The sequence below is a fragment of the Rhinolophus hipposideros genome (assembly GCF_964194185.1).
Source record: "Rhinolophus hipposideros genome assembly, chromosome: 7".
Classification (NCBI taxonomy): Eukaryota; Metazoa; Chordata; class Mammalia; order Chiroptera; family Rhinolophidae; genus Rhinolophus; species Rhinolophus hipposideros.
Genome location: NC_138053.1, coordinates 94440672 through 94572247, shown reverse-complemented (window position 1 = coordinate 94572247; position 131576 = coordinate 94440672). Strand labels below are relative to the sequence as shown.

Sequence of the window (131576 nt, the reverse complement as noted above, 5' to 3'; positions counted from 1 at the left end):
CTGCTGCCCTTGGGACAAAGTGGCAAGGATGTTTGTTAATGCCCCAGGAGCCCGTGGCAGACGCCAGCAAGAGGTGAGCAAGAGGACGGCTGCCACCTGGGCCTTCTGTCTTACCGCTTTTTTATTGCCAAAATAATTTCTGTCCATTATTCAACAACATGCAAAATGCACTGGGATGGAATAATGACCCTCCAAAGAAGTCCGCCCCCAAGTTCCCAGAACCTGTATATGTCATGGCAAAAAAAAGCGGGGAGGAGCTCACGGTGCGTGTGTAGCTGGAGGGAACAATGAGGGCATCTCAACGGCTGTAGCGCTGAGGGAAAAAGTCAGACGCTGAAGGTCCTTGCTGTCTGATTCCATTCACATGAAGTTCAAAAGCAGAACAAATTGATGTTGATGGAAGTTGCACCCTGTCCACGGGGAAGGAGTGAGCGCTGGGTGGGAACGGCAGGAGGGAATTCTGTGCGGTCCTGGAAACACTATCTTGACCTGGGTGTCGTCACCATTTAGCAAGCTGTGCACTTAAGTTGTGTGCACTTGGTACTGTCTACGCTTCTCCTCCGCTTCAAAAGGTTAAGACCCGCCCCGTCCCCACCTTGGCGCAGCTGCACTGAGGTTGGGTCCCTGGTAACGCGGCCTTCGCACAGATTCCATAGATCCCATGTACGTTGTTTGTTATGTCGTTGCTAAGCAACACTGTCTAAGCTGCACCAGCAAGTGAAGCCAACCATTAGCAGTCGACGTGGTGGATCTGCTTAAGCCAAGGACCCAAGAGCGATCGACCTTTCCGCTCTGGAGGGGAGGGGCGGGAGGGGCAGGGTTGGGTGGGGGGTGAGCAGCAGGCCCGGCCCCGCGCTGACGCGGCTGGCTGCAGTGAGCCACTCGCCAGCCTGCGGCCTCCATCCCCATGGCAACTGCTCCCCTGCACTGGACTAAAGTGAGGCCCTGCGAGTGTCACGCAGTGATTGGAGGTCTCACCTGCCATGGAATTTAATTTCCTGATGAGGAAATTAATGAGTCAGTCACTGCAGGAAAAAGCTGATGCTTGTTGCACAGGGTCATTCTGGTGGAAATGGGACAGTGTGAGGTATGAGGCTGAGGGACAGGCCTCGGAGAGAGTGGTGAAGTTTATCTGCAGGGCAGAGGCGGGCAGGGCACTAACAGAAAGATCTAAGGACCTGTTACAACTAAAACGATGTGGAACTAAAGATCACGCAAAACGAGACAAGCAAAAATTGTTTACTAAGTTTGTTACACAAAAGGAGCCGCCGCCTCCCGGGTTTGGCAGACTCAAAGGAAGGCAGGGGAGGGAGAAGTTTCATAGTGGAAAAAGGCAGCGCTTCAGATGTGCTCTGATTGGTGGCTGTTGGCAGCTGGAGGAGGGCTAACTAAAAGGGGACGTCCCATGTGATTGGTTAGGGGAGCACATTTGGCTATCTCTTGTTGGTCCTAAATTGGAAACCGGGCCAAAAATTAAAGAAGCCGGACGGTCATTGATTGTGTGCTGACGTTCTGGGCCAATTGCTGCAGAGTGTGTTCTGGCTTCCTGGGCTGTTGCTGCGAGTGTGGGGCAGAGTTCTGTTGTCATACATGGTCTGGCCTTTGCCCTTTTGCATATTCAGCCTCTCAGGAACTACCAGAAGTTAGACAGGTCAAGAGAGTAGTCCCCACTGTCTTATTAACAAGGAGGTGAGGCATTGTGCAGTGTAAGGACACAGCTGTGAGGGTCTCCCTGGAAGAAATGGGACAGAGCATCAGAAGGAGGGAAGTAAGGGGGGTAGGTGACGTTAAACTCCCATTGAACTCAGAAATACGGGGAGCAGGGCCACCTCTGATGGAGACTCACAGAGTTTCTCTTGAGAGCCTGGGCTGTGTTCCCAGCACAGCCCTGGAGCCCAACGCCGAGGGCAGCCACTTCGGAGGTGTGTGTGGGAGCTGGGAACTCACTGAACCTGAGTGTTCTCTTCAGCTCCTACCTCATCCGAGTGCTGAGAATCGAATGTGTTAACCAGCATCAAGTTTGTTGGACAGTGCCTGGCACTCAACTAGTACTCAGTCAATGTTAGATACATTATTTCAGAGCTTCTGAATAACTGGTCCAAGTTTAAATTAAAATATCATTAGAATCAATGTCAGACTGTTGATGTAACTGAACTAGTGTCAGAAGCCTTCACATAGAGAGGGATAGAGAAGGGTAGTGAGTGGATTGCAGGAAGTAAAGCACAGCACAGAGGGGACATGGGGTCCAGCCCAGATTGCATGCCCTCCCAGGGATGGGGGAGGAAGAGGGGATGGGCTAGTGGGGGGGCTGCAGCACCCCTAGAACTCTGCATTTGAACTGAGGGAGGAGCCACTCTCTATGAGAGAGACAGGTGGTGTTACCAGAAGAACCAGGGTGGAGAACCTCACAAACAAATATAACCCCTACCAGTACGTGTGTTCATCCGCATCAATGTTTGTGGTTCAAAAGAAAACTTAAACCTAGGAAATCCAGAAATTCTGGTTAGGCTTCAAGTTCAATCTAAGCGGTCAGAATGGTGATGATCACATGGGGTCTCCAAGTGAAGCTGTAAAAAGCTACTTTCTTGTAAAACTAGGCAGTTGTGCCTTCTTCAATGGTGGCCTTCTCTGGGGACAGGAATCAGGCCTTGGACCTCTGTGACCTGCTTATCTTCCAGGTCTAACACAGCATATTCCATAGTATAAGCACTCAGTAAACGTTTGATGATAAAGAAGACAGACAAGAAGATAACAAAAGCAATGCAGCTTCCGAGCATAACAGTCTCCATAAATACAGGGGTGGAAGGTGCCAGATAATCCCTACAGGTTCCTTTGGGTTCCATGAGCCTAAGAGAGAATCTTCAGGGAAGAGCTTCCCGTTAGGGAAACTACACCGTTTCAGGTTAGGAGCCAAAATATCAGATGGAAATGTGTATTTCAAGAGACTCATTCGTCAGTTAGCGAGAGAAGCTCTCCGGGCCCAGAGCTGTCCGTGATCACTGTGTGTAGCCATGAGCGGGTTGAAACTAGAGACTGGGCCACAGGCTCTGGAGTGTACAGGTCCATGTTGAAGTCTAAACTGCTGGTGAGCATTAGTTTTCTGTGGCTGCTGCGACCAATTGCCACAAACTGGGTGGCTTCAGACAACAGAGTGTGTTCTCTCACAGTTTTGGAGGCGGGAAGTCTGAAGTCAAGGTGTGTGCAGGGCCGTGTTTCCTGCAGCAGCTCTGAGGAGAACCCATTCCTCACCGGTTCAGCTTCCGGTGGCTGCCACCATTCTGTGACCTGTGGCTGCATCATTCCCGTCTCTGCCTCCGTCCACACACGACCTTCTCTGTGTGTCTCAAATCTCCCTCTGCTTCCTGCTTGTAAGGACACCCGTCATTGGATTTCTGGCTAATGTAGGATGATCTCATCCTTAATTTAATTGCATCTGCAAAGATCGGTTTTTCAAATCAGGTAATGTTCACAGGTTTCAGGGATTAGGGCATGGACAAATCTTTTTTTGGGGGGGTGGGGGTGGGGGCACCATTTAGCCCACTACACCACATCCCAAAGGGACGTTGGAAAGTTTGCTCCTGAAAATGCTTGACTTTCTGGAGCTGAGCCCACGAGCACACACTGGTCGGCCTGGCACCCACTCTCGGAGGTGGGTGTCCTTGCTGGCCTGGGGTGATCTGACTTAGCTTGGGAAATTCAACACAGCTTCAAGGAATCCCTGGGCTAGGATCTTCTGGATGTGGAAGGTTCCACAGACGATTTACATGCTTTTCTACTCTCCAGAGGGTGGACCTCTTGGTTCATTTATCCTGGGGGTCCACGGGGATTGTGTAGGTCAGTGTTTTGTGGAGTGGATTCTCAGGCACTCCAGCTCTGTGATGTGGACCCTTAAGAAAGGGTTCAATGGCCCTTTTATACATTTTAATACAGTAAAGGCACCCAGAAATCCTATTGTAGCAAAGCTTAGTATTTCCCAACTTGCCGGCAACTCCTTACAACTCATAAATCACATTTTGCTTTGGAAGGGAGGTCTCCAAAGAGGAAATGCATGGGCCTGTGTTTCCACTGTTTCCCCTGGGTTGACAGAACGAGGGAGTGCCAGATTATGCCTCTTTCTGACCCTATTTGCACTCCCAGGGCTGGTGCCAACTGCTGACTCTAATGGGCTCTGTTCTCTGCTAGGCACGCACTCACCTGCTGGGGTTTTGCCTCATTGCAGGGCTCAGCCGTGTTTGCCCAGGGCTTATTGATCTTGCTTATCGATGTGGCAGCCGAGAGCAGAGTGCTCAGTTAGGCTGAGTCCCCCGCCGCCCTCCCTAGACTCTACCTTTTCACAGTCCTTAGGGAACGTGCCCTGTTTGTGCGTGGGCTTTCGCCTATGTGTGCACTAAAGAAAGCATCTCTTTTGTCTGGCTTCATTCAGTAATGAGACCAGAAATGTGGCAACTCGATCAGAATTTATGCGTGGCTCACAAAGGGGTTCCCAGCTTCTCTTTTTCCTCCTGGGGTCTCTTCAGAAGGAATTCTCAAGACCTGCTCTACATCATGTTGGATGGGCTCTGTCACTCGGGAAGAACTGTAGGAGTCAATCATGATTTGTCTTTCTTTTATTTGTTTGTTTGTTTATTTATTTATTGCAAGAATGAAGGCATTGATACAAACAGAACAAGGTTTTATTTCACTGGAAAAATCATGGAAGAATTTTGCAATAAAGAGCTTAGAAGGTTTTGTAAGATACACATCATTAGGAATAGGAAAAAGGATGTTTTTAATGATGACACGCAATTTCAAATTTTAACATTTGGCCGTCCTTAATGGAGAAGGTATGAATGACAGCATGTGAAGGGCTGTGGCGTTCCTGTGTTACTGCACATATTATTAACGAATGGTAGCCATCACCATAACTCAGCGATCAAACTCAGCAACACTAGCAGTGGTCCAACCTGATTTTCTGACCTCCTTATGTGCTGCCATATGAAAAACACAATGTCATCTCTGAAATCGTCTTGCCAAAAAAAGTTTAACTTGAATTATATCAAGCCTCTCGGCTAACTTCTGGTTTATAGGAAATACAGGGGCTTAAAGGAACACATTAAATGACACCAGGAGGAATCAGGACAAATCTAGAATAAGGGATATTGTATAAAACGATTGTCCTGTGGTGTTCTGACAGGTACTGTCATCAGAAAACTAAAGATACAGTGAGTGTTTTAGAACGAGGGAGACTATATACAGACTTACACCAGCGGCAATGCATGAAGCTAGATTGGATCATTGTTCAAAAAATAAATTTCAAAACAAAACTATAAAAGATGTTCTTGTGATGATTATAGAAACTTCAGATTCTAGATATTATTATGCGGTTGGTAATGGTTACAAAGATTATTCTAACCCTAGGATATACATGCTCCAATGTTTAGGGGTAAAGATGTTCAGACACATACTTCCAAATGATACAGAAAAGAAAAGAAAAACTATAGTTAAAATACATATGGCTAAATGTTGACAATTGTTGAATCCAGGTTGAGGGCTTATAGGAGTTAACTGTACTATTCCTTCAACTTTTCTGTATATCTGTATAATAAAAGTTTGGAGAAAAAAGTACTGTGATCTTAAAGGCCTTCATCTCAGCAACATTTTGGTTTAAATTATGAGTAATTTACATGTGAACAATGTATGTGGAAATGTTAGGAATAAGAAATAGTTGGGACTCTATTTTGATAATTCGATTTGACTGTAAATTTTTGTTGAGAACATCTGCATGAAGTATTGAAATTGAATTTATTACAACCAAGAAAGGCAGATACAAAAGTACAGACACACTAAAATTAATGTATCATTGTTGCTCAATCGATATTTCAGCGATCATATGAATAAATGCCACGGGAGCATTTATACATGTTGCTATTTCAGCAATAAAAGTATCTCCTGGAAAAATATACTTTATCGATTCAGCCAGTCTTTATTCACATGCTACTACAGGTCAAGGCCTGTGTTGGCTGCAGGGAAATATCAGTAAATGGAAAGTGGCTACGGCCAGAGGAACCACAGGCCACAAAACTCCCCCCCCACCCCATGTGCACACGGACAGATGTAGCTTCATTCATGCTAACGAGCCGAGTTCTCTAAGGATTTTACTTGCATGTCCCCTAAAACATTATGTACACTTTTATTTCTTGATAAATAACATTTGCCACTTTATGTTTAAATGGTGGCAAAAGATACTATTCTGGTATAAAATTGATATTTTAAGATAAAATTGTTTCATCATTTTTTTAAAAATCAATCATAAGTCTACTTTCTTTATAATCTCTGTCTGGTAATTTCCATACCCAAGGTGTCTTTGTGGGATGGTTTCTGCACCTGTCGTCTGTTAGTTCTTGTTCAGGTATCGTGTTTATCCTGGTACGTATTTGGTTATGTTTATTGTGTGAAGCTTATTGTCCCTGTAAATTTATTTGTGGAAGTTACCTTGAGGGTAGTGTTATGAACTATGTTCTTCTAACATTCATTTGTGGAAGCTCTGGCCCCCAAAGTGACTATATTTGAAGACAGGGCCTTTAAAGAAGTAATTAAGGTTAAGTGAGGTCTACGTGTGGGGTCCCAATCTGCTGGGACTGGTGTCCTTAAAGGAAGAGGAAGAGACACCAGGGACACACGTGCACAAAGGACCGGCCATGTGAGGTCACAGTGAAAAGGCCCGTCCACAAGCCAAGGAGAGAGGCTCAGGAGAAACCAGCGCTGGCGCTACCTTGATGATGGACCTGTGAGAAAACTAATTTCTGTTGTTTGAGCCACCCAGACTGTGGTGCTCTGTTATGGCAGCTGGACTAAGATGGCTAGGAAGCAAGAACATTCCTCTAGAAGGAATGTGTGCTTGCTTCTGCCAGATGCTTACAGGTCCTAGCAGTCCAAGATCATTTTGAACTAAATTCACTGGGATATTTTTGTCACTAGAGTGACATGAACTTGGGGTACAATCCATGCCAGGGCTGGTTCATGGGTACAATTTTTCACTAAGTTGCAGCTGAAGAGAACTTTTCATAGCAGTTGGAGAGGGGTCAGGTTTACTTCTGGCTCATCATTCCTCTGGGAGAGCAGTCCTGTGGGCCTTGGGGAGGACCCTGGAGGACAGTCTCTTAACAAATGCGTCACCTTGGGCAGGCTCTGGACTTGGGTAGTCATTCTTTTGGTCTCTAGAAACTGTCCAAACACAAGTTGAAGTTTGCCTGGATCAGTAGAGCAAAAGGAACTTTCACATTCTTGGAACGCCTCTTGTCCTCAGGTTTTAGCCTGGTAGTTATTATACGACCTTTTTTTAAAACAAAATTTATTGGGGAAGGAGAACAGGACTTTATTGGGGAACAGTGTGTATTTCTAGGATGTTTTCCAAATCAAGTTGTTGTCCTTTCAACCTTAGTTGTGGAGGGCGCAGCTCAGCTCCAGGTCCAGTTGCCATTGCTAGTTGCAGGGGGCGGAGCCCACCATCCCTTGGGGGACTCGAGGAGTTGAACTGGCAACCTTGTGGTTGAGAGCCCACTGGCCCATGTGGGAATCGAACCAGCAGCCTTCGGAGTTAGGAGCATGGAGCTCTAACCGCCTGAGCCACCGGGCCGGCCCCTGCTTTACTACTTTTGTGCTTTTAAGAATATGCTTTTTACATTTTACCAGGTATTTTCAATTGTTGGTCTAAATAACCTAGCCTGCTATAGTCTTGGAAAGGAAAGTGAACATCATCATTTTTATCAGTACTTGAACTGAGAGGTTCTTTGAACCTGGGGTTTGAGCATGGACTTCAATTCACCCATGAATTCCCCTGAAATTGTGTGCACGTTTTGTGCTTATGGAATTCTTCTGGAAAAAAAGTCCATAGATCTCATCAGACTGTCAAAGGTGTTTATGACTAATCCTCTAAATTTGAGACCATTGTTTTGGAGTTCCATCAGCATTTAGCAATTTTAATTTTAAAAAATGATTTCAGAATAATTTCAAGCTCACAGAAAAGTTGCAAGTACAGTACAAAAACACCTCCATATTAACTACCCCCGCAATTCACCAACTTTTAACTTTCTCCCCTGCCTACTATACACACATACTTAGTCTTTTTCTGAACCATTTGTCTACAAGCTTCAGACCTGATTCTGCGTCACCTAATTAAGCACTCCCAAGAAGTCAGGAAATCATCATTGATACAACACTACCGTTCAAAGGCCCTATCCAAATTTCAATTTTGACAATTGTCCTCCAAAATTCTTTTTTAATTTTCTGGTCCAGGATCTCATCCAAAGACACACAAGTTCGGACAATTAAGTTCACAGACTCATCCTAGAAAAAGTGCTACATCCCTCATTGCTGAATATCACTATGGTCACCTTCGAAGGACTCCCCTTGGGAAGCTATGCACTGACGCCAGTGCCTAGTCCACCCTTCAAAGCAATTTGGGAACTCTTTCTGGAATGGTCATCAGAGCTGTCGTCGTCGTATTACCCTTGACGTCCTGAATGTCATCAAAATGTCTTCCTTTCAATATTTCCTTTATCTTCGGGTAAAGAAAGAAGTCATTGGGGGCCAGATCAGGTGAGCAGGGAGAATGTTCCAATACAGTGATTTGTTTACTGGCTAAAAACTCCCTCACTGACAGTGCCCTGTGAGCTGGTGCATTGTCCTGATGCAAGAGCCATGAATTGTTGGCGAAAAGTTCAGTTCAGGTCGTCTAACTTTTGCACGCAGCCTTTTCAGCACTTCCAAATAACAAATTTGGTTAACTGTTTGTCCAGTTGGTACAAATTCATAATGAGTAACCATGCTGATATAAAAAAAATGTTAACAACATTGTTGCAATAAGTTCTCGAACTTAATTGTCAGACCTTGTACATTGCATTTAGTTGTCAGGTCTCTTTGGTCTCCTTTAATCAGGAACAGTTCTTCGGTCATTCTCTATAATGCCCTTGAGAGTTTAAAGGGATACAGGCCTTATATTCTGTAGGATGACCCTTCACCTAAGTCCTTCTGATGTTTCCTCATGCCCAGACTCAGGCATGCATTCTTGGTAAGCTTTGTTTTTCTCATGTCAATCTTTCCATCACTGGTGATGTTAACCTTGACCATCTAGCTATGTTGATGTCTTCACTGTAGAATTACTATTATTCTTTTGTAACTGTTGGAAAATATGTCAACAATATGCAAAAATCCTGTTCTTTTTCGAATTTCACCCAGTCTTAGCCTCCATTGACAACTCCAGCCTGAAGCACTATATGTTTGGCAAATGATTTTCTATTTATATCACACATTTTATATGTATTGCTTGGCATTATACTGCAAAGGAAGAGCCTTTTCTTTCTCTCCACTTATTTATTCATATTACGATGAGCTTATAGATTTCTATTTTATTTGATACATTATAACCTGTTATTGTAAATATTTATTTTCATGCTCAAATTTTCCCCAACTGGGGGAAGGAGAGCCCATTGGAGCTGCTTTCTGTATCCTTTAAGCTGTTCCTATTAGTCTTTGAGCACTTCCTTAATTTTTGTCACAGGATGTTCTAGGCTCATCTTGTAGTTTTTCTACTCTAGCTCTAAGATCTGGTATTTCCTTAAAGAGTCTTTGTTCCTTTTCTCCCATATAAATATTTTAAAAATATACCAGACTTTATTTATTGAGCAGTTTAGGGTTCACAGCAGGTTTGAGAGTAAGGTACAGAGATCTCCATACACCCCTGACTCCCCCACAGGCACAGTCCCTCTCCCCCATTATCAACATTCCCCCTTAACAGTGGGACATTTGTTACACTTGATGAAACCATATTGATACATCAAAATCATCCAAATTCATATTTTACATTATGGCTCACTCTTGGTGTTTACAGTCTGTGGGTTTGGACAAATGTGTAATGATATGTTTCCATCATTATGGTATCATACAGACTTGGTTCCTTTTAGTGGAGCATGGTTTTAGAAAACAAAATCCATATACTCAGTGTACTCAAAGCCACTGGCATATTACTGCATATAGACCTTGTCAGAGGATAGTATTAGGAAATGTATGTAATTCCCAATTTTAATATCTAATATCTAACATTTTAATATCTATTATCTAACATTTTAATATCTAATATATATTACATGTAATATATAGACACACATGCATACATATACAGAGGGTGCCAAAAACTGTATATACATTTTAAGAAAGGAAAAAACTGTATCAAAATGGTAATATTCAATATATACCAATAACAAAAGAGTACAAGTCGTGTGCATACCTTTTCTTTTGGCACCTCTGGTATTTCTATGTTTGTTTATATATTTTTAAGTGAGTCCATAGTGATACCTACATCTCTAATCCAACACGTCAGGGTTGTTTCTAGCTTTCCCCCTTTCCATCTTAGTATTTTCTCTAATGGTGGGAAATCTGCCCATCATTGTTATCAATACCTTTACTCATTTGCTCACCATAATCAACTGTCCAACCACATCAGTCTTCTTCTCTCTCTGCCACCTGCATGCTTCTCTCTTTAGCACCCATGTTCTCGCCCTGTTGTGCCTCACTGCAGGAAGGGAAGAGAAATAGAAAAGAAAGATGGAAAAAAAGGAAGGTAGGATGGGAAGGGAAGATGAAAAGGCAAGAGAAAATAGGAAGGGAAGAGTTTAAGATAATGCCGTATATCACCTTCAGTAATTTGTTTATGTTAGTAATTTTAAGCTTATAGTAAGGCCCTTTGCCTAATTAACATATCTATGCTTGTTCAGCAGCAATTCTGTGCAACTGTTGCAAAGTCACAGGCTTCTGTATAAACATGGGCTCACAGTAGAAAGTTGCGAGTTCAATGGCAGTGTTAAGAGGGTGGCTGCTAATGGCAAATTGGTGAGGTTTAACACTCAGAGAGGCATGGAGTTGGACAGCTCTGTGCTTTAATTCTGGTTCCTCCTATACGCGTATGGCCCAGAGCTAGCTACCGATTAGCTGGCAGGCTCACATTACTCACCTGTGGAATGGGTACCATATGTACTTCACAGTTTTGCTATTGTTGTTCCTTGGACATAATAGGGAGTTTGGTCAATTATTGTTATTGTTAGTTTGTTATTGTTATAGTTTGTGCTCAAAAAATTATACTGTGTCTTCTTATCATCTCTTCTTGCTCATTTTATTGCTGTATGAAAACCCAGCATTACTATAGTACCCTTATGGCACAGTAAACACACACACACACACAAATGAGGCTAGAACATGTGAATGCTATAACGTTAAATGTGTCTTTTAATCAAAATAACATTTTTTTTTCCAGAGTGAAATTCTGTACCAATTCTAACATTGGTTTCCTTGGATAAAAGTGTGGCGGATGAAAATACTTTTACGTAATATTGGTGTTCTCATTTGAAGACATGGAGGATTCTAATACAATGGACATCTATTGTTTTGTCTTTCCCTTTCTTGTGGGAAATGCTCTTTCCTCGCCTGAATAATATAGTTCAGTGGCAGTGTCCATGTTCTTACACGTCCTAGTTCTTTGGTACCGTCATTTGGTTCAGGGATGGGCACCTAGTTGGACCCATTAACTATCCTTCCCTGGGAATTTTTCAGTTGGGACAAGAGGTTACAATCTTCAGTGTTTCTGATGGTGAGGCTGATGATGTGACCGTGAGAGCTATCCGTGGGCTTGTCCAGCCACTTGGAGGAAGCTGGTCTGACAGCGTAAAGCTAATGTGAAGACAGAAGCAGAGCTTCGGGAAGGGGTGGAGAGGGGGACTCTGGCAGAGAGCAGTCCCTGAGGCCCCGTGGACCACTGTGGTCCCAGTTTATTCATAGCAACAACATATTCCTCCCATTGCCTAGTTTAGTTGGGTTCCTGTCAATGGCAACCAAGAGAGGTGTGACTGACTTACTTATCCTTCACGTGGGGCGGCCTGCAGGGTCTCAGCTCCCGCTCCCCACTAAAGAACTCAGGACACGGTGAGGCCAAAAAGGGACACCCACGGAGCCATAGGTGGGGGAGTCACACCACTATGGTCTCACTGGAGGCTGGGTTCATCTGCCAACTGACTCTCCTCGACTCCACTCCCAGGTGCAGCCGTGGCGGTTGTATCAGTGGCCAATGGCTCAAGGGTTACACTTGACGGCCATCTACTACCCGAGCCCGCACCCGTCCACGTGAGGCCGGGAGCCTGGACACCGCTCTCTGGGGCTCTGTCCCCACAGTCTCTCAAAGGGCTGTTGTGAGGACCGGTGCCTGGCCCTGCAGGGTCTCAACAAACGTTGGTTTATACTCTTATATTCAACCTTCAAAGGCTGAAGGAAAACCGTGTGGGGCAATTCTCAGTCCCACAGGTAGTTTCCTTGGAGCATCACTAGGGAAGGCAGCGAAGAGGAAAGGAAGGACCCTCCATCCGCACTCCCTAAGCGCACACCGCCCTCAACCCTAAGGCGGTTGCCGCGGGGGGGGGGGTCGCACACCGGCCCCGACACCAGCGCCGCCTCCGGCAAACCTGGCGCTCCGCCCCCCCCAATCCCTCCCTTTTGCTGCAGGACACGAGGCTGGGTCTGGGCGTCCTGACTGTGTCCCCGGCCTGCGGCGATGACCCGTGCTCGCCACAGGCTTCACAGGGGCGTGAGCACACGGGGGGTGGACGCCCGGGGGGGTGACTCAAGGGGGGACGCCTCGGGAGGGCGGGGAGCGAGCCTCCTCCGGACGCGACATCCAAGGCGGAATGAGCTCTTTCCTCTAGGTCAGCGCCATCGGAATCGGTGGCTTTACTGTGCCAAGACGTTGCTTTCCCGCCTCGGGTGACACGCGTGGCCTCCGTCAAGCTCCAGGCCCCATTCGATGGACACGGCCTTGGGGACGGCGCTCCGGGCCCCCTCGCCCGCCGCTGGCCCCCGCGCGTCGGGACACGCGGCGAGTCCTTCCCCTCGGGCCGCGGGGCCGGGGCAGCGCGCGCGACGCGCTGTGGGGCCCGGTCCGCGCGCGAGTCCGCGTCCCCGCTCGCGCGTCCACCGCAGCCGCAGCCGCTCAGTGGCGTCGTCCCGCCAGCCGGGGGCAGCGCTGCCCGGGACGCACGGCGCCCAGGCTCGCGCTCGCCCGCTTCCCGCGACATTTCGGGGCGTCCTCGGAGCGGCCCGGGCCCCGCACAAGCGCGCCTCCCGGGCGGGGGTGCGGTCGCCTTCCCACCGGCGCCCGGAGGACTCGGAAGCCCCCAGGGTCGGGGCCGGCGCGGGGGTGGCCGCCTCGCCGTCAGGCGCTCGCGCACGCCGCTCTCCCCTCGCGGTGTCTGTCGCCTCCTTTGGGGCCACCAGAGCTCAGCCCCGGCCGAGGTTCCGAGCCCACAGCGCCGCGCAGCCCTCGGGACGGGCCCGGGAGCCTCACCGCGCCCCCGGCCGCTACCGGAAATGACGGCACCGGTCGTCGGGCGCCCCGCCCCTTCCGGCCCGCGCCCCGCCCCGGCCCGCCCCGCCCTCCGCCCGCCCCTCCCCCTCCCGGCGGTCGCCCGCTCTCTGTCAGCCTCCGTCCCTGTCCCTCTCCCCCTCTCTCCTTCCTCTCGCTTCCTCGTTCGCACCTGAGCCCACGCACCTGCGGGCCGGCTCCGCTCCCTCCTCCCTCCTCCCCTCCCATCCTCCCCGCCCCGGCCGGAAGGCTGCGGCCTCGGCCGCGGGAGCCTCGCGGCTGCGTCACCGCCGCCCCCCCAGACAAGATGGACACCGCGGAGGAAGGTAAGTCGGTAGCGCCCGCGCCCTTGCACCGGCGCCGGGGTTCGGGCCCGGCCGGCGCGCGGTCCGAGCGCGCGCGGCGTGCGGCGGGGCTGCTCCCGCGGGCGGGGCGCGCGGTGCCGGTGGCGGGGCCGGAGCCGAGCCGTTGGCCCGCGGGGCGGCGGGCGCGAGGGGCGGGGGCCGGGCAGGCGGAAGGTGACCCCGGGGCCCCGCCGTCCCCGCCCGCGCGCGGGGGCCTGCCGGCCGGGACGTGGGCGCCGCGGGGACTCGGCCGCCGCCCCCGCCCCCGCCCCCCGCCGGCCCGGGGACGCGGCCCGCGTCGCGCGCGGGGTGTGGCGGCGTTTCCGCCGCCCCCCCGCGCCGCGTGGCCTGCCTCCCGTCGTTTGCCCGTGGCGTGCGGCCTCCCCCGCGCCACGGAGCTTGTTTGTGGACCGTGCAGCTCGGCGCGGAAGCCCCGCCCGGTGACGGCCGCGCCGAGGTCCGCGTTCGCCGGACGCGGGGGCCGCGGCGCCGCTGCCAGGGGGGCTCGGCGGGCTTCCCTCGTGCCGGTGCGGCGCGTGGCGTGTGGGTTTGGACGCGCCGTTGTGGGACACGCGTGCCCGCGGAAGCCGAGGGCAGGAGGGGCACGGCCGTGGGCACCGAGCGCGCTCGCCTCCCCGAGGCTGGCGGTGCTCGGCCCTTCGCGGGCAGCGTCGTCTCCGCGCCGCCTGTCGAGCACGCGAGCGCGTCTGTGGAGGAAATGACTCGGTCGCGCTGTGTCTGGGCGGCGTCGGCCGCGGGGGGACGGGCGCGGCCTCTGCGGGCGTTCGCGGGGACCCTCGGCCGCCTGCAGCCTGAGCGGGGCCGCCTCGGCGGTGTCGGTGACAGCCACGGAGCAGCGCCACGGAGCAGCGCCACGGCGCGCGTAGCGGGGGCAAAGCCTGGTGGTGTCTCGTGGGATGAGTTGGTGCCACGTGACCGATCGTGTGTTAAAGCCTTTGACAATCGGTGAGGGCCTCGACTGGAACGACACGTGCGTGTGCCCCTTGGCGGGTACGAAGCTGCAGAGCACACTCAAGTGCACCCACGGTTCACCTTCCTGAGAGTCCTGTGAAGGAGCGAGGCGCTGTCGCTTGCAGACGTGGAAGTGCAGGCTCAGGTGCATGACCGGCTTGCCCGCCCCACGCGCGACACGGTGAGGGGCAGCTTTGAATCCAGCCGTGCTGGCTGCAGCGAGTTTTCCTCTCGTTATGCCTCACTTGTCTTGACGGAACATTGGTTTGCATTTGTTTCATGAAACTACTAGTCATGAAGTGAAAATGAATCTTAATACTCCTCATGCCTACTTTTGCGAAATTCCAAATTAGAAGTCTTCTGAAATTTTCAAAATTAATTTAAATTTAACTTGAAAAAACACTGGAAGGAAAGGGAGGGTTACAGAGAATTTCATGTTAAAAGCGATAAAGTCAAGATGCCAGAAAGCTTAGAAACAACTTCTGTTTGCTACATTAGTTACTACAGATTTCTTCCTAAGTTAAAAAAAACGCAATTGGGTTTTTATCTGACTACCAAAGAAAACATTTTTGTAGCAGACTTGGAAAACAAAGTTAAACATAAAGAAAATTAAATTGGAAAAAATTTTAATCCTATCACACCTTATTGAAAAACACTGACGATATTGTTTGATTTTCTCTTTAATATATTAATCTGAGCAAACAGACTAAGAACGGTGCTGAAATACCAACCATGCAGAGGGTAACTCTTACCTCTTTTAAAAATAGCATGTTGCTTTCCTCTAGTGGTACCATAGATGATGTTGTAATGCTCAGATTGTTTTGTATTTGTGGTAAACAATGCTGAATCTTGTTAGAAAGTTGGTTATTTGCCACATGGATTTTGGCCATTCATATTAAGTGTTTGCTAGATTTTAAAGATCTCTTAAGTGTTCAGTGTATTAAATTTTATTTTTGTAAAATCAACAAGTTTATAATCTATTTTCATAATACCAGAGGGGATAAATTATTCTTATTGTTAGTATGTAATTTGTATGAGTGCAGATGTGTTACGTAAACTGTTACCCATCATCAGACCTTTAAACTTCAGAGCTGGAGGAGAGCATCGATACAGTAACAGCTTTCTCATTTTATGTATTAAGAGTGATCCTACAAGGCACGGACATTTTTCAGTTTCAGGAAAAAAACAACAACACCTATCCTTTGTTCAACATCTATTGAACGTCTGTTGAATCCTTTGTTCAACGTCTATTGGAATAGACGTTGCAAGCAAGTATTGATGTGTGAAACTCTCAAAAGATATTAAACATTTTGCCATAGTAGAGTGTTCTCATTTCAGCCCAGTGATACGTAGAGTTGATTTTTATTTTCGTTTTGCCAAATTACTCCTTACACTAGCAGAGCATAATACAAAATCTTATCAGCAGTTTTTTTATGGAGTGCCAAAGCAATTGTTCCTTATGCTTTATGAAACTTGTTCATTGACAAAGTATGAAGCTGAAGTGTATTGCAGTTGATCATGTTTTATTTACTATGGCAAAATTTGAGGTGACTTAGATTTGGAAGAAATGAGCTAGAAGGATGGGATGTTGTCAGAATCAGACACAAAATACACAATTTTCCCCTTAAGCCCCCCCCCAAAAAAGTAAGAAATTATAAGGCACAACTAGAAGGTTATAAGTGCTGTGGAGAATAGTAGATGGTGAGGGAATACAGAGGATATGAAGACCAGGTTACAGTTTTAAATACGGCAGTAAAGGAAGGCCTCATTGAGAAGGAGCAAAGGAGGAGAGGGAGTCAAACATGCAAATAAATGCTCTGTGGGCAGAGCATTCTAGGTAGAGGGAAGAGTCAATGTGATGGGAGTATGCCAGGAATGTTCACGAAATAACCAGGTCACCGATGTCACTGCAGTGGAGTGAATGAGTTGGTAGAAGAGTAGGTAAGGTGAGGTCAGAGAGATCATTGACCCAGTGGAGAGTGGAGAGGGGGTGCAAATGTGTAGGACTTACATTGACTTTTACTTTCGTGAGGTAGGGAGCCATGGGAGGATTGTGAACATAAATTGTCTTGCCACTCTGTCACTGGCTACTTTCCTGAACCTCTTTCCTGCTCAACTCTTAAACCCAGATTTCTGGGAGCTAGAATCTGTTTGGCCCATCTGTGGTCAGGTGCCTGCCTATGATGCAGGTAGTTGGGTGGTGGTGAGAAAGACAATGTAAGAATAAAAATCATGTCCAAAGATACAAACTTCCAGTTATAAAATACATCCTAGGGATATAGTGTACAGTATAGTGACTGTAGTTAATATTATATCATATATTTGAAAATTGCTAAGAGTAGGTCTCAAAGGTTGTCATAACAAGAAATATAATTTGTAACTGTGGTGATGAATTTGACTAGACTTATTATTGCACACCATATACATGTATTGAATCTTTATGCTGTACACTTGAAACTAATACAACGTTATGTGAATTGTGTTTCAATAAAAAAACACTAAAGAACAAGAATAAAATCATGGCCGGCTATGCCCATTCTTGATCTGGGCAGACATCCCAAAAGTTGTCTGCTACATTGTTGAAGAATACCTTCTAGGCTGGAATGCTGTGAGTGATTAATGCTGGGCTACCCCTGTATCCTCTTCCAGACCAGGCTAATTTTAGTGGGTTTTACTTTTCTCCTGTAAGGACATGAAGATCATTTATTTTTAGTATAATACAGGTAGAATGGAAAGAGTTCTTAAGGGAACAGGAAGTAAGACCCTAAGGAAAAACTGTTATTAATTCAGATTACATTTTAGAATGCTATTGCAGTGAGGTAGGCAAGGTACTACAGGCACACCTTGGGGGTGTTGCGGGATCGGTTCCAGACCACGGCAATAACCCGAGTCTTGCAGTAAAGCGAGTTGTAATCTTTTTGCTGGTGGGGGGTCTTGCCTTCAGTTTGTAAAAAACACATCTGTGAAGTGCAGTAAAGCGAAGTGCAATAAAACGAGGTATGCCTGTATAGAAGTTTAAATTAGGATAGTGGGAATGGGGAGAATGAGAAAGAAGAAACAGATCAGGGCGGAATTAATAGAATACTGATTGATGAGGTGATGTAAAGGGAGGAACATTTTAAAATGGTTGATTTCTAGTGTAGTTTCATCAACTGAATGGGAAGAGAGACGTTCAGTTTTGGACATTGTATAGTTTGCAAGGGTTGCCATAACAAAGTACCACAGACTGGGTGGCTTAAGCAGCAGAAAGTTATTTTATCATAGTTCTGAAGGCTGAGATCAAGTTGTCAGCAGGATTGGTTTCTTCTGAGGCTTTTCTCCTTGGCTTGCAGATTTTTGTTTTATCCTTGGGTCTTCACCTGGTTTGCCCTGTGTGCCTGTGTACGTCCTAATCTCTCTTTGTACAGGCACCAGTCATATTGGATTAGGGCCCACCCTAATTACGTCATTTTAACTTAATTACCTCTTTAAAGACCTTGTCTTCAAATGCAGTCATTCTGAGGTACTAGGGGTTAGGACTTCAACAGACGAATTTTGCTGGAGGTTGGGTGAACAACACAGTTCACTCCATAACACTCATGAAGACATTAAAGCATTTTTGTCCATTTATTTCTTCTTTCTTCATTTCATTATAATATCCTTCTTACTTTCCTGTCTCTCTTCTTCCCTATTCCCACCTGACTGTATTCTTTAATGATAAGTTAATAAAATAAAATTTATACACAGTAAAATTTACCCTTTTTAATGTGCAGTTATATTTATAGCACTTTTGGGATGCAAGATTTAGAGATTGCTTGTCTTTTTTTTTCCTTCTCTTCTCCATTTACCAAATATTGTACCTGCTGTGGACTGAGGTCTCCTGCCAACAGTGTGTGAATTTCACCCCCCCTTCTCAGACATTGCAAAGTTCCTTAGAGTCACTTTTATTGAATGGAAGAGTTTGAAGACCGTTGGTCGTAGGATTCCTTTACATTCTTAAAAATTGAGGATCCAAAGGACGTGTGTGTGTGTGTGTGTGTGTGTGTATAGTTTTAGAAATGAAAAACAACTTTAAATGTAATACATGTGTTAAAAATAACTGATAAATGTGTCTTTTTGAGACACAAAACTAATGAGAAGAATAGTACTGTTTAAATTTTGCAAATCTTTTTCATGTCTGGATTATTAGAAGACTGTTGGATTCTCATCTCTGCTTCTGCAGTTACTCTGTTGTCATATGTTTTAGTTAAAGTATATGAAGATTTGTCCTCAGACAGTTTGAAAAGGGAGACATATTTTCAGATAATTTTGGATAGTCTTTTATGTTATGCCCAAACTCGACAAGTAATAGTTTCTTAAGCAGCATTATATCTGAAAACACATCAATCAACTTTTTAAATATAAATTGACTTAAATTAAAATCCACTGGTTCTCAGAAAGAGAACCATACATATATATAGGTGTGATCAAAAAATTTGGTGAATGTTTTAATTTTTAAAAAATTACAGTAAAAGACACATTGCCATTAATCCCCCTCACTCCGAACACATTTATCCCATCATTCTTGCCACTTTCTGAAGCAGTTATGGAAGTCCTCTTTTGTGATCGTCTTTAGTTGCTCTGTCCTGGCTGCCTCGATGTCCTGAATTGATTCAAAACGTTTTCTTTCCGTGGTCATTTTGACTTTGGGGAAGAGCCAGAAGTCACATGGTACCAGATAAGGTGATTGAGGACACACTGTAATGTTTTTATTTGTCAGAGATAGCGGTACCAGAAGCAATGTGTGACATGAAACATTATGATGGAAACTGTCCATTTCTCAGGCCATTTTCTACGCACATTGTTTCTTAAATGCTTATAAAGACACGAAAGAGGACTTCCAGAAGTGTTTCAGAAAGTGGCAAGAACAATGGGATAAGAGTGTTCGAAGCGAGGGGGAGTATTTTGAGGGAGATGAATGAATGGCAATGTGTCTTTTACTGTAACAAATTTTTTTTAGTTTAAACATTCACCATGTTTGTTGATCACACCTCGAATAGACAATTGATTTTTGACTAAGGCACAAAAGCAATTAAATGGAGAAAGTACAGTTTTTCATCAAATTGGTGCTGGAATAATTGAATATCCATAGGCAAAAGTGAACTTTGACAATACCTTGCACCATATACCAAAATTAACTCAAAGGGATACTAGATCTAAATGAAAAACCTAAAACTGAAACTTCTAGAAGAAATATAGGAGAACATTTTTGTGATCTTGGGTTAGGCCAAGATTTATTAGATACAACAAACACTAAAAGCATGATCCACAAAAGAAGAAATTGATAAATTGTATGGCATAAAAATTCATAATGTCTGCTCTTTAAAAGACACTGTTAAGATAATTGAAGACAGGACACAGAAACTGTTTGCAAAATACGTATCTGATGAAGAACATATTTAGAGTATATAAAACCTCTCAAAACTTAATAAGAAAATGAGTAACCCAGTTTAAGAAATGGTCCAAAGATTTGGACATACACTTCACCAAAGAATATATGTGCATGGCTAATAAGCACATGAAAAAATGCTAAATAAGCATCATTAGTCATTAGGTACATGCAATCAAACCCACAGTGAGATAAGGCACACCATTAGGATGTAGTTTTTTTTTTTAATTTATTGGGATGACAATTGTTAATGAAATTACAAGTTTTGTGTGTGTTTTTTTTAATTATAGTTAGCAATGGTTAACTATAATTCTAGATTTTTTTTTTTTTAATGGAGGTCACAGTTCACAGTGGTCCATGCGGGAATGGAACCGGCAATCTTGGTGTTACCAGCCCCATGCTGGAACCAACTAACCAGCCATCCAGGATGTAGCTTTTTGAGTCTGGCTTCTTAACAGGATGCTTTTGGGATTTACTCACATTGTTGCATGTATCAGTAGTTCCTTCCTTTTTAATTGCTTTTTAGTGTTTTCTTGTAGGGTCATTACCACAGTTTGTTTATCCATTCCCTGGTTGTAGAATGCTTGGGTTGATTGTTTCCAGTTTGGGGGAATTATGAATGAAACCATTATACATATTCACATAGATTTTTGTGTGAACGTAAGTTTTCATTTTACTAGGTTAAATACCTAGGAATAGAATTGCTGGATCAAATGCTAAGAGTTTTGTTTTTTTTTTTGTCATTTAATAGGTATGTAATGGTACTTAACAGTGATTTAAATTTTTTTATTGTGGTAAAATATGCGTAACAGAATTTACCATTCTAACCATTTTAAGTGTAAAATTCAGTGGCATTAAATATAGTTTAAATATAGTTACATTGTTGTACAACTAGCACCATCTTACTGTGATTTTAATTTGCACTTCCATAATGACTTCAGCATTTTTTCATTTGTATACCTTCTTTGGTAAAGTATCTGTTCAGATCTCCCCCCCTTCTTTAAGACACAAATTAGTAAGCTGGACAAAGGACTTGAACAGGTAATCGACAAAGAAAATTTAGTAAAATGTGGAACTGTCTAGCTTCATTAGTGATAAAATTATTTTTTAATTAAGTACTGTATTGCCTAATTATTTTTATCCTTATATTTCAATAATGTAATGTATTTTGCAAGAGGGAATAGTCTACTGTTCCAATGGGAGAATATAATAAAGTTGGAGGAGTAGGTAGTAAAATTATATAGAATACTGACGTTAAATTGTGGGGAAAAAACATTCAAGAAAACTTTATCACACAACCAAGGTGGTTGGGGAGGAAGTAAATAAAGTCAAAATCATTATTCTTTTGGAACTGGGGGTTAGGTTTGAATCCTCATTCCCTCATTAACGTCGTTGATTATTTAGTTAGGTCTCAGTAACTGAAATAGTGTTTAGCTAATCTAAGACTACTCTCTACTTGGCCTTGGTTGGCAGAGATGGTGTTGGGGCCGCATTTATTTCCTGTAGTGTTTGCCTGGGGTATACCAGCAGTTTTTGTCTAATAGTTTTCTGTTTTGGCAGGTTGTCCCTTTTCTGGTTCTTTGGCTAGAGAGAGCAGGCTTTTGGGGGGAAATTTTCTGTCCTCATTGGTGTTTGTAGGTTGCCAGCTTCTCCACCTTCGCCACCAGTCCAGGCTACAGGAAGCAAAACGCAAACCCAGAGACCTGCCATGTGGGCAGTTCTTGGGCCCCCAGCTACATTGTTGGTCTGCTTTCTTGTTGTCTTTTAGAGTCTCTTAGGTTTGTTTTATATATAATGTCTTGGGGTTTTAGCTGTATATGGCAGGAGGAATAGGGAGAAGTGCATCTTATTTCATCCTGGTTTGGAACCTTACGTCCTCTTCATCTCTTCTTGTAGTCTTTACTGCCTCCCTTCCTTAGATGTAACCACTATCTAGTGATATATGTTAGTTTTCCCTGTGTTTGAGCTTTTTACATGTGGGATTGTATTGTAGGGTTCTTTGTGTCTGAGTTCTTTATCACTCAATATCTCTGTGTGATAAATCCAAATTGTGGTTTATTGTTTTAATTGGTTTATTCTCATTGTCATACAGTATTGTGTGAATATACAAAGATTTATTTATCCATTCGTACTGTTGATAAGCAATTTGGGTATTCCATTTTGGAGGTGTTATGACTAGTGCTGCTATGAACGTTTTGTACATATCTTTGAAGGTAAGTATATAGGAAACTATTGATTTTGAAAGTTAAGATACTAGCAAAATACCACACAATTATATACTATAGATACAACACGTACAAAATAAGGAAGAGACTTCTCTTCCCCAACCCTGATCCATCAAAGGTAGCAGTAGTTTCTGATGTATAGCAACAGTTCCTTATGTATTCTTCCAGGATAAATCTTTAGCTCTGTAAATTTATGCCTTGTTTCAGATTGTTTTCTGCTGAAATGTGGATTGTTAGGGAAGCTTCCATTCCTTCCAGATTACACACAGATTAGCTGAAGAAATTTAGCTGAGGATATAGAGCAAGAGTAGGCGCAGCCTCTCTTTGGCAGCTTTTCCTGGCCTCCAGTTCCCTAATAAGGTGCGGATATGCCTCTGACCCAGGCTGAGCAGGGCTCAGAGCTTGCTGAACAGCCAAGTGTTTGCTTTACAAGTGTTTTATAGCTAGGGCTTATCACCATTCTAGGTGATTTATACCAACAATCTTTGCCTTTCCATTTAGGGGAATATTTATACATAATGTGCTCTTGTGCAAAACCCATTTAGTTACATCTTCATCATGTGGCAAAAAACAGTTGATACTACAAAATAGATTTGTGATACTACTTTTTAGAACAAATTCCATATTAGACTTTTAGATTAAATTGTTTTCAATTGGAATTGAGTTGTTGGTTGCACAGACATGGGCTTTTAGGACTGTTGAAACATATTATTTAAATCTGATTCTGCTTTCTTACCCTGATGAAGATACAGCCAGTTTAACTTTTATCACATTTTTAAAAACATGACCAATGAAATAAGAAAATTGCTAACATGAGTTTTCAAATTTGTGTGTGTATTATATAAATCACATGCTAAGCCCTCTTGCTAAAGAACTTCATTGATAAAATCAGACTTGGTAGTTTCAGTAAAATAAAAGTTCAGCTGTGATATTTGCAAATTAGACATTTAACCTTTGCTTATTTTTTTTAAAGTTTTAGTATATAAAATTTCCAACACTCACAACATAGACTAATTTAATAAACCTCCATGTAACCAAAATCCAGATTCAAAAGATACAAGCTGATAATTCTTTCATTTTAAACGTTTTCCTCCCCCCTTTCACACTTGGATTATTTTAAAGCACATCCCAGATAAGAGCTTTTCATCCATAAATACTGTATATTCTAATAAATAACTTCTTAAAAAACACATGGCCACATTTCCACTCTCATACTACTTACTGCCTTTATCCTCCAAGTACTAAAATGACTACTGATGTATTGCTACTAGTACAATGATTACTGCGGTTTTCAATTTTTTTTTTGCAGTTCCTCTGTCTTAAGATATGGCCTACTGGGGATGTACGATCAATCATAAAGTCTCTAAAATAATTCTTTTCTGTGGTTTAGGTTGATACACGTAGGTTCATGTGTTTGATTTATTTTTGATTTAGGGGTTGCTTATTTTTCATTTTGATACAATTTTGTTTTATAATTACGTAAAAGATTTCTGTGCTTTAAAACATGGTAATTCAGGTGTCTAATGTTCCCTTCTCTTTCCTTTTATAGAATCAATGAAGCTCCTGATAAAATAATGAAAATATTGTATATATGTGTATTTTGAGAGAACCATTGTTTTTCTCTGATTTTCCCCCAGTGGTTCCATGAGCAAATACACACACACACACACACACACAGGAGCCACTACTATCGAGCAGTGGTTCTCTTACATTTTTGGTTTCAGGATCCCTTTACGCTCTTAAAACCATGAAAACTGAGATCTTTTATTTATGAATTCTTTTTAAAATTGAAAATATTCACTTAAGATACCCATTACGTCTTAACATAATTTATTTTCATGAAAATAACTATATACTCTAAAACCAGAATGTTGGTGAGAAGAGTGAATTTGTTTTATACTTACAAATCTCTTAAGTGTCTGGTTTAATTGGGAGGCCCCTGGGTTTTTTTCATCTCTGGCTGCATTTAATCAGTTGTCTCATGTAGCATGTGGAAAACTCCACCATACACTGGCAAGCCAATGAGAGTAAAAGACAATGTCTTAGTGTTACAATGAAAATAGTTTTCATCTTGCAGAGGCGGGGTGAGTCCCAGTTCTCTAAGCTGGGTTCTGTGTTAAGCAGAGCCTTGGGGCTTTAAATTTGTTGTGTTTGCTTAGGTTTGTGTTTGTTGGTTTGTCATTCAGAAGGACGGGGGATCTTCTGAAAATCTGTGTCCCGTCTTATTCAAGTGTGTTTCTCAGCCTTGCTAAGTGGAGATCCTGTTCTCCAGTGTATGTCCCCCTCCCCCCAAGCTGGCCGCTGCATGGTTGTTGCCACAGTTCATTCGTGCCTCTTGGGGCTGGTCCATATCGCAGGACGAGGCCACCAGGATATGGTTCCCACCCATGTGGATGTCGCCCTGATGTAGTCCTGCATCCTGGTGGCAGTAGTGTGCCCACGAGGGCGTCCCTCCCTTACCCCAGCCCATTGCTGCGTGTGTGGTGCCCACCGGGTACGGTGTTGGAGGGCTACTCGGTGACTGATTCGCCTGAGCGCGCTGCCCCCAGCGCCTCCCTCTGCACTATGTCCTGCCCACAGGACACCCCTTGCTACTGCTGCTGCACCCCATTCCTGCATCCGCAGCTTCCTGAGAGCTGGCTGGGGAGACCACCTCCCTCACTCTTTCTGACCGGCTCACCCATATCTGCACCCAGCGGACTGCCTGGTTCATGCTGCGGTAGCATGTGCCTGTGGCTCAGGTTAACCCGGGGGTCCAAACACTTGAGGCTGGTCGGACGATGTTGTGAATGGCTTGGAGCTCTTGTTCCACTCCTACCGGGATAACTGAGAATTCTAGAATTAATCCGTGCCCACGGGCACCAGCGGCTCGGATGATTCTAGATAACCTAGCTGGATTGCACATCCCATGGCCCTATCCCCCACTTTCGGGGGAGGGCTGGTGCCTTAACGGTGATGATGACGGCAACTGGGGATCTGGGTTCGGTTGCACAGAGGGAGCCTCATCGACTTGCCCAACCGCGGAAGGCTGCAGACACGTGTTCTCCCTCCTCGCGACCCAGGAGAGAATGGGACAAACAATACTAGACTCTCTCAAGATCCTGTCATTGGAATGAGCCCACTTTTAAGGAGGATCTGTTGCTCTGCAAGTCTGGTGCTGGCAGCTGCGGTAATCCCGTCTTCAGCGCCAGGTGTTGAATTCGGTGCAGTTGATTGAAGTGCTTGGATTTCTGGTGCGAGGCCACTGCAGGGCAGCCTCCTCCACGCCCGGCCTCTGTGCGTTCCTGACTCTCAGCCGAGTTTCTCTGGGCTGAAGTGTACACTTGGAGAAAGTTAACAGTGCTCAAAGTGGGTGCGAGCTGCCCACTGGGAACCGTGGAATGGGAGCGTGATTCTATTGTTTGTGCCCGAACTTTGCGACGTGGGTTGGCTGGGGCGTTAGTGTTGCACTGGATCTCAGAGTCTCAGACCCATGCAAGACCCACCAGGCCGAAAGCTTTTTGCCAGAAATGCTTTTGTTAAGGATGAAGGCGAAAGTGGGAGGTTTGAAGAGGTGCAGATCTCCTGTAGTTCTCTGACTACAAATGATGCAAACCTCCAGCGTTGTTCCCATGACTCGCCAGCGGCTTCTGGGAAACCAGACCTTCGGGTGGTGGTAGCTGGAGGGTCTGGTTCTAAAGCTGAAACTGAAAGGCACTGCAAATGGAGTCTGTGCTTAATTTAAATCATTCCAAACAACCCGACCCACTTGGGCACGGAGGAGATTGGCACATCCATAGCTCTCCTGTAGGCAGTAGTTGGCGTGTCGTTTGTGGAGACTTTGTCTGGGTTACCCATAAGCAGGGGGCAGAGTAGCGTGCTGTAAGCATTTAGGCCATCCTTAGCACTCAGTATCCTTCAGCTTGGACCAGTGGTGTTCAGCTGCCCGAGACTGAGCCGTCCTAAATGTGTGATGCACTTAAATGTCCGGGACCATGTGCCCCACCACTCTGCGCGTGCACACCTTAGTCCAACGGCTGCCAGGGACCCGTAGTGGTGGGCTTGGATTGCAGTTATTTCACATGAAGGAGGAATTCCCTGTAGGAGTAGATCAAAACGTTGCGTTTAAGTCCCTGCCCCTTGTACGCACTGCCTGTCGCCCCTCACATTGCCCACTTGGGGTTGGCACTTGGTCTAAATAAAAGTTGCAACCACATTTGAAGGTGGTTCTGCAAGAGGAACATTAAGGAACGAGTGAGCAGGATGGATCTGTTGCGGCTCCTCCTTCACCCTTGTGGGGCCACTCCAGGCCAGGAAATGTACACATGTGCCCCAGAGCTGGGTGGGATGGTGAGGGGTTAGCTGCTGCCCACTGGCCACGGATCTGATAGCCCTGGGTTCTGGTAGCTTGTGTTTAACGTGACCCCTGGCTCATCTTGTCCCTGGCCTGGCACCTTTGTGGTCTGCCGCCCGCCCCATTGCATGTGTCTGTCTCTCTGTCTCTCTCTCTCTCCCTCCCTCTCTCCCTCTCTCCCTCTGTCTCCCTCCCTCTTGTGGAGTAAAGTAAAGCTGAAGGATATCCCTTCCTGCCCACTGTTGTTACTGTTAAGTCCTTAGGTGTGTTTTTGTAAAATGTAAACTGTTAGGACTGGACTTAGTTAGGACTTAAACTTTAAACTGTTAGGACACTAGTGGTGACCCGATTTAGCACGTTTCTACTTAGCATTTGTTAGTTATGGAACAGTGCAATTTTAAAAACCTGTTATTTTAAACTCTAATGTACTTACAGAGCTCTTGTAAAAAGGAACAATTGACCTCATTATATATTAGAAGTTTCTTTAGTTATGATATATAGTATTTGATTATTATCCTAATCACGTTTTAGTTCTGTGCTGTTCATTAATGTTTTACCAAGGGATAGTCTTGCTTTAACATGCAATATTTTAGTTTTTGATGGTCTGTTTTTTTTAAAGATATAAGCAACATAATTCAGTTTTTCTTTTTAATTAACAGACATATGTCGGGTGTGTCGGTCAGAAGGGACACCTGAGAGACCTCTTTATCACCCTTGTGTATGTACAGGCAGTATTAAGTTCATCCATCAAGAATGGTGAGTCACCCTTTTAGAAAATGTTCTGTCGGGGCTTCAGCTTTGTCGGCTATGTAGGGGGGTGTTTTACTGAACTTCCTCTGTAATTATTTTTTTTATTTTTGTCAAAATTTGGAAATTACCCATATTCCTTATTACCATGCTTTGTTATTGGGTATATTGTCTTCAGGTGCATATGAGTGCCATTTGTTTATTTCTACCATGAAGAGCTTGTTTTGTTCACTGGGAGTGTTAATTGAGGTTTCTAGTTGCGCTTGGCATAATAATAGCTTGCATTCTGAAATGCTTTGTGCCATGTACTGAGTGTTCAGTGCTTTCACACATTTTAATCCTTACAAAAAACATGAGGTGGAGTAATTGTTGTTGTTATTCAGATGAGAAAACTGAATAATTCAGATGAGGAATAGAAAGGTTAAGTAACTTGTCCTAAGTCACACAGCCAGCAAGTTAGAGACAGAACCAGGATTCAGACCTCGCCCCCTGGGTGGCAGTATGATCAGACCAGTGTTAGAGCTGATGTTGATGTCTGAAGATTCTTCCTATTCACTTAGCTTTGAGGAGATTACAATTTAGATTAATTAAACCTTTTTAATAGTAGGAATACATACAGAGGGTGGCAAAAAAATGTATACACCTTTTAAGAAAGGAAAAAACAAAATTGTAATACTCAATATATGCCGATAACAAAAGATGAATACAAGTCACATGTGACTTCTGCAATGACAAGAGGTGCTCAGAGTGGTTCCCATCAGCGTCCAGACACTTCTGATGATGGCGAACTACGGCTTGAGCAGCGATGACCAAAGTATCCACTTGTATCACTGCGTATGCTGTTTCAATTTCTTCCAGAAGTACCACCAGTGTATCCGGTTTTCTACCATACACCACATCCTTTAAGGTCCCCACAAGTGGAAGTCCAGGGGTGTTAGCTTGGAGGTTCTGTTGCACACTCAGGCCTCTGTTGTCGTACTTCTACACGTTCTCGAATTTCAGATACCACTACAAAATGGACTTGCGCTCCTCTGACGACAACCGTGCTTTCGTCATTTTCGTTGACTGTCCTGCCTGTCGCATGGTGACGCTGGCATTCATTTGATTAACGCTATCTTTTGAGCAACTGACATACTACACATTGCTACTGTAATTCAATTCAACTTTGAAAAGTAATACATAGATACCATCTCTTAAAATATGTATACGTTTTTGGCACCCTCCCCCCCCCCGTTTTTTAATCTTTACTGTAAGTTATTGTTTTGTGCTCCTAGAAGGCATCTGTTATAAAAAGTTTAGAATAGTCTAAATTTGAAATTGTCAATTGTAAAAGCTCTATGACTTGTAAACTGTTAATGGAACAGAACATTAGTCTTCAGTCAGACCTTAAAGTTGCTTTGTTATAAATACTGTACTTATGAATGTATTTGTAATTGCAGCTTAGTTCAGTGGCTGAAACATAGTCGAAAAGAATACTGTGAATTATGCAAGCACAGATTTGCTTTCACACCAAGTAAGTTTTTCAGTTTTCACTGTATTTTTGGGCTATAACTTGGCCACATGAAGTTGTTCCACAAGTGTAAAATAACTATTTTCAACATAGTTTGTCTTTGATAGTAATGGGAAGTATTGCTATAACATTTTAGAGTATATCTTTCAAAAATACATGTCAGCTTTTAACACACATACATATGAGAGAGATTGATTCAATTTGTGGGATTATTTTTTTATTATGGACAAGTACAAATATATGCAAAAATATAATGAGCTGACATGCACACATCAATCAGTTTGACCCATTTTCAACTCATGGCCTTTACATGGCATTAATTATGCTCTTGTTATCCACCTCTCCATCCTTTTTCAAGCAAATCCCTTTATTTATAATTTCATCTGTACATATTTTAGTATCTCTAAAAAATAATGGTTCTTTTAAAAAAATATATAGTACCATTACTCACCCAGAAAAATTAATAATGATGCCTTGATTTCATCAAATATATCACTGTTCAAATTTGGGATATCTTTTGAGTTAAAATTGTGTAGGTCTGAATAATAATAAAGACAAATTTTAACTCAGATTTTTATTTTATTTTATTTTTAAATTTATTGGGGGTGATATTGGTTGATAAAATTATGTAGGTTTCAATTGTACATTTCTGTAATACATCACATGTATGTTGCATTGTGTGCTCACCACCCAGAGTCGCATCTCCTCCTGTCACCACACACTTGATCCCATTCACCCTCCTAGCACCTGCCCACCAAGCCCCTTGTCCTCTGGGAACCACTATATTATTTATATTATTATCTCTGTCTATTGTTAACTCACTTGTTTAAATGAGACTTTTTAAGCTCAAAATTTTGTAAGCCTATGGTAAATATTTTTGCAGGTCTTTAAAATTTCAGTTATATTTTATTCTTGTACCTATTGATTGATATTTAATGTTGTTCATTGTAAATAAACCATTAGAGGATTCTTCTGACAAATTATCAAAAATTTGAAGCACAATTTTTATTCTGGGATCCTAGTACATTGCTCTTTTCCCCCAAATATTTTTTTTTGTGTTTTACTATTTTTTGTTTTTAAGTATCTTGAGCTGCTGAGTATAAATACTGTAATTAGTATTAGTTTTACTTTGTTTTTATGTGATGAGTGTAAGTGATGAAAGTCATTACAGTTTCACTTTTGGAGCTTTATATTCATCACCATCAAAATGTCAGTTCTGTTATTTCATAGTCTTTTAATTTTTTTGTAGAGGATTAAAACTACAGCTTAGTTTTATAGCAAACTGTAAGACTAATTGAATATCTTTATGAAGTTTGATTCATTAGAAATATTCGAGTGAGCCTTTTGACTTGGAGGCCAATAAAAGCTTGTATTTATACATTTTAGTTTTCATTTGTCAGTTCATATGTTGTTTTTTTATGTTTCTCAAAACCTATTTACTGGTTTAATGACTTGTTCTTATGTATCAAGTATCTTCTTAAAGTAAGTGATCTCTGTGGGTATGTTGTAAAATGTTGCTATTTGTTAGTTGTTTATTCCTTAATGTTTGTAGCTAGAAATCATTGTGCTGATAGTGCTCTCCTAAACTTTAGGCATTGATTTTAAAACTTTATACATCGTAATTCCTTGTTTTGGCCTCACTGGAGAAAGACGTTTATTCCTCGTTCTTTGGGAGATAACCTGTGGTAGAGCAGTGGTTTTCATTGGAACCATTTAAAAAAGGAAATCTTTCTAAAACATGGCAAACCCTCTTTCTCTGAATGTATTGAACCACATCTTGCAGAGAGTTGGAAAGACCTGAATTTACCATTTGGTGTGTTAATTATTACGTTAAAATTAGGGGATGGTGGCTAAGAAATGCCAGTGGGCTGTTTGCTCCCACATACAATGGCTCCACTAGAGACTGTTGTGCTTTTTGAGTGCTGTGTCTAAGGCTTGTATTTGAAGGAAGGTTTGTTCTTAATGATTTGTCATTAGCTTCACCTTTTATTCCTTTTGCTGTATCTGATCTTTTATAATTTGGGAAACCAGATGATGACATTGTTTGAATGCTAAAATATGTGTAAATTGGTTTTGCATGAAGTTCATGGCTATGAGTGAGGGAGGTGGATTTCCCTTGAATCTTTTTCTTGCTCAGAGACCTTTTGTATTGGCTTCTACATTTCACATGATTTGCTCTATAAATGACTTCTCGGTAAATGTGGTGTTATTATAAATATTTGGTTAACTTTTTAAATAAAATATATTTAAGTGTAATACAAATATTGAAAGTTAAGATAGCTCTACATGCCTGTTTTATATTTATGAATTGGGCTATTTTTAAATCTTCATGAAATTATATGCACTTTTTTCCTTTAATAGTTTATTCTCCAGATATGCCTTCACGGCTTCCAATCCAAGATATATTTGCTGGGCTGGTTACAAGTATTGGCACTGCAATACGATATTGGTTTCATTATACACTTGTGGCCTTCGCATGGTTGGGAGTTGTTCCTCTTACAGCATGTGAGTATTATTTCTTCTCCGGTTAGAGTTATTTAAACATTGTGTAACTATTTAATATTATACAGTAATATTGCATTATATTTCTGTTCGAATGATATTTAATTCTTTGATATTATAAAGTCGTATGTTAGGAAAACCTCACTTACAAAACATTATTCATCTGAATTAAGAAGTATTTTTCAACAGGTCAGTTTCTTGAATGGATGTAGGAAAGAAAAATACAGCGTACAGGGCCAGCCCGGTGGCTCAGGTGGTTGGAGCGCTGTGCTCCTAGTGCCAGAATCACCAGTTCGATTCCCACCTGGGTCAGTGAGCTGCTCTCTCTACCGCTAAGATTATGAACAACGGCTCTCCGTGGAGCTAGGCTGCCGTGAGCAGCTGGAGGTTGTGAGCTGCCGCGGGCTGCTGTGCTGCCGTGGGCTACTGTGTGCTGCCAGGAGCAGCCGGTGACCAGTTAGAGTGGCTGGCAGCTGGCGACAGCTGCCGTGAGCCGCTGTGGGCAGCTGACTGACTACCAGCGACCCACTGCATCAGCCGGGGGGAGCACAGGGCTCATAATACCAGCATGGACCAGGGAGCTGTGTCCTACACTACTAGACTGAGAAACAACTGGCTTAAAACGGAGTGGCAAGGCGGGGGAGTGGAGGAAGGGGGGAAAATACAGTATACAGAGGTTAATAATGAAAATTCATGAAAGAAATGAAAAAGCAAAATCAAACCATAATTGAAAGGAACTTGAACTTTATTGTTTGGAGTGTGCTAGAGCTTTCAAAGATTGCAAAAGATGAATTCTTTTGAGATTCCCCGCCTCCCCCCTTTTAGAAGTCACTCACATGTATAATGGACCTGAATAATTGGGAGGCTTATCTTTCAAATACTTGTGCTCTGGGGGAAGTTGGTGCACTAACCCTTGGTTGATACCTTTTGGGTTCTTTGTTGTTCTTAAAGGCATGGAGGGGAATATATGGTGTCAGAGTATATAGATAGGATTCTTTGGAGTTAAAAGCAAACAAGATTTTTGAATATATGTAAATATAAGTAATGCCCTCATGTTTCCTTAAAATAAAATAAACTTGATCATTTATGGAAATGAAACTCTTGGGCGATACACCAAATAGCACAATATAGGTACTTAGAAGAGTGAGTTAGTGAGCTAGAAGATTGAGCAAGTTCTCTAGAATGTAGCTCAGAGACAAGAAGTTGCAAATATGAGGGAAACGTGGAGAGATGGAAGCTGCACGGAGGTCTGGTAACTAGTTCCAGAAGGTAAAAGAGATAATGGAGATGAGGATATAATAGGAGTTATTAGATTGAAAGAGAGAGAGAGCTGATCATGATAAAGGAAAGACTCAAGAGACCTAGGGACATTCTAAAGTTTTCCAGTGCTTAGTAGGGTGGTGTATAGGTGTTATGCTTCCAGATTATCCCACAAAGTAATGAAAATCAGACTAGTGTCAGACTTAAAATCAGATTTGTTTTTTTTTTCTTTGCTGAAACTAGAAAACAGCAGAAACTTCAAATTGAATATTAAAAGACAGAAACCTCAGAATTTGACAAAATTTTGAACCTGAAATCTTTCACACATCAATTATTCTCAGAGGGAAGGACAAAATACAGACATTTCAGTAGATGCAGGGGCTTAGAAAGTTTACCACTTCAAACTATGAAATAAAGTGTTTTACTAAATGAGCAAGGAATCAGAGAGAGAGAAAGATGTGAGCTACAAAGAAAAAGAACAAATACTTACAGCTAAGTCTCAATTGTTAATCTACAGTAATCAGTAATTTTTAGGTAATAACAACCTAGACAGTCTTAACATGGGAGAAATTGTAAGAGGAGGATAGAAATGAGAGCTTTTTAAGCAGAGGCCACTGCTGCTCAGTGGAGGAAAGATGGGCTTTTCAATAAATGGTCCACTGTCAACTGGATGTCCATATGGGGAAATATAAACCGTATCGTTATCTCATACCTCACACAAAAATTTATTCAAGATGGATCAGAAGCGTGATCTATAAATGTTAAAACTAAAAAGTTCTAAAAGAAAATATAGAATTACCATAAAAGAAAATACTAAGTTGGACTTAATTAAAATTAAAAACTTTTATTCATGCTCAATACCTTTAAGAGAGAAAGGCATACCACGTTGTGAAAGAAGATATTTGCCATACACATATCGAACAAAAGACTTGTATCTCGAGTATATAAAGAACTCTTATAAAGCAGAAAAAGGCAAACAAGATAAAAAGTGGACAGAAAGTTCTGTCCAGTTAAAAAGTGGACAGAAGATTTGAACAGGTGTTTCTGGAAAAAAGATTAAATGGCCAATAAGGACATGAAAAGATGCTCAGTACTACAGGTCATGAGGGAACTAAATGCACAAGAAGATACGCTGTATATGCAGCAGAATGGCTCAAATTAAGACAAGACAGTGCCACATGTCTCCTAAGGTTGGAGTTCTGGACACACATCCATGATGGTGGGAATAACCCTTTGGAAAACTGTTTGGGTAGTACCTGCCAATGATAAACTAAATACTACAAATACCTTATGCTGCAGCTGTTCCATTCCTAGGAATATAGCTAACAGAAGCCAGAGCCTGGTGTCCACTAAAAGACGTGTGTATAAGAATCATCACAGCAGCTCTGCTAATAGTGTTAAAAACTGGAACCGCCTAAGTGCCTACCAACAGCAGTAGAGTGGATACATGTGGTTTGTCCATACAGTGGATACTACATAGCAGTGGGAAAAGCTGACTATTGTGACATGGGATAACATGGATGATTTTCACTTTTTTGAGAAAAAGAAGCCAGGTACAAGAGTATGGATTGTATTATTGCAATTATGTGATATTTAAAAATAGGCCACATTGGTCTATGGTAATTGAGATCAGAATAATGGTTACCTTTTGCCAGAGATATTGACTGGGAAAGGGCTTAAGGGAACCTTCTGGGGAGCGAGAAACGGTGATTTGGTGGCAGTTATCTGAATATATACATATATAAAAATTTACGCATACACTGAAAATTCATGTAAATTTTACCTTAACAAAAAGTAACACAACAAAACTTAAAGGTAACTGCTGGAAGAATAGAAATAAGACAATTGGTTTTATCCTGGGTAGTAAGAGTAGGACACAAATAAAATTTGGAAAGTCCAACAAAAGACAGGAAAGATAGGAAGAGGAGGGCAGGCGGAGGGAAGTAAAAGAGAGGAAAGGATAAGATTATAACATCTGTGATCATAAGGGATTAGATTTCTCTATTGCAAGATAAAGCCTCACAGTTGTGAATCTTTAAAAGTGTTCCACTACGAGAGACAAGTACAAAGCAGCCCAGATTCATGCTACAGGGATTTGTTCGCAAACGCTAGCAAAACACGGACGGTCTTACTAAGAGACATTCAAGATGAAAAGCTTTAAGTGGGGGAAAAGCATTATATTTCATGTTAATAAAAGGTACAGTCTACTGAGAAAATAATACTTAAGAACTTTTATGTATCAAAAAATAGGACTTAGAAATATGGAGAGCATTCACGGTCGTAGTGGAAGACTAACACACCTCTCCGAAATCAGTTGATCAAATTATCAAAAACTAAGTAAGGACTCAGAGCATTTAAGTAACATAGTTAACAAGCTTGATTTCTGTTCTGACTTGTTCATACACATACAAATACAAACAAAACACACATACACACACACACACACTAAAAATCTACATTATGTTGCACAGTACATATTCTGTAACTTTTTAAGTTAACAATGTACCATGTCTGTGTTTTCATGTAAGTACGTGGTGAGTTCCCTTATTTTTTAAGGGATGTATAGTGCTCTGTAGTAAGGAGGCCAATAATTTATGAGCTCATTTTTCTATCTACAAACGTGGTTTGTTGTCAGTTTTACTTTGTTACAAGCATACTTGGCTTTGAATATTTTGTGTACATAGGTAAGTAATTTGTATTACATAGAATCTTTTCCTACCATCCCATTTTGAGTTGGCATTTGAAAACAGCCGCTGAAGTCACCGAAAAGTTCTGATATAAGGCTACTGGGAATACTTAAACTAATATATACAAGCTCTGGTTTGAAAGAAGATTTCAGCTGTTTTCTCTTGGCCCTCATTTCCAAATCTCTTTCTGCCTTGTCTAAGGGTAAGGGGACGGTGGCTGTGTGTTCACCCACACTTCATTTTTCCTTTCCTGGCCAGATTTAAGATTTTCTCTTTCTGAGGATCCTTGAATTTGTTTTTTTAAACAATGGTTGTTAATTTACTATTCATGGCATTGGAACATATACTCTCTTGGTAAGTCCTCTTTGTTGCAAAAATGTGTACCCCCTAAACTGAAAACCTTTATTTCCATGAGCAGACGCAATGGATTTTAGAATTCTAGCTTAAAAAAATTCTCCATGTTACAACTTTGGAGATATCTTTACTTTAGATTTCTTTTCCTTTTCAGACATCTAACCTCTTTCAATAAAAACAAGCAAGTGAATCTAGAGAGAATCTAAACTTTAAACATTACTGTGTAAAGTTGACTGTTCACTGTCACTGTATTCGTGACCATTTTGTTTTAAATGTAGTGTTTTGAGACACAGCATTGTAAAGACTGAAGGTTTATTTCCCTGGCATTCACGGTGTTCCACTCCCCTCTGTTAATTGAGCGACTGTATGAGTTCATGCTGAGAGTCGTGACCGTGAGCTGTCTTGTCCTTTCTTGGCAGGCCGCATCTACAAGTGCTTGTTTACTGGCTCCGTGAGCTCACTACTGACACTGCCACTCGACATGCTGTCCACGTGAGTATGGAACCTTGGGATGTAGGCGGGCTCGTTTTTCCTCCACATGTTTGTTTTGTTGTATTTTGAAAAGTCCTATTCTAAGGACAAATAATATTTTGTATGTCTTATTTTCAATTATAGCAGAAGTAGCAGACATACATGTACATGATGTTTGTTGTAAAACATACCTGTCTTAAAGAACTGTTTTGTAATGGTGGGACAGCTTCTCGTTCTACTGTATCTTAATTTGACATTAAGCATTGTAATTGCATTTTCTTGGGAAAGACATACATGTGTTTTATTTACCACTGATGTCAGAATTAGAAATGCTATAAACAAGTAACTATATCAAGATTATTAGAGTATCAAGCCTGCAAAAGATGGCACCTGTATTTGCTAAACCTTCTTCTGTGCCCAGCGGCCCTGAGGTTTCTGGGCCCTGTGTCAGTCAAGGAAAGTGGAGCAGAAGCGCTCAGGCTGTACCACCGTCAGAGTAAGCCAGCTGGCCCAGAAGCGAGCCGGAGAGCACACTACCTTCCTGATAGACTAGGACTTGAGGCGGGCATTTGACGTCTCGGTGTCTGCACCAGTATTTTTAATCATGGTTGAAAATACTTAGAAGCATTAGCTGTATCTGTGACTTGGTTTTTCTACTTGCTGGTTATATCTTTTTTTTTGATAGAACAGGTGAGTTATTTATGTCTGTTGCTTTGGCATCGTAGGGCATAGATAAAATAAAAGGTTTTGAATTTGAACCTTATTTATATTAGAATTGTTTTTTCTTTTCATTATTGATGAACAGCTTTGATTAAGTAATGTTTAGAAGTAGGCAAGGGCCTTGAAATTAGGGCCCTGATGGCTGTGGCTATGACAAAAAGGAGAAGCAGTAATTTGACACACTTGAGTTTGGAAATGGTGTAAGAAGATACTCCTTTGTATGAAAATATAGACCTTCTGAGAAGTGATGGAGTAGAAAGAAATAGGACAGTATTCCTACTTCTGGACATCAGATGTTGGTCTCAGCCATCCAGAATACAGTCTTAATATAGAAGCAAGAAAATCAGAACTCAATGGCTCAGCCGTCACTCATTGAGTCTCTGTACATGGCAGTTCCCCTCTGGCTTTTATTTAGGTATTGTGTGTAAAATAAAGATGCGTATTAGAAGTAGTGAGGGTGGTCAGAAAAAACCAAGGGTGACTGCTAAGAGTGATGAACGTTATTATAACATCTGTAAAAAAGTAAAAGATTGTCAAACAGGACAATCCTGTTTCATTTTGTTCAGGGCTAAAATTCCAAATGTCATTGTAGTTTTTGAGAGCACAGAGTAGCAGCAAGTCAGTATCTCAGTTGTCTAGAAAAAGTGACTTGATTTCCGACCTGTGCAGTTTAATAAAGCAGAGAAATACTCCTTTTTTAATAGTTTCTGTTGTTAATGGCTAAATATGATAATATTTACCAAAGCTTACATTGGTAGGCTTTGGCTACATGGAAACAGGTGTTCATGGAAGCCATGTAAGCGAAAATGCTGGACAGACAAGGTAGTACTCCACTTGCCTACCACCTTTACTTCTTGTTGGTGGAACCATTGAACACAGTTGTTTGGCAGATGTGACCACTTAGACAGTCACTGAAGCAGCTGGCTTGTAACAGAAGGAACCCTGGCATTGGAATAAAGAAGTTCCTGCATCTGCCAGTTTTTGAGTGAACTTGCGCAAATTATTGACCTTTTCGAACCCGTTTCCTCATCCATAAAATGAGAAAGATTATGCTGCAGGGATTTGAGTGGGCCGTTCAAAGATTAAATTCACAAATCTATGTAAAAACTCCATGTGAATTTTGAGCGCTTTGTTAGTGGATGATAAGATTATCACCGAAGCTCGTCATTGCTTGCCTTCTGTTGGCAGGCTCCCCTTTTCTCTCTGACCTGGTTGGTTAGTGCATCACCTGATTTGCCTTCATGAGACTGACTGCTCAGTGACATAAGAGGGATGCCAGAGGCATGTTGGGAGCAGTCAAAATAAATTGTAAACATGGCGTGGTCTTCTAATCCCATGCTGCCTTTTACAATTTGGAGAATTGAGCCAGTTTTTCTGAAAGTACTTAACACTAAACTATTTTTTTCCTGAGTAATGTTTTATTTTCTCTATAGTATTAATTTTATTTCTGAAAATTTACTTCCAGTTCTTAATGTTGTCATAGCTACTACATGTTCTGTAGCTCACTTCTTCTGGTCATCTCTAGGCACAGCGTATCAGTTGACTGTTGCTTTAAAACATACGGTCCTCCAAAGCTTAATGGCTTCAAACAAGGAGCATTTTTTTTTTGCTCATAATTCTGGGAGGTCAGCACCTTGGGCTGAGCTCGGCTCGTCAGTTCATCTGTTGGGCTTTCCTCAGTTTCTCATGTGTTTCACTGGTGTTGGCTGGCCGTCTTCCAGAAGGCTAGCGGGGTTTTTTTACGTGGTGGTCTCAGGGCAACATCCTAAAAGGGTGAGAGTGGAAGCCAGCAAGCTCTCTTCTGGGCTCTAGGACTTACATCATCACTGGTCCAGGCAGTTCACAAACCAGCCCAGATTCCAGGTGAGGGAAAAGGACTCTACAAAGAGTTTCTCACCATTTAAAGGCTACAACAAGTAGTTGTTATTACAGCGGATGACAAGAAGGAGTAGAGGAAGTTTTAACCCTATACAAGTTTTAATATCAGGAGGATTCCTTAGCAAGAGAGTGGTTAGGATTCCTCTTAGTCAGAGTGTATTTCAGGTAATATCCCAGGGCCACATCACTTCAGTTGAGTTTGGAGCTACTAGACCGCGATTCCCAAATTGACCCTTCCTCAGGTTTTCCATGGAGGAAAAAAGTCATTCCATAATGACAGTGGATTTCCAGAGGCCACTAAGATTCTTGAGTTATCTTTGAATTATTCTGAACTCAGACATAGACACGGGAAGAATAAGCTCCTCCAGAGAGAGAGAGAACAAGGGAGGGCTTCAGTATTATAATACTGCATGTATATTCATGTACGATTATAAAGGAACCATGCTTTGTCCATCTGAGCTTGTTGAGGAGCTGACGTATTTTTTTGGTGTATTTGCAGTTAGCATCAAAATTTAATCTGCTTTCTAAGTGACAGGTTTCTGAAGTATGTTACACTTTGTCTTACACATCACATACTGAATATTTCTCGGCCATCTTTTCTTTACGTTGTCATCAGGCCTTTCTGGAAGTGCTTTTCCACCTTTCTGATTTGTTGATTCTGTTCATTTGTTGGGGTCACGTATTAACTAACCAAGTTTGTTAAACTTGTGTGTAAAATAAAGACAAGGAGATTCTTAGTAAGGGTTGAATACAGTTGATCTCTTTTAGTAAATTGTATATATAGTTGGCCTTTTTTGGCTGTTTTCGGTTGTTTGCTTACCTTCCTGTTTCTAAACTATGTTCAAGGAGAGATGATGCATAGCTAATTTCTGTGTAGTTCTGATGTTATTCATTGCCCACTAAAATATAATACAAATGGATAAAATATATTTGGCCAGCTTATAATATAAATAGAATTTCATCGTCCTTAGAAGTAATTCTTTTTGAGAAACTGATTTTCACCCAGAAAATTACGAGTTTTCTGGCTGTCCTTTCTGAGATTTTACTGTAAAATGAAATATTACCTGTGGTTTCTTAATTTTAGGTGTTCTTTGGAGTAATGTATATAATTTTTTTTTTAATAGGGACAATTTATTGGCGGATTGTTTGCAGGGTTGCTTTGTGGTGACATGCACACTGTGCGCCTTCATCAGCCTGGTGTGGCTGCGCGAGCAGATTGTCCACGGGGGAGCGCCGGTGTGGCTGGAGCACGCCGCTCCACCCTTCAATGCCGCTGGGCACCCCCAGAACGAGGTAACGCGCTCACCCCAGCTCCCGTTGTGGGGGCAGCACACAGAGTTACTGTCACCCTCCAGGACCCTTGACTCTTGCGTCCCTCATTGCAAAGCAGGGTAGTGAAAAGGTTTGGAAGGAAATAAGGGGGATGTGAAAACTCAAAAGAATGCTACTGTCACTTTGCCTCTTCGTTTTCTGGCGAGACTGGGAATAATATTGGGGGGTATAGTGAGGTGCCCTTTCCTTCTCTCTGCCTGGGTTAACTGCTTAACGCAGGCCTGGACGGTCAGATACAGACTTCTGCAAATGCTCCTGACACACTGGGTAACATTAAGGGGGCTGCCTACCTCTTTGTTCATCAGTTTCTTTGTGAGTAAAATGCCCACCTTCGCTTCTCCCAAGAGGAATATTCGCCAGAGTCGAAAAATTGGAACCCTGTTGATAACAGTCTTGTGCAGTTTTACTTGTTCTTTATGAGATGACATGCTTAGATGCAAGAGCATTTGCTAGAGACATTAAAAAGGTTATATAAATGATGTTAGGATTTTGCTTGCTGAGAAATTATGGGGCTGAAAATGTCAAACATTAGCTACTTACATATGAAAACAGTTCACACTTCATAAAATTTTATTATGAAAAAATTGACTGTGATATACTCAAAATGATAATTAACAACTTAATTTTTCATTATATGACCTACTTTTGTAAGGGTGTAGATTGATTTCACTAAATTTTGCCATACTTTTTTCTCTACAAAATTAAGAGTGCAACTTCTCCTTTGAAAACCACACATAAAACATGGGACTATAAGGAAAGGATACTGTTCTTATCCAGCATGAATACTTTTATCGTTGTACCTCATGTTTTGAAGCACTTAGTGCAATTCTTTTGGAAGGTTCAACTCCATGGGAGTTGAGTATTTGAATTAAGTAGAGAGCTCTGTCTTTGCTGTGTAGGTCGGAGAACTCAGGAAGAGCCAGGGAAGAGGCATGTGGGAACTAGAAAGTCTGTCTGGGCAGCTTACCTGCTGAGCAGAAGTTAGCTGTGATTTCCTCAAATGCTTAACTGATAACTGAGAATTAAGTTACGTATCTGTATGTATGTAATCAAATAGATGCGTAAACAAACACGTTCCTTCCTGAAGCGGTCATTAAAGGCCGGGGATGCCTTACAAAGAGGGAGTGTAGAATGACGTATTCAGGATAGCCCGATTTGTTAAGCAGTCTTCTCTCATGCTTCATGAAATGCAATCCCCAGCTTATGCTGAGTGGCTGTAGACGCTGACGGGATTCAGATCTTTATATGCCAGGTTGGTGCAAGGTCAGGTGCCTTTAGAAAAAATGGGAAGTGGTTTTTTGAATTTTAATAGTTTGTGCTTGATAGCTAATTTTTTTCTCTTTTTTTAAGAAAGCAGAACACCGTTTGGAAATAGAGTGAGACTGAGACACATTAGTTCGTTAGCTCTTCTGTCATTTTAGGCTCCAGCAGGAGGAAATGGTGCTGAAAACGTTGCCCCCGAGCAGCCCGCCGACCCAGCAGCCGAGAACGCGGTGGTGGGAGAGAACCCGGATGCCCAGGATGGGCAGGCCGCAGAGGAGGAGGAGGAGAACGAGGAGGAAGATGAGGCTGGCGGGGAGGACGCCGCCGACGCCAACCCCGGGGCCCAGGGTAAAGGCTGCGCCCCCGCCCACGCCCTTTCCTGGGGGCCAAGTGCCCCCCCAGCCCTCCGGGGGGAAGGCCGAGCTTTCAGTGTAGTGGGTGGCACGGTCTGGTTTTCGCCTGCTCTCACTTTATTTTGGCAAACTGCATTTATGACTGTACATAGGCATTCATTTTGTTCTTCTGTGAAGCACAACACATTTTGTGTTTTAAACTCCTACTGTATACAGGACTTTTGTAGGATGGATAAGAAGAAATTATTTGTAAGTTGGAGTAGACCCTAGTTTTTTTAAAAACAGAATTTGATACAGATTTGCCTTATTTTTTTGCCATTTCTATTGAGTCAGTACAACTTTTAATATGAAAGAATTCTCGAAGTGTACGGCATAGGCCAGCAACCACCTAAAGAAAGCAGTTTCTCCTTTTCTAGCTGTGAACACAATGCCAGAGCAGATCGAGACTGGCCCTCCGCACTGTCAGTAGCTCAGAGCCTCCTTTTCTGTTCTCCCACCCCAGAGTTAAGCGCTACCCTCTCTCTGGGTCCACTTGACATTGCTAATATCCGTGTTCCAGGCCCTTACACGCCAGGGGCCTGCCTTCATGGCGTTTCTGGCCTAGTGAAGAAGGAGGAAAACCCAAGTGAGCATAGCAGTACACGTTGATTGTTATGCAGGTTTCTGAGGGTGCCTCTGGGAGACACCTGTTTTAAACAAGCGTCCTCAGGTAGCTCAGAGTAAGTGCTATTTGAGCTGAGACCTGAAGGATGAGAAGGCGCGAGTGTGTAGGGGGAGCAAGGGACCTTTGCAGGGAGACTCAAGTCTATGTCCATAGGCTCTGAGAGTGCAGCTTGCTGCCTGCGAGCCTGGTGCCGGCCATCAGCTCTATCTCGTGGTCTAGTGTAGTAGCTTCCGTTCTTGCTCCACATTATGTTTCTGTTGCTCTCCTGCCTTTAAAATCCTTCAGTGTTTCCATGATACTACAGAACAAAATGAAATCCATGCTTCACGTTCCTCCTGTGTGAGCGGAACCCTGTCTGCCTTTCATCTGTACCTTCTGCCTCCGCCTCACCCAGCGAACTCTAGCCCCCTGGCTTCCTTACTTTTCTCATCCACCACCAGTCATTCCTGATTCAGAGCTGTTGAATTCCTTTCTCTCACAAAACCCTATTTATTTCCTTTGTAGCACTTACCACAATCTAGAATCATGTATTCTTATTTACTGGCTAACAAGCACATACTCTTATGGAAAAGTTTTAAATGTGGTTTAGCTTCTCAACAACAATTTACAAAACACCGACTTAAGAGAGTGCATTTTATCATTTATAGTTCAGGTTCCGCCAGTAATCTTTAAACTACAATTATGTTTCCAGACGACATGAACTGGAATGCATTAGAATGGGACCGAGCTGCAGAAGAGCTGACGTGGGAAAGAGTGAGTCGGATTTCTTTCTGTCAAGCATCCTGGTGTTTTAATTCTAAAGTGTTTTTTAAAGTTGGGCATATTTAGATGTGTACACTAATTTTGTAGTTATTAATATCATTTGATGAACACTTGAATAGAACTTTAATTTCTAGAAAAAATTAGGTGATGTTTTGTTTGTGGTGACAGTATTAAAAATATTAAGATGACTATTTATTGGTGACTGTTTCTCTGTCTTCCGGACTTTTAATACAATTCTTGCTCTAGCAACAGAATGTTTAACCTGAAATTGTGGACTTTTCAAAAAATTAAGTAACAGTTTAAATTTAAGTATTATTCTGATGCTTCAGTTGACGTTGTAATGTATCATGAAATCTTGACTGGCTTCGTATCTAATGTCAGAGTAAATCCCAAGATGCAGTTTTTTGACTTTATAATCATGATTTGGAATGAAAGGAGACCTGAAATATAAAAATCCCATAAACTGAAATTTCTTACTCTCTGAAAATGATAGGTCATATTGGAAAGTAGTGGGTAAGGATTATGTTTAAAGATACTGAAAAGAAAATGAGCCTTTCTCATAAATTAAAACCTATTTTATCTTGAATTACTTATTAATTGATACATATTATTATTTATTTTAGATGCTAGGACTTGATGGATCACTAGTTTTTCTAGTAAGTAAAGCTAATTTTTTTAATAATAGAATTTTGACTTATTTGTCTTAGTGATTCAGTGATTTCAGATTTGCAATATGTGCTAGCTTTTAATACTAAAGATCAAAATGCCCTTTGATTTTTTTATTACTTGATACGTTGAAAAAAGTTTGTATTGAAAATATTGGCAAAGCATAAAGGTAATACTATTTTAAAAGGAAATTACTAAATATTTGATTTTTAGAAAAGAAAACAAAACACAAAACGAATGGTAGTTAGGAAGAACTTGGTCTTGTAATGTTCCCCCTCGCGTGTTTAATGCATGAACTGGTGGGAGTGGAGCAACGTGGTGTTCACAGCGGAGCCTCGGGTTTCCACTTTTTGCTGAATCCACTTTACCTTATTAGTAAAGAGTACAACTCAAAGGCGAGGGGACAGTTCTTCAAAGAACCTGTTCTTTACAGGAGAAATGATTTTTTTTCTTTGTTTTTTTTTTTAAGGTTCTGTAATATAAAATCTCTTACCATTTGGGATTTTTAAATGGCCTTGGGTATCAAGATGACTTTGGCTGCTGGTAGCAGAAACCCTAGTGAGCGAAAGAATAACATTAAAAGTTCAGAGGAAGGATGGGCTCGAGGATCCTTGATCCAGAGGCCCAACATAATCAAAGACCCAAATAATTTCCATCCATCCCCTTTCCTGTACACAGTGTTGGCTTCTTCCTTGCGCTGGCTCCAGATGGGAGCCAGAATACCGTGTTTCCCCGAAAGTAAGCCCTAGCCGGACCAGCAGCTCTAATGCATCTTTTGGATTAAAAATTAATATAAGACCCGGTCTTATATTATGTGAGACCCGGTCCTATATTATAGTAAAATGAGACCAGTTCTTATACTAATTTTTGCTCCAAAAGACGCATTAGAGCTGATGGTACGGCTAGGTCTTGTTTTCGGGGAAACATGGTGGGAAGTTGAGGTGAATAGTTATACTGATGAATGTATCTGGTGGTAATTCACATATAAGCGAGCGCCTATTCAAGGTTTGATCATGGTCATTGTAGAAAGTATTATTTAGCTACATACTCATTTAGTATGTCTCGTACCGCGGCAGTTCCTCATAGATGAGTGACAGAAGTCATCGAAGCAGTGGTGTTGACTCAAACCCATTCTCTTGACTGCAAAAAAACATTTACAGAATTACGTCATTCATTCATGGAAAATTAGTTTTAGTATCTACCTTGTGCCTGCTATTGTGATAGTTCCTGGAGATTCAGAGGTGAACACAATAGGGTCCCTGTTCTCAAAGATGCTTTATAGTTTAGTCTAGAGAAATGAACAAGTGAATACAGAACTTTAGAGGTACTGTGTGTTAAAGACGCAGGAGAGAAGGTGTGCATAGGATTCATGAGGTACAGAAGAGGGCCTGATCAGGTGTTTCGCGGGGATTCGTCAGCAGAGAATTTTTAGAGAAGGTAACTTAGAGGTTGAGGTACAAAAGATGCTGGGGCTAAAAGGACAGTTTGGGAGTCCTTAAGGCAGAGAAGCTGAAAAAATTGAAGGGCTGTGAGCCGGCGTGGAGAGTAGGAATGTGGCAGTTGGCCATCTCTTAGACAAGCTAACCACCCTTCCAGCCCTTGGTTTGCGACAAGTTGGGGACCTGATCAGAGCAGTCTTTCTAGAAAGAAAATCTCACAATGGTGGCCCCTTGGGGAAGGGTCATTTAACTCGATGTTTGGGTGATGCACCTAGACAAATGAGCTTGGACATTCTGGTGTCAGTCTGGAGCATGACTAAAGTGTATGATGTGGCTGGAGGAATAGATGGTAGTGGTCATTTTGGAGGTGGTGATACATAACTGGAAGTGGGCCGATGGCCCAGTGAGAATGAGCATTCTGAGGCAGGAACAAAGACAGCCAGGGTACCATAGGGAGACACGGCGCAGAGAAGATCGAGTGACCTTGTCAAAGTCACGAGAACAAAGTGGACATCGAAAGAAACACTGTGCAGTTTACTTTCTTACGTTTTTAAGAATTAATGTGGTTTTCAAATTTTTTCCATATGGAGTTTTTCAGTGTCATTTGAGTTAATTTAATCTGGCAGTTATTTATGAAAATCTGTGTCGTTTGTGGTGTATTATTAATTTCTGAAGAGGAAATGTTTAGTGGATTAATTCCTTTGATTTGTTTTCTACATGTAACATGAACTTTGAGTTTTATTAGGTTTAGCTTTATAAGCTATCTAATGAAAAATGTAAAGTTGCATATAATTTTTGGAATGAAATCTTAATTATACAGTGACAATTTCAGTCTTCTAACTATGTGGAGCTGTTTAATTAAACTATCAGATAGGAATTGAATATGTTTTATTAATGTTCTTTTTCTTTAGGAACATGTCTTCTGGGTGGTGTCTTTAAACACACTGTTCATTCTTGTTTTTGGTAAGTGGTGTTTATACTTTTGCTTATGGTATTACGGTAGGAGTTTAGTTTTCCAGAAGCCTTCTTTTGTAGGTTCTTGTTTTGTTTGTAAACATAGGAATATGTGTAACAATTTTAGGTAGGAATCCTGTGCAGATCTTTTGTAAGCAACACTGACTTCAGCAGCCTGTAGTTACCTGCTGTCTCTGCTTCTGTTGGGTATTTCTGCCTCTTTGTAGAAGCCGATTTTAGACTGATCTGAGAATATACAATATCCCATGTGGGGAATTAATTTTGCACTGATTACCTGTGTGCTCCTTCCTATGGCAGAAGATCTTGTTGCCATCTGTCAAAATCCTGACTAAGGCCTTACCAGAGACCCTGGCTTGGGACCTGTCACCAAAGATGGATGTGGGCTTGAGGGAAGACAGTGAACCTTCCCCAAGTGTGAATTCCCCTTAGAACCAGATCTCAGTAAATGCAAAGACTCTTCCAAACACTTTCACAACTGCAACTGTGAGGATTCTGACAACACACGGGTCCCTCCCACTGGGAGTAATTAGAAAAAGGAAGGATTGAGGAGACTCAGTGGACAGACTCTTCTGCTTTGGGAAAGATAGGTAAACTGAGTTAAGTAAACCAAGGCCTTCGAATTCCATTCCTGCTTCTCTCAAGGAAGAGCAGGTGGAGTCTGATGGAATCAGTTATTGTTGGGCTGTGCTGTGATTGTGTCTGAGAGAGAGAACTCAGGCTCCAGATCTTGATGGTCTTTGAGAAGTCCCTTCCTTTAATGCAAGTGAGTTACTTCAGTTTTGCTGAGGAGGAAGGAGTAGATTTCCCAAGATTCCTTTTCTGAATTCAAACAGCTTTGCTTCCTGTTGGGGACCACATTGTGACCCAGAAGTATATTCAGCAGGAAGCCACTTGGTCAAAAAGACATGGAATATGTAGATTGAGAATGAGACAAAAATTAATATCTGGGTATTAGCTGCACAGAGCAAAAGAAAGTTACAGGTAACTTGTTGAAATAAAATATCTTGAAAAAAAGATGGTGCAAATTAACAAGCAGCTCATTCTTTGTTTCCCCTTGCATATGGGGGTGAAAATGTGTTTGCAGATTATTCTGCATTTATTTTTCATTATGTAAAATAATTGGTATAGAGAGTATGAAACTGTTTTGATCTTGACCAAGTTTTATATGAGAGAAAAAATGATCTGTTGAATTTAGTCTTTACTCTTGCAAGAATAGCTTAATACTAAATTAATGTTTGGAAGAACAAGTCACCTTTAAAACATGAATTATAGACGTAAGAACTCTCATTTATATGAAGTAAATCTCATCTAAATAATTTTCTAATCTAATCTCTTTAGCTTATATAAACTTATATGAAAAAATTTTGTCTTAGAAGCAAACTTACATACATTATACTTAGGAGGTCTTGAAGTGAAACAAGAAGTTTTCTTCCTTTCAGGGATATAGGTGAACACAGTCATTGGGATTGAGCATAGTCAAGTTTCTCTTTCCTTCTTGAGTTGCTCTATTGCAATTTTCCTCTGGCAGTTTTTGGACTCTTGTGGTCATGTACTTTGCAGAAATGAAACCTTACAACACTACTGTTTTCCGGTAGAAGAGAATGACCCTGAGAAACTGACTTTAGTGTCAGGATACCTCTCTGGTAGTTACTGTGTAATGGGATAGAAACTGATTGTTACAGTTGGTACTCAGGTTAATATTTAATCAACCTAATAATTACTGGAATGATTAATAATACAAATGTAAATAGAGTTGAAATTTGTAGGTTGCCTTTCCCAGGGGCCTTTTTGAGTTATCCTGAATGGGGTGTGAGAACAAACTAGGAAAAATTATGTATAAGTTTTCTTATTTCCGTTTAAAAATTTCTTCTGCTTTATAATACACATAATATATATTAGGAAAATAATGCATGTGTCTAATTTACAATTAAATTCTAAATAAATTTTAGACCCCTAAATAAATGTCCACCCATAGAATGCTTGATCACAAATGTTTCGTGGTAGATCCCTATAGATTCACTCTAACTTTTGTCTTAATGATTGAGATCCCCTCCTCCCTTCCTTAGCCTTTCAGTTTTTTTGCAATAAAGAACAAATTCAAATTGTATTAACAGGGCAAGAAAGACTTGAGGAAAAGAAACTGAAAATGCTTACTATAAAAATTTTAAGAATATTTTCTTATCTAACCATAATATCATTATCACACCTTACAAAATTATCAGAATTTAATATTTCCTAGTAATCCAACATATTAAAAATTTCCAGATTGTTTCCTTAAATTTCATTTTATAGTTGGTTTGTTTTAATGAGGATCCAAATGAGGTCCACAAGTTATTTTTGGTCGTTAATCCTTTTCATGTAGAATATTCTTTTGCGCCTCCCCCACATTTTGCCATTGATTTGTTGAAGAGACTTAGGTCAGCTGTCCTGTCCTGTTAGTGCCTGATGGTCTACATTTGTCCACCTGCTGCCTGATGATGTGAGCTACCTTGCACCCTTTTTCTCTGTGTTTCCTTTAAACGGGAAGGTAGATCCAAGGACCTGATTAGAATCAAGTTCAGTAGGTTTGGGACAAATCCTTCACTGGTCATACTTTGCCTATTAATACAACATATCAGGAGGTAGATGATGTTTCGTTTTCCACCTTTATCTGTGGTTCATGTGATACCATTTTGAAGCCTGTACTGGTAGCTTTCATTTTTCTCTTACCCATCAGAAAGTGATCTGTGTGGGTATTGATCCATGTGATCTGAGTATTTTAGTATCATGCAAATGTCTAGTGTTCCATCAGTGTCTCACCTAATGATTTTATTATCATTTGATGATACTTGCCTGAAATAATTTATTAGGCACTGCAAAATGATTTTTTCTCAAATTCTGTCATTTTTTACGTTTATTGGCTGGCTTTTCTGTCAAGAACTGATTTTTTATCAGCTCGAGCTACTTAGTTAATCCAAGTTTGTTAGTTCAGATGGAGCAGGACAGATGCACACTTCTTCCCCTTTAATTACTAGTTTTCAGGGTAAGGACTTGGTGCACCAACTACTTCATTGGTGATAATAGTTTTTTGTTATGTTGCTTTTGCTCCCTTTTGTTTTTGTTTTTGGCTTACCACATTTTGAGTAATATGATACTCATGGATTTGTATGTGTTCAGTGTGTTTCCATCATTTTGGTTAGTACTATTATTTTTAATACTCATCTCATCTTTTCTTTCGCCTGTGACACCCTCTTCACAGTGGTTTCTGTGTTCTTTTGCCATGAGCTTATTAGACCTTGATAACTTTGTTGTTCTCTAGTTATAGAGAATGTCCCAGGAAGTACGTTTTTGACCCCAGTTCTGGAATGTTCCATTTGCTTAAGAAGCTCTGGTTCCTTTTAGTGGTTGATAGTATTAGAAGTTTTCATTGTTTTGATTTTGAAGTTTTCATTGAGTTTTTTTTCCTCCCTTTTAGCATTTTGTCCTTACCACATTGGTCATTTCTCTCTTGTTGGTTTGGGATTTGAAGAACATGTGAGTATAATACTTTTACAAACTTACTTTCATTACCCTCCCCCCAATTTGTAATAATATAAGTAGTAATATTGTGAAGAGTTACTTCATTTCTCAGTTGGCCTTATACAAAGATAGTTATCCAACACTGTCTTGTTCTTTTAAAACTGACAGTAGCTCAAGACACAGTAGGTCATGTTGCCAGTTAAGAAGATGTGCTCTGAAATCCCATAATACAGTCTCCCCTCCTGTTGGATGGGCCAGAGGCATACTGGGAAATTTTTCTTGCAGGCTGACTTGAACCAGTTCAGTGAATTTATGTGGCCCTTTCCTCTCGTTTCTCCTCAGTGAATTTAGGAAAGTAACAGTGTATCAGTCAATTTAAAAAATGGTTTGTCTTGGAATGATGGACTGTAGTGTTTTCTAAACAGTTTGCTTTAATTTTGACATTTTATCATTGTTTTTTAGAAGTAGGTAAATATTTGGATGTACAACTACTATTTTGGGGTGGCGTAGAAAGAGTTCAATCTTAAGGATGATCTACCATATCTGAGATACTATGTTCAATTTGTGCATGTGAATCCTAAGAGATCACATTCTGGTGTTCTGAAAGAGCAAAGAGAGATGTCCCGGTATTTAATATAGCTCTCTGAAGTCTTACTAGTAGAATGCAGGAGCTTGAAAAGTTAGGATAAATTCTTTGATAAATTTTGACTTTCCAAGTGATTGCCACTTGCCATCTGAAATTCAGGAACCAAAAAGATAGGCAGTATTTGTCACTATCAAACTCTTACTCTGTTGATTGAGAATGGGCCAGATTTGGAGAGCAAGGGAAATAGAAACGGTCACTTCTAGTGGCAGAAAGTGAGGCCCTGGGATGCACTGGGCAGGTGTCCAGCTTGCCAGCATGCTGCTGCTTTATAGCTCAGCCGTGAGTACGTCCGCTCCAGGATAGAATTGAGTGCAGACGATTGTATTACTGCCTTATTTCTGTAAAATTTAATTTACTCCTTGTCGGCTTAAATAAAGTATTATTCTCTAGTTTTTCCTTGTCCTTTCACAATAGATAGCAGTCTGTAGGAGAGTCTGGTTTAGAGAGAGATCATCCAAAGGGGATTTTTACTGTTGTTTTCTAGTTACAAATTGCCTAGCTGGTTTACTTGTAGTCTACTACACTTTTACTTGTAGTTTTTACTTGTGGTTTACTTGTAGTCTACTACACTACACAAATTGCCTAGCTGGTTTACTTGTAGTCTACTACACTTGTAGTTTAATACACTGTTAAACTGGGATATAGGTTGTGTGGTACAATTAAAGTCTGTTTATTTTTTTCTTATTTCCAGGTCCAAGCATCTCATTTTGAAGGCCTAATCACAACTATAGTTGGGTATATTCTTTTAGCAATAACACTGATAATTTGTCATGTATCCTTTAATAAACCAATTTGGGTCTTTAGTAATATTCATACCAAAGAGTTGTTCGTATTAATGACAAAACTATTTCTCTCCCCTTGTCCTTTTTGTAGAAGTTGTAGGTATTTGTAGTGATGATAAGGGCAGACAAAATATGAAACAAATTAATTTTGTTTGCCAAGTAATAGTAAGTATTGCCTAAATTATTATATGTGTTTACTGTACTTTGAAATGCTCAGTTTTTCCTTGACTAGATTCTCTAGGGCTTGGCCACTCTTGTTAAATTTCATAGGTCTCGTCGCTTGCTTGGAGTCTGCTATATTGTTGTTAAGGTAATTCCTGTCATAAGTTAAAACTGGAAAACAGTTTATCCTCATTTGGGTGATATTGATCACCTATATTTTTACTTAGGTCTCTTTGCTAGTAGTGGTGGAAATTGGAGTGTTCCCTCTCATTTGTGGCTGGTGGCTGGATATCTGTTCCCTGGTGAGTTTATTATTTATTATCATAACAATCTAATAATTTGAAGGCTTCAGAAAAGACATCTTTAGAATGGGTTCCTTTTAAAGGAGATTCAATACTGGATAATAATTTGCTTATTTTTTTCTAAGAATATCATGTGGAGTCTTAATGTTACTAATTTTTCTTGAGTGCCTGCTTTTTTGATGCCTTGTGCAGATTTTTGATGCCATCGTATTTGGACTAGAATCTTTCTGATAACCAACAGAGAATATTCTTACTCGTTTTACTTTCCTAAATTTCACGATAATGCCAGGACATAGACATAAAAAGCAATCTGATAAGAAGAATGTCTTTATAGTAATAAATTTGACCCTAAACAGTTTGTTTTAACTAAGATGCTGCTCATCTTAGAAGTTTTGATTATAATCTTTCATGGGTGTCATTGATAATCAGGTTTTGACTTTTCAAAAATATTTTATATGTAGAAAAGCTGCCTTTAGTTCTGAGATAACATTACTCCCAAACCTTACTATTAAAACTGTTGTGAATGCAGACCTGTAACCAAGAAAAGAAGGTATCACGTTAACCAAAAATGGTTCTTTTTTAGTAGTAGTATTGTAAAGTTCTTATTTACCAATTGGTTTATCAGCCTTGCTTCTTATATTTAAAATTTTTTAATTTTAAGTGTCATTACCTCTTTGAAATAGCGTCCAGCCTCATAGCATTTGTATTTCTGTGACATCATGAAATGTCATTAAGAGAACTGTGGTCCAGAGCCCACACGCACAGCCATGTTACTCACTTCCCAGAAGATGGAGGTGTGAATTTGGCAGATGTCCGTGCTCCCATCCTGGCTCACCTGTTCTGTCTGCCTTAGGAAATGTTTGATGCCACTCTGAAAGACCGCGAGCTGAGCTTCCAGTCAGCCCCGGGCACCACCATGTTTCTGCACTGGCTCGTGGGGATGGTGTATGTGTTCTACTTCGCCTCCTTCATCCTGCTCCTGCGCGAGGTGAGTGCCACGGGGAAGTGCCCACGCCCACATTCATGAAGTGGACTGCGCTTCAGGATGTTAGGATTCCCTACCTAAATCATCTCTATTGTTCTCTTCTAAGGGGCATAACTGATAGGCAAATTTAGCTTAATTGCTTTAAACTGTTTTCAGTCATTTGTCTCAAAAATTGACTAGTTTTAATATATGACTATACTTAATTATGAGTTTCAAAGATGAGTAGACTGAGGGGAAAAAAAGAAAAGCACTTGCTTTACTTGGTATATGTTGTGGCCATACTCTAATAAAAATTCTTGGAATTTTATGTGATGTGATCCTGTCTTGGACTTCATTCAAGGAAATGTAATGCTGGAAATACCCAAAGGGTATGATTTTGCAGAATCAAATATGTCCGCTGATCTTGAAGCAGGTACCTTAAGTGCAGAATTAGAGTGAGGATCCTTTATGATTCCAGTTCACTTCCAGATGGGTACCTTCCTAATCCTATTTTTGGAATATAATCCTTGCTGATAAGATAAAGAGGAAGGCCAGTATCTAATTAGTATACCTCTCATGCTCGGTCACTGGTGCGGCAGGAAGTACGTAGTTCTGATAGCTGCCCACGCTGTCTCTGTGTTAGTCACCATGCTCTCTGCCGGGGTGACAGTGAGAACCAGACACGACCCCGTGTCCTTGGTTTGACACCCTTGGAAGGAATACAGCCTTTGACAAGTCAGCTGACTCCTGTGTGAGTGCTGATGGATCTGTGCAGGGCCCGAGGCGCAGGCCGACTCATCGGTGTAATGGAATAGGAAAGCCCAGGGGCTCTGTGCTGGTCATGGTGTGTAGTGCTGCTCGAGAGGCTTGAGGAGGGGTTGGGAGGTGGGGGCCAGTGTGTTCTCGTGAGTCATGCAGTGGAAGGTCAGCAATTCTGTTCGCAAATAAAGCTTGTATTCTTTCCTTGAAGCAAGTGATCAAGACTAACATGTTTTTTAAATTTGTAACTGTATGTGCATTCTAAACATTGTTAAGCGATCAACATTGTTTAGGTTAACATTGTTTAAACACTTAACATTGTTAAGTGATTAAAAAGTTTTATATGAATTTTTCAATTTATCTGTGTGTTTTACCGTTGACACAGAATCCTAGTATTTGGGAGTTAGGTCTTATATTATAACCCCCTTGTTTGGGAGAGGAGAAATAGAGTTTGGGCAGATGAGATGCTTTACTCAGTGAGTTTGGAGCACCCAGAACTAATACCCAGACTCATCCATTGCCCCATCACCCACATCTTCTTGGGTTGGTGATTTCCACTGAGAGGGAAAAGATGTGGGTAGTAAAATGAAGATACGTACTGAGAAACTATAGGGCTTCTTAATTAAGATAAGTTCTCTCAGGAGTGTAAGACTGAAATAAGATCTTCTACTTAGGACAATTATAAATTGCAACCTAATTCTTTCACCAAATGGTACAATAGTGAGAATTTTAAGAAATATATTTTTCATCTTGGAGATATCAAACTGTCCTTAATAATATTTATCTTCATGAAATGATTAAAAGCATCAAAGGACATCAAACACAGGATAGTTTTCATAAAGATTCTGATTTAGGAACTGCTTTTCCCAAGAAAGCCATGTGAATTTCCTGGAGCCCATTTTATAAGATGCCAGACTAATTTTAAGAGCTTATTTTTCTGTTAGTGTTACAGCTCATATACGGAGCCTTGAAACCATTGGTGTCTATAGCGTTTAAAATCTATTTGCAGGTACTTCGACCTGGTGTCTTATGGTTTCTAAGGAATTTGAATGATCCGGATTTTAACCCAGTACAAGAAATGATCCATTTGCCCATCTATAGGCATCTCCGAAGATTTATTTTGTCTGTGGTAAGCAGACCTTTTTATTGTTTTGGAAGTAAAGTATGCTACTCTAGATTTATTTTTTTTGGTCAGGAGTACTGGTAGGTAGATTGGATAATTTTCTGTTTACATAAGCCTGTGGAACTTGGTTGTTAAGTAGCTGTTTTATTGGTTACATTGCTAAAACAAATACAATGTTTACTAAAACAAAAATACCTTCTATTAAATACTTTAGTAGTATAATTGATTGCCAAATTAATGAGTTTCTGAATTACATTTAACTTACATTAAAGCAATGGAGACTTGTTACTGCTTCTAAATTAAACTCAGCAGTAGAGTCTTTTCCCTGCCTGGAAGAAGAAATTACCTACTTAAATCTAAATTTTTCCAAAATAAAATTCTAAAAACAGTATTGCACCCATTGGAAGGTTTTGTAGCCATTAATATGGGTCATGTCTTTTTAATTAATTACAGGTGATTTATTAAGTTGTAGACAATCCTGATCATTCGTTCTGAGTTTAGAGCTCTCTCCTCACATACCATGCAGTGATTATACTTTGTGGCTCCGTTTGAGCCCTGGTGTCCTAGAGAGAAAGGAGAAGCCATCACAGGAACACATTCTATACACAGAGTGACCCAAGTATAGTGTGCCAAGGGAACACTCGAGACCCTGGCGGGGGACTTGGATTGCCCATTGGTTGGGTCTGTTCAGAAGCCCGCCTGCCTCTCACAGGACTGATTTGCAGAGGTTTGCATTGTTTCTCCCTGCAGATTGTTTTCGGCTCCATTGTCCTCCTGATGCTTTGGCTTCCTATACGAATAATTAAGAGTCTGCTCCCGAATTTTCTTCCGTACAATGTCATGCTCTACAGGTATGTTTTTGAAATTGGGAGGCTTTACTAATTTAGCTCTGTTAGGGATTTGATGTGCAAAGTACATACATTTGAAACATGCGTTTCTTACAGATACTGGAAATCATCTGACAGTTAAATATGGTCATGTCATAGATCACATAAACATTAGTTTAGCAGTTACATTTCCCAAAGGGCAGACTTATTGTGCTGCAAATGAAGTTTGCCTTTGTTCATCATTGAAATGTTCACCATTCCCGATGAGAGTGTGTTAGTAGCATCATGCTTATATGAAAAGCACATTATAAGAAATGTAGCCATAGTTGCCCATTTAATTATGGATTAAAAATAGGATATAAGGCTTATAGATGGAAAATCTTTTTTGATGTTAAAACTTAAGTCACCTAGAAACCTAGTCTCATTCTTCCTATATTCCCTTTTCAGTGATTTGCATTATCCCATCAGTCACTTAAACCAGAAATTTGCCAGGCAAACTGGGTTTCTGCCTCAATTTTACTTCTCATTAGTCTTTAAATCTTGTCAATTCTAATTCTTTAAGGTCTCTTATTTACTCAATTTACTGCTCACTACCTTAGTTTAGGCCTCCTTCTTGTTCTCCATTTATAATCCATCCTTAACCCCATGCCCCTTCCTCCACAATCTACGTGAAAATCTGGGTCAGGATGAGGAGGGAACCCATGGGTCTTGGAAAGATGTTCAAGGAGAAGGTGTTTTGAGGAGCGAGAAGTGACCAGTCATGTAATGTGCTACTAATACAGCAAGTGAGGTGAGGACCAAGACTTGTGCATTGCCTTTAAGGCCATGAAGGTCATTGGTACCCTTGCCAGGAACTGTTTTGGGCGGTTTGAGGGAGAAGCCTTGTTGGCTCAAGAGAGAATGGAGGAGAGGTGATAAAGACAGTGGGTTCATTCAGCTCTTAGGGGAGTGGCTGGCATCCCATTAGCTGTTCAATGTGATGCTGTCTTTGTGGGAAATGGGATGCACGTTGTAAATTATGGCTCTCTGTTATTGCCTAGTGATGCTCCAGTGAGTGAACTGTCCCTGGAGCTGCTTCTGCTTCAGGTTGTCTTGCCAGCATTGCTTGAACAGGGACACACGCGGCAGTGGCTGAAGGGGCTTGTGCGAGCGTGGACTGTCACCGCTGGATACTTGCTGTAAGTACAGGCAGGTGTCACACAGTGACACATGTGGCACATGTGTCGGTGTAATAACCTTTCTAAAAAAGAAAAGAAATTGTTTCTTCCTGAGGATCTTCACAAAGTGTGTCTTGTATCTTTTTCAGTTACGATTTCTTCTCAGATGCTGGCTGAAGAAAACATAAAATAGATTGAATTTATGGGGTATTCTATATGTTAATTAACATTAAATTTAGAAAGGTCTAATTTAAAGCAGGTAACAACATTTAGACTGGGTTGAGGTCATAGTGCCACGTAGAGAGTCTACTTGGCATTTTCTACCCTAAATAATGAAGAAAGTAAATCTCATGTCTGCTGTTTTATTCGAATCTGAAGTGAGAATTTTCACTGATACAATTTTTACATAGGGACCTTCATTCCTATTTATTGGGAGACCAGGAAGAAAGCGAGAACAGTGCAAACCAACAAGTTAACCATAACCAGCATGCTCGGAATAACAACGCTATTCCCGTGGTGGGGGAAGGCCTGCACGCAGCCCACCAAGCCATACTCCAGCAGGGAGGGCCTGTCGGCTTTCAGCCTTACCGCCGGCCTTTAAATTTCCCGCTCAGGGTAGGTACTGTACAGACTAACCAGAGGTCTAGTGTTCTCAGATTTCTGTTGAGAAATTTTGGTGCTGTTGTTATTGTTGCTGTTAGTGGGTAGTCCTCTGTGGAGACATGTCCTACGGTCTCCTGACAAGAACTCATGTTTAGTTCTCTCATTGTGCAGCATAACGTATGTTAATGTTAGCTAAGTTTATCTAATTTAGAGATGGGTCATAGAGTTGGGAATCCATGTGCTGTTCCTCCTTGCTCTTTGAAAGGGCTAATATGAAAGACTCTTGAGCAAAAATGAAACGAACGTTGTTGATAACATTTCAACTACAGGTCAGGAACTGGAGTGGGCATTTTAATGTTTTTCTCCCTTTTAATTCTCATCCAAGTACTGCAAGACATGAATGGTAATCTCTTATATCTATCTTATATCTGATGAAACTGAAGACCATATTGTTTAAGGAAGAGCCTGTCTGAGTGAGAATTGCCCCCCAGACTCCAACAAAATGGTTTCCTGGCAAGGGTACCAGTGACCTTTGTGTAGTTAAACCTGATGAACAGGTCTTGGTCCTCACCTCGCTTTATTAGTAGCATGTTACACGACTAGCCACTCCTTGTTCCACATAATACTCTTTTTGGAAGGTGTTCCAGAATCTTAGTGGAGGTGATGCCTGTACTTAGTGTTTTAAGGTAGGAGGCCAGGCAGAGAGCAAGATGGAAAGTGGGAAGGGCATTCTATGCATGTGCCAGGACGAGAGGCAAGTGAGACATGGTAGATTTGGAACTGCAGGGAATTGAATGACAGTGGGGGCTGAATGGTGAGAGGTGGGGGGGTGCCAGGAGAGCTGGGGGGAGCTGTGAGAGATGAGGGAGGGGGATCCGAGCATAGCCAGGAGAGAAGAGAGAAAGCTGGGACAGATGAGTCTCTTGGATTGGCAAAAAGTCCTTCCCGGCCCAGATCAGAGTCATTAATGGGTTTCTCAAGCCGTGAAGGCTGACAGCCTCACAGCCTCCTCTTGGAGAACTGACATTTGTCCTTTTCAGTCTTTCCATCAGAGCTCTGCCCTTTGGGCTCAGGAAGGCTTGTGCTCAGTCAGGTGGAAGGCAAGCAGCAGTCAATACCTTTCTGCCCAGGTTGCTGCTTCCTTCCTCTCTTTGCGTGCTCTTTCTGTCTTCTCAATACAGGAGCCAGTAGCTACACGTGGCTATTTCCATTTAAATCTAATTAAAAGTAAATACAGTTTGTAAACATGTAAGGTGATAGATGTGCTGATTATCTCAGTGGTGGAAATGCCCTCACAATGCATACATGTATCAGGTCATGTTGTGCACTTTAAATATATTATAGTTTTATTAGTCATACGGCCATAAAGCTGAAAAAAGAAAAAATACAGTTCTTGTAGGCGGCATGCATGCACACGTGCACATGAGTAAATACAACGTAAAATTGCATTACTCATGCACACTGACCCCATGCCACATGCTTAGTGGCCACGTGCCAATGGCTCCTTTGTCAGGCAGCGCAGATGTAGGCATTTCTTCCATTGTCACAGAAAGTTCTAATTGTACCGAACAGTTAGAAAGTAAGTTTTCCCTTCAAGAATAGTAGTTTCTGAGAATTTGATTTAAAAAAATGAATATTTCTACTTTTAATTAATAGTAAGGGAAAATTTAAGGTAATTATATTTTATTTTTATGCTTTGATTAAAAAATATGTTTACGTGTTACTTGCTGATTTATCTGATTATCTGAAAATGGACATTTATTTTCCTGTTGAATTTCCTTATAGGTAATTTTACCAAAATAATTTTCTTTTTATGTGAAATGGGAGGAAACCTGGAAATACCAGTTCAGACCATTTGTTTTTACTAGGAGAATTGTGTTGATTTTTTGAGAGGTGTCATAAGATATACTGAGCTCATATGAACCATTTACACTCTCTCGTGTTTTGCCTTGCAGATATTTCTTTTGATTGTCTTCATGTGTATAACCCTACTGATCGCCAGCCTCATCTGCCTTACTCTACCAGGTAGGAGCTTCTCCTAGCTCTCTGCTAATGACGTCATGAAAAGGTGCTTTGTTTTAAAGGGTATATCTTGCTGAGATGTGATCTTTCATCAGATACAAACTCAAAATCATTTTACCCCCATTTTTGATTGAATATGGAATATTAATTTATTTAGGCTTGGTTCTCCTTCTCATTGAATTTCTTTGTATTGGAGCAGATGGGGACAAAGTCAAGATTTAATTTATGATTTGTTTTTGGAAGTTAAAGTACTGTGGCCACTCAGTTTCCATGGACGTTGTCTGATTAGTATGGGTTTTCAAAAAGTTGTCTGTGTGGCTTAAGTCATTTTTTTTTTAAGCCAGTCTTTTGATGCTGATTATAATTGCCCTTGTTATGTAATTATCTTTCCAATCCATTGCATGCCTGTTGCTAGAGACCTTTATGAAGCCAGACTGTTTCCCTTTTTGTCTAGTATTCACAGATACTTATCTTTAGATTTCAGTTAAACAACATTTCTTAATCTGACAAATAAGCTGTGAATGAATATAGTACTTTGTCATCTTCTCCAGAGGTCAGGGGTAAATGGGGGTGGAGTCCAAAGCTGATCCTTCACACACTCCATGTTGGTGTTTATAGTGAGCCAGAAAGTTCTGAATCATACTAATATGTATTAGCCATTTAATCATTAAGATAATTTTGAGCTCTTACAAAGCATATAAATGTGTATTTGGTTAGTGTCTTGATTATAACACTAACTCAATATAATTTTATAAATCAAATTTGTATTAAGTACTTGAGTTTTTCTATAAGAACTAAAGTTTTTTTTTGCTGTTTCTGCATAATAATTGTTGACCTTTAGAACTTTGCTCTTTGGCTCACTACTCATCACAGCTGTTAAATGACAAAGTCTAATTAACCATTGGATGCGATGTATGTAGTAAACATATTGCTGAGAACACTTAATTTGTGAACTTTGGACAGTTTTACATTGATGGTTTTTATGTTCCATTTTCATGTTTTTACTAGAAATATTAAAAAAAGTTAATGAAAGAAACCTAGTTTCAGTACTTGAATTTGGCAATAAAAGTACTTTTAATTTCACTGAAGATTGTTAACTAAATATTTCTCTGTTAATCCAGTCCCACCATCTGGTAGAAAGAATTCCATTATGTTTCATCATGGAAATGTTGAGTAGCATCGTACACATTTAAGGTGGCGAGGATGCTGTTCTCCCATAGGGTACTGTTCTGCAGCTACAATTGACCTGAGGATAAGCTACTGCAAACGAAACCCTAATCCTGTCCTCTCAAAAACACTTTTGATTAGAAGGATGTGAAGTATGGCATAGAAAGTGGCTTTTACATTTTTAAAAACCAACCAAAGAAACAAAAAACAAAAAAACACACAAAAATCCTTGGAGTAGAGATATATATAGATATATGAGTGTACACACACACACACACACACACACACACACACACACACACACACAGAGCCAAAAACATGTATACACATTTTAAGAAAGAAAGAAACTGTATTAAAATTGTAATACTCAATATATATCAATAACAAAAGATGAATACAAGTCGTGTGTATACATTTTTTTGGCACTCAAGATATATGTATAGATAGATATACATACACATAAACACGCACATATATACATGCACACATGTGTATATATGACAAAACATTGCTACAGAATTCGTTGATTTTTATATCTTCAAATTAACATGCACATGTGTTATGTCATGTAACATTTACATATATTTGTCTTTAAAAATGAAATTTATCTTCTCACCCAAACTATTTTGTAATGCTGCAAAGAAGTCTGTGCTTGTCAGCATTATGTCTTGTAAGATTTGAGAGTTGAGCTGGGTTGTTTGGTTGGAGGCAGTATGGTTTCAGCAGTTAAGAGCATCAGCTTTGTCATGTAGACAGGAGTTAATATTTAGTCTCCACCTTAGTGTGATCTTGATTGGGTAAGCTTTTACCTGACCCTGGGTTTCTTAATCTTCAAAATGAAGGTAATAGTGGGGGACTGGGTGAAAATAGTGAAAGGATGAAGACGTACAAATTGATACTTATAAAATAGTCACAGGGATGTAAGTAACGCATAGGAAATATAGTCAATAATACTGTAATAACCAAGTATAGCGCCAGGTGAGTACTAGACTAACCAGAGGGGATAATTTATAAATCATATGTCTAACCACTATGCAGCACACCTGAAACTAGTATAAAATAATACTGAATGTCGGTTGTAATTGAAAAAAAAAAAACAAACACAAAAAACCAGGCAGTAGCTACTGTAACGGTTTGGGGAAGATTGATGAGGTAACATAATGTGAAGTGCTCAGGAGGCTATTGGCCCCTTTTAGGTGCTAGGAAGTAACAGGCAGTTTTGTACTAAGGAGAAGTCAGCTCAGAGAGAAATGCACTGGAGATTTGGGTCTTGCTGTTGTCTCTAGCCTTACTAAAAAGTAACCATGTAAAGAAAGTTACTAAATTAATGATCTGCAATGAGTTAGGTTTTTTTGTATGTGAGTATTGTAAATTTATTAAACAATACTCAACAATTAAATTTAATTTTGTATGTGAGTATTGTAATTTGTAATAACTGTGTGAGGCTGTTTCTTAGACAACTTTAAAATCTGTTTCCTAAGTTTCATTATATTTAGATCCTAATTTTTTTCCAAGAAAATTATGATATTCTCTGGTTATTGTGCATTAAAATGTTACTGTGCCTACTTATTAAAATAAGTTTAATTTTCTGTCTTGACGAACAAGTCAATTGAAAGAAAATGATTCTAAATTGTTTGTAATGTTCCTAAATATTAAAAGTATTGTCAGCACAAATAATAGAAGATAAATTCTCTACTTTTGTCCTATTATATGCATAATAATTTCATTTGGTGATAAAAACAGTGAAAACAGCAATTCCCTCAAGCTTTTTTAGTCTCCAAGAACAAGTAATTGGCATGGCAAGTTGGAATGCATGTCACAGGAGGGCTTGCTCCTAGTGACTTGGTGGGTTTTGGTTGCGTGTTAATCAAATAATTGCATTATTTAGAGTTTGGGGGTTGTTTTTTGTTTGTTTTTTTGTTTTTTTTTGCTTTTAATGAAGACAGTGATATATCAACATGTGATATCTTTTGACTAAACATGTAAAATGATTGAAAGTGCTAATAGAACAACATTAATACAAAGATTGCAGTTCTGCTTACGTAGTCACGTGTCTCATTTATCAGCTTTTCTATTTTCAGTATTTGCTGGGCGCTGGTTAATGTCATTTTGGACCGGGACTGCCAAAATCCACGAGCTCTACACAGCTGCGTGTGGTCTCTATGTTTGCTGGCTGACCATACGGGCAGTGACGGTGCTGGTAGCATGGATGCCCCAGGGACGCAGAGTGATCTTCCAAAAGGTTAAAGAGTGGTCCCTCATGGTAGGTTTTCCTAAGAAAGACGGATCTTGTCTGACAGGAGTAATAGATGTTTTTCCAGTCATTTCTTTAAATCTTTTCACTTTTGTTTCTTCATTATGCTGGTAGTGTCGAGTTGATTTTTTTGAATTAGAAGGAATATTGCTTACAAACAGTAGATTTCTGGTTCTTTCTGAGAACCACAGTCAAATGTATTTGTGAGATAAAAGAAAAATCATGTTATGAAGTGATCCAGTAAGGCTCTTGAGTAAATAATATAATTAGAAAACTTATTTTGGAGATTGATTATATTTTAAGGAGTAAGATATTCTATAAAATTTAAAATCAGTTTAAGTAGAAATTTCCTTTAATGATATTTTTTCTAAAATTTCATTTTCTGATCTATTTGCATATGTAATATCTTGACTTCGCGATCGAGTCAGTGTTTTTCATATAATTAATTGCTATGGTTTTCACATAATTAATTGCTATTTAATCCATAAGATAATGAGAGAACTATATTTAAAATACATAAAGCAGCTGATTTCGTTTTATATTGCTGTTCTTCCGTATCATCAAATTGCCACGTAAAGGAGCAAGAAATGTGTCTTCATGCACACCATGTTCGTTTCTTGTTGAAACAAATGAGGCTACCTTGGGAAAAGGGGAGGTCATCAGACATTGAGGCCACTTTAAAGACTGATTCCTTTGTCAGGATTTCCTAGTGGTTCTTTTCATACGTCTTTTCACTTTGGGTATACTTTGTGTTCATCTGATGCCTCTGTCCAAGTTCTAGAGCTGCACTGCCTAATACAGTAACCATGTGGCCAGTGGCCACCATATTGGACAATACAGATATAGGAGGTTCCTGTTACCATAGTAAGTTCTGTTGGACCGCACTATTCTACCAGGAGCCAATGTGATCAGCTTGATCAATTACCTTAATTAGGGCTATGCAGAGCCCTTCTCCTATACCAGCCCACCTCAAGGGTCATAAGTCAGCCTGTGGGTGGGTCACCATTGGACCAGGGGCCTGGGGCAACGAGTAGCTTTTCATAGACAAACAGAAGCCTACTACTGAGAATGAGATTGAGAAATACAGCACAGCCACCTGGTTAATATGTGTAATTAAATTAAATTTCTATAATTTTATAGCAGTAATGCATGGTAATATCATGTTTTCATTATGGCTTGAACTTTTAGTTATATATTCAGATCTCATTTAAACATGAAACATAAAATATGTGTAAGTTGTTTTAGGTAATATATTCATCCTATTAGAGGTCAAACAAGAAAAGTAAACTTTCTGATGGAATGAAGAGCTTGACTAGAGGTCAGAAAGACTCTCTTTGATGACCTGGCCTCTCATTTCCTAATAGATAATGAAGACTTTGATAGTTGCAGTGCTGCTGGCGGGAGTTGTTCCGCTGCTCCTGGGGCTCCTGTTTGAGCTGGTTATTGTTGCTCCCCTGAGGGTCCCCTTGGATCAGACTCCTCTTTTTTACCCATGGCAGGTAAGTACGTGTCTTTAGTCATGATATGTTTTTATACATTTATCATCAGAAAAGTCCTTAATTTTTTAAAGTGATTTTAAGCAGTTTGGAAAGACTCCCTAATTTTTTCTGTTGCAGGAATTGTTGTAAAATTGATTAAATAATGCATTTTAATCTATAGCTTTCAAAATATGCAGGTCATACAAGTCTTTTAGACCTTATTTTATAGATTAAATTGTCACTCACTATTCACTTAGGATTCACCAATATTTAAAGATACAAACGAACATGTGTTGATGTTTTCACCTTTTAGTTAGGGTACGATATCTTGCTCCTTTGGCTTTCATACTTTAAGGAGTATCTTGTACTTTGGAAGAATGACAGCGTGTTATCCCACAAAGTCATAGGGTGTCACCTCAGAAGTCCTACAGCCTCACTTTTCACTGTATTCTACTGGATACAAGGAAGTCAGAGATTGGCCCAGATTCAGGGAAGGAGATGTAGATCCCCTCCCACTCGATGGGAGAAGAATTGGTTGGCATGCTTTGACACCACCACAATGCACAAGTGAAGATTTGCATGGTGGCAAAGTGTCACCTTACAGATGACTTGATAGTCTCAAAGGGAAACAAACAGCTTTACAGGGAGAGGTCAGGTGATGTGCCATAACCCAGTGGTCACTGCACATCCAGTGGTATATGCCTCCCGATGTTCTGCGGTGTGTGTGCAGCACTGAGAGAGCTGAGCTGGCCTGGCACTGCCCCCAGGCCTCTGTGTGCTCCTGTTGGCATAAACGGTGTCACAGGACATCAGCATTACTCAGGGCTACTCTGACCACGATGGATCAAGGCAACCCCCCCAATCCCCAACCCCCCCCCCCCAATCCACGGTGCTGTAATCATGTCTGAACACAGGCAAACGTGAGTGTTGTCCACACCACAAAAATGACCAAGTACCTCGTCCCGGCAAACATGGTTGACTGCTGCTTCATAACCAATAGAGTTTTAGCCTCGATCTACCTCTTCTTCTGTAAGATTTATTACGAAACCCAGTTTTAGATTTCCTCTGCTTTCTAATAGCATCTGGCACAGAATAAAGCCTGCTTCCTGAAATCCTCCCCCAGTCACTTCACACAAGTCCCAATCCTATATATAATAAGCCCTTTGTAGCACTCTCAGCACCCCACATTCCTTGTGGGGTGTGTTCCTCCTCACTGTAGAGAGCAGCAAATGCCACTTGTTTGGTTATACGTGTGTTCTTGGTGGTCTTGACAGTACCCAGTATTGTTGCCTTGGAGAATTATCTGAAATGGTCTAGTTTTAAGAATGCTTATATATTGTGACCCTGCAGTTTCACTTTTCAGAATCTGCTGCAAAGAAACATTTACACACATATGCACAAGGAGTCAGAACAAGGCTGTTTCTGTTACTGTGTCATTTTTATAATGTGAAAAAAATAAGCAGCAACCCAGATGCCCATCAGGAGACAGTAACTAAATAAATGTGGGAGAGCTTTCTGTGGAATGTAGTACAGCAGTTTAAAAGGATGGAGTAGAGCTGCGTGTTTTCACCGAGATCTGTCTCAGACATGTTTGAGAGGGGAGAAACACAAGTTGCAGACAGATATTTGCAGCATGTGTCCTCAGTGTTTGGGTAAAACCCTGAACCGTGGAAGCAGAACAGCTTGCTCTTTCACCATTCCTGACTTTGAGCTACTTGCCTTTCCTGCGTCGAGGGGCTGTAGGTCTATGGGCGACTGGGCTGTTTGGAATTCTAGCCGTGGTGTGTGTGGTGTCTTGCCTGCGGGATGAGACTAGAAAGCAGGGGCATTGAGAGAGCTTGAACTCCAGCGACCTGGGGTGGTGGGCACCCCAGCAGGTGCCTTACCCAGTGAGGAGCCTGGCGTGGCGGACGGAGTGCAGCACGCCAGGAAGGAGCTCCCTGTGAGCCTTTGGGACAGTTTCTGCAGGCCAAACATGACTCCACAGTCGTACTTTGACAGTCAGCTCAGCTAAAACCAATAAAACAGCTTAAGGATGTTTTGATGAAATAAAATCATGGCACTGGTTTATTTATTTGCTCCTTGAGCTCTTCATTAATGTCCACACAGATACAAGAATGACTTTTGATAGAAACATTGAACTTGAGCTGTTGAGGAAAAACATCCCCTGGACTTTCCAGCATACCTCAGTCTTCTGTAAAACTGTTGCTAACCCTGCAGAACTTCTGTTTTGAAATGAAATAATTAAGAAAATTATAAGCTTCTATGTTGTGTTTATTGCTAACAACGACACAATCTGCTAAATGCCTTTTATTACCCAGGACTGGGCACTTGGAGTCCTGCACGCCAAAATCATTGCAGCTATAACATTGATGGGTCCTCAGTGGTGGCTGAAAACTGTGATTGAGCAGGTAAGCAAGATCACTTTTCAGAAAAACTGGGAGTAATAGTGATGACATTTAGCTGATGGGTCTCATTTTTCTGCTTTTCTAAGTTTTCTATATTTTCTTTAATGAGCGTATATAACTTTTTTTTTTTAAGGAGAAGGCAATTTGGTCTTTTATCACCATGAATTTTCATCAACCACTCTTAATACTTCCCTTATCTGATGGTTAACCAGTAGCTTAAACTACCTAGAACCCTATCTAATGTAAAGGCAAAAATTAGCGTATGTGCCTCTTTTCACAGCAGACTTGTTATTTTTGATGGATGCTTGTTATTCAGGTTTCTAAACCTACAGTAGAGAAAAAAGTTACTGCTCAAGGCAGTAAATAAAAGAACGGGCAGAAAAAAATAATAGATTAAGAAAGCAGAGCTGTTTGGGAATATTCTAGCTACATAGTACTTAAGAGCGTTACAGTATTAAGGACCCATCAGATAGTTTGATCATTGTGGTGACAGCCTTGAGAAAGATAGGTTGTGCTTCTATATCTGATAATAATGCTTGGAAATACGATGATTCATTTTAGGAAGATACCTATCCAAAATAGCCAACATAACAGATTTTGATACTTCTTAAAGTTTTAATTATCGAGGGCATGTTGTTTACGTTTTAGTTACCTACAGCATGTTCTTGTGGACAGTCTTCTTGTCCTTAGGTCAGCGCCAGATAAATAAGGTGGGACAGTTGTGTAGTAGTAAAGACACACCTCCTTTTGATGTATAGGAAATACAGACAGTAGTTTTCAGCACAAGAAAATGGTCAAAAAAATTCCTGTACCTGGAGGTTTGTGGGCTTGGAGAGCCCAGAAATTGCTGTGTGTTGGCATGCATCTCTCCCGTGTGGGCTGATTCTGAAAGTGTGCCCGAGTGAGGTGGTTGTGGGGTGCAGGCAGCACGTCCGTCCATGATAGGAGACTCCACTGTAGAGTCCCCAGGAAAGACTCCTTTGCCCTCCAAAGGAGCGTGGAGAATAAGGGTTCAATCCCAGTTGGAGGCTGTGACGTTGTTGATCTTCGTAATATTTTGCTCTCTGATGCATTCTGGCCTCATACATGTGTGTAAGTTTAAATAAAATGGTTGAGAGTCACTTCGATGCCTCGCTGTGTGAATATACATGCATTTAGATTACCAGGCTTCTCTGGGATCAGAAGCTGCCTCGGGGGTTAAGCCTCCCAGGGGGCCCTGGGGGTCAGGTGAGGTTGAAGTGTTGGAGGAAAACAAGAACGACACTCTCCCTGTTTTAGTTCCCTCTCCATGCCATCTTTATTTTCCATTATTCCCGAGGCTTCCCCACTTTCTCATCTATTCTTTCCTCTGCAGTACTATCTATAGAACTTTCTGGATAAATTGATGGAAATTCTTGAATTTGAAAAAATATTCACTGTAGAATTCTTTTGTACTAAATTTTTACATAAAATACCTTTTAGGTTGCTAAAATTTGATTTATACCAGGTTTTCAGGAACATGTTTACTGTTTATAATGTTTTCTTATCATATTCAGATAAAACGAATGCAATTTTGAATAGTAACACTGATCACTCTTACGAAGTTACTTCCAGTTAATGTTGTCTTAACATTCCTGGGCACCATCTTGTATATAGCGCAAGGCTAGTGCAATTACGGCTCTAGAGGATGTCTTATTATTTCCTCCCTTAGCAGAGTTAGCTGCCAAGTGTAAAGGGGTAAATGCATTGCTTTAGAAACGGTGGGCACCATGTTTAGGTTTGTGTTCCAGAATTTGCCTTGACGTCGAGAAAAATCACCCGTTTGAATTCTCGGGGGCTGGTGGATTCAGTTCCTAGCCGCTTGGGTGCACAGAGCTGTGTTACGCAGGAGGGGCTGTCTCACAGCCTCGTTCTCACCGTTCCCCGTGCGTTTCAGGTCTACGCAAATGGCATCCGGAACATCGATCTCCACTACATCATTCGTAGACTGGCAGCGCCCGTGATCTCTGTGCTCTTGCTTTCCCTGTGTGTGCCTTACGTCATAGCGTCCGGCGTCGTTCCTTTACTAGGTGCGTAATGCTGGCTGCGGGGCTTGAGAGAGCACGTGTATTGGCTTGCTCTCATTATTGTCATTTTCAGTATCATAGACTGGCTGGCCCCAAGGGCTTTATTTGTGAATATAAATCCAGCTCAAACAATGAGTTCAGAATACCATTTTTCTTAGATTTGACCTCAGGGCAAGATTAAGAAGATCCCAAAGCCCTTTGATACAGTTTTTATCTTTAGGCAGGTGAGACCGCATTGACTTGTACTCTGTCCCCCAAATAGGCAGGAACAGATTTCCTTCCCCTGACTAAAAGTGCTGTGGTCACATACTTACAAAATTAAAGAAGTAACATAATTAATTTTTAAAATGTTCTTCAGCATAAAAGGAAAACCAAATTTGTGATACTTTGGCAGCTAGAATTATCAGTTTTGTACTGTGGAATCCTCACAGGACCTTAAACCCAGCATATGTTCAAAAGTATCAGCACTACGTTCCCCCCCTAAGTCTTTCCCTGGATTCCCTCTGTGACCAGCGTTGTTATCCAACAAGTTGCTTGAGGGTCCTCCACGTCACCTGAGGCTCTCTGCTCTCCACACACAAATCGTCTCCACGTCCCACTGATCTGGCGTCCCTCTGGGACCCATTCTCTCGTCTGCAGCACCCTTACCTGGGCTCTCATTGGCACCGTGATGTCAACATCCCCCTCTCTGGTTTCCCTGCTCTGACCACTAATTCATTCTCCACACTGCAGCCTGCCACGCTGACCTTTCAAAAGAATGAGTCATTGTTTCTCTTTGGTGCCATTTGAAGCATGACCTGCTCCCCCTCTTGCTGTCACTGGCACCCGTTTGACCTCACTTACTGCCTCACTCTATTTCATCTGCCACGAGTGTCAGCTGCGCATCACCAGCCAGCCCCCTCTTTTTACTGAAAGCACATCTGTTCATTCCACTGCCAGTCCATACACACTTAGAGTTTCCTGTTTTGGTTTTACAGGTGTGACTGCAGAAATGCAAAACCTGGTCCACCGGCGGATTTACCCGTTCCTGCTGATGGTCGTGGTGTTGATGGCCGTCCTGTCCTTCCAGGTCCGCCAGTTCAAGCGTCTTTATGAGCATATTAAAAACGACAAGTAAGTCTAGACTTCCATCCATCTAGCCACTCTTGGTATGATGTCTCATTGCTTTATTTTTGTGTCTACTGTGATAAATCACAGGCTGGAAACGTGCTCAGATTCTGGATATGTTTTGAAGTACAATTAATAGGATTTGCTAACAGATTGGCCGCAGAATGTGAAGAACATTATTAGAGACACTGGGGCCGAGCGACTGGGAATGTGGAGTTGTCACTTGTGGAAATGGGAAGACTGGGAGAATGTGGTTGGGAGGAGAATCTTCTAGTGCCCATCCCAGGTATAGTGTTCAGTCTGTTTTTAAATACATTGATCTGACAGTACACTAACTAGTTGGAGAGAAAAAGAAGCCTGTTAGCGATTAGCAGTACCTGCTAAGCGCTGGCTGCAGTCAGGGCCCAGTACGTTCCTCTGACCACTGCCGAGAGAGGCTGCAAAGTACTGCCAAGTACTGAGCCCTCCGCTCTGTGGGCACCGACCTGACCTGAGAGTGAGGGCAGCCAGGATAACAGCTTTTGGGGGTCATGGCCGTTTGACCATCCATGTCTGTATGGAAGACTGGGTCCTGCCCTGCTTCACTGGTATCTGAGGGAGGAAGTGCGTTTGTAACTATTGGTGCTGGTTTACGTGGGAGAGTTGACACATGCTGCCTTCAGGTCATTAACAGCAGCCCCTTACTCAGCGCCGAGTGCCCCGCTTTGGGCACGATATTATATGGCCACCTTATTTACTCTGAGGACTTGTAAGAGTAATATTTTTAAGAATGACATTTATTATCATGTTCACGGCTTCTCCAGAGCTTGTACTACTGACGGTAGAAAATATAAGTACACTTTCAGGTGGTCGGAAAGTTCTGCCAAACATGAAAGGGGGAAGGGACTGCAGTGAGGAAAGTCAGGTTTTCTCACTTCCCTTCTTTTGGCAGAGGAGTAGATCCTGCGGACAGAAAGGCAAATGAGACAGTCCCTTGAGAGCTTTCTGGTGCTTTCTTCTTCACACCTGACACCTGTCCTTTCCAGGCCTCCTCAGTGAGCCTTTCCCACCCACCTCTCATCATTACCACTTTCTGCTCTTGTCCTGCAGCTCAGTATACTCTCTGACCCGTCCCCGTGTGCTCCTTCATGCAGGAAACTATTGCACGGCAGACTCTGTTGAGGGCCCATTTTGTTTGCCTTTCCACATCTGCCCTCCAGCAGTATTTGGTCCATGTGGGAGGGGCTAGGTGTGCATGCCTGCGTGCGTGGTGGGCTGGGGTGACAGAGTCTCATTTTTCTGCCACTGAGTTACTTTTTGGTCCTGGGCAAGTTAATTAAATCACTTTTCTCTCTCTGCTTTTTATTGCATTTTCATTGCCACAATGCTAACCCCATTCTTGGCGTATCTTGATACGTTTTATGATTATGTGTTTCAGGTATGTATTATGTGTATATATTATGTTACATGTTGCTCAGTTCTCATTATTTAAAACATGCACAAAATCCTCACCGTTTAAAAAAAACACTGCTTGGCTGGAAAACAGTGGGGGGTCAGGAATGTTTAACTTTAGGAAAAGAATTAGTGAGACAAAAAGGATTAAACAGTGAGATCATGGATGAAGAAGCAGTAGGATTAGTGAAATGTTTTAAAAAGTGAAATGTTAAACTATTTGGCATAAACTGCCAAAATACCTCATCAGGCTTATATGTGTTGACAAAAAAGGGATAGATGAAAGTTGGTGAAAAGGAAAAGTTACCACACTGAGCCCTCAACATGTGCCAGGCGTTTGTATGCTTCCTGTTTCTCACAGTAGTCATGGGGCACAGGCCGTTGTTCTTCTTTCATTGATGAGTGAGCTGGGTCTCAGAGACGTCTGGCCCTGGCAGCCCTGGTGCACAGGCCCCCCGCTGCCACTCTTAGACCCGGTGTGCCAGGTCTTACTGGGCGCTCCTTGCTCTGCATCCATCCTTCCGAGGCACCCCGGGCCCCGATCTCCTCCAGCTCCCTGCCATCGGCTTTGTCACCCACTGTCCTCCAGGGGTCAAGCTCCAGGCCATTCCCCCTGTTTCGTGAGGCACGTCACTGCTTTTCCTTTGCAACTCCTGCCGTTGTCATGGGATCCGGGTGTCCTGGGGGCCGACCTTCAGTCTTGTCACTTCAGCCACAGTGACATCTGTCTCTGTTCCTGCGGTCCTGCGTTCTTTGCCCTGACCGTGTCATCACACCCCCTGAGTTCGGAGCCCTTCATATTCTGTTCTTGGACCATGACCCCTACCTTGCTCACTTGTAAACACTCCTCTGCCGTCTCTCTCTTTGACCTCACTGAAATCATTGTCCTTTGGTTTCCCCTTTTCTCTAGAACTAGAGCTGTTCAGGTCCGACTGAAAAGGGTAGGATAGGTCCTGTCTTCCCAGCTTTCTGATAATGTTCTTCTAGACCATTCCTTCAGATCTGTCCACTAGGCTGTTTCATAAAATACAGTCCATCCCGGTAAATCCCGGCATAAGCTTGCTCTGCCTTGCCTTCCTCGGGCCTCTGAGTGTCTGAGTTCACGAGAAGCCCTAACCTGCAGACACTGCACACAGCCGAGGCCTTGTGACCTTTGCTGCTCATGTGCTTCCCCTCCCCCCCTCCCCGGCCTTCCTTGCTGTAAGTGCCGCTTTCGCGCCTTTTGTAGGTGTCCATTCTAGACTCCCCTTCTGCCTGCCTAACCATGGAACGGTTTTAAGAGGAAGTGAAGTGATCTGATGTGCATTCTAAAACCAGTGTCACCGCTGCTCATAGGAAGAGTGTTTTCATATGTAGGATCATACAAGAGAGTAACCACCTCCTTTTACAACCCAGGTACCTCGTGGGCCAGCGCCTCGTGAACTATGAACGGAAATCGGGCAAACAAGGCACATCTGCACCACCTCCACAGTCGTCCCAAGAATAAAGTGCTGTCTCAGCCACCTGACCTTCCCCTTGCCTCTCCGTGTCCTTTTTTGTGGACTTCTCTCTTTGGAGATTCCCCCCGGTGATCTCCCAGCCTTGTTTTTAAGTTAAATGTATTTGACTTGTGTTCTCAGCATTCGGAGAGCAGCCCTTTCAGCTCTGCTGCCCTTCCGCACCTTCTGACCTCGCTGCTGCCTGAGGTCTGTACATGTGTAAATAGGAGCTCCTGGATACCCCCAAGCCTTGGATTAAACAGAATGTGCATTGTACATCTTTAAACAAATGTATATTAATTTATTAAATCTAGTTGTCACTTTATTTTGGACCTGCTGTGATCTTGACAGGAAACGTGCCGCAGAACCACAGTGCAGAGGCGACACTTGTAACGACGTCCTGGGACACAGTGTCATGTGTCCCTAGCAGTTCTTACTAAGTAAACTGTATGTTCTGTCTGTCTTGGCTGTTGAGCCCTTACCAAGAACAGAAAAGGAGACAAATAGAAGCCAGCAGTGGAGTGTCTGTGGTAAGAAAACATGAACTTTGTGCTTCACTGTCAGTCATTTCTGGAAGTTGTTTTGTATAACACCAAAGCTGTTGTACATTTTTTACTGCCTGATTTTTTTCATGTGTCTGTGTTTGTAATATTGTATAGTATCTTGTGCTAGTGAGGAAATTATTTTTAATTTTGATAATTTAATATTCCTAGTGATGAACATTGGGAGTTGGGTGTTTGTGCTTGTTGGGGGCATGCCTATACTTAGAGGGAAAAAAGTCTAAAAGATTTTCATTAGTCCCCCCCACCTCCCTTTTTCCTACACACAGCTATCTTTTTTCCTTTTTGGTAGCAGTGGCCAAAAGTCATGCAGGAGCAGCGTAAGTCTTACAGAATAATGTCACCAATGACACTGCATCTTACTGGAAGTAGAACATACTGAGATATTCACTAAATGTAGCTGTGGTTTGTGGTCTTAGATTGACAGCATTAGAAGAGTCTGGTGAGAACACCTCGTCCTTCTGGGTAGTGTGAGGATCAGCTTTTCCATGAGTAAATCCCAAAGTTTCCAAAGCTTTTTGTTTACAGAATAAAACTACAAATAAAACCAACTTGATACATTCGTCCAAAAGGAACCTGGCTGAGCTGGCCTTTTAACATAAGAGTGCAGAATGCGTTTTACACCCTGTAAAATCTCAGAGAACTGAACCCTTACAAACTTGGTTTGTCCTTACAACCAAAGCTTCAAGTTAGAACTTTAGAGACCTAGAACGGTTGGACACACCATCCAGGTATTTATGGCAACGGTATATTACAAGGGTAGCGTATGTCCCTTAGTGATAACCTAAAGGTTCTCGGAGAAAATAGGTCTTCAGAAACCGTACAAGGATTTCCATGCAGTATTAAAACTTATAAACTCAAATCTGAAGATTTTTTAAACATGAAAGTCAGCCAAACATATGCTACTAAAATCAAAGCAGCATATTGTGGTTGTTTTATAGTTCAATGAGTTATCCCAAAATGTTGATTACTTTAAAATATATTTTAAAACATCAGTATCAAATAAAAGCTTGACATAGGATTCAGTGTTACACTTTTTGGCCCTTTGTAGTAGGCCTTTCTCTTGTATTGAAACAAGGTTTTTGCAAGCCCTACCTTCACTTGGAAATTTAGTCCAACTGTAAAAAATTAGGAGTATTTTAAAATGTAATGCCACCTGTCATGGCATACGTCTATATAAATTATTCTCTTTGGGAGAAACATACTCTCAAATTGGGCATATAACTTGACTATATCTATTTAGGTTTTTAAAAAATTTTTTCAGGGAATTTGTAGATCTTATATAAAAAGTCATTGGAACACATTTATCTGTTTTACCAGAAAGACAGAGGCAGAGGATGCAAAAGATTAAAAATTGTTGTTCTACAAAATTTTAAATCTTATCAGATGTTTTGTAAAAAATATATATATATATATATATGCATATATATATGCATATATATATATATATATATATAAATGGCCAAAATGTTGCCCTTCATCTCACTTGCAGATAACTTGATCCTGTCTTACGTAATGATTTCCCCTGTTTTCCAGTTGTGCTTTGTCCTGTTGTTTTTATGAATAATTCCCTAAGGAAAGCATCTGCTGGCATACTATTTACTTGGGTAGCATCAAGATTTTATTAACCAACGGTCTTATAAATATTTAAAATCTCTAGTTCAGAAAGTGTTAGTATTGCTGCCCTTCATGTAGAATTAAAAAAAAAATAATAATAGTGTTGTTTTGCTTCATTTTACATTGGGCTAAAACAGTCTTCAAGGAAAAGTTAATTAGCAAAGACCTTTTTGCTTTATTTTTACTGTTTATAAGTTGAAGACAAATCAACATTTAGGTTTAGATTAACATGACCAGTTACCAAATGATCATAGTATGAGATGTGCAGTTGTTCATTTTTAGCAAATTATGTTTGATTTTTAAACTATTAAGTACTAATAGTTGAGATGAAAACTGAAGAAAAATGCCAATGTGAAGTTTGTGTATCGCTAGCTTTAAAAAAGCTCTGTGTTTTTAGGTGGTCTTCCCTGTTAGTTCCCTGGAGAAACAGTGGGGATTGGACATCTCAATTCCAGATGTAAACAGTAATTTTTATTTCAACATTTAATATAACTTATTACTGTGGATTCTTGTCTTGTGTTTTTTCTTCCTCTTATTCAAGTAATAGAGAATAACTTTTTCTCAAATGATTTGATCTTAGATATGTCATTTCTGTATTTGCACAATGCCATTATTAAAAGTGTAATTCTTAAATGTAGGTTGAATTGATGACTTTTTAAAACAATACAAAGGAGTACTGGACATTTCTACATTGTATTGCATTTACACACACACACACAGTAGCTAGCTAGCGCCAGTATATAAACATCTCTTTTTTTTAAAAAAATTTTTTATTGGGGGACAGGGTTTTTTTTTCAGGACCCATCAGTTCCCCATGAAGTCATTGTTTTCAATCTAGTTGTGGGGGCCACAGCTCAGCTCCAAGTTAAGTCGTCGTTTGTTTTCAATCTAGTTGTGGAGGGAGCAGCTCACTGGCCCATGTGGGAATCGAACCGACATGGTGTTACGAGCACTGTGCTCTAACTACTGAGTCAACCGGCCGCCCACCGGCAGCTCAACTCTAAGCTCAAGCCATTCAAACGTGCACTTTCTTAAACTTTACAAGTTAGCTACTTTTTCTTATTTTCAAGATTCAGTATTTTAAGCTCTCTACTTACTGCGATAGTTTTTTCACATTGTAAAATTAAATGATTATGTTTAAAATTCTCCTTTAGAATGTTACCTATTCAATTACAATCAAGAAAAGACAAAAGTAAAATGTCCTATTACTGAAGTATTATTAAAAGCCTCACTTGTGGAGATTCTCTAACTTCCTTCCTGGAGCTTTCTTGTATGTCTTTACATAATATGCGCCCTTAATCAGATGTTTCCCCTTCAACCTTTTTACTTTCCTGTGTCGTTTTTTAAAACAGTTGTCCTGAGAAAGGGATCCTTTCAAATAACCCCTGACAACATCTCAGCATTAATACAACATAAAGTTAAGACAGTCTGTATCTATTTTCATTCCCGTCTGTTTCATATTGAGTGGTTCGTTTTGTGGTCATGAAAGTAATATAGTACCTGAAATGAACGTGTAATGACTATGAGCCTAGACGTGACTGCTGTAGAAGCTACATAGAATCCATAGTTATTTGGGATGTCAATTTTCCAGTAAGCAAACGCCTTAGATATTCCCAGACCAATGTTATGTGTGTATATAAACACACACACACACACACACACACTCAAACACTAAAGTGCTCCCTTTTATGTGGTTGGTTGTTGCCTTGTGAGTTGAGAGAACAAAATCGAATAAAGTGAATGTTAGTTGTAGCCTAGTTTTTTTTGGTTGGTTTTTGCTTTATTGCAAGATTGCTTCAGAATCACAGAAATGTGCGTTATCAGTCAGCATAGGCAGATAATCCAGATATTTTTAAACATTAATATGTAAGAAAAAGAATTTATTGAGGTTACGTGTGATTACAGGCCCTCCTTTCTAAGTATAAATGTAAAATGAGAGGACACGTCCCTCCCCTTCTCTGCCCCCATTTCCCTCATCTTGTGCCCCCCACCTCTTCCTCTGCTACAGGACCCCAGCCTCAGAGCTCCATAAGGTGGATACTTCAATAGAGTGAAGCCAAGCAAATCCATGTGATGTAATTGACCATGTCTCGGAGGAAAAGGAAGTGAGTGCATGAGGATTTTTTCCTCCTAAGTGGCCTGTGTAAAGAGATCCTTTGTTTCCAATTGTTGTTTCTAGGTTCAGTTTTTTCTATGCTTTTTAAATCAAGTGTATTTTTATATATTTTAAATGCAGTGGTGGGAGGCAAAGTGCTATTTGAACCATAGAGCATCTTTAATCTGTGAAGTTGAAAATTTACAGCAAAGGAAATAGCATGCTGAATGTCCGAAGGTGGCTGTTAGTTACTCCATCCCCCCTGGCAGTTTGCAGCTCCTCTTGGTGCAAATATAGAACCGATATCACAAGTGGGTTAAGGCTCTAAGGAGGTAACATTCTCTCCTTCCCCCATGTTTTTTGGGTGTCTGATTTCCTGCACTGTACTTGGTCTATAGTTAAATGAGGCATGGGGTCTGCTTTCAAGGAGCCTCGTTAGAGTGTGAAGGAACAGGAAAATGAGCAAAATGTTCTATTAGAGATAGGAATAAAATGTCACGAGGAACACAGACAAGATCCACTTGGGGGGAGTCTGTGATAACCTAGGTACGTCCTCAATTACTATTTTGTACGTATGGGCACCCTCCCCCCACACCCCCACAATTCCTCTTTCAACCTCCTTCAGACTACTTCCACTCAGCCCCATAACTAAAACTGTCCATATGTCAACAGCTAGTAACCTGGATGGAGATCTCTTTTTGCACCATTTTACATATCCGTCTTTTTGAAATTTCTTCCTTTTACGTATGTAACAGTATCATGTCTTTTTGCTTCTCCACGTTTGTTCAGTAACTCTTCTTTGGAGCAAGAAGTTTTGTGCCAGGAACCCCATTCATTACTCCTCTGTTCTTTGAGGAAACATTAATCCTGCTGGCTGCACAGATCCATTGGTCTGATGGAGCAGAACAGAGAGCCCAGAAATAACCCACATGTATATGGACATATATGGCTTTTGTCAAAGGTGAAAAAGTCAAACAAATGCTGCTGGAACAATTGGACATCCTGATGCAAAATTAAAAATTGATCCATGTCTCGGGGGAGGCCGGTTAGCTCAGTTGGTTAAAGCGCAGTGTTCTTAACACCAAGGTTGCCGGTTCCATCCCCACATGGGCCACTGTGAGCTGCGCCCTCCTCAGCTAGATTGAAACAACTATTTGACTTGGAGTTGATGTGTCCTGGAAGAACGCACTTAAAATAAATAAAAGTTTAAAGAGAGAAAAAAAGAAAGCTAGGATAAATTCTCTAAAAAAAAAAAAAAAAAATTGATCCATGTCTCAACATATGCAAAAATTAACTCAAAATGGATTATAGTCCTAAATGTAAAACTCCAAACTGTATAATATCTAGAAAAAAACCAGGAAAATGTTCAGCCTTGCGTTAGGTACTGGTTTAGATTAGATACAACCCCAAAAGCACAATCCATAGAAGAAAAATTTGACGAATTGGACTTCATCAAAATGGAAAACATCTGCTCTTTGAAATAACATATTTAGAGAACAAAAAGACAAGCCATGGAGTGGCAGAAAATATTTCCAAATCATTTCTGATAAAGAATTTGCATTTAGAATAAAGAAGTCTCAAAATGCAATAGTAAGAAAACCTATTTGGTGATTCAAAAAATGGGCAAAGAATGTAAACACACTAAAGGTGATCGACAGGTGGCAAGTACGCACATGAGAAGCTGTTCATCATTAGTCATTACAATAGGAAAATGCACATTAAAACCACAGTGCAATACCACCACATATCTATTAGAAAGGCTAAAATTAAAAATACCATGTTGGTGAGTGTGGAAGAGCGGGAACTCTCAGACTGCTGGAGAGAATGTAAAATGGTACAACTACTTTGGAAAATAGTTGGACATTTCTTAAAAGGTACTTACCACTCCCAGTTATTTACCAAGAGAAAAGAAAGCATAAGTCCATATGAAGATTTGTGTATGTGTTGATAGTAGCTTTGTTTGTAATAGCCCAAAGCTGGAGACAACCCATGTGCCCATCAACTGGTGAATGGACAAATGATTATCCGTACAATGAAATAGTGCTTAGCAATAAAAAGCAATTAACTATTGGTATATGCAACATGGACAAATCTTAAAATAATTATGCTGGGTGAAAGTAGACAAAACTGTATGCTTTCATTTATATAAAATTCTGGAAAATACAAAGTAAGCCACAGAAATCTGTAGAAAGATCAGTGGGGTGAGGGATGGAGAGGAGGGACTTGAGGAATTTCAAAGGGGTATGAAGATATGGGGGTGTTGGATGTGTTCATTATCTTGATGGGGTTCTGGTTTGACGTGCATAAGTCAAAACTTACCAAATTGTACACTTTAAATTTGTGCAATTTATTGGCATGTTAATTACATCTCAATTTTAAAAAGCAATACTGTGTTCATACAGGCTTTCTAATAGACCAGTTCATACCTTCTTTCCTCAAAGTGCCACTTTCTTCTCCCCCTTCCTCATGTTTGGCTGATAACTTTTATTCCTATTTCACTGAGAAGATAGAAACGATCAGAATGGAAGTTTTCACAAGTTCACACCCTCTCCGACTGACACCCTGTGTTTACTGTGCTCCAGGCAGCCTCTAGACCTCAGGGCCTTTGCACTTGCTGTTTGCTGTCTTAATGTTCTTCTTCCAGGCTTTCTCCAACCTCATTCTTTACTGAAGTGTCATTCTAAGTGAGGCTTATCTAAAATGGTAGCTACTGGAGCATTCTGCCTTTTGTATTTTTCTTTCATACTAACATTCTATAGGGTTTGCCTATCTTATAGATATTTGTGTGTTTTCCCTTACTTGGATGTAAGCTCCAGAGATGCTTTTAAAAAACTTTGAGGATTAGTACTGTGTTCCAGAACAGTCCTTGGGACATATTTGACATTCAGTAAATATTGTTAAGTAAATAAATGAATTGGAATGAAAATAACATACATGTGGTTAAAATGCAACCTGGAAGCCTTGTGCCATTCTGCAGAGGTAACCTAACCACTGTCAGGCGTTTAGCACATGCGTCCAGACAGCGCTGCATAAACACGTTCACAGACCCTTGCACCCCCATATAGGGGGGCTGCTCCACAGACTGCCCTACCGGCCGCTTTCTTTCAGTTTGTACTTCATGGACATCTTTTATGTCAGTACAAAAGTAGCTACCCCATCTTTAAATTCTATTTCATTGTGAGGTAAGACTCAAGTTTTCTGATGGTTAACCCATTTTATTATATGCTATAATAAACATTTTTGTCCATATTTTATATACTCAGCTAGTATTTCTGTAGGATAAATCCCTAGAAGTAAGATTGCTAAGTCACTGAAAGTATTTAAAGTGCCATCTTGCCACCAAAATGTACTAATGTGTACTCAACGCCTCTCTCATCGGTGTATGAGATTCCTTGTTTTCCCGTTGCATCAAATTAGTGACTTTTCAGTTTTTGTTACTGCTGTGAATTTGGAAATGTGTGTATCTTCCTTTGGTGGGTGAGTTGCCTACGTGGTGGAGTCATGGTTGGGGCCTGATGCCTCAGGAGGGAAGGAGGGCTTGTCACAGGCCCCTCCAGCTTTCCATCTTGTCTAGAGGGGAGCAAGGGGGAGGCGGGTGTTAAGGCAGTTGCCCCCCCCCCCCCCCCCCCGCTAGGATGCTCCCTAAGCAGGGCTCTCACCTTGCACGCTGCCCCGCTGTCAGCATCCACCAGAATGAAACAGTTTCTTCCACCCAACGCTACTGTATCAGAGGAGGTGGCTTGTTTTCTCCTGTACCCAATCAAATTGGCCAAACCACCCTATCTGCCTTAGGAAGACAAGTTACATAGAATCTTTTTAGCCGAAAACTCCGCACAGTCCAAGTGGCTTTTACAACTCGGATCTGCGAGGGAGCTCGCTAGGGAACCACGGAGCGACGGGAGCCGTGTGTGCGGGCCAGGGGCGCGGGTCAGCGCCGTGGCTGAACGGCTTCCCGCCTGTCACCTCGTCCCGAAGGTCGCCGAAGCGAGGACAAGGGTGCTCCTTCGCGAATTCGCCACTCCCAAGCCACAGTGGGAAAGCCGCCCCAAGGCCTGTTCTAAGGGAAGCGCTCGCTCCCGCAGCCCTAAACTACCCGGGACAAAGGGGGGTGTGTGTGCTGGGGGGGTGTGCGTCTCCAAAGCCGCGGCACGCGCGCGTGGCCTCCGGGACGCCCACTGGAGACAGCCCCCGGGGGCCCGAGGCGCGTGCGCGAGGCTGGGGGCGGGGCGCGCGTCCCGGTTGCCGGGAAACCGCCGCGTAACAGTGGGGGCGGCGTGAGGCCCCGAGGCGCTAGGTCCCCGCTGCGGCTACGCGGGGAGGGCGGCCCCATTCTCCGAGGAGCCCGCGGAGCAGCCCCCAGGTAAGCGCCCCCGGCCCCCGGCCCGCCCCAAACTCCGGTCCCGGGCGCGTCCCCAGACCCGGGGGGCGGGGGGGGGGGCGGCCCCATTCTCCGCGGAGCCCGCGGAGCAGCCCCCAGGTAAGCGCCCCCGGCCCCCGGCCCGCCCCAAACTCCGGTCCCGGGCGCGTCCCCAGACCTGGGGGGGGCGGCGGGGGGGCCGTCCCGAAGCCCACGCGCCCCCTCCCGCCCGCAGCACGCCGTGGCCCCGCAGCCTGTCCCTGGCCTTGGAGAGCGATGCCGCCGCCCGACACGCTCTTCTGCGCGCAGCAGATCCGCATCCCCCCGGAGCTGCCCGACCTCCTGAAGCAGTTCACCAAGGCTGCCATCCGCACGCAGCCGGCCGACGTGCTGCAGTGGTCGGCGGGGTGAGCGCCGGGCGGGGCCGGGCCCCACGCGCGGGCCGGGCGGGCGGGGCTGGCGCGTCACGCCGCGGGTGTCCGCCCCGCAGGACGGAGCACGCGTCCGGGTCCACCGACCCGGGGACCCGACGTTACTGCAAAACGCTCGCCCACCTACAGACCGGCGACGACTCCATGGTGGGGGGGGGGCTGTTTCTGGGGACAGACTAAAACCTAGGGAGCAGTTGCGTTGGGTATAAAGTCCCTGCGTCGTGGTGTAAAAGCAAACCATTACAGTCCCTGCTCTTGCAAAGTGATTTTCAGTAGGAGGACTCACGTCCCTGTGCCTGCTCCCAGGGGAGTGCGCCCAGGGGAGGAACTGGCCGAGTTTATTAGGACGGGCGCTGGGTGCCATCCGCCTGCCTCCCCCAGCTTGGTTCACCGCGCATATGCCTTCACCGGGTCCAGGCACTCATAGTTCTAAAGCTCCAAGTCGACAGGCCTTAGGGCCATTAAAATAAACCCTGCTGATTTTACGGGAAAGCCCTTTGCCCTTGTTCAATAAACAGACTTAGAAGCTTCCTTTTATGATTACAAGAATCAGTCTAAATTGAACTAAAATGTTGGTAACAACCGTGTCAGGTTTCACTGATCTTCTCTAAACTGTATAACCAAGGCAAATCCGTGTCCCGTGACTGCGGCAACAAAACCCCACAACTTGATGGCTTAAAACAACAGACGTGTACTCTGTTTCAGTTCTGGTGGCCCAAAGTCCAAAATCGGTGTCGCGAGGCTCAAGTCAAGTGGTTGGCAGAGCTTTGCGCTCTCTCTGGCAGTTCTAGGGAGAATCCGATCCATTTCCTTGCCGTTTCCCTCTTCTAGAGCTGCATTCCTTGTGCTGTTGGGTTCATGGCCCCTTCCTCCATCGTTAAAGCCAGTGGGGTGGTATCGTCTAGTGCCCCTACCTTCCTGTTCTAAGGACACTGTGATGGCGTGTAGGCCCCAGCCAGGTATTCCAGGATGATTTTCCCATCTCAAAATCCTTACATAATGGGCTAACTCCCTATTACCATTCAAAATAAGATCCACGGGTTCCATGAGTTCCAGAAGACGACCTGGGTGTCCCTGGGGCCCTCACTGAATCTACCACACGAGGCTACTTATTCATGCAGTGCTTTGCCTTCTGGCAAACCCTTCTGTCAGTTGCTTTTGAAATATTCTCTCAGGGTTCTTCCCCCCAAAATTAGGGCCTCTGGTTTTAACCATTATTCAAGCCTAAATAGATAGTTAGGACATGTAAGAGTTTCTTTGCACTCTACAAAACATTCCAAGATTTTACCTTGTTTTTTTCTTGGAACATTATATGTGGTAACACTTGAGAGACAACTATTTTAAGCTTCACTTTCATTTAAAAGGCTTAATCGAGAACTTTCTGAATGTTCCATGCAACTACTTTCTCTCAAGAATGATTTTGGAGTTGAGGAAAAAAACCAATTCCTTAAGCCGGGGGTGTATGCCAACTGTCTCAGAACAGAATCGAGATGTTGCTCAGAAGAGGGTAAATTATAGTCTTTGAAAGATTTTGTAGGCAGAGATTGGGGTTAACATAAGGCAGAGGGTATTCCAGGAAGAGGAAATGGCGTCAGGAAGGAAAAAAGAAAAACTGAAAACAAAGCAGAAAACCAGGATGCATTTGGCGGTAATTCTGCTGTGAAAACCCAAGGAGACGTTCAGGGTAGCGTTCTGTCCAAAGGAGGCCTTCAGGGGACAGCGGCGAGTCGGCCTCCCTTCCGAGCCTGTGTCCTCTGCTGTGTCCTCCGCTGGGCACTGTGCCTTATGATGCCCTTGGGCAGCTGTGCGTCGTGCGTTATGGCGGAAGTGCCTTTGCTCACATGTGCCTTCAGGGAGCCAGCAGAGTGTAACACAGGCAGTGTTGCCAGTAATACAGGCTGTCTCAGCCTCTGCTCAACTGACTCTGGTTGGGACAATTGTTTGGGTGGCGCGTGGGGGGCGGTCGGGGTGTGGCGATGTCCTGTGCCTTGTAGGCTCCTCAGCAGCGTCCTGGCCTGTACCCACTAGATGCCAGCAGCACCATCCACCCTGGTGTGACACCCAGAATGTCTCTGGAAACTGCCAGTGCCTTCACGGGAAGGGGCAGAACCCAAATTGCCCACCGTTGAGAACCCCTGCTCTACAGGCTGTATCAACCATGGTGATGGGTTATGAGGAATACAGTCCATGAAATAATTAGGAACACTGTGGCAAAACTAAGCACCCATCTTTCAGCCTGGCACTTTCCATCTTCGGGTCCTCCTCATTTGTCTCACTGCTGCCTGCGTTTTGACTCTCCCTCAAACCATTAAGTTAACAAAATATGGCCGGAGTTGTCTTAAAAGCATGAAAGCAAAGTCGAATTTGAGGGGATGAGACATGAAGTTTCTTTTAGCCTGTCAAATACCTATGTACGTTTTGTTACATATTCAGAGATGTTTCTAATTACTTGTCTTAAATGATTACCTGTGGCCCTCGTGGATGATGTGCTGTCCCTTTGCCTGGGTATGTTGTTTCTTGTGGTGGTGTTAGTCCGAGCAGCCGGCCACCTCTGGCACGTGTGCCCGAGGGGAGTGAGTTTTGCAGAACACTGTGTCTGGCACCTGCTCCCACTCCCCACCAGCCAGAGGCCAGGGTGTGCCCCCTCTTGACTTGTTGCCTCAAACCATTTCTGTGCCCCCAGTGTAAGCAACAACATCTGGGGTCTAGAAAGGAACAATCAAGGGAACAATACTAAAACCAAACCAAACCAAAACAAAAAAACACACAACCCAGGCGGGAGCAATGAAGGGTGGAGGAGGGGTGGTATCTGACTTAGTGGAGTGGTGCTGCCCATTCCCTGATCCTGGCATGTTAACATTGCAGAGATGCTTGGAATGAAGCCCCTGCAAAAGCCACCAGGCCCAGAAAAGGCAAGACAAACCCCAGCTGCCAGAGTGAAATGATTGGACCATGACATTGCCCTTGGGTCCCTGAGGCCCGTATCCTTCAGCTCCTCTGGCAGCATTTCAGGACCACCCATGGCATTTGCTTGATAAGAACAGCGTGCATTTTGTCCATTCAGTGCTTGGAGGAGCCCCAGGACAGGGACTGTTGTCCCCACTTTGCAGACGGACATACTGAGGCAGCAGAAAGGGTTAAGTGGGTAGAACGGGACCTGACTCAGGCCTTTAGACTCTAGAGCTCTCCCTCCTCCCTAATGTCTGTCACGCTCAGGGGTCCTTTAAGAAAGCACTTTAATTATTAATCGATTGGGTTTTGTATATTAATGCCTTCTGTGATGGCTGTTGCTGTCAGATATTTTTCAGCTCTGTCAAGAGGAGATCCACTTCCTGTAAAGGACCGAATTGAAATGCCTGTGGCCACTCAGAAAACAGACACAGGCCTCACTCAAGGACTGCTTAAAGTTTTGCACAAGCAGGTAGGAGAGGGCTTACGTGATCTCCAGTGAACCTGAGATAAAGCCCAGCCGCCTGCTTACTGCCTGACAGAAACCTCCAGGATCACCCTGGAAAGTCCTTGCAGGTCCGCTTTCCCTGCAACCAACCTTCAAGGTTCATTCAAAGAGGAATCTGTTGCATCCAGTGCCTTTCTCTAGTTTACAGAACCCAAAGTAGCTATGCATGATTAGGCTGCAGAAAAGTGAAATGTAATTTCTTTTAAATACCAAATTAAGATGTTTAGAGGCTACTAGACTAAAAACAAAAAAGTCTCATGACAGTATGAAAGTATGATATTTTAGACATGGGAGTTGTAAGTCCCTTCTTGAAATACGTGTTTATGAAAGCTGTGTATATGCTGAGAAAATGATCATCGGAAAGCTGTATCTCCCTTGGGCATCTGGCCTCCGACCCTCCAGAGAGCCTGGGCCTGGTGCTGCCCCAACAGGTTCGTCCTCCAACCCACCGTCTCGCATTAGGATTGGGTCTTATTGCTAAAAACGGCACCAGTGGTATGAGCTTGATGTTTAAAGTGACTGGTCCCCATTATGCATTTTGAGGTACTGTGCTTCTATGCAGGATATGTTGACGTCTGAAAATAGGATTTTTCTATGGCTATTTTAAGTGAAAACGAATAACCATTAAAAGGGGAACCTAGGAAAACACATGCTACCGTTGCTCAAACCTTTTCACATGAATACTGCCGGCCGATGGCAGAAGTTATCCATTTTCACAGATTGTTTTAAAATCGGAGAAAGAATACATTTATTTTCAGTTTTAAGATTTCTCCCATTTTAACTGTTCACAGGTGTACGGGGTTGGATTTTAAATGTTTTTATTTATTGAAGTTAATTTTTTTACTGGGAAATAGTTGAGACAGACAATAGAGAATCGTATACCATCAGCATGCCCATTGTATTTTTGCCATATTTGCTTCAGAGTCCTTATTTAAGAAGTGAAATGTCGATATCTAGCTCACCACCCCTCTCCTTCCCGGTGTGCCCCTCATCGCCCCTTCCCTCCCCAGGGGTACCTGGCTCATGAACTCAGAGTTCACCTGACCTTGCAGGGGGTGGGGTACTTGGCATATGTTTAAGGATTCAGCCTGACATTATTTCATGGGCTTTTTAAACCTATATGCATTGTATCATATTGTGTTTCCTAAACAGTGTGGCCACAAGCAATATGTGGAATTAGCCGACCTTGAGCAGAAATGGAAAAATTTGTGCCTGCCAGTAGAAAACTTCAGAGCTGTCTTGCAGCTGGACCCTTGTGAATACAAAATGGAGTGGATAAAGTTTTTAGCTCTTGGATGTAGCATGCTTGGCGGGGTACGTACCTAGAAGTAGCATATCGATAATTCTATGTAATCATAGGCCTGCCTGAAAAAATTTAGGTATTTCAGGAACTGAAGGAAACACTTTCGTTACTTTAGTAACTTTGTCACAGAAAAGCACATTTTTTTTTCAGATGCCTGTTATATTATCAGGCTTATGGTTATTTTATTTTACAGAAGTTACTTATGTATACCTCAATTTAAAAAGTGTTGACAGTACATAAAATTATGGATACTATTAAAATATATTTAGGTTTTAAAAGAGAATTAATCAATGACTTTTCATTAAACTGCCCATCATTTGGCAAATGGATAATATCTGTTTTCTTAATCTGCCGGAAGGGGCATAACATATATTTCATACTTTAGTTAAAATCTATTCTTAGTGACTAACAGAGACAGTCCAGCTTTGATGATGTTAAAGAATGACCCAAGCAACTTAGCACTGAGGACCAAGAAGACCCTCCATTCTGAGGTGAGAGCGATGGTGAGCCCAGGAAGCCGGGGTGCGAGGGCGGGTTGGAGCTGGAGGACACTGAAGACAGAACTCCCTTGGGAAGTCAAGAACCTCTCTCTTCAGCTCCCTCAGTGAGACACCTGGTCAGATGAAGGGAGACTTACCACGCTAAGCACTGAAGAACGGGGCTTGAGAAAAGGCACCTACCTTTACAGCAGAGAAGGGCTTTTTTTTTTTTACCCCCTCCCTTTAATCTTTGTCCCCAGAGTATGGAACTGTATAATTCATAACCCTCGCTTCATGGCGCACACTCACCTTAGGGCCATGCATGAGCCTCTTCGATTCAATTTGAATTTTTAAAAACTACTTTATGTAATACTTCCATACATGATCACTAACACTGGCAATAGCCTGCAGCTAAACTTCCTGTGTTCCCCCCTTCCATCCTGGCCCCTGGCCTGCCCCGTCTGAAGGAAGCAGGCTGTCCTGAATCTCATGCTTCCCTTTGATCACATCTGTACCCCAAGAAATACCTTATTTAATGGTAGTTGGTTTTATCTTTTTTCTGGGGGGCGGGAAGGAGAACAAGACTTTCTTTTTTAAGGGGAACAGGACTTCATTGAGGAGCAGTGTGTACTTCCAGGTCTTTTTCCAAGTCAAGTTGTTGTCCTTTCAGTCTTAGCTGTGGAGGGCGCAGCTCAGCTCCAGGTCCAGTTGCCGTTGCTAGTTGCAGGGGGCACAGCCCACCATCCCTTGCGGAACTCGAGAAATTGAACCGGCAGCCTTGTGGTTGAGAGCCCACTGGCCCATGTGGGAATCGAAGTGGCAGCCTTCGGCGTTAGAAGCATGGAGCTCCAACCACCTGAGCCACCTGGCCGGCCCAGGTTTTATCTTAATGGAAAGTTAATTATGTCGTTAGTAATCTTCCAGAACGTTTTTTCATTCCTAGTTTGATTTCTATGTTTATTCAACTGTATCATTCAAGACTGCTGTAGATAGCTTCCTCTGCTGCGCAATGCCTACTGTGGGGACATACTGTAATTTCCTGCCTACTAATGGCCACAGTGAGAAACTCTGAAAGCCCAGTAAGGTCAGGGGTCAGGCTGCTCACTGCCTAATGTTTTGTTTGCTTTTGTTGTGTTCCGGGTCAGTCACAGAGAGGGCTGTTTGTGCCAGGGGCTGGCCACTGGCCGACCACAGAGCAAAGACAGGCTCAGGAGTCAATGGAGTACCTCAGTGGGGTGCTGTCAGGAAGGACACAGACAGTTTTCATTTTAATTAAATTTAATTAATGGAGAAAATTTTATGTTGCTTTGTTCCTTTGGAACTCTGTGAAATCAAGATTTTAATAATATAAAATTAGCATCTAATGTTTGAATTCATGATTATAGTCTGTGCCTCTAAACTTAGTTGTGAAATTTAGATTTTAATAATGATGAGAAAGTAGAATATTTCGAAAATCTTTGGGGATCTATCTTTGTAATTTCTACGTCCCTAATGGTGGAAATGAAGCACTAGATTGAAACCCGAGCAGAAGCTGTTTTGGAAGATGAGGTCTCTTATGCATGTGTAGTGTGTGACACTAGAGGGAGACATTTTATCAAGGATGGAGCCTCACCTTCTAAGCTGCGGGCTGAGGAAGGGAACAGAAAAAGAGCAGACAGGCTTCTCTGTTCTTCCTGGGACGGGTTATCCCGTGGGCCAATGTGGGGTCCCGTCCTGTCCCCTCACTAAGCCACCTCAGCAGTACTGTTGGCCCATGACTCAGGTGGAGAAGACTCCTCCTCTGCCAGCCACCCAGCCTGGGTACCTTCACTGCGGCTTTGGCTCCGCACGGCCCGGTGTCGCCCACAGAGCAGGGTTTCAAACAGCTTTAGGAGGCAGGGTTCCAACGCCCGGCTCCTGCGGAGACTGGCCTTATTGACGCCATTGTATGCCCACGTTGGCGGGGTGGCTTGGGGTGGCTTGGAGGTGTGCTAATGCGAAGCTGTGACGTCCAGGGGCTAATTCTTGGTGTAGTTTGGCATCTTAGCATTTATGTTTATGCTTAAAAACAAACAAACAAACAAAACAGAACCTTCAAAAAGGAGGAAATGAAGAAGTGAAGCGAGATGATGAGGAGTAATTTAGAATGGATTATTGCCTCTTCACTTTTCTAGGTAGGATTTCTCTAAAATTGGAATCTAGTCTCTCTGCTTCAACACGATGGACGCTATGTATGGCTTCTGGCAGATACAGTCTCCGTGCTATTGAATTTCTCTTAAAAATTACTCTAGCACTGTGAATGGAAGGCCAGAACGCAGTCTTTCATTCCTTCGTTCCTTCACAAATGTTTATGGTGCTGCTGTGTGCTGGGCCCTGCTCTGGATGGAAGGTTGTGGAGTGAAAGCGAGAGGCCCGCACCTGCATGCAGCCTTGGAGCTGGCGTCCTGAGCTCCACTCCGGCCATGGCATTGAAAGCTGCAGGTGGGGGCCAGGCGCATGGTGGGGTGCCCCAGGCAGGTCAGGTGTGGGGTGCAAATGCCCGCCTTGGTGTGCTGGTGGTTCCTGGCCCCCGCCACAGTGCGCGGTGTGCTTACCTGGGGAAATGATCGCGTCTCCACGTCGATGACGTAAGCATTAAAGTGGTGGATAGAATTGTTTTGTGTTCTTTTAAGCTTAGGGATCATTTTTATGGCATCCAAACCTTGTGAGGCAAACCCCCCACCCCTGCGCACACTGAGTAAGAAGGTCCATAATGGCAAACCAGCCGACCCCAGTTAGGCTTGGAAAAGCATTTGAGCCTTAGTAATCGCGACAGCATCTGTGTTTGCAATGGCAGTGACGCATGTGTGTGACATCGGTTTTCCGTGGGAACAGCAGTGGTCATTTGTAGGGTTCTCAGCAGGGGTGGGGCTGCCCAGAGCCCTTCGTATTCTCTTTACTCCCCGCAGCACCCCTCTGAGGAAGGCTCTGGAATCATAGGAGGGTGCGCTGTGGAGACAGGCTCTGTAGGTTGAAGTGGTGGAGCGGGATTTGAACTCAGAGCACGGGCTCAGACCTGCCTCTACCAACACGTGAGCACAAGTGTACGGGGACCCCTCTGAGTGGCTCTGTAGCCCAAGGGGTGTGCCACCCACAGGTTGGGGCCACCACATGAGAGCCCAGAATTTCCTGTCTCAGAGACCAACTAAAGATTGTCATCAGTATCATTTTATGATCTAAAATGATTCACATCCGAAAAGGCTTTCAGTGTCACCTCCCAACAGCACTCACTGTGGGGTCCTTCGCACACTGTCCGCCCACGGCTGTGCTTCTACGTGTAGGATTTGGTGTCTCTGACCCGTCCCAGGGCCCTTGTGGCCCAGGGTGGAGGCGGCGTCCTGGCCTACTCTCCTACTGCTTTCCATTGAGGTTTCTGCAGTGGCCTCTAAAGCCCGTTCTGAGAGTGCCAAAAAGATTCCTCACGCTCCGAGGCCAGTGACAAGATACAGCCGCCGCCATGAGTGAGGCCTCTGGCCTGGACGTGTTCCCCAGAGGAAGGGGCCGCTCTGGGCCCCTGGGCTCACCTGCCCCTAATGCCACTGGCCTCACTGCTGAGTCCCTCCTCTGTGGGGAAGAGAGGAGAGGTGGGGTGTGCTTCCCACTGGGTTGTCACTGTGCTCACATCCCATCCACACTCGTCGGCAGGTGCTGGACGTGGGGGCCCCTCCATCGCCTTCAGGGACAATGCCATGGGCAGCGTCCGGCTGGCCTGGATGGGCTTCACCCTAGGGCTCTGTCCCAGCCTCTGGCACAAGGCGGGTCTCCCCCGTCACCTGCCACAAGTCCCAGAACCGCGTTTTAAATGAGAAATCCTGTGAGGATAAGAAAACGAAATGAAAAGGATCGCAGGCTAATAGAACATGAGGCCTGGGGGTTAATGCCATTGCTTGAGCACCGTCAGGGGTCAGGACACACCTCAGGGAGCGAGAACGTCTCTGTTCTTACTCTGTTTGAAGGGGTCAGTCAAGATATTGTTCTCATTTTTGTTTCCACACCCGCTAAAAGGGACACTTTGGGAGCGTGTGTGAGCGGGCTCTGTGTGCCATCATGATAGCAGCTAAAATTCTGAACTTGAAAAAGTCCACAGATTTGGCATGCCGCAGACCCTGAGAAGTAGCAGGGGCCTCCATGCCTGTTTCTCACACGTCTGCCCTTTAATTTCAGATGATGGCTCAGGCGTGCGCGCCTGGCTGATAACGCGCTGCTGGCCAGTACCCTCCCGGGAAGTCTTAGGTACCCGAGAGGAAGCCGTGGCAGGAAGTTGGGGGAGGCCGCCTGCCGAGGGTGTGAGCAAGCAGACTCCCTTCCTACCACCCTGTGGAGTGGAGAAATCTGCTTCTGAGTAACACAACGCTCGGTGCAAAACTGTGCTAGTTGCTTTGTGAACGCTTTGGGATGTAAAAATGGCTGCAAGTCTGACCGTGAGAAATGTTAACACCTGTAATGTCATCGCGCCTTTGCAGAAGGCGGTGATGCTTGGATGTTTTGATGTATCTTCTCCTTAAATACCTGTTCCTCAGAAGTGTCTGGACATCCCGTCACCACGCAGACCCCACTGCCTGCTCCTCGCCAGCGGCTGGCCCCCCGCCCCCCGTCCTTGCCTGGCCTCGCAGGCCGGCACTCAGCACTCAGTGCAGACTTCCACGCATGTCAGATATAAAAGCGGAATCAAGCATCATGACATGTCTTTGCAACGTTTCAAGCAAGGCACACATACTGTAAAACTTTAGTTTTACACAACTTTAGTTTTACCAAGTCCTCGTTCAAGGACAACGTTGTAGGGGGGTGGCCGTGCAGTTCCCTGAAGAAGTTCGGAAAACAATCTGTTTTTCAAATTGAGCATCATTTCGCTGCTGCCTCCACCCCCCAGAGTCAGGCCAATGTCAGGACTGTGCTCTGTACCCCAGTATTCCATCACAGCCAGCGAGAGTAGGATGTGGCTTTCCAGACGCCCTGAGTCCCAGCCGATGGTGATGGGGGAGTTTGTTCTGCTCAGCCTTCATCTCCTCCAGCTGCATGTCTGGAACCTCGAATATGGCAGCCTGTCTGCCCCTGTCATTCGCCCCTGAGCCAGTCTGGCAGCTGTCAGCGGTGGGGGAATGTGGTGTCAGCAGGCCGACTCCTGCATTCCAGTCCCGCTGGCTTACGCTGGGCCAGTGACTTAGCTTTCCCGAGCCCCACCGCCCGTATCTCACACGGTTACTGTGAGGAGCACAGGACCTGCCTAGTGAAGCTCTCAGCGGGGCCCGGTGCATGGCAAGGCCGGCCAGTTCTTGGGAGAACCTCACTTCTGTCCTCTGGCCTTTCTCCTCCTCCCACCAGAAGCACAAGGTGACTTTTCTCTGATATTTACTCACTGTGAGAACCTACTGGAGCTCCTGGAGCGTTGAGGAAGCAAGCTGCCGTGTTGTGCTGTGTGAGGGCCACATATCAGGGCCCTGCAGGCAGCCTGAAGGGCATACGACGGCCTCCAGCCAACAGCGAGCAAGAAGCGAGGTCCGCCAGTCCTACAGCCACAAGGAAGTGAGTTCTGCCAGCAGCCTGAGTGAGGTTGGGAGGGGGCCTGAGCCCCGAGCTTCTGGTGAAGGCCAGGCTCACACCTTGACTGGAGCCTGACAGGACCAGCTAAGCTATGTCCAGACTCCAGACCCACAGACACAGCAAGATAACAAATGTGTGTCATTAAAAAAAAAACAAAAAAGGCCTGGCTCCAGCCCTGTACATGTCCCTACGGACGTCAGAGTGCTGTCTCCACACCGTCACTGTTCCGGTCCGGCAGGTCTGTGTGACTCCCTACACCTGCACTTTCCTCTGGGGATTGTCCTTGGTGTCCGGCCCACTGTTTGCTTTTTTTCTTGCTCTTTCCTCCTAAGTGCAGCCCAGATTCATTCCTGCAGGAGCTCCCCTGGGGGAAGGTCCTGATTTGCAGCATTTGCCCGTGAATGCGGTGTAAATACTCCCACTGCAGCAGATTTCAGCCTACCAACATGTGATCAACCTTCTCATAAAATTCCTGGGGGTCTCACAGCCAGTCTGCAGGAGCTGCTCCCACCCCTCACTGCTGTGGCCCTCCCACCTACACAGGCTTCAGACCCTGCCACTTAAGTCACCAGGAATGGACAAGATCTAGTATGGAAACCAGCTCTCGTCTGTGACACAAGCGATGGCTCCCCTTGCCTGGATGCGCCTCCCCCCACCCTGGTGGCGTGAAGGGGAGGGTGGGCTGGGTCAGCATGCCCTGGAAGCTGATGTCAGTGGGGGTGGAAGGCTTCCCTAAGTAGGACCGGCACTCAGGCTGAAGTCCAGGATGTCGGCCAGGGTGGGGTGGGGGTGACTAAGGGCGAGAGAATGAGCAAGATGCATAGTGCACAGGGGGAGAGGCGAGCTTCCCAGAACAAGACAAGACCCAGGGCAAGGGCGGGCCCTGCACGGAGCCCGATGGGCGGGCGGACAGCAGCAGGACCTGCACCCCACTCTCCGGAGGTGACACCTCTAGTTGGTGACAGTTTGTTTAGTCCCTAGGTGTGTTGTGGGGCCAAAGGGGCTGGAAGGTTCTTGTGTTGGCTTAGGAGGTCCATCTTACGGAGATCAATGCTTCCTCTTGTTCTTAACAGTTACTCCCATTTCAATACAAAGTCTGTGGATTAAATTTTTTTTTCACACCCATTGCATCCTGATCAAACCTTCCCGTTTTCTTTCTTTCTTTTATGGTGATTACAGATTGACCTAGTTCTTAATTTAGGTGGAGAATGTACTTGTTGGAGAATTTCTGTAAACGATCCTGGAGTGTTTACTCTGCTGGGTCTTTGCTTCCCACGTTAGCAAACCCGACAGTAATTGTCCTGTTTGTGCTGTTTCTAGAGCCTGACCAGCGCGATGAAGCATCTGTGCGAGATCCTGACCGCTGACCCCGAGGGTGGGCCCTCACGCATCCCGTTTGAGACTTTCTGCTACGTCTACCGCTACTTGTCCGAACTGGACGCGGAGATCCCTGTCGCGGATACAGAGGTGTACCTCGCCTCTCTAAAGGACAGCGTGTGAGTATAAGCACCCCAGGCACACAGGCATGTTGGGCGTTAGAGATCGCCCCTTTTCTTACTCTTTTCTCTGCTACCTTGGTCCCAGCTAGTCCTGCTGTGTCAGGAGGGACCCACACTGAGAAGTTTCTGAGTCCTGTTCAGGGAGCTGGTAGTGGTTCTTCCCTAGCTGTGAATGTGAGCTCCAGCTGGCCTTCATTTGGAATTAGCACAATGAAGGCAGTGACCACACGTCATCCTGCAGCTCAAGGAGCATAGCGGGTGGTCAGGATGACAGGCGTCATCGTCCAGCCTCCCTCTCTTTCTCTAAGTGTCCACGTGAGAGGCAGCTCCACAATGCAATGCCCCTGCTCCTGTAAGAGATGGTTGAGTTTTACGGTAAAGTACAGTTTAGAACCACTACCAACTTGTGTTCCTTTTACCTTTCAAATATGAGCCCTAGAGACAGATCTCACTTTCCCCATTGACATTGGAAGTCAACACTGTTGCAGTTCAGTATTTTTACACTACATCGACTGGCAGCAGTTGACTAATAGTCACCATCATTCAAGAAATAAAAATGTCTATAAAGAGAAGAATCAAAAGCTATACTGTAGTCAACCCCAAAGCCTCATAGATGCAAGAAGACAGTCCTTTGAATTTTAGTAGACCAACTTTTTAAATAAAAGAGTAATTTTGTTACCTAGTGACTAAAATTTGAATTGTCAATAAAGAAAAATCTTTAAATATCTGATTTTTTCACCTAGAAATAAATGCCCATTTTTGTACAAGAAAATAGAATGCTTTATTTTTAGAGGTAAGAATTACTAATTAGAGACCATAAATAATCAATTGTTTAAGGTAAAACTTTAAATTATATAACATATTTAAGTTGCACTTAAATTATACTAAACCATATTGTTTCATAAAATTTGTTTTGTGTGCTGTGAGAAATTACTAATAAGTATCTTTATCTGTTTCTCATTTAGAGAATCTAGAAAGAATGGCATGATAGGAATTTCCGATTTCTTCGTTCTAAGGAGTAAAATGTAGAAAACCTTGAAAAGAAAACTCCGACGTACGCCATCAATACAGAGAAGAACATATTTTAATGTCAAAAGAGGTGCTCTGTAAAACCTTGGCACCAATTACAATCTGTTGTTAACCACATACATGAGACCGTGTGAGTTTTTCTGGTAATGGGAACTTAGTGTAACTGATGGGTGTCCTGGGGGCCTAATTGAATGCTTGCTCTTCACTGCGTTCTTGTAAGAACCTTAAAGGTAAACCACTCGTAGCAGTAAAATGAACCATTTGAGTCAAACAATCTCCTTGGATGCTATAGAGCACAGAGGGGGCTGTTCAAAGGGGCTGTTCTTTCTCTTCGTTGGAAACCCTTGACCAGCAGGAAGCAGACGCTTTGCTCCCTGGCAGCCTTACCTGAGACTTGCTGGGAAGAGCATCTTCTGCCGAAGCTGGCTCTTCTCTGGGAAAAGCAGGCCTGGGCACTTGTGCCCTTTCCAAGAGCAGCTGTGGCTGCGAAGCAAACCAGACAAGCAGTGTGGACCAGCGCGTGGTCCACTGAACAGGAATGAGCCTCCTGGGTCCTTCATTTGCTTTGCTCATACACAGTCTTCAAAATGACGACGCCAGTTAGTACCTCGTAAGTCATTTTCTGAGAGCTTGGGGATGGTTCGGCTTGTTGGTTCTCTGCAGATTGGCCGTCATGCTAATGTTTTTGGTGTTCCAAGACTTACAAAAGCCTGAAGTTGTGAGAAGTATTTTGCTGTTATTTAAAAAAGTATTTAGTTTTTCGCACTGAGATGCGTAAAGTATATTTTCCATTAAATTGGACATTAAACTACCTTATTTGGGATGATCATTAGCTTGGACTTTTTGGTCATCCTCCCCATGAATAGACAGCATACAGAGAGTATTCAAAAATTTACAAGGAACTTTTCAGAGTTGGAGTTTTTAAAAGCTTTCACAATTTTTTTGAATTTTTTAAATTTTATTAGTTTCAGGTGCACAAGACAAAGTAATACTTAGATGTTTATCATTTATATCCCTCACACTGTGGACCCCCCTCCCCCCATCCACTATTTCTCTGACATCGCACCGAGCCATCACATTTCCACTGTCTCCACTCCCAATGCTGTACTCCGCCTCTTGTAAGTATATACATACATATATATACATGTATATATATAATTATAGTTGGCATTCATTATTGTTCAGCTTCAGGTGTACAGTGCAGTGATCAGGCATCTACATCATCCCTGAGATGGTCTCCCAAATGGGACACGTGTCCATCGGATACCCTACAAAATCTTTACATTATTGATTATGTTCCCCAAATTAATTTTCAAAACCCTGTGGTCACCTTGTGGCTACTGACTGTTTTCTAAGGTGTTTCACCTTCCCCCTTATCCCCACCCCCCCACCCATCTAACAACCCTCAGTTTTTCCTCTTTGTCTCCCAAACTGTTATTGATTAGTTCATTCACTTATTCTCTTCTTTCTTTATTTTTTTTTAAAGATTTTATTGGGGAAGGGGAACAGGACTTTATTGGGGAACAGTGTGTACTTCTAGGACTTTTTTTCCCCAAGTCAAGTTGTTGTCCTTTCAGTCTTAGTTGTGGAGGGTGCTGTTCAGCTTCAAGTTGTTGTCCTTTCAGTCTTAGTTGTGGAGGACGCAGCTCAGCTCTAGGTCCAGTTGCCGTTGCTAGTTGCAGGGGGTGCAGCCCACCATCCCTTGTGGGAGTTGAACTGGCAACCTTGTGGTTGAGAGGACGCACTCCAACCAACTGAGCCATCCGGGATCTCAGCGGCAGCTCAGCTCAAGGTGCCGTGTTCAATCTTAGTTACAGGGGCCACAGCCCACCATCCCTTGTGGGAGTCGAGGAATCGAACCAGCAACCTTGTGGTTGAGAGCCCACTGGCCCATGTGGGAATCAAACCGGCAGCCTTCAGAGTTAGGAGCACGGAGCTCTAACCGCCTGAGAATTCTTTTTACTCTAAGAACCCTCAACTTTTTTCTTCAGAACACTCTGGGTGTTTCCTGGTAGCAAATTTGATTTGCAAATCCTAAGACCCTTGAATAAAACACCGTCATTTTGGAGTTTAGCAAAGCCTCCTGATCCATTTCTGCTTAGTGGACACCAGCAAAGGATGGGGAAATGGCCCCTTAGATCTGACACCACAGTGAGAGCTTGGTGCTCTGTCCCCACCCTTCCCACAAGGTCCCAGAGGTTGTACCCCTGTCTTGACTGCTGCCACTGGGGCCTCAAGTGCCCCGAGCGGCTGGGCTCCATCAAGGTGGAAAAGGAACGAGTTTTGTAACCAGACAAAAGGGGGGGCAGGCACACTTCTGTCCCATGTTTGTCCAGGAGCCCCCAGTATCTTGATCTAGCACCTAATTAAGGTACCATGCTGCTCTGTGCCCACACCGGATGGTTTGCTCTCAACTAGAGTTTCAGTATTCAGACAGATGACCTCATCTCATTAAAGAGAACCCTTTTCCTGTTCTCATGCTGAGTTGGACTCTTTCTGTGACATAGTGGAATCATGTTTATTCTCCTTCAGACCCTGCAGTTATTTCTTTTTAAAATAGCCATCGGAAGTTTGGCTTTCAATCAGGTTGTTAACTGTTTTTGGGGAGTTCACTCAAATGGTTTAATTAATAACTACAGGATTTGCTGCAAGTATCATTAACTAATCAATGTGTTGGATAAAATTAACTGTTCAAGTGACTGGAATGCTTGAACAAAGCTTGAGAGGGACACCAGTGAATACCTGCCTTACCTGTGTGGAGACTGGGGCGGGGTCCCTGAGGACCCTTGGGACTCCTAGGGGTTCAGGCATGAGGGACCGTGTTCTGTGCGTACGCCGAGAGGAGGCAGACGGCCCCGTGTGGATTTGTCACCTCAGGAGACAAGATTTTTCCAACTAAAGCCACTTCAAAATAGGCTTTGACAACGATGGAGACTGAGCATTAAAACAAAACCCCTGGTATTTGTGAGGCGTGGGTTTGGAAATATCTGCTTTCTCTTGATTCAGGGGAGTGAGTTGGGGGGAATCAGGCTTGGAAATGCCACAAGATGCAAATCAGCTGATGGGGACTTGGGCCTCATGGCTACAGGACGTGTCTGTCCCATGGAAAGTCACGTCAGAAGTCTTTGTTGCTGCAGCAGTAACCAGCGAATTACTTGGTTTTCAGCCTCACTGTGTTTGTCAGCTTCTGTAGTTTTCACTTTAAAGAAAGTGGTTTTTGTTTTGTTTTGCTTGATGTTCATGATGTGTAAGGAAGAGAAAAGGTGGAAGTAGAGACGATTCTAGAAGTCTGTAGTCGCCTAGCATGATGGGATTCTCAGGGGTCTGGACAGGGCCAGTAATTTTGTTCATAAAATGACTTAGATACAAGTCGCCCGTTTAATTTATAATTAGCTGTTATTTCCTGGCAATCACTGGCATACTTATGAATTCTTGTAATGTGAGAAAATCTGGCTTTACAAATGGTTTTCAAATGTAGTAGAGATTTTTATATATGCTCAATTTAACAGTTAATATAGAAGAACTATATAAGTTATTTGTTGAATTTGATTTTGCTATCTCTGTAATTTACGAACTATGATTGTTTTCAAGCCTTAAATATTTTCAAAGAACCTTGGAGCACTCGGTGGGCTGGAGGCTTTGTGCCTTAGTATTTAAAGGATGAAAGGCGTTCAGACACTCCCTGAGGAAAATCCTAACTCTATTATGCTGCTTTGCAGAATTCGTTCTCCTTGATTATCAGAGTGGATTCTCACCAGAGGCCCAGGAGGTGGGCTGCAGAAGTATAATTAACCCCCTTTTCTAGAGAATTGAACCAGAACTAAGAGGCTCTGGGTCCTTCCCCTGCCTCTGTGTCCTGAGCTCTGGGTCCTTCCCTTGCCCCAGAGCTCAGGCCCGCCCACCTAACCTCACACTTCTGTCCCTCTTGACACTGTCTACATTCAACAACATTTCTAGTATCTGCCGCATTTCCCTGGTGCTGGCTCTCCATGAGGGCAGAAGGCCCAATAGGTAAAGTAACCTGAGTGGGTGTTGATGGGTTAATGTGCAGTCTGCCCCAGAATGGTTGGGTTTTTCCAGAAGCCTCATGGACAGTTGGTGTGTGACCCCACTGAGATGGAGCGGGAATCCCATACTTTTCCATGCTGAGATGGAGCCAGTCCACCTGGGATGGAGAATGGCTCCCTCCTGGGCACCTGCTCCACTTAGTCACCACCTCAAAGCCCATCCCCACGCTTGGATGTAACATGGAATGGAGTTAGCAGGGACAAAGATGGCCAGACGGGACAAAATGTGCCCTGGCAAACGCTGTTTAGGGGGCCCAGGGACGTTTGGGTTGGGCTGATGGTTCAGCTTAGATGAAAATGCATTTATGCAGCACCATTAAGCCTGGGCCCTGGGCCAAGGGCTTTAGAGCGCATTCAGTTCTCACACCAAGTGCACACCGGAGGTGGGCACTGTCATTACATTTTACAGGACAGGACAAGTACCTTGCCCAAGGTCACTCAAGGAGAAAGTGGAGGAGCTGTCACTGGACCCTGGCAGTCTGGCCGCAGAGCCTGGGGAGACTCTCCTCTAAACGAAAGATGAAGAGGAATGTGGCTCTTGGGGAGGAGACAGTAAAGAGGGGGAGAATTTGTTTCTTGATTCACAAGTGGAAAACTATAGATGGGGACATCTGAACAGGGTTTGAGAGGAAGATGTTGTAGAATACGGTGTGGGGAGAGATAAGGGGAACCCACAAGAGCTCTATAACCCTAGGCCTGAAAGGGCAGGTGGGGAGTTGTCACTGGAGTTCAGAGAGATGGCTGGACTGGGGATCTGGTAGACGGGTAGACACCCCTGGGGGCCCACAGGGACGCAGCTGGGGGATTGACTACCCCACTCTCATTTGCCTCCCACCCTCTGATCTTCTGCCAGAAGATCAAGCACATTGACCAAGCACAACTAGAAGCCAGCAGGTAGGAAGGCTCACGATACAGAGGTCAGCTGCCTTGGGCTTGCAGCAGGGTGGAGCAAGGAGAAGAATGCTGGAGACAAAGAAGGGGAAAATATTCAGCACACAATCATTTGTGTGAAAAACAGGTGGGGGAGATTCATATCTGTATTTCTACATATTCATATGCACTCTTATAGATGCATAAGTTATTTCTGGAACGATGTGCACACCAAAAAAACTGGTAGAAACTTCTGAGAAGACGTGGCCTACTTTCCACTGTGTAACTTTATCTACTGTTTGATCTTTCCCTTGTGCATTCATTATATATTCAACCCATCCATCCACCAATCATTATCAAGAATTGGTGTTTTTGAATCCTTTTGGCTTAGGTAGGTAGTCAGTGGGGGCATGCATGTGACCTAGGCTAGACCAATCATAGTGCTCCCCTTCCTGGCCACAGTGATTTGTTGACAGGGTTGGTACACGACCCACATTCAGCCAATCAGAGTCTTCCCTGAGCTTTTCAGCCCGGAGTTGGGAGGAAGAGGGGTTCTTTTCCTTAGCTAGGGTTGAGGAGCCTTCAGGATGTGGGTCTAGAGCTGTACGTGGTAATAGTAGATAATTATTATCTGATACTTACCTTTCGTTGAAACACATAAGTTACTATTAGACTCCATTTTTCATCCCCAAGTGGCAATTTTATCTAGTTTAATCTAATACACATCAGGCCCTCAAAGAGAGAGGATTATGAAGGGTGTGTTCACCAGAGGGGTGGGAATTTGGGGGCTGTCTTAGAATTCGACTGCTTTATGTACCTTAAGTCACCAAATTTTCAAAATGACCCCATAAAGTGGATATTATTATTAACTTCACACTACAAATGTGACAACTGAGGAAGAGGGAAGTTAAGTAACTTGTCCAACATTGCACAGTGGGCTCCAGAGGCCATCAATGCTCACCTGGGTACCCTTCTGATGTGTGCCCCAGTGTGGTAATTTGTTACATAGCCCTCAGAGACTAATATACCCCATTACCTCTCTTCTTGCAAACTGTGTACAAAGGGGCATCCAAAATGGAGTAGAGCTCTAGCCTGATCGGAAACAAGGTCTGCATTGAGTTTTCTCTTGATCCCAAAGAAGAAAGCCCTTTAAGGATTCCAGAGGTGGGGAGGGCAGGGTTGAGAATGGTGGCAGTTGAAAGCAAGTGAGGGAATCTTGGCTCATTTAGAAGATCAGAGAGGTTTCTAGAATAGGAAGAAGATAGACTTGCTTTAGATACATTTTCTAATTTCCCCAGACTTTCTGAGGGTCTGTGGCACGCAGAATTCTGAGCTGGCTTCCAGGATTCTGCCCTCTGCTATATGCAACCTGCATAATCTCCTGTCCTTGAGTGTGGGTAGACATGTGACTACAATGGCAGAGCTTCCCCCCTCCGTTGATTGTGTTACATTATATAAGGTTCCACATTTGCAGACTAGGGAGAGATTCTTCTGCTGGCTCTGAAGAACTTAGCTGTCATTGTGAGAGGGCCAGGTGTCAAGGACCTGAGGGTGTCTTCTGGGAGTTAAGAGCCACCTCCAGCTGACAGCCCGCAAAAAAAATAGAGATGTCAGCTTTATGACTGCAAGGAACTGAATTCTGCCAACAACCTGGAGGATTTGGAAGTGAACCTTGAGTGTCAGACGAGATTGCAGCCTCGGCCCACACCTTGATGAGGTATCTCTGCCAGGGAGCAGAGGACTCAGCTTAGACTCCCAACCCACAGAAAGTTTGAGATAATGAATGTGGACTGTTTTAAGTCACTATGTTTTTGATAATGTGTTATGCAGCAGTTTCTGACCAAAGTTTCTCAGCTTGAGCCTTGATTTTGTGGGGCTTTTTTAAAATGACCCAATATTAAAAATAAATGTATATTTTAAAGTTGCATTTTTAGATGAATCACATATTAGTTTAAAACTTATTTCACTAACAATCGTCACGTCAATAAATTTTAAAAAAACACACGTTTGAAAGTCTCTGAAGAAAATAGAGAAAAGATAAAAGTTGATCATTGTGTGCAAATAAATGTGTTCTAAATGTCCTTGGGAAAGGCATGCTCATGGGTCCTTGTGTGGCCGGCAGCTTCCCCCATAAACCCTTTAGGTGTTTTCATGTCTCCCCATGAACAGCTTTTCCTAACACCCTAGAGGGCAGATTTCCAGCAAGTTCTGCTGGCATGGCACCACAGCCACTTCTGTGAGATTCTATTAACCACAGCCACACCGTCTCCAATGAAACCTGGATCTCAGGCCTGGGGGCATCTACCTTGAGTGCCACCTCACTGCTCAGAGGTCATGGCTGCTTCTTATATATCTATTCACATATTCATTAGCATTCTCTTTCCTGCTTCCCAGCCAATTCCTCACATCCCAGTCCTGTCACAGTTACTGATTCTTACATTGAACTTTCCCTGTGTGACTCACTGTGTGGTTTCTCTCTTGTGACTGGACGCAGACGGAGGCACTGTTCCCCAGGATCACATGGGCACCAAGACCTAAGCACTGGGTGGCTTGATTCAGAAACCTGAGATGACACGGGACTACCTCCAAAACGCAAACATGATGCCCATGTGACATGGACAGAGCACAGGGCTCTGAGGTAAGGGCCTGGTTCTAGACCCGCGGCTGAATATGGCATTGGGGGGATCACCCAGTCAGTTAGTTCCCTCACCTGTGACCAAAGATGGTGGACTGCATAGCCTTGTGTTAGTTAGGGTTACAAGCTAAGCTGCTATGAGAAAATGACCTAAAGAACACAGATGCTCATTCTCTCTTAAATGAGAGTCCTTCCATGAGGGGTCCAGTGTGATGGGCTGCTCTGCTCCGTATGGTCATTCATGGACCCAGGTTCTTTCCAACTTGTTGCTTTGCAGTTTCTTAGGGTGTCACCCTCATCCACATGGTTGCAGTTCATGGGAAGGTGGAGGCTGGGAGGAGCGCACACTCAAGGCCTTAAGGCCCAGACTCAGAAGAGGTGCTTCACACTCCATTTGCATTCCAGCTGGGTGCACTTAGTCACATGACCATGCCGAACTGCACAGGCAATTGGGATATGGAGTCATGCCCAGCCAAACTCAATTACATGGAAGAAGTGAGAGGACGGTGCGGAATAACTATCAATGTTCACCATGCCTGTTCCTCCTCCACAAGTCACCCCAGCCACTGGCAGTTAGAAAAGGAAAACATCCTTGTCCACATGGGAAATTGTTCTGCATTTGCTTTTAGAGTCAAGATTCGTAGAGCTTGCAAAAATGTCTTTTAATGCTGAAAAGTAAGGAGGTGGCAGATGTGACTAACAGAACAGTCCTTGTGCATCTGCTAGGGAATACAGGTTTTGTTTTTCCTCCAACATAACAAATTAGAACCCAGATGGATTTGAGAAGTCTGAGCTAAGGTTTCTTGGATCTGTTTGCATATGGAGCAATAATGAAAAGTGAAGGAAATGAACAAAAGCGAAGAAAATGATACGCTTAAAGAACTCTTGTATGTCAAGTAGGATGAAGGCTTGTGAATTTTTATGGATTTTACTCTGGTGTAGGATGGTGGCATTTAAAGATTTAGGTAGTCAGGATTAAAATAAAAACCCCAAAATAATTTAATCTATCTATAGTTCTTCTATGTGCCAGGCACTGTTCTAAGACCCTAGAAATGATAATTCATTTAATCCTCACAAAAATATTTTGAAACAAGGACCATTCTGCCCATTTAAAGCTATGGAAACGGAAGCAGAGAGGAGAAATCACTTGCCTCAAATCACACGGCTTGTAGGTAAGTGGATCTAGAATTTGAAGTTAGATGATTTGACTCCAGAGTCTATGGCAGTGGCCAGCACACTTTTTCTGTAAAGCCTCAGCTAGTACATATTTTAGGCTCTGTGGTTCATTCAGTCTCTGTCACAGCTACTCAGCTCTGCTGTTGAAGGGTGAAGGTAGGACTCACCCTTCAGTGTAGAAATGACAGTGTGGAAATGAATGGGTGTGGTATGTTCCAGTGAGATCTGATATGGACACTGAAGTTTGAATGTCAAGTAATTTTCACACATCACAAAACATTCTTCTTTTTCTATTTTGTTCCACCTATTTAAAATGTAAAAACTATTCTTAGCTTGCCGGCTGTTTGCAGGCCCATAGTCTGTGCAATTGAGCTTGACCTTCTACAGATTCTTAAAAATGTGAAGCATTTCTTGAGTGTTGACTGTGCCAGGTGCTGCATGAAGGGCTTTCCATGCCCTGTGCCCTGTTTCCAGGACAGCATCTACAGGGAAGGTCCTCCTACTGTGTTTCACACTTGGGAGATGAAGAAAGGGAAGTGTCCTTACAAGAAGGCAGGACAAGGACATGCAGCTGGTGAGGACCAGTGCTGAGACTTGTTGATGGGCTGGCAGGAAGGATTTGGGTTGTCGATCAAGGCACTCACTGGACCTGAGACAAATGATGGAAAATTCACTGGATGAGTCTTGTGGGAGTGAGGAGAAAGGGAGGCCATATGGTCCAGAAGGACGGGAGGAAAGGACACGTGTGCCTAATATTTAGATAATGTCCTGTTGAAGGAACTCACAGCTGAAGGAAGCTTTGGTCCAACGTGAGCACGTGGAGCACACGCTCCACTGTATTTGCTCACTGGGGCCTTTCATCAGTTTGGCCAGATGATGCTTCTTCTTCCATAGGTACAAATGGAGATGTGGGGGTGCTGGCTTGTCAGGACGGGGTGGGCAGAGAGGATGGAGTCATGCTGACTTGATGACTATGCAGTTTGGATCAGAGGGGGCCCGCGTCTTCCCCAGATGCCTGATGGAAGCCCCTGAGTGTTCTCACTGCCTCTGTGAGTTCCCGTCTGGGCCTCTGGTTCCCAGCTCCTAGTTCCCCTTCTGTGTTAGTGTCTGAGGGCTGTCATAACAAAGGACCACAAAGTAACAGAAATATATTCTCTCACAGTTCTGGAGGCAGGAAGTCCAAACCAAGGTGTCTGCAGGGCTGGGCTCCCTGCCAAGGGAAGAGTCTTTCCTCGGCTCTTCCAGAGTCTGATGGCTAATACCAGGTTCCTTGGCTGGTGGCTGCATCGCTCGAATCTCCAGCAGTGTCTCTCTGTGTGTTCCCCCCTCTTCTTACAAGGACCCCAGTCATTGGATTAGGACCGACCCTACTGCAGGATGACCTGATCTTTACTAATTACATCTGCAATGACCCTATTTCCAAATAAGGTCCTGTTCACAGATTCTGGCTGCACGTGCATTTGTGAGGTAGGAGCCACCATTCAATTCACTATTCCTCCCTACCCAAATACCATTAGGTTTTCATGCCTAAAAAAAGAAAAAAAGTATTAATTGGGAAAAATAAGAATAGTTTCTCTATTTATTTTAGGACTGAGGAAAGATGGTAAAATGACATTTTCCATTTTGGAAAGACTGCAGTGCACATTAAAGATACATCATGATGATATTTATACTAATATTAGCCACCTCTTGTCCCCACAGAAGCATTAAGAAGATTAACGCCTTGGAAATCTGCTACATTCTAGGACTGTATTATTATTGCTCTTGTCAGAATGATCCTGGTCTTTCCATTTTTGAGGTGACAGCTGTAATTCTGGTGACTTGTGTGGGTATATTAGATTTCACGAGTGATTAAGCTATAAATTAGTCACTCAGAGCGGGCACCGGCTCTTCCAAGTTCCAGGAGGACAGTGCGGGTGGGGGTGTGTCTGCACTTACTGTTCCCACGTCATTCACGGAGAAATGGCGGCCCAGAGAATCCAGACACGCTCCTGTTCTCCCAGTGAGTCAGTGCTAGAAAAATCTTGAGCCCAGCACCCAGTTGCGTCGACCGTCCTGTTTCAGATATTTTGACGAGATTACCAGGGCGTTCATGCTCAGTTCACGTGCCCCACATTTTTTAGTGAGTGGTCTATAAACTGGCATTTGGTCCCGTTCACTTGGCAGAGCTGCAAAGGCAGGCAGGAGACTCCAGAGTTGGCATCACCCGCCCCCCTCTGGCAGCGGAGAGAACACAAAATGAGTGGAGGTGGGGCCCTTCCCCCTGGCTGCCTGGACAGCACCCAGAACAGTCAACAAAGGCCAGCGCTGGGGGTTTGGCTGGAAGGCTGTCCCTCCAGGGCCGCTCTTGCCTGCCGTTCCTGCTCTGTGAGTGTTTCTTGGGGGCTGAGGGAGAGGAGACGTCCTCCCTGAGCTGCCACCCCCACTGTCTCCTTCTGTTGAATGTACTCCTATGACATGATAGGACATGACTTTGCAGTTTAAAAGTGGGAAATGTCAACTTTTGACGAGAGCTTGAAGAGGAAAACCAATCCATGCTGGAATATGGGAACTACTAAAAATAAAAGCTTCCTAGCTTCTAGATGAGCAGATAAATGAACCAAGAGGCCATAAACAAATGTGGTTATTTTGGCTGGGAGTTGTCTTTTCTTTCATTTGTCCCCTGGAGCTACAAAATAAACAGATACACAGTGATAGATTTTTTTCCATTAATTCAGCAAACATCTCTTGGACCCCATCTATGTGAAGGCAGTTGCTGCAGCAGCTAGATTCTGAGAGGTTGGAGGCCGTTTGAGGCACATCCTCTTGGGGATGTTAGGAAGGCAATGGAGACCAGGGCCGTTCTGAGAACTCCATCTTCTGTTCCGGAAAGTTCCTGAGGTCCCCTGGGAGTCAGAGCCTCCAGTGTCCCATTGTGGTTGCTGAATTAATCCATACTTCGGAGTTGAGGCTGTGTGTGGGTATGGGGGTGGGGGGGTCCAGTAGGAATCAACATGGGATAGGGTGGGGCAGGCGCCAGCCAGAGGAGGTCCTTGCCCCCACCCCCCAGGCTCACCAGTAAATCTGCGCCTTGTGTTGAGCTTGTCCCCAGCCACGTGTCCCAAGTATGGTCTGAGGACTAGCGGCACCAGCCCCGCTCCCCCCGTAGCTTGTGCGAAATGCAGAATCTCGGGCCCAGCCAGACCTCCTGAATCAGATCTGCCTCTTCACAAGCCCTTGGCGGCTCGCGTGAGGACCTGCTCTAGCTAAGACTCCACAGCTGTGACTGACAAACCCCCTCGAACCTCAAACTTCCCTCTGCTTTTTGGAGAAGCCAGAGGACTCGGCTCTCCTCACACTGACCTTTCAACACTGCACCCAATTGGATGCGAGGCTGGGGTGGGTGTCTTCTTTGCTTCCAGACGTTCTATTTCTTCCCTCAGACACCAGAGCTCCTGTAATACCCAGCGTGTACCACGCCGGGTCTTGTCTGAACTGTGAAACATCTGGTGTTTAGCCTGGTCCCGGGCCCACAAGGGGGCCTAGCCTGTCAGGATAATGGATGCTGACCAATGCCACGACCCCCGGCCAGCTTCGGAGGACATTATCCCTCATCGCACAGCAGCAGCATGAGCTCTGCTGTGCAATGTGACATAGTAACAGAAAATCTGAGGTATAGCGAGGCCAACAGACCGGAAGATAGTTTGTTATTCACAGTTCCCAGGGGTGGGGAGCACATCATGTCACATGAGCCTCAAGGGGAAGCACGGTCGGGCGGGGCAGAGAAATCGAGGGGAAAATGTGACAAGGGCATTGTTGTGGCTTCCACGGGAAGGGACAAGGTAGGCAGGATAAGCATCTTTAGGACCCGCTGGTCTGAATCACGCCCATGGGCTGTCTGGCACCCGGCTCTGGGTGATTAGGGCAGGCAGACAGGGGCCCTGAGTGTAAGAGCCCCATAAAAGAGAGGGTTGGGGAGTCAGCTCTGGCTTGGTGGGTTTGTATTGGAAAGGCACACTCGCAGGAAGGGTATTTGCTATGTCTAGGAAGTGGCTAGCCCTGGGAGGTCCCTCCATGGTCAGCAAGGCCCCGGATGTCAAAGCCTCAGAATCCTGAAAATACCACCCATGGTGAATACATGCTTAGCCAGTACATTCATTCCCTTGTCCCCAAGGCCCACAGGGTGGTATGGAGGGCTCAGGGGAGGCTGCCACGCGGTAGGTCTGCACCACGACTGGGAGCCCTGAGTTTAGGGAACAGGCTACCAAATAGGCAGTTAGCAAACGCGTAAACCTCTGCCCCAGACAGAGACATTACCTGTCTTGCACTGGACAGTCCCCTCTCTGCAGGAAGATACCAGATGGCTGCTTTTCCATCTGCTGTACACACATCCTTGGAAGGTCATCTGAAAGAAAAGGGCAGTTAGCATTTCTGCTCTCAAGATGAGCAGGAACGCAGACCCTGGGGACCCCCTCCCACAGGCGTCACCAGTGCCGGCCCCGCTCACCACTCACCTCCTCTTTAACGATGGAGAAGCCAAGACTCAGAGCCGTGGGGTGGCTCAGGCCAGGCCTCTCAGGATTGCAGGCTACAAGGGCACGGCGGGAAGGGAACAAAAACGCAAGTGCTAGAAGTCCTGTGATTCGTCCTTGTGATAAACTGACACAAAACTGAGATTTTACTCAACATGTGTACAGTTCTGGGAAAACGTGGTTGCTGAAAAGGTTTTGTTTCCTAATTCAGCAATTCTTGGGCTCTGCTTGCAAGACCTGGGGCCTTCTTTCTTCCGGGAATATGGGCTGAAGTGGGAGCGAAGGGGCAGGGAGGGCTGCCCTGTCCAGGTGCTGTGGTTCTGGCTATGGAGCCAGACACCGCGGCCCTGGGACACCCACAGACTTATCCTGAGCTCGGCTGTCTCCTGTGGAAACCAACACTGCTAGTTCAAACCAGTTCAGCTTGAAGTCAATCCAGTGTCTCCTTGCTTGCTTTTGCTAGTATTTCTGTAAATTGTACATTTGCAGTGTGAGGTGTGTGTTTTTGTCTCCCCTTTTGTGAGATTTGAAACTAACGCTTCACCTTTCCTTTAATAAACTACTTAGAAAAACAGTTCTGGGAGCTGCCCTTGGAGGCCAGCCCGTCTTGTAGTCACAAGCACAGGTTTTAGAAAGAGCTGGGTGTGAATGCAGGCTCTTGCTTGAACTCACAGTTTAATTCTCTGATGCTGGTCCCTATGTCCCCAAAATGGAAGGATAAGAACAGTCGCCCACAGGGTCGTGTGAGGACTGGCAGACGGGCACAGCAGAACCTGCCACACAGTGGCAGCCAGTTGATAGTAGCTGTGGTTTCTCCTTCCCCCTCGCCCCCGCACACCCAACATCACGGCCACATCACCGGCCTCCTGAGTTCACATCAACTGGGCAGCCCTGACCTTCCTGGAGGGGACCTTGACGCTTCCTACCCCCACCTGAGGTGACTGTTCTTTCGGGTCTGCATGTCCCAATGCTCTGGTCTCTGCAGGTTTTGCTGAAATGCCATGTCCACCAGAAGCCTGCCGCGGGCCCTGTCAGAGCTCACTGCTGACTCCTGGCCGTGAGGCTGGGGTTGTTCTTGGTGCAGGCTGTCCCATGCAAGCCTGGAGCTTGGGGTGCAGGGCTCACCACGCTGGTACCCCTGGAGGGCCAGGCACACAGAGGCAGCGGGTGTCCCTCCACCCCCAGGATGGTCACAGTGAAAGAAGCTGACAATAACAAGTGCTGACATGGATGTGGAGAAAATGCAGCTCTTGGGTGCTGTTGGTAGGAACATGAAATGGTGCAGCCACTGTGGAAAGCAAGTTGGTCGTTCCTCAAAAATATTAGAACATAGCATTACTCTATGACCCAGCCAATCCACTCCTGGGTATATGTGCAGAAGCACTGAAAGCAGGGTCTCAAAAGATATTTGCACAGCGTGTTCTTGGCAGCACTACTCACAGTAGCCACCAAGATGGTGTGGAAGCAGCCCACGCGTCCAGCTGTGGGAGAATGGAGAAACAAAATGTTGTCTCTACACACAATGGAATGCTATGTCGCCTCAAAAAGGAAGGCAGTTCTGACGTTTGCTACCACATGGCTGAACCCTGAGGACATTACGCCCAGTGAAAGTGGCCAGTCACAACAGGACAAATATTACATGAGTCCACTCACAAAAGTACTGGGCGGAGTCAAATTCATAGACGCGGAAAGTAGAAGGGTGGTTGCCAGGGGTTGGGCGGTGACGGGAGGGATGGGCGTTAGTCTTTGCTGGGGACAGACAGTCTTTCAGTTCTGGAAGATGGAAAAGTGCTGGAGCTGGATGGGGGTGATGGTTGCACAGCAGTGTGAAAGGACTGAATGACCTGCACCCTTAAAAGTGGTTAAAATGGTAAATTTTAGGTTAGGTGTATTTTACCATAATTAGAAATAAAAACAAAACAAAACAGACAGACTTTTTTGAATGCTTCTGTTAGTCTCTTCTGCTATCTCTTATCAAGGCCTTTCTGGTGTATTAAAGACCTGCTCCAAAGGGGGGAAAGCATCCTTCCTGATCTTTGATAACACCACCATTACATTTATTTCTTTCCCATCAATTCTGGGAACTTTTCAGTGTTATATGGGCGTCCTTGGCATGGGAGATCAGATGTTGGGGGCACGGGGACCCTGAACCAAACGGACGTGAGTGCCAGGGTCCTCGCAGGGCATGAAGGCAAAGTTGGGGGAGTCGCAGGACCAGGATCCTGGGGTTATAGGGAGGAATGGGGCATCGCAGTGGGTTGCACAGTGTCCCCTCAAAACCCATGTCCACCTGGAGCCTGCAAATGGGACCTCATGTGGAAATAGGGTCTTTGCAGATGCCATTAGTGAAGGATCTCAATTTAAAATCATGTCATTATAAGAGGAGGAGAGCACACTGAGAGACACACACAGGGGAGGGGGCCAGGTGAAGAGGGAACCAGACTTCAGAGTGACACCGCCCCAAACCAAGGAACACCTGGAGCTCCCAGGAGCTGGCAGAGGCGGGAAGGACCCTCCCCTGGAGCCTTCAGAGGGAGCACTGCCTGCTGACACCTTGATTTTGGATTCTGGTCTCCAGACAGTAAAAGAAGAAATCCTGCTCTTTGAAGCCCGCGTCTGTGGTAATTTGCTAGGGCAGCCCTAGGAGACTAATACAGGCCAACGGGCAAAGGTGGAGACTGTGGGCAAGGATCCTCGGGCGACAGGAAGGGATGAAGGGTTGAGGGGGGGTGTTCAGGGTCTCCTGGTTGCAGGGTCAGGAACCCCAGCCTAAGCAGCTGAGCAAAACAGAGCATTTAATGGTTCTTGTACCAGAAATGGACAGCGGGTGGCAGCTTCAGAAGTGGCAGGATCTGGTCATTCAGAAAAAGTCATCTAGCACTTTCCTTTCTCCGTCTCTTGGCTCAGCTTGGCATTCTGGTAAGCTCAGGAGCCTCTGGCTTTGGGGAGCTGTTCATCCAAGGCAATCATAGCAGGCAGGGAGGTAGGGCCTTCCGAGTGGCCAGGCCGGGGTGCCACTCACACTCTTGGACTGACATCAAGGACAGGGGGACTCCCCAAGGAAAACTAGGGTGCAGTTACCGAGAGAAGCAGACAGAGATAAGGACAGGCACAAGTACCAGGAACATGCCGAGTGCTTCCCAATGGCATCTGTCACCTGAGTGGCAGCACTCAGTGTCATTTTGAATGCCCAGTGTGGTGAGACCCAGCAGAATGACCCACCTGTCCGATTCTCTCAGACACCGACCGCAGCTGCCAAGTGTTTGCCGCAGGGGTCTTAGGCCTGCCCATCCCAGGGGATAAACCGAGGATGATGAGGATGACGTCTAGAGGATGAGGGCATCGGTGCCCTGGGTCACCTGGCTGGAAATACCGTGTTTCCCCAAATATAAGACCTAGCCAAACCATCAACTCTAATGCGTCTTTTGGAGCAAATTAATATAAGACCCGGTCTTTATAATATAATGTAATGTAATGTAATATAATTTAATATGATATGATATGATATAATATAATACCGGGTCTTATATTAATTTTTGCTCCAAAAGGCGCGTTAGAGTTGATGGTCTGGTTAGGCCTTATATTCGGGGAAATACGGTAGGCTCCAAATTGGGGGTGGTGAAGTGGGGATGGACAGAAGCAAGAGGAATGGACAGATGGAGTTGCAGGGGTACATTTTTCTATTTGGGGAGCATCTCAGCTGCCAAAAAGCCAGCCCCCCACATTTCCCCACAACAGAGGCAGGCATGCAGTAACAGGTGGTATATAGTAACCCCTTCTGCTGAGAGACAGGGAAGCGGTGTGAAGAAATGCTGGGAGAAGGTGAGAGAAAGGAAGAGGGAGTGGGGGAGGAGGGAAAATGTGAATAACCAAGCAAATCCCCTGAGATGCTAACTGGATGCCAGACCCTGTCCTAAATGCTTCCTGAGCACAGAAACTCCTCCTGACAAGCCCCTGAGGCAGCAGCTACGATTTCCCCCTTTTAACAGGAGACCAAGGCCCAGAGACAGTTCACAGCCTTCCTGATAGTTTTCATGAACATTCACAGAAACACAATGTGCTCATAAACATGGAGGTGAAAAGCCACACATGGAGTGTGGACGCTCCATCCATGGTGTATGCCAAGCATGTTCTGTGATCCCCAAATCCACTGGCCAGCCCCCAGGGCTGCAAGACCCCACAGCCCTCAGGTGCCCACCGCCTGGTGAGCAAACACAGGTGCAAATTGTTGCAGCACGGAGGGCTGATGCTCTGGTCCCCCTGCAGACACTGAGATGTTGGGAGGAAACCAAGGGAGGCCTGCAATTTCCCTGCAGGTTCCCACACCTTTGACGAGTTTCCAGCACAGGAGCTTAGCTTCTGTGGGAGGAAGTGACAGACGTGGAGTGAGACGGAAAGATCTCTGAAAGCCAACGTGAGGAGTGTGACCCTGTCCCCCAGATGGCGGCCATGGAAAGGTTTCAAGATGGGTATGTTAGCACTTTTTCAGTTACAAAGAACAGAAACCAAATTCAAACTAGTTTAGACAGAAAAAGGGAATGCAGTAGAAAGACCCTGGGGAAGTGACTTCATAACCTCAGGACTAGAAGGGGGCTTTGGAGTGGAGCCAGGAATCCCTCTTCTGTTCTGATGCTGCTCTAATGTCTCTGCAATTCCCTCACTGCCGACGGCATGCTCCGTGTGGCAGGGAACCTCTATGGGGCAGGGTACCTTGAGGCACGCACATCCACGTGGCAGTACCATGAGAGAGTACCGTGGTGTGGCAGTACCAGCTGACATTCCACTGTAAAGATCCCCGAAGAACAAAGAGAAACTCCATTTCCCAGCTTCAGTATGAAAAGCCCCAGGGAAGAACTCTGATTGGTCTAGTTTCAGTCACATGACTCATACGGGTCCAATCACTGTGGCCAGGGGCACAGAGTACTTTACATAGATGACCACCATGTGACCTGGGTCATGGAGTGGGTGGAGGGAGGGAGGTGAGCATGCTGTGATTGGCAGCCCCCTCCCAATGGGAGGACAGCTTTGCCAGAGAAAAGGAAAGAGATGCTGGTAGACAAACAACAGATGTTCAGGGTAAGTAGAGCCCAAATCAGATTTGTTTTAGAGATTACTGGGCAGGCTGCCACGGAGAGGCTGGGCCTGCCGCTCTGAGAGCCCGAATGTGGGTACTCAGTCAGGACAAATGTCTCTCAACTTTGTTAAACACATGCTTACCTGTCCCCACCCCCCACCCCCCATAAGAATAACAACCCACGACAAGTTTTAGAATATTATTTGAAATTCAAAAAACATTAAGTGTCAGGAAGAGAAATAGAGCAAATGAGTGAGCACTGCTTTGCTTCCAAGCCACACAGCCCTTCCCAGGGAGCCATTCAGCCTACACTCTCCAACTAGGAGAGAAAAAACCGGAACTTGAATGGAGCAAGCAGTTGTACTGGTGAGAAAGGAACAATCGTAGACCAGTGCTTCTCTTACTGTAACGTGCCCAGGAATCCGCTGGGGATTCTGTTACAAGGCAGGTTCTGATTCAGGAGTTCTGGAGCAGGGCCTGAGATTCTGCTTTTCCATCAAGCTCCCAGGTGGTGGTCCCCACACCCCACTTTGAACCACGAGGACTTAGAGTATAGAATCATGGGGACTGGATGAGAGTTGGATGGAGCTGGGAGCTGGCTGTCCTGGAAGCCAAGATGGTCCGCTCGTGGTTCAGCTCAGACAGGTGGAGCCAGGCAGATCGACGGACTTCCTCTGGGCCCGCAACAGTCTGAGTTCTCTGGGCCACTCCGACCCCCTCCTGGACACACGGAGAACTTGTAGTGAGACAGCAGAAAAGGGAGATCGGCTCTCTCTTGGATTAGAGCCTCGGTGGAGTCCTCCTGGGGCTGTTTTTGGGGGATGAGAGGGGAAGGAGCTAAGCAGCTCCAGCTGCTACCTATGGGCTCTTCCTGGCAACAAGGAGGGGTGGCCCAATCCTGCTGTGGGAGGGTGAATAATGACCCCCAGAGCTATCAGGTTTTAATCCCTGACACCTGCAAATGTGACTATAGATGGCAAACTCTTTGCAGATGAATTAAGGATCTGGAAATGGGGAGATTAGCTGGGATTATCCAGGTGGGCCCAAAATGCAATCCCGTGTGTCCTTATAAGAGGGAAGCACAGGGAAATCTGACAGAGGAGAAGGAGATGTGAGTGTGAAGGCAGAGATCAGAGTGTGGCTGCCATAAGCCGAGGAAGGCAGGCAGCCACCCAAAGCTGGAGGAGGCAAAGAACAGGTCCTCCCCCAGAGCCTCTGAAGGGACTGCGGCCCTCTGACACCTCATTTCCGATTTCTGGACTCCAGAAAGGTGAGAGACTATATTTCTGTTGTTTGAAGCCCCCAGTCTATGCTGCTTTGTTATGGTGGCCACAGGAAACGAATGCATGTAGTGTTGGCCCTCTGCCACCTGCCATAGCCAGCACCTGGGTGGGGGAGGTGACCCTCTCTTCCTCCTTGGCACCCACAATAGCCCCCTGTCCTGTGTCTGAAAATGGGTGATCACCGTTAGTGAACCAGTGAGGGTGGGAGTTAGAGGACCTGCTTTTCCACAGAACCACCTTGCCCTTCAAAGGAGGTAGGTACCTGAGATGCTCCAGACTTTCCCAGCGCTGCTGTCCCTGCTCAAAGCCAAGTTGGGACTTTGTAGGGAACCAGGTGACAAGCTATATGAAGAAACCAGGAATGTCCCCCCATGGCCACATTTTGCATTTGTCTCCTGAAATGGAACTGAAATTGGTCATCCACCTCAATCATCTGACTTAATTCCGAGTAACTTGACCACTTCCAAAAATCAGCACCAGACTGGACAAGTAAAGGGCTGCCCTTTAAAAGACATTGAAAAAACGGTCACATTCCTCTAACTAGTCATCTCATTCTGCACCGCTTTGTGGTCGAAGAATTAGAGGAAATGGGCACTTCCATTTGGTTAACGCCTTTCTCACTACTAGGCTGAGACTTGCCCATCCTGAGGGAGGGAAAGGAAGCATATACTTTTTTTCCTGGGCTGAACTAACTTCCTGATTGTTTTTCCAACAGGAATGATCCCAAACTTCCCACTGAGCTTCCCCACCTGTGTTTCTGGAGTCATCACACCGGCAGGCTTCCAGTTGATGGAGCTTTGTAATCAAAGAACAGGTGAAAAAGGCACCTTACTTGTGTCCTATTTTTATATCTTCCTCATCCTTGTTTCTGCTCTTCTTCCATTTTTGGCTTTTTGTTTGGTTTTGTGCCTGAATTCAGTGCAATAGGAGAGGGAAATGTTATCCATTGCCTGAAATCATAATTGTCAGAGAAATAAATGCTCCTTACTGAGATCATCAAAGGATGTGAAGACTTGAATGGCAGTCAGGGATGAGTCTCTAGAACTTTTTTCATTAAGTAGCTGTGGGCTGCTGGGCCCTGCCCTTGTCTTCTCTTCCTCATTTCCTTATTGACAAATAAAGGCTTTGGGTTGGAGCAGAGCCTCTCAAACTTGAACGTGCACTTGACTCACCTGGGCCTGGTTAAAATGCAGTTTCTGATTTGTGTGTAGGTCCCCGGCAGGTCTAACCAGCTTCCGGGTGACGACCATCCAAGCTAGCCTCGCAATCTTGCCCGATACCCGGAATCGCAGGCCCATCCCAACCTCCTGTTTCAGATCTGCGTTTTCACTAGACCCCCGGGCCATCTGAATGCACGTTAGAATGTGGGGCACAGCACTAGGTCACAGAGGGAGGAGCCTGCTGCGTGTTGGCATCATTGGGGAGTTTTAAAGTGATAACGCCTGGGCCTCCCTCCCCCAGGGTCCTAATTTAATCGGTAGGGAGGGGCTTGGTCATCAGGAATTGTCCCAGCTCCCAAGTGATTGTAAAGGGCAGCGCAGTTTGGGCCACTGGACTGGAAGGTCCTTAGGCTGCAACCCACGATGCCATTGATTTTTGGGGGGTGATTCTGTCTAGCCGAAACAAGCCATGAAAAGCACTGAGTAATGCAGAAATATCTATGGAGTGGTGCTTCTGAATTGTCCCAGCTCTCTCAAAATGGGACCTGGTTTACACCAAATAAAGAGCCAGTTTTCACAGCATTGTGAAATACACAAGCACTGTCCCCAGATGCTTTGTCCGTGGTTCCCTTAAGCCTCCAGGGATCCAGTGGTCTCTGCTCTAGTGGGAGAGGGTCTCATGTCATCCATTTATACGAGAGTGAAAATTTAAGTCAGTGGGTTACCCTTCTCAAGGTGGGAGGGGGGTTCCACATTTTATTGTCACTAATTATAGAATTGAAGAGGGCAGAGTAGGAAGCAAGTAGGTTCTGAATCCCGCCAAGCTGGTTTTACAGACTGGAGGATTTACATGGCCCTCAGAATGTCACATGGACCTGAGGGGACACTCAGTGTCCTCACGACTAATGCCAACCTCTGGCTTTGGGGAAGATCGACCCAGTGGAGAGCAGGCCCTTTAACAGAGCCCCAGGACTGTCAGGTGCCCATGTGGGAAGGCCCTGAAATGCCCTGGTTGACCATCTGTGCTTATGCGGTACATACAGGCAGTGGTCTTCAAGGGAGCCCCGGCAACACTCAGTTAGGGTGCAGAAAGAAGATATTAGAACTTCCCCTCATCAGGGTTTAAACAAGCTCCAGGCTTTCCCACCACTCCCTGCCCAACTCTTCCTCCCACAGTGTTCAAAAGAGGGGGGCTGCTCCATATGGACCAACCCAGAGGCACGCAAGGCATGTGGGTGGGGAAAGGAGGTTCAGAGCAGTGTGTGTGGGGGCGGCCCCTGAGTAAGAGGCAGAGCGAGTCCTTTCGAGGCTGCCCATGAAACAGGGCGGCAGGGGCTTGGAAACAAGGCATGGGGTGGGCAAGACTCAGAGGTAGGCAGGTGGGTATAGGTTGTTATTCTGACTGACTGCCCAGTCCTCGAGACACCGCCACTGGAGGGTTGCCAGACAAAATGCAGGATGTCAAATTAAATTTGAATTCCAGAGCATGAATTGTGTTCCAGATGAACCATGAATTTTTAGCATAAGTGCATCCAAAATATTGTATGGGACATGTACAAAAATTTTTCATTGTTGATCTGAAATTCACACTTAATGGGTGTGTTTCTGGCTGCTAAATCTGACACCTCTACCCACCGGGCATTCCCCCTGCACACAGGCCTTCTCAGCCAGGCTGCCCAGGCCCAGGGCATGCGCACATGGAAAGAGGGAAGAATCTATGTCTAGAGGAGCAGCTAGTGTCTGGGTGAGTCTCTGGGGCTCTGGCTTCATGGCTGTGTCAGGTCTGCTCAGAGAGGTCACTGGGGCTGGGAACCAGAGAGACTGTTTAGTTGAATCCTAGGAGGTACTTCCTGTTTCCTTTCCAATTTTCCCGATTTCTGTACAGTGGGAAACATCACATAATACTGAAAAAAATGTGCCAGGAGCTTGCGCAAACGATCCGATTTCTAACCTCAGAACACATTACGTCATCCATGTCATGATGACAATGCAGGGGTCCAATACCTTATCCACAATTCTGAAATCCAAAACACTCTAAAGTGACTTTTTTTTGGTGAGATTGGAGACAAAACTCATAATTGGAGGGAAAAGTGATCTAAACTGACATGGAGTTATTTCCACACTTTTTTTATTCCCAGTGGTGTGAGTTGTAACACTGTATACTGTGGGGCCCTGTCTACTCTGTGGGGCGGTAAGTGAGATTCAGGATATGCCCCGAAGGCCCCCCCAAACTCAAATGTCAAAACAACCAAAGCACGTGGGATAAGGAATTGCACAATTATAACAGCAGAGTCACCGGGCTCTTAAAGTGTGAGAACCATTGGGCTAAAAGCTTTCTATGTCTTATCTTGTTTAATCCTCACAGTCTATGAAATGGACACTTTTATTTTCATTTTTGGTAATTTTTTTTTAAAATGGATTCTTAGTTCTGAGAATTTATTATTTTCTACTGTGATAGTTATGGGAGTCTCAAGCAACATGAGATTATTTAGCTTTTTAAAGAACTCGATAAGACTCCATAGATAGTTCTTGGCAATAATGAGAGTTATTTCACATTCGTAAGTCCTTATGAGAAAATCTCTGAAAATTTGATGAAAAGTTCTCAATGTCTGATAGTTCTTATATTCTTTTTTTTTTTTAGTTTTATTTTATTTTATTTTTACATCCCTCACACTGTGAACCTCCCTCCCCCCATCCACCACCACCCCGACCTCACACCGAGCCATCACATTATACACATAAAATTATAGTTGGCATTCATTAATGTCCAGTCTCTGGTGTACAATGTCATGATCAGGCATCCACAGCATCCCTGAGGTGGTCATTTTTGGTAATTTTTTAAATTGATGTATAACATCCCCACAGAAAAGCATGCGCCTCTGGTGCACAGCTAGAATTGTTACAGAGTGAGCGCATAGCCACCACTCAGCCTCACCCAGCACTTGCACCTGAGCCCTTCTCACACCCCACCCCAAAGGTGACTGCTATCCTTCCATCACCAAATATTCATTTGGCCTAGTTTAAAGAAATGCTGTTATTTATTGATCAGTTATTATGTGCCAGGAGCTCTATTTACACTATTTCTTGCATCAACTCTTAGAGTGGTTACTGAAGGGTCGAGAACACTTTTGACTTCTTCTCTTCTAGGTTCTTGGCTGGTCTTATAATTTAATTGACATTAAGACAGATTAACAGAAAGAAACAGAAGGAAACCACATCTAATTTTGTACATATGGGAGCGCCCAAGATAGGTTCCAAGAAGTAAGCAAGGCAGACTGCTTTTATGCTTTTTAGATAAAGAAACAATTTGTGAAGATTTGACAAAACAAAGGGGTTTGGGTTTAGGGAAATAACAAAGAAGTAGCAAAGTTTGCTCATGCAACCTGCAGCCTTGAATCCCCTATCTCAGGCAATAAGGATGCGTTCTACCCTTATTTTTCCAGGGGGACAAAGCACAGTGAGAGTCCTTGCACCAGCTGTTTCTCAAATAACTTTAATTCAAAATAATCAATACGTCAAAATGGCATATTTTGGGGTGGCGTATTCTGCTCCCCCTCAGTATTCTTACAATTTCATTTTACAAGTGGAAAGAAACCAGACTTTAATGATGTTATAGAACTGGCCCTAAATCATGGTGCTAGTAATTGAGATGAGGTATGCTTATTAAACGTTCCATTGAGCATAATATACATACAAAAAAGTGCATGTATAGTAAATTCAGCTAAATGAATGTTCGCAAATTGACCACATGCTCGCAACCAGCGCCCACGCGGAGAATCAGAACATCATCAACAACAGATAGACCATTCCCCCAATCCCATGTGTCCCCTAGCACCCCACCCCCAAGGGTATCCATTGTCTTGACACCTGACACCGTTGTTGGGTTTCCAACTGTACGTAAATGGAATGAAACAGTAGATTCTTTCTGGTGTCTGACTTTTCCACTCTACACTGGGTCCGTCTGTGTTGTTAGTGAGGCTGGAGTTCACCCCATTTTACTGCTGAGAAGAGTTCCACTGCTTGGGAACCCACAGTGTGTTCTCCCATTCTCCTGTTGGCGGGCATGGGGGATGTTTTCATGGTTCTGACGATCACCATGAATGCTGCGATCTAGGTTTGGGTACTAGTGTTTGGGTGAGCATGCCCCCTCTCTCTGCTCGCTGTCTGTCTTGGAGTGGATTCAGGATCACAGACTGCATCTCTTTAGCTCTTTAGAAACTTCCAGTTTTCCGAAGTGGTTGTGCCAATGGGTAGTTTTATACCCAATTTTACTGTTACGTATATTACACCTACTTCCAACAGACCCAATGTATTAAGGTGCAGGTTTTATGGAGGTGAATTGTGTTCCCCTCTACCCCAGTTTACATGTTGGAATCCTAACCGCCCCCATCCCATACCTCAAAATGTGACCTTATAAATATTATTGCAGATGTCATTAGTTAAGATGAGGTCATACAGGAATAGAGTGTCCCGACTACAATATGACTGGGGTCCTTATAAAAAGTGGACAGTTGTCATAGACACACACGCAGGGAGAATGCCATGTAAAGATTGGAGCGATGCCTCTATAAACCAAGGAATGCCACCGATGCCTAGTGGGCCACCAGACGCCAGAAGAGAGGCCAGGAACAGAGTCTCCCTCATGGCCTGCAGGCAGGAGGAATCAATCGTGCCACACCTTGACCTTGAACTTCTAGCCTGAAGGGCTGGGAGACAGTTAATTTCTGTTATTTAAGCCACTTTGTTTATGGTGCTTTATTATGGCAGCCCTAGCAAACTAGCATACAGAGTGATTATTCCCTTTGCAAGAGCTGCCTGTTTGGTAAAGGACACGCCTCACAGCGTTGCTTGAGGTTGTCTGATTAGCTATTGTGCTGACAATATGTTTTGCTGTTTGGACTTTGATTCAGGGAGCCTTCGAATGCATGATGTGTGATATTTCTGAATGCTTGGAATGAAGGTAAAAACTGGCTAGGATGAGAATGAAAAGCCAGCTGGTTCTGGTTCTGGTCAGGAAGCCGCGATACACGCAGGGCCCGGGCGAATGAGTGGGTTCTAGAAGCAGCCCCAGCGAGGAACAGCAGGGAGTGTGTCCGCACTTTCTTGGAGCCCATCCACCACTCCAGTCTACAATGCCCGTCACCACACGGCACAGACCACTGCAGAGGACAGCCAAGCCATCTCCGAGGGCAGTAAGGCCTTGGCTGGTAGCCTGAAGACCCATAATTTTCCATGGCGCAGAGCTTGCCTGCTCTGGAGGTCTCCAGGCAACACAACCCCTCGGGGATTTCTCTGGAAGGTTGAGAGGAGGAGGAGTCTGTGCACACATCCTCCAGCTGGAAACATAAACTGTAAGAATGGCGCAGAACTGGGCTAAAAATAGTACAATTTCTTAAAATTGCGTCAGGCTTTGATTACAGAGTATCTTAGTTTCCTGTGGCTGCTGTAACAAAGTACTACCAACCGGGGGAGATGGGGGAGGCTAAAACAACAGGTACTTATTCTGGCACAGTTCTGGAGGCGACATGTCCCAAACCAAGGTGTCGGCAAAGCCACACTCACTCTGAAGTCTCCCAGAAACATCCTCCCTTCCCTTCTTATTTCTGGTGGCCGCCCACAAGCCTTGATGTACTCTGATTTAACCAGCATCTCGCCTGTGCTTTCATGTGGCCTGTGCTCTGTGTGTCTGTGTCTCCGTGTCCGAATTTCTCTCTTTTCATAAGGGCACCAGTCACATGTCTTGCCAAGGTGTGCAACCAAAACCATCTTAAAGCCACCAGTCTGTGTAGAAGGGTCTGAAAGTAATGGTGCAAACATACCATGGACGTGATCAGGACGATGTCTGGGTTTCAGAAAGGCTTCGTGGGTCACGCCTGGAGAGATGGTGTGATGCTGAGGACCCTGGCCTGGCTTTGAATCGTGGCCCAACCACATACGCCCCGGGATGTGTTTGGGAAGCTCATTTCCCTGAGCTTCCACGTTCTCATGTGTAAAATGTGCTAAATAACTGCCTTGAAGAGAAGGAGGAAGATGAGACAGCTACTCACATTCATTGAGCGCTTCCCATCCCAGGCCTTGCTCTGAGCACGTGTGTGTGTATTTCCTCAGTGCTTCTCTACAAGACCTCTCTGATTAAGGACTAGTGTCACTGGGTTTATTTCTACAGGCAAGGAAACGGAGGCACAGAGAGGCCAAGTGACCCACCCAAATGACTAACGTCTATGTAAATGCAGATACATTGCTTGGCACACAGTACTGAACGTTAGTTTCCTTACCATTGACTTTCTCTCAAATGCTCCAAAGTATCCTTAAATCTAGGCAGATGGACCAGCAGCTGGAAGAAGGTGTGAGACTCTGGTTAGCAAACTGCCAGAGAGCCGCTGTAAGAGGGAACCTGGAGGTGTGAGCTCGACCTCCCCTGGGAGCGACCTTGAGACAAAGGCCAAGGGTCTCTGCTGCTTGTTGGAGAAGCCGGGTTTTTCAGCATCAGAGGAACAGATAGGAGAATTGGGAGGAGGGGCCCTCCCTCTCCTGTGGCCCTTCATGGAGGATTCGGCAGTGGCTACTAGAAGAGCATAGATCACGGGCATGGCTGTTAATAAACCGGTTTATTACAGGTTTGTACAGCTTAGAGACTCAGCCATTTTCCAGACCCCAAGCCCCTGGAATCAACACTGCCTCTAAAAAAGCTCGTGGTCCAATGCACCTTCGGAGGGTCCCCACCTCCCCCCGTCCCAGCTCCTCCAGGACAGACTGCAGCCCCACCAGGGGACAGCAGAATTGGGCTCTCTCGGAGGGCATGAGATGAATAATTAGACCAAACTGCAAGAAGCAATTACGTCTTTGTTTCTCAAAACTATAAACAGAGAGCAAAGAGAGTTGCATCACAGTGTCCCAGGGGCACTGGGACATTTGCTCTGAAAGCAACAGCTGGGCTATATTTGAATTCAAGTGGGACCTCGGAAATGTTTCATCAGCAATTACTGGGGGCGGTCAGGAAGAAATCTCTCCGAGGGAGATGCTTCTGCTCAAAGCGGTCCCTCCTTGCCCCGTTCCAACACCGGCTTCTTCCAGACACTTTTTCTGTATTATTTAATTATGTAAGGTACTTTATGCCATAGCTTTGTACAGTGTTTTTTTTTTTTTTTTAATAGAACCCATGACTTTGTTTGGCTTTATCAGCAAAACTCAGTAATTCACCTTGTCCAGTGCCTGGCACATACTGGGCATGAAGCGAATGTGGAATAAAAAGTGATAACTATCATAATACACATAATTATATAAAAATAATACTAAAGTCAAAGCTAACTTGTTGGAGCACATTCCTCTGCCTCCCGTCTGCCCCGGGAACGTCCCAGTGGGTATGCCTGTATTGAGAGGGCTGCCACCCCAGTAACCCGGAAAGAGCATCACTGCAAAGAGTACACTCTGGACATCAGGGCAGGTGGAGGCGAAGAGAGAAGGAGCCCCCGTCCCTGCACCCTGAGCCTGCGACCCAGGGAAGAAGAGCAGAGGTGCTGGACCCTAACCCAGGTCCCTGCCCCTCCCCCAACGGAGCAGAGATTTGTTCCCCAGCCCTGAGGGCTCAGGTGCCCTCCAGCTGCAGCAGGACTGCAGGCTCCAGAGATGAGGGCGCAGGATCCCCAGAATGTGGACACTAGTGGATACACTCCTCTCTGGGGTGCAGGTCAAAGGTACCCATCCTGGGCTGAGGTCATAGGAAAACAAGCTCTCCCTGTGTGCTGGCCGGGGGACACCCCTGTCCTGGCCATGACTTTCTCCTCAGCCTCAGCCTCATCTACCCTCTGATGGGAGTTCGTACATCCTTTCCCACTTCCTGTACTGTTGTCAATTTACATACAACGCTCAAACACAGTAAATCAACCCTGGTACAAGACTAAGCTACAGACTTATTCGAGTTTCATCCGTTTTGTTCCCGCCTGTGCAGTAGAGGGTTAACTCAGCAGGCTTGGAGGTGTTCGAGTCCTGCATATTCCAGACAGTCCAGAGAAAGAACTGGCCCTCAACCGGGATCAAAGGGTGTTTATTTCCCCGACCCACCCCTTGCACACACACCAAATCTCTCTATGAGCTAGAATCCCCACTTCCCTAGGCCCCTCTTGGAAGTCCAGCTCCTAATCTCTATCTTCACTACTCAGGTGGGCAGTCAAAGCCTGCATGCAACCTTCCTGGTAGCCACGTGGTAAAGAAGTCCTCATTCGTCCGGTTCACAGGCGGCCTTGTGTGTGTGACTGTTACTCTTCCCATTGCTTATCTGACTCTCCCCAAGTAGGCGGGGAGATTGCTGGAGCACGGCTGTGGTGGGAAATGGCTCTGTCTACTGAGGACAATATCCACTTTCTCAAAAATGCATCTTCTTTCCATCAAAACCACACGGTGCCAATGGGAGTTGCCATGGTCTCCACCCCCATGACTACCACTAATTGGTCTGAGTTGGGCACATGACCCCAGTTGGGCCAATGAGAACTCCTCCCTTAGATTTCTGAGGTTGGAGAGAGCAGCAAATATCAGTTGCCCTCTGGTGATGAGCCCCTGAGGGTCCTTGCTGGTGGAAGATCCTGGCCTGGGGTAGGAGACCCTAGAGACAGAGTCTCAGCTTGTTCTCAAATGCCTTGGAGGCCAAGTTATGACCCTATGGTCTTCCTGGGTGACATAAGCCTTCCCTCAGGTTTCTTTTACATTTAGCCAAAAACGCTTACTAATATAAAGACTGTATTTCATCTTCTCTGCATGTCTAACTGGTGGCAAAAAGCCAGGCACACATTACATCTCACATGATTATTGAGTGAATGAAATAGAAAAGTTCCAAGCGATAAATCAGCAACATCACAGTTTTTCTGAGGGCCATTCTTGCCTTTATATTCCCATACATGGAACTTGGTAGACCAAAATCCAATCATAATTTCTTCCTTGTGGGCCATTTCAAACAGGTTGAATGACATTCATTTTAACAGCCACCTTCAAGAGACTGTCTAGGTGATTTGCAGAAATGGTCTGCAAGCCTAATGAAATCAGACAGCCAGTGTTTTCCATCCTGAACTCGGGGATTAAAGAGGAAAAGCCGGTGTAAGCAGGGCATGGGGTTCGCACAGCTGTGGAGACGGGCAGTGAGCAGATTGCATGGCTCAGCACAGCCCGAGTCCAGGAAAGTCAGCAAGGACACAACCCCAAAAGGCAAAAAAGGGAAAAAAAATGAAGTCCAGATTTTATTTCCCAAACTCATCTCAATTTTATTTCCCAGCTCATCTTGAAAATGAGAAATAATTTAAGACAAAATAAATTGCTTGCACTGTGGTATTCCTACTCCATGACTGTGGCCACACAAGGGGTAGAAACAAGCAACTGGTGTACATTTTGGCAAAATGAGAAGCTCTTGTTTGTTCATTTAAAACAAAAGTTGTTTTCCTTCTGATTAGAAAACATACAAGTCCATTTGTGGAAAATTTGCAAAATATGGAAACGTAAAGAGCCCAGGACTGGGGTGTGTGAGGAGGATTAGGGAGGGAAGTGGGTGGGTGGTGAGACACTGCTCACTCTCCACCCTGTGAGGGCTGTGTCCACGGGCCTGGCAGGGCCTGGCACGTCTCACTGTTCGCCCTCTGAGGGCTGTGTCCACAGACCTGGCAGAGTCTGACACGGTTCACTCTCCGCCCTGTGAGGGCTGTGTCCACGGGCCTGGCCGGGTGGTCAGGGGGCTCCTGGGGAAGAGACCCTCACACAAAAGCTCAGTCCTTAACTTCTCTGTCGTTGGAGCATTGAAGAAACCTCCATAAGTCTGTAGAGCAGGGCTCAGCAGGTCACCCGTCGTGGGGGGCGTTTCCACTTCAGGGGGTGGAGAGTGGCCCAGTGGGACCGCACCACGTATTTGTGGGAGTCGAGGCTGCACTCATGGGGGCAGTGGCCTCAGAGGAGAGACCTGGAGGGGTTGTTGTTCTAGGTTACCACTCAGCTTTGGCACATTGAGGTTCTGGCCTCCGCTCCGGCAGCAACAGGCCTTGGGGTCCCAGAAGGCAGTGTCTGCCCCAAGCGTTGTTCTAAGGGGGCCCCAGCGGCAGTGGCTTGGGTGATGCCCTACTGTTAGGCACACAGCTGTTTGTTAGAAGCCCCACAGCACCCTGTACGTCTCCCTCACGGCAATGACAATTCAAATGCAGAATTAACTGTGACATTTGCTGTTCAGTGTCTGTCTCAGCAGTAGGGTGACCAGTTGTCTAAGCAGGGTGACCGACCTGTCTAATCTGTCCAGGATTTCCTCAATTTTAGTACTGAAAATACTGCATCCCAGAAACCTCTCCATGCCGGGCAAACCAAGACAGGTGGTCACCCCGCTTAGCGGACAGAAATCTCCATGAGCAGGACCCCAGCTCCGGTAATCAGCTATCTCGCCTGTCCCTACTCTCACAGGGTGCCTTGCACAGATAGGCATCCAATAAATATTTGCTGAACAATAATAATGATTATTACTGGAAATGCTCTGTAAACATTTGCTGAAGAAATGACTCCCTGCCAGGAAATGAATTGTTTTCAATTTTATAATGTATCATAATACCAATAAATGGGACACACTGGATTTGCAGACTACTCCAAAAAGGAATAGATTTTTGTGCAAGCAGAAAGTGCTGAGTAGGGTAAGTTTAGCAGAGAGAAAAAAAAGAAAAGATCATCAAATGGCATCGAGAGGTTTGCGGCTGATTTCTTGGATCAGTCTTAAGTGGGGATTATGGATTTCCAGATCCTCTCAGCTATGAGGGGCGAGCAGAAAAGACAGATGTTAGACAAACATGACAATTCATAGGAGTAAGCACCTACATGGCATGTCACTTAGCACAGCAATCTCACAAACATTCCCTTGGATGGGACACATAAAACTGTAGGCTTGGAGAAGTGACATGATTTTCTTAAAGACACACACAAAGTAGAGATTTGAAACCAGGCCACCAGTGTGCTTTTCTTGCATTATTTTTCCATTTTATACTGACCAGGTCACAGCAATGAAGCCCAATGGCTAATAAATGGCCTCCTGAGGTTGTCTAAGCTCCAAGCCCTCTAGATGCATCTACAACTGTGGCAGGATTGCTACTTAGACAACGCCAAAATATGTGGAAAAGTCTAGTTGCTTGCTCCTTGCATGTCAGTCGTGGAGTCATGACCGACCCTTGGGAAGGTGGCTCTTGGAAGCTTTGTCATATCAGCTACTGATGATTTTGTTGTGTATACCTGGTCCATTAATGGCTTGTGCCCTACTAGCTTGTCAGGATGGCTTTGCACAAATGGCAAGACTGCTGGTGTGCACCTGGTTCCATTGTTGGGGTCCTGCGTTTTGGTTGCCATGGTTGACTGATAGCAAGATGTGTGTATATGACGGACTCCCCATCAACACCTTGGACCCTGAGACTTGCATGGGTTTCCCTGGGCACTGGCCTTCCACACGTCACCCAGTAGTTCTCTGCCCGAGGAAAAGCACGTCTGCATGGCTCAGTGAGGCCTGGCAGGGGAGCCTATGCTGGGCTCCTCGGGATCCTGCCGACATGGTCTTTTCCTGCTGCTTTGGCTCTGTATCCTTTGCTGTAATGAATCTTAGCCCTGAGTACAACTCACTATGGCATCCTGTCACTCCAGCAAATCACCCTCTAATGCGTAAGAGGAAGCAGCAAAGCTCAGTTCTTTAGGCTGCTGGCTGCAGCCCAGCCCCGAGATCCAGGCCATCCACACTGGCCCAGCCTAACCCCTTCCAGGTTTGAATGAGGACTGTGAGAAACAAGGGTTAGAATAGTTACAGGCAAGCCAGGAGCTCCAGTTACAGACCCTTTTGGAGAGGGTTTCCTCTTCAGCTCACAGCTCCAGGGTCCACCCACCTGGAAAATGTGGCAGGGAAGCAGAAGGGGTAAGGAGACTGAGGGTCCCTGGGGGGCGAAGTTCAGGGCTGACTGCCTTTTGGAATTTCTGGATTTGAGAACACAGGTTAATTTACATAACTGAAGTCAAAGCCACAGGGTTTCCCTGGACCCCTGTTACTTCTTACTGGCTCAACTGGGCAAGCGCTTTGGGTCAAAGCATCCTTCAGCCCTGTAACCCCACTATGTGTGTATATCTGTGTTTCACAGCCCAGAGGCACATTGTATATCCATTCTCTCTCGTTCTCTCTCTCTCTCTCTCTCTCTCTCTGTATCTCTGTCTGTCTGTCTGTCTGTCTATCATCTATCTATCTGTCTATCTATCTATCTATCTATCTATCTATCTATCTATCTATCTATCTATTATCTATCTATCCATCCTCTGTCTTTAAAACTTTTACATGTGTAAACTGAAGAGGCAAGTTGAAAGTACATTCTCTTTTCCTCTATTTATAGTTAAGATTTTTATATGTATAAACAATGCGCGATTTTTATATGTGTAAACTGAGGAGCACAAGCATACATACGAATACAAATTAAATAATTAAAAAGTAAGATAACTGAACAATTACACATACGCTTGCTATTCGGAGAAAGTTTCAGCATTTGTTTTGCACAAAAAATGAATGGCTTATCTAGAATAGCCTAAACAATCTTGAAAAAGAAGATCAAAGTAGGAGGACTCACACTTTCTTATTTCAAAATGTACTATAAAAAGTGGTAATCAAGACAGTGTGGTACTTGCATAGGATAAAAAAATAGATCAATAGAATAGAATTGAGGGTCCAGAAATGAACCCACTTGTCTATGATCAACTGATTTTCAACAAGAGCGCCAAGAACATTCAATGGGAGAAAGCATGTCTTTTCAACAAATGGTGTTGGAACAAATGGATAGTCACATGTAAAGGAATAAATTTTGACCCTTACCTAACAGCTACACAAAAATTAAATTAGAAAAGATTGAAGATTTACGTGTAAGATCTAAAACTAAAGCTGCAATGAACATTGGAGCACACGTGTCTTTATAGAAAAATGCTTTCAGATTTTTTGGGTAGATACCCAGGAGAGGGATTGCTGGGTCATATGGTAATTCTATTCGTAATTTCTTGAGGAACCTCCACACTGCCTTCCATAGCGGCTGCACCAGTCTGCATTCCCACCAACATGTATGAGGGTTCCTTTTTCTCCACAGCCTCTCCAACACTTGTTACTATTTGTTTTGTTGATGAAAGCCATTCTGACTGGGGTGAGGTGATATCTCATTGTGGTTTTTATTTGCATTTCTCTGATGATTAGCGATGTTGAGCATTTTTTCATATGTCTATTTGCCATTTGTATGTCCTTTTTGGAGAAATGTCTCTTCAGTTTCTCTGCCCATTTTTAAATTGAATTGTTTGTTTTGTTGTTGTTGAGTTGTATGAGTTCCTTGTATATTTTGGATATTAGCCCCTTATCGGAGGCATTGTTTGCAGAAATCTTCTCCCTTTCAGTTGGTTGCCTCTTTATTTTGCCGATGGTTTCTTCTGCTGTGCAGAAGCTTTTAAGTTTCATATAGTCTCATTTGTTTATTTTAGCTTTTACTTCCCTTGCCTTTGAGATCAAATTCATAAAATTCTCTTTGAACCCCAGGTCTGTAAGTTTAGTACCTATGTTTTCTTCTATGCAGTTTATTGTTTTAGGTCTTATGTTTAGGTCTTTGATCTATTTAGAGTTAATTTTGGTACATGGTGACAGATAGCAGTCTAGTTTCATTCTTTTGCATGTGGCTTTCCAATTCTCCCAGCAATTATTGAAGAGGATTTCTTTTCTCTATTGTATGTTTTTGGCTCCTTTGTCAAAAATTATCTATCCGTATTTATGTGGTTTTTTTTCTGGGTTTTCAATTTTATTCCTTTAATCTGTGTGTCTGTTTATCTGCCAATACCATGCTGTTTTTATTATTGTTGCCCTGTAGTACAAGCTGAAGTCAGGGAGTGTGATACCTCCAGCATTGTTTTTTTTTCTTAGGATTGCTTTGGCTATTCGGGGTATTTTGTGGTTCTGTATAAATCTGATGATTTTTGTTCTATTTCTTTAAAGTGGTTACCAGAGGGTAAGTGGGGGAGGGTGAGTGGTAGATGAGGGTAAATGGAGTGAAATATATGGTGATGGAAGGAGAACTGACTCTGGGTAGTGAACACACAATGTGATGTATAGATGATGTATTATAGAATTATTCACTTGAAACCTATGCAAGTTTACTAACCATTGTCACCCCAATAAATTTTAATTAAAAAAATAAAGAGCTAAAGCTATAAAACTATTAGAAGAAAACATATGGGAAACCTTCATGATATTGAATTTGGCAGTGGTTTCTTGGATATGACACGAGAAGCACAAGTAACCAAGGGAAAGAAAATAGATAAGTTGCACTTCATCACAATGAAAAAGGATATCATTAGGAAAGTGAAATAAAACAACCCATAGAATTGGGGAAAATATTTGCAAACCACATAACTGAGAAGAGTCGTCTATCCAGAATATACAAAAAACTCTTACAACTTAACAAGACAAGCAACCCAAGTTAAAAATGGGCAAAGGACTTGCACAGACATTGTCCCAAAGGTGACATACAAGTGGCCAATAAGCAAAAAGATGTGACTTAAACTTAAGTCAACATTATCAATAAATGGGACAAAACTGACATCAAATTTGCCATTATTTAAAAATAAAACTTAAATTAACTTATTTTACTACAAAAGTAAGTTAAAATCTTTTAATGCAAATGAAATGTTTATATCACAAAGGTAGAAAAACAAAAGAATTTTAGGGGAAGAGGGTGGAAGGAAGGTGAAACAGGTAAAAAGGGTCAATTGTATGGTGATGGATGGAAGCTAGGCTTTGGGTAGTAAGGGTGATGTAGTGTACGCAGATATTGAATTTTAAAGTGGCACACTTGAAACTTATACAATTTTATAAACCAGTGTTACCTCAGTTAAAAAATAAAACCAAAATACTCTAGGGAACAAATCAGCCGCAGCCCCTAAGAGGCAGTACTGTCTCTGGTTGCCACTCAGCCCTGCCAGGTGGCTGCGAATGGAGCTGACACCCCTTTGGCAGGGACACCCACTGACAGTCCCTGAGGCCTGGAGCCTGCCCTGGAGAGAGGAACATCATTTCCAGGAAGAGGAGGAGGAAGAGGAGAAAATCACTTCTGGGATTAAGTGAGCTTCTAGAAGAACCCGAGATGCCAGAAGCTCCGTTCTTGTGTCCACGGTGTCAGAAGGCCAGCTGTGACCCTTCCCGTTGCCAGGCCAGCCAGGGCACCAAGACTACTCCTTCCTGCCCCAGTGACCAGGGCCACATTATCTCAAGCCACTGTGCATAAATTGAGCACCCACTGTGTGTAGGAGCCTGTGGGAGCGAGGAGGCCACCAGGGGAGGGGTGTGTGTGTGTGTGTGTGAGGTGGGGTGTGGGAAGCTGTCAGAGCTTTGTAGCAATGCTATGGGTTATTACTAAAATGTGGGTGGCATGCAACCTTACACCCCTGAGGAAACCATGTAATGGTAATTTCCATTTGAAAACATGGGATGGTGGTTACCACTTCATACGTGCTTACTCTGTGCCAAAGGACAGCTGAAATATTTCACCCGCATTAATTCTTAACCCTCACAACAATCCCAGGGACAAGTATCTCTTTTGTCCTCTCCTGTTTTATAGATTAGATGTTAAGTGACTTGCCCAAAGCCACACAGCCAGTGAGAGCTGCAACCAAGACCCGAGGCTCTTGGTCAATGCTGAGGTGGCCTCCCAGCATTTGAACACAAACCTCACTCTTGGATCTTTTCCTGGAACTTAAGTCCAGTTACCTGTAGGCACAGCTCTAAGGAAGCACTGAGGGTGTTCTTATTGCACTGGGAGATGAGCCAACAGTTTTGTGACAACATGGCATGTTCGTACACAGGAGTTATGCCCCATCCCTGCCTGTGCTGTGGGCTTCTCTTGTCATAGTTTATTGCTCAGATAGGAATAAATTGCGTAAACTTGGCATTTGTGAGT

The 131576-nt window shown here is 44.0% G+C and overlaps 2 protein-coding genes across 4 annotated transcripts; both read left to right on the top strand.

Annotated features, from left to right (window-relative positions):
* Positions 1-12780: 12780 nt before the first annotated feature.
* MARCHF6 (membrane associated ring-CH-type finger 6) lies at positions 12781-74384 on the top strand. The gene is made up of 26 exons (XM_081054204.1): positions 12781-13707; positions 27322-27418; positions 28849-28922; positions 31281-31424; positions 36142-36214; positions 39916-40084; positions 41545-41734; positions 43095-43156; positions 43789-43821; positions 46182-46233; positions 49700-49758; positions 51081-51161; positions 51413-51481; positions 51561-51635; positions 52489-52623; positions 54368-54487; positions 55232-55332; positions 56349-56486; positions 56876-57080; positions 59024-59093; positions 62339-62520; positions 63876-64010; positions 66311-66400; positions 68313-68445; positions 69420-69555; positions 72376-74384. The coding sequence occupies exons 1-26, from the start codon at positions 13689-13691 to the stop codon at positions 72464-72466; spliced, it is 2733 nt and encodes a 910-aa protein (XP_080910330.1). The 5' UTR covers positions 12781-13688; the 3' UTR covers positions 72467-74384.
* Positions 74385-80928: 6544 nt separating this feature from the next.
* Positions 80929-115283, top strand: ROPN1L (rhophilin associated tail protein 1 like). Of its 3 annotated transcripts, XR_013993650.1 has the most exons (9): positions 80951-81090; positions 81323-81494; positions 84816-84939; positions 86128-86289; positions 93637-93812; positions 94781-95454; positions 102276-102419; positions 112420-112572; positions 115176-115283. XR_013993650.1 is itself a non-coding variant. In XM_081053793.1 (6 exons), the coding sequence occupies exons 2-6, from the start codon at positions 81364-81366 to the stop codon at positions 94842-94844; spliced, it is 657 nt and encodes a 218-aa protein (XP_080909919.1). In that variant the 5' UTR covers positions 80929-81090; positions 81323-81363; the 3' UTR covers positions 94845-98371. The 3 variants fall into 3 exon arrangements, 2 of the variants coding, with proteins under 2 accessions (XP_080909919.1, XP_080909920.1); XM_081053793.1 differs by lacking the exons at positions 102276-102419; positions 112420-112572; positions 115176-115283 and having other exon boundaries at positions 80929-81090; positions 94781-98371; XM_081053794.1 differs by lacking the exons at positions 80951-81090; positions 102276-102419; positions 112420-112572; positions 115176-115283 and adding an exon at positions 81191-81207 and having other exon boundaries at positions 94781-98371.
* Positions 115284-131576: the final 16293 nt, after the last annotated feature.

Excerpts from the sequence above, each read along its gene's own strand:
- MARCHF6 (XM_081054204.1), top strand. Across the intron at positions 43,822-46,181 it reads ATGGATCACTAGTTTTTCTA|GAACATGTCTTCTGGGTGGT; the intron begins GTAAGTAAAGCT and ends CTTTTTCTTTAG. Across the intron at positions 51,482-51,560 it reads TCTGCTATATTGTTGTTAAG|GTCTCTTTGCTAGTAGTGGT; the intron begins GTAATTCCTGTC and ends ATTTTTACTTAG.
- ROPN1L (XM_081053793.1), top strand. The coding sequence starts at position 81,364 with ATGCCGCCGCCCGACACGCTCTTCTGCGCGCAGCAGATCCGCATCCCC. Across the intron at positions 84,940-86,127 it reads TTAAAGTTTTGCACAAGCAG|TGTGGCCACAAGCAATATGT; the intron begins GTAGGAGAGGGC and ends TTTCCTAAACAG. Across the intron at positions 86,290-93,636 it reads GATGTAGCATGCTTGGCGGG|AGCCTGACCAGCGCGATGAA; the intron begins GTACGTACCTAG and ends TGCTGTTTCTAG.